Source organism: Arvicanthis niloticus, chromosome 7, assembly GCF_011762505.2.
Source record: "Arvicanthis niloticus isolate mArvNil1 chromosome 7, mArvNil1.pat.X, whole genome shotgun sequence".
Taxonomy (NCBI): domain Eukaryota; kingdom Metazoa; phylum Chordata; class Mammalia; order Rodentia; family Muridae; genus Arvicanthis; species Arvicanthis niloticus.
Window position 1 is genome coordinate 11,213,598 of NC_047664.1, and position 120,082 is coordinate 11,333,679.

At 44.3% G+C, this 120,082-nt stretch overlaps 1 protein-coding gene across 8 annotated transcripts; it reads left to right on the forward strand.

Moving 5' to 3' along the window:
- The first annotated feature begins 26,931 nt into the window (after nt 1–26,931).
- Elovl5 (ELOVL fatty acid elongase 5) lies at nt 26,932–89,578 on the forward strand. 8 transcript variants are annotated; one of them, XM_034509097.2, is made up of 9 exons: nt 27,116–27,258; nt 31,472–31,653; nt 65,619–65,684; nt 68,734–68,921; nt 80,861–80,938; nt 81,826–81,997; nt 84,813–84,937; nt 86,568–86,702; nt 87,736–89,578. In XM_034509097.2, the coding sequence occupies exons 3-9, from the start codon at nt 65,627–65,629 to the stop codon at nt 87,877–87,879; spliced, it is 900 nt and encodes a 299-aa protein (XP_034364988.1). In that variant the 5' UTR covers nt 27,116–27,258; nt 31,472–31,653; nt 65,619–65,626; the 3' UTR covers nt 87,880–89,578. The 8 variants fall into 8 exon arrangements, with proteins under 8 accessions (XP_034364987.1, XP_034364988.1, XP_034364986.1 ...); XM_034509095.3 differs by lacking the exon at nt 31,472–31,653 and adding an exon at nt 44,687–44,786 and having other exon boundaries at nt 27,126–27,258; XM_034509096.2 differs by lacking the exon at nt 31,472–31,653 and having other exon boundaries at nt 26,932–27,258.
- Nucleotides 89,579–120,082: the final 30,504 nt, after the last annotated feature.

The window sequence follows — 120,082 nt, forward strand, 5'->3', positions numbered from 1 at the left end:
GCTTCAGTTTTAGCAAATAAAATTGTGATTATAAATTTGAACAATTACTGCTAAGTAGAATTCTTGAGATAAGAAAAACAGGTGTCCCAGATGATTGTCCTGGTGTGACAAATAAGCATTCTGGAGGTGTATGGTGTGTGTCAAGGGAGCAATAGCAAGGGGAGAGAAAGGGGGAGAGAGAGGGCCTCTTTTTTTTTTATTGTTACATGTATACAAACACATTAATATATAAACTCAACCTGCTGAGACCATTTAGTGTTGCTTGTATGTATATGTTTTCAGGGCTGACCACAGAACTAATTAGGAGGCTCATCCCTGGAGAAGACTTTCTCCTTTTCTCCTAAGTCATGAATTGCCCATAGCTCTTCGTGTAGGAGTGGGGCTCAATGAGACCTCTCCCTTCCATGTTAGCATGTCTCTTGGTATCGTCATTGTCCAGCATTGTTTAGGCAGCCATATTGTTAAAATTCCATAGGTGTAGCTTCTACTTCTGTGCCATGTCTAGGAAACACATCTCAGCAGGCTTTGTGGTCCTAGCTATGTGTGGTAGGCTAAGTTTTCAGTACCAGGAATGATTTCCCTCCAGTTGAGCAAACCTTAATTCCAGTTGGACAGCTGTTGGTTACTGCCAAGATACAAATGCCACTATGCAAACTTAAGAATATCTTTCCATGGTGATCACTGTAGTGGTTCATAGGTGTCACTGACGGGTAGAGTGTCAGTGGCTTTCCTCTGTTGGCAGCTTGTGTGGCGCTGTCCAGCACCATGAAAGCTCGTCCTCAGGGAAGAGTTTCTCAGGTCAGATCCAGCTCAATTCTTCCAAGTCCAATGTCCAAAGTATACAGTGTCCTCAACAATGAGGACATAAGTTCGACTCTGGGAGGCAACAAAGAACAATAACAATGTCCTGTGCTGGTTTAGGAATCTCTTGGATTCCCCTGACCAACAACTTGAAAGTGGCCTTCTTATGCTTGGCATCAAGTATTTTGTTGGTTGGGCCATGAATCTTGGAAGACACAGTCTCACCATAATTAGCACAACCCCATTTAAGATATATACCTTTGGGTACACATATATGCATTATATATAATTTTAGGTAAATATAAAATGATTCTCTATGGGCTTTTCAAACATCCTTAGTGTTATCTCCTCTTCCTCACTATTGACCTCCCTTCTCAAGTCAAGACCCTCCCCTGGTTTTCCCCATTTCTGTCTTCACATCACCTCTATCCTTCTATTTCTTCCTAATACTCCTTTAATAATAACCTTTCTATGTCCCTGGTCTCTTTGGTTACTTTTTGTTGTTGTTGTTGTTGTTGTTGTTGTTGTTGTTGTTGTTGTTGTTTTTGAAACAGGGTTTGTTTGTGTAAGCCTGGCTGTCCTGGAACTCACTCTGTAGACCAGGCTGGCCTTGAACTCAGAAATCCGCCTGCCTCTGCCTCCCAAGTGCTGGGATTAAAGGCGTGCGCCACCACCGCCCAGCTCTTTGGTTACTTTTAACTATGTGCTTGCACCTGAAAATTTGGAATTAGGATTCAGAGACGGGTCTGGGTTACCTATCCCAGTGTAATCTTTTCTAGTTCCAACAATTTCCCTGCAAGTTTCATGACTTCAGTTTTTAATAGCTAAAGGCCATCCCATTGTCTATATGTAGCACACTTTCATTCTCCATTCATCTGTGGGACAACATTTATCTAGCTAGTTACTGTGAATAAAGCAGCCATGAACATGCTGAGCCATGCTTGTTATGGTGTGGGATGTCAAGTCCTTTAGAGATGGCACAACTGGGTCATATGGGAGATTGATTTTTAGCATCTTGAGAACTTTCCACACAGATTTCCAGAATGGCTGCCCCAGCATGCATTCCTAACAGTGGTGAATGAGGGTTCCCTTTCCCCTCATCCTCACCGGCATTTGTTGTCAAAGTTGCTTCACCTTCCACTTCCCTGGTTGCTAAGGATAGTGGACACTTTTGAGGTGATTCTTAGCCACTTGTAGTTTGTCTTTGACAAACTCTGTGTTCAGATCTATAGCTAATTTTTAAATCAGATCATTTATTTCTTAATTCTTTGTTTTTTGAGTTCTTTACATATTGTGGATGTTAATCTCCTGTCAGATGTATGGCTGACAAAGTCTCCACCACTCTGCGGCCGTCCCCTGTACTCAGTTGATGCTTCCCTGAGTTGTACTGAAGCTCTTTAGTTTTATGAGGTCCCACTTGTCAATATTTTTAAAATAAGAGGTAGACAGAAACATCACAAGAAATTACATGAATGTCCTCTAAACACATTTGAATATAATAATGTCCAATAAATACATCCTTAGTTGTTAGAGACATGAGAATTAAAACTACAATATTACTAGAAAATTCATTCATATGGTTAAAACTTAAATGACTAATACCCACTGTGATGGTTTGGATGTGCCTGGCCCAGGGAGTGGCACTATTAGGAGTTATTGCCTTGTAGTAGGTGTGACCTCTTTGGAGGAAGTGTGTCATTGTGGGTATGGGTTTTAAGATCCTCATCCTAGCTCCCTGGAAGCTAGTCTTCTCCTGTTTGCCTTTGGAATAAGATATAGAACTCTCAGCTCTTCCTTCGTCATGCCTGACTGGATGCTGCCATGCTCCTTTCTTGATGATAATGGACTGAACCTCTGAACCTGTAAGCCAGTCCCAGTTAAATGTTGTCCTTATAAGAGTTGCCTTGGTCATGGTATCCGTTCACAGCAGTAAAACCCTAACTAAGACACCTTCAAATGTTAGCAAGAATATAAAGGAGACCGAACTCTTCATCTATGCTGGTAAGAATATAGAATGGTTTAACCACTTTGGCAATCTAGCCGTTTCTTAAAGAGTTAAGCACACATCTGTTGTATGACTCAGTAATACCAATTTTAGTGTGTATACAAAATAAATGAAAACATTCGCCCACAAAAAGCCTTGTGTAAGAAAGCTTATAGCAGTTTTATTCCTAATAGCCCCCAAACTGGAAACAACCCAGGTGCCCATCAATAGAGCAGGAAAAATAAACTTCTGTGCTCAGACAGTGGAATGCAATTAAGTAACAAAGGGGAGCACCCTGCTCGCTCCTGCATGCAGAAACATGAACGAATCCCCAGAGTCTATGCCGAGGGAGGAGAGTGAGTCTCAAGAGTGTGAAGTTCTGCAGGGGAGTAAACCTGATAAAATCAGGACAGTGATAGCTTTTAAAAGTGACCAAGCATAACTGAATTCCCTGAGTGATGAAAATATGCCTACGTCTTTTTTTTTCTTTTTTGTTCTTTTTTTGTTTGTTTGTTTGTTTATTTTTTTTATTTTACTTTTTTTTTTTTACGTCTTTTAAAATATAGAGGTAAAAGCATTTTAATAGCAGATTTACTGGGACAGCAGGGAAGACAGACACCAGTAACGTGTTCTTGCACGCCAGGCCACTCAGAACAGCTTAGTGAGGGCATGGGATCTACTGTGTGGTTTAAAAAAAAAAAAAAAGATTGCAGATACTATTCTGTTTACCTCGATTAGAAACTAAAGTCCAAATTCTGCTGTTGCCTGGAAATCTGCAAAAGTTTCATTTGTCATTGTAAGCTGCTGGATTGAGGGAGTGTGCGCACTAATAGATACTCTCTGACATCATCACTTCGCATCCTCACGTTAATATTAAAGTTACACACAAGTCAAATAGAAGAGCTGCCAATGTTTGCTTCTGTCTCTCTTGTCGACTTGTATTCACATACTTAAGCTCCTTTGATTGATCCTGTGGAGAAAATGTTACCCAGTGTTCAGAACTACCACCAACTGGAACAAAGGTGTTCTGTTTAAAATAGACTTTTTTTTTTTTTTTTGTCATGCTGATTCTTAAACATGCCTTCCTAGGATTTCTGGACAGCTGTCTTGTCATATTCATTTCACATTTAGTATGAGCAGTGCTAAGGTTACTGTCTGCAGAGAGGCCAGCTGAGCGGGCATGGTGCATGGAGGTAGAATCAGAAAAATTATAGGTTACAGCTTTAAGGCCAGCCTGACTTCCCCAATCTATGTATACACATGCACGCGCCTGCGCACGCGGGCGCATGTATACACACACACACACACACACACACACACACACACACACACGCTTTTAAATTTAGGTCTCACATACATGAGAAAACATGAAGAAGGTTTTTGTCCTTCTGAGTCTGACTTCTCTCACTTAATATAGTGATTTCTGATCTTACATCAAGGATGTTGAGCCATGATTCTTATACAGGATATGTATAAGATATGTATGATTCTTCATATAAGAGGTATGAATCTCACTTCACTCCTTTACATGTGGATGTCGAGTTTCCCCAGGACCATTTGTTGAAAGGACTGTCTTTTCTCCAAAGTTTTAATGTCTTTGTCAAAAATCAGATGACTGTAACTATGGATTTATTTCTTGATCTTCTATTTTATTTAATTAATCTATGTGCCTGGCTTTGTTTTGTGCCAGTACAATACTGTTTTTGTAATTACAGCTCTAATATCTTTCTGGATGGGGTACTGCTATGCCTCCAATATTTATTTAGCTATTCTGGGCTGTTCATACTTTGATATTAATTTTAACATTATTTGTCTAGATGTACAGAGAATGTAATTGGAATGTGGATTGCATTGAATCTGTAGGTTGCTTCCAGTAATATGGCCCCTTTTACAATATTTTTCTTACACATGTCCATGTGTAAGAAGACCATGGAGGACCATGGGGGGGTCTTTTCAATCTTCTAACATCTTTTTCAACATCATTTCTTCCATCAGAATCTTAACATTTTCATTGTAGAATTATTTTGTAGCCCCCAAAGCCTGGTGTTGCCTCTGTACTCCTTTTTGGGGGTTGAAATTCATCACTAGGTCAGCTTCTGCTTTCAGACTGAAAGCACCACCGTCTATGGTTCAGGATTTGGCCGGAGAAGCCACCGAAGGGCCAGGTGACACAGTCCAGAAGTGTGCATGTCAGTCCTGCTGGGCAAAGCTTGCTCTATAGGAAGTAAAAGATGTGGCAGCCAGGAAGAAAATCCCTGTGTTTATAAAATTCTGATAAAGTCGTAAGAAACTGGAACACCTCTCCAGGCAATGATTCAGACACTCATATCTTCCCTGTCAGTCTTTCAGACAAGTGCTGCCACTGGGGAGAAGTGCCTCATAGCCACCTGCTAAGTCTCCTGTCCTCCTAGTTGAAAGAGCAGTCGTGTAAAAGTAAATGATAAAAAGTCAATATAAGAAAATCAAATTGAAAACTTCCAGAGGTATGTGTTTTCTTATGAAAACAAGTATGTAGTAATTTAGTTTTTGCACTGAATTGTTTATAGGATCAATTTTTAGGACTGAAATTATTGGGTTAATTTAAATTTATGGGTATTGCCAAGTTGTTCTTTCAAAACTGTACTGCCTTAACCTTTCACTGTTTCAAAATCCTTTATGGTTTTGAAATGTATCTATTGTCATTTTTTCTTCACATGCCACTTGTGAATAGATTAAAGCTATAATGGTGGCTAAGAACAAAGGAAGTCTATTTTCATATTTTCAGCAGTTTTTAAGTTTTCTTTTTGTAAAGAAAGGTATGTTTCTTGTCACTGTTATTAGTTTGTGGCTTGTCATCCCTGTGATTACACATTGTAAATAATTTATATTTGTGTATCTTCATTTTGAAACTAGATACTGTTGTAAATGCTCCTATCCTTGTAAATGCATTCTAGAATAACATGGTCCTGCCTCCAAGTCGTAACGAGTTTGATCATCATGGCGAGGTTGGTCTAGGATCGAAGGAACAGATTCTTTTTCTCCACTGATTTAAAGAGTGAAAAGTCGGGAAGATCAAGGTTTCAGTGCCCAGCCAATTTATACTGAGGGCTGGGGAGAAGACGGCAGGGAAGGATTGGGGATAGTGAGACTCTGTCCAAAAGTAAAAAAGAAAGGAAAGAAGGAAGGGAGGGAGGGAGGGAGGGAGGGAGGAAGGAAGGAAGGAAGGAAGGAAGGAAGGAGAAGTCACTCAGGGACTGGAGAGAAGGCTTAGGATCTGTGGTTAAGAGCACCTACTGTTTTTGCAGATGACCTGAATTCAGTTCCCAGCAACCATGTTAGGTAGTTCACAACCACTTGGAACTCTAGCTCTGTGAGGATCTGATGCCTCTGGCCTCCACAGGCACCTTCACTCCCACGCATATACCCACACACATGCATGTAATTAAAAATAAAATAAATAGGTTTTTTTTTTTTTTTTTTTTTTTTTTTTTTTTTTAAGAAATCGCTGTTTAACTTTGGAGAATACAGTCTTTTGAATCAAGATCTCACTATATGGGTGCTTTAGTTAGGGTTTTCATTGCTGCAATGAAATTCCATGACCATAAAGCAATTTGGGGAAGAAATAAACCCCTTCCACATTCCTATTCATCATTGACAGGAATCAGGACAGGAACTCAAACAGAGCAGAATCCTGGAGGCAGGGGCTGAGGCAGAGGCCATGGAGGAGTGCTGCTTACTGCTTGCTTCCCCTGGCTTGCTCAACCTACTTCTTTATAAAGTCTAGGACCACCAGCCCAGGGGTCACCTCAACTGTGATGGGCTGGGCCCTTTCCCATTGATCATTAAATGAGGAAATGCCTTACAGCTGGATCTCATGAGGCATTTCCTCAACTGAGGCTCCATCCTCTCTGATAACTCTAGCTTGTATCAAGTTGACACACAAAACCAGGCAGTACTGTAGCCCAGGCTAGCCTCAGACTTGTGATGCCTACAGTGGCTATGCAACACTATGCCCATCTGGATGACTCTGTTCATTGTCCATTTTTGAGACAGGATCACACTGCACTGTCCAGGCAACAACACTCAAACTGGCTACCATCCCTCTTCCTCAACCCTCTCCAGTGCTAGCGTTATAACTTTCCATAAAACACCACATGTCTGTCACATGTGCTCTTCACTGCTTAGGCTGGTCAAAATAAACCTACCCTTCTGGCCAATTCTATGCTATGAGCTTCATTTTAAAACAATTTCTGCATTTCTACAAAGACTTTGGCTCTTCAAGTGCACTAAGCTGGGTGGGCAGTGTTGTTCCACACCTTTCATTCCAACACTCAGAAGGCAGAGGCAGGCAGAGTTCTGTGAATTCAAGGCTATCTCCTGATCAACAAAGCTAGTTCCAACACAGCCAAGGGCTGTTAAACAGAGAAACCTCATCTCAGAAAACCAAAAACCAAAAACCAAAACCAAAACAAAAAGTGTACTGCTAGAGTCTATTTCCAACACTGCCGAGAATTTAAGTTAGTCATTAATTCTCCCTGCTAACATTTTGATCGGGGTCTAAGTGTGCAGTAAGACTTGTCAATACTCTTTTTAAAATATTTAGTCAAAAAACCATTTATTACATATCTGTCTGCATTTTTGTGTCTACAGAAACCCAAATTGAGCCACAAACAAGAACAAAGAAGAAGAGAAGGGTCACCCATCTGCCTTTGATTTGAAGACGGGTAAGGGCTAATCCTTATCTCTAATTATGGTAGCACAACCATAATTCACAAAATTTACAGCATCATCTCACGTGTCTGTAGCTCAGCATGCCTGAGCTCAGGTTGGTTCTGGGATAGGTCACTCGGAGGGGCTGAGCTAGCACATTAAATGTGGTAGAAGAGATGGGAGGTCACACTGGAGGTGTGGTAACACCCAGGGCCTCAGGGGGCACACTGAAGTAGGCTATGCAAGATTGCTGCACTGGATGAATCTCATCAATGTATCCACTTAGTAATTACTGACTAGCAGTTGTCTATTGCCAGTCTCTCTCCTAAAGTTTAGATATAGAAAGTTTCAGTTGGAGAAGATGGCTGTTTACCATGCCTGGCTTCGTAGGATCTTCCTTTATCAAAAGTTGAAGGTTTTTTGAGCCAACCATTCCTGTTTACAAAACACAACTAAAAGGTTTAAACTTCTGGTTCTCAACCTGTGGTCACAACTCCCTGGAGATCGTATATCCGATATTTACATTATGATTTGTAACAGTAACAAAATTACAGTTATGAAGTAGTAAGAAAACAACTTTATGATTGGGGTCACAATGGTAGGAACTGCATTTAAGGGGTCACAGCATTAGTAAGGCTGAGAACTACTGGTTTAAACAAACCCTTTCTGTTTAAATTAACACTTAAATACCTAACAGCTACAACCCGAAGTTGACTGGACAGGAGGCTTGTTTGGTAACCATGGAGAACTTGTATAATAGTCCCTTTCTGCCAGCCACCCGTTCCTTAAAGGGTGAGACAGAAGAGAGTGAGTTTCCAGGTCATTTCTTTAGTGGTTGACAGACCTTAGTAAACCGGCTGGCATCAGTGTAGCTCAGGAGTTATGGTGTATCTCTCTGGCTGACCCTGACAAGCCTCTGTCTAGTACCTACATACAAGTTCTAGAAACAAAACTTACAAAATTGATGTTTCCAGATCCAGGCCCACCAAAGTGGCCATCTAACTGTTGGAGTTACACCACTGGAAGAGCGGAAACAGGATACTGAGGCTAGATTTCTGATGAGCAACTCCTGGAAGACACTCAGCCTGTAGGCGCTGCCAATTGTGAATTCTAGAGAAGCATTTTCTCTAGAGCTTAGATTGTCTCAAAAGTATGGTAAAGGGACATTTAAAGTGCATTTAAAGACTGTATTATCGACCACTGCATTTGTATATAGCTTGTAGTCCAGTCCAGTGTTTTATGAAACCCACAGCCCTTGATACAACCTATGTTTGCTACTTTCGATCCTGTCTTGCATAAAAAGGACTCAAATTATACATTAGACTTTTAAAGTGGAAGCGAGTGCAGGAAGATGCTCAGGATTAGGAAACTGGTGTCATTCTCCCTCCCTCCAGAGCATTTGCTGGATAAATGAAATCTGACCGAAGGTCCCGCATTGACCAGAAGCAAAGATCCTATGTCAAGTTAATGTACAACAGAGAGAAACAAAGACACCCAGGTAAGAGAGTGCAAAGGGTTTGCTGTTCAAAATCAAATATACAAAACGTGCAACCAAGACTAAAGTGAAAAGCTAGGCGTGTATATATTTAAATATTATATGCATAATAACTAAGATGTGTATCTGTAAATTATGCTTCGTAAGCAAAAGAGACAGGATGGCAATAAAATAAAACCTTAGCAATGAGCTGAGGTGTGAGTGTTGTGGTAATCCTCTTCAAGCATGAATATTTTCAAATTTTCTATGATGAATCTATATTACTTTCATAAGACAGAAAAAATAAGACAGGATTAAAAAACAAACAAAAAATGTCCAGTAGAAACAGGTCAAGACTTCCTGCTGACAGAAATGTGATTATAATTTGTGATCATATTTGTCTCTGGCAGCCTGTCTGGGGTAGGGATGGAGGAGTCGCCCCCTAAAAGATGGTGAAAAAAAAATCAGCTTTAACTGATGACTCCAGCAACTCACGATCTCAAGCGAACATTCTCCTTTGATGGTCAGACAACATTGGAATAAGAAGCAATTTCTTGCTCGTCAGTTTGAGAGAGAACAGATGGGAGCTGGAGCGATGGCTCAGAAGTTAAGGGAGCCTTTTGTTCTTGAAGAGAACCTGAATTCCTTTCTCAGCACCCACATAGTGACTCATAACCATTGGTGACTCCAGTTCTTGAAGATTTGACCCCTCTGACCTCTGAGGACACTAGGCACATAGGTAATATATGTAATGCAGATTACATATATATAATACGTATATTATATATATATATGCAAACCACTCATACATATAAAATATACATCTTTAAACATTAATTTAAACACACACAGAGAGAAAGAGAGACAGAGAGACAGAGAGACAGAGAGACTGCAGCTCATGAACTGTTTGGTATTGGAAGCTGAGCCCCTGGTTTTAAAATAATATGGACAAGATTTCTAAGTTAGGGTAGCAGAGATGTGAATGAAAGATTGCTATTAAGGGTAATATTTAAAACAGCGGCACACATTCTGGCTTGTTGTTATGGTGCCACTATGTTCCCGACTAGACAAGGCCTGAGGCACCGTGTTCTCACTGCTGCCGTGGCTCAGGCCTGCCAGAAACACCGGCCCTGGCACCCACAAGATGCCAGCATGGGAGATAGATGGCTCTGCCAGTCTACCACACTGTCTCCACGATGCTTGGCTGAGCCCAGACCATCCTGCCATCCACTCGGTGCCCTGTAGACATGATACTCTAAAGCTTAATTATTATCCAAAGGCTTTATATAATTGGAAATGCTCAATCAACAAGATGCCCACACAATTAGAGTTGTTTCCCAGTATCTAACCGTATAATATAAATTGTTACCCAGGACCATCCTGGACCAGTTCTCCATGGCTCCTGCATCTCTCTGTCTCCTCCCTAGCTCCTCTTTTTCCTCTCCTTACTCCTCCCACATTAGCTCCTCCCAAATTACTGAGTTTCTTATAAACTGTAGTGGGTGAAATATTCTGCTAAAGGTTGCCCAGCTGGAAGACAGGAACCAACTCGACATTTTGAAAAGATAGAAAGCAGGAATAAACAGACAAAAATAAATAATAAATAAATAAGATAAATTATAGGCAGGTAGATGATGGTAGGTAGGTAGGTAGATGATAGATAGATAGATAGATAGATAGATAGATAGATAGATAGATAGGAAGGAAAGAGAAGCCCATTTCGTGGAAACCTGCTTTCAGGAAGAACTCAGGCTGGAGTATTTTCCTCTTTGAGTTTGTGACTGATGTTTTCAACAGAAAATTAAAATCATCCCATGTTGAACTGAACCAGGCACAAACTACCACAGATGCCCATGCTAGTTTAAGGCATGACCTGGCCATCACATTTCACATAGCAGAAGAACTTACTTAATGATGGTTAAACAAACAAACAAACAAACCTGCTTATATATTCTGATCAAACTCAGAAAGTAGAATGAAGAAATAAGAGGTTTGTTTGCATGCAAGCCTGCCACAGTGTTGAAAGAAGCCCCTTCCCTGGCCCTGCTTCCCAGAGCTAACCAGTCCAGTCAGTCTAAGCTGTGGTACCTTCAAAGTCTCCAGAAATAGAATCAAAACAATGCCAGTGTGTGATCAGCTGGCTTCTGTAATTAGAGCCTATGACTGGTTCCAACAGACCGCATCTTTGCTAGTCTCTTGCTTCACTGTTTATAGGTGTGATCCACTCCCTTGGGAGGAATTCACTGAGATTTTCATAGTACTGCTCCATTTGGGTGCACAGCCAGTCAACTTATATTAGAGTTGTCTAAATTTGATCATTGAGATAGATGGCATTCTGAAGAAAACATCATTTTCCAGCTTGAAAGGTATGCTTCCTGCCACAGACTCTTCTAATCACTACTACTTGGAAGTATAGCATGCCTCCAGAAGGACCAGAATGCTTTGCTCCTTCAGGTCCCAATGGCTCCTGTTCTGCTCTGGTGCAATGATACAGTTCGCTCCCTGTTGTTTGTGCTGACTTCCTTCATCCTGCTGAGATGCAGGGCTGGTCTTACTCATCGTTGTATAATCTCTTAGCAATGTGTGAATACTAGAAGTCGGTATTGGGCTGAACTGGATCTAATTATTCATTTAGGAAGCGCTACAATCTTGCTAAGAGCTGGCTCACACTCACTCAGCGTGTCATTCGCATCCCTCGGTTTGAAGTGTCGTTGTGGCCCTGCATTGTTGGCGCCAGGTCACCATTGAGCTCCCACGTGCGTCTTTATCACCTTCAGGACTTTGCTGGTTCGTCCTCTCAAGCCCTACCAAGTTCTGCAGCTTCTCCATTACACCTGTCCTTCTGACCCCTCCGTGCTATCTTGCTCTAAAGACTCCTTGTTTCATCACAGGCTCTGTGTGGAGCAATTCTAAATTATCTCGCCCTATCTACTAATCCCTTCTTATCCTATCTTCCAGAGCATAAATAATTTGTTTAAAAACTTCAAAACACTCTCAGCTACCAAAGCCGTAAAGGGGTTCTCCCAGGCCCTCTGCTCTGTACTCAAGTCTGTCCTCCGATACCACTTCAGCTGATGATTCCACAGGTACCACACTCAGTCACATGACTTTCCAACCCCTGTCACCTTACCTGCTTTGTCACTCTACATCTGCGTTAAACAGTTCTCCTGCATTTCAAAAATTCTACACTAAGCCTAGATTTGTGGAGCATGTACAGTAACAGAAATTAAAAGGGGAGATGACTGAAATTTCATTTGGTATTAGAAGTCAGATTGTCCCTGTGAAAGATGCCACACGGCTATCAAACTTCAGGAAAGCCAAATTGTGATTATATGTTTTGACTCTGAATTGTCAAGAGCTTTATCTCTTTGGTCCCCTCATCTTCCAAGTGGCCGTCACATACAAGAAACTAAACAAAAACCTTGTTGCATGATGAAAACTATTAAGGCATTTTTTTTTTTAATGTGGACGAAACTGAGGTCAAATGCCTTTAACATATGTCTTTACTGTAAAGCCACTCTGTTGCCTAGCCATGAGTGAACACTGGGGACAGCATTAGACATAGTGAAGCTATGCTTGGCTCCAGGGGAACTACAAGCAACACCCAAATGTTCATAGTAACTTGTCCACAGTCATGGTCCTGATCCTGTTGCTAACAACATCGTGTTTGCTCTTCCGGAAAGAAAGCGTCCGGAGGATCTACAGGGATGTCCTGAGATCCTGGTGCAGCTAATTCTTGTAATTCTGATGAGAGGCACAAATAAAATTCTACCAAAGATGCCAATCAAGGGCCAGATGGACAGCTGACAAAGTGCTTGCCTTGCAAATATGAGGACCTCAGTTCAATCCTAGAACCCACTTTTTAAAAGCTAGGCAAAGGGAAGCAAAATTGTAATCCTAGCACCTTGGTGGTGGAGACAGGAGGAGCACTAGGTCTGCCTAGCCAGCTAACCTAGACAACCTGGGGCTCTCCAGGCCAGTGAGAGGCTCTGTTTCAAGGAAAATGGCAGGTTTCTAAGAAATAAAACCCAAAAGTTTTCTTCTGACTTTCACATGCATGTGAATATACATGTAAATGAACTAACCTGCATATGAATGCACATGTATAAAAATACCGCCCAAACATCCAAGGATAAGATGTAAGAATTAGATGCTATTTAATATGTATTTAATATTATATGCTATTTAATATGTGATATGTATTCCCTCATCCCAGTCCAGTGGCAGTGCTGTAGGAAATGGATTTTGATAGCTATTAGAATGACCAGACTGAGACATTGTTTTAAGTCATAGAGGGGTCTTTAAAAATAATGATGCTATATATAACTGATCTAAAGATGAATGAAGGCAAGAAACATTTATAGATAGGTAGACATGTAGATATATAAAAATTTTTAAAAGCTCATTTGGTGCAAATGTTTCAAGTGTTGCTGTGCTTCTAATTTTGTTCAGGCTGAAAAAAAAGTTCAGTTTTGTGTGTGTGTGTGTGTGTGTGTGTGTGTGTGTGTGTGTCTGTGTGTGTGTGTGTCTGTGTGTCTGTGTGTCTGTTATGTAAACTCATATACTGGGCCAGAGATTTTTCTCTTTTAAAGTATAATTTGGCCCCTGTATTCCTAGGGTCAGAGCAACTTTTCACATAACTCAATTGGACATTTAATTCTGGAACATGAATTATTTTGACCACAGTAGAAGTGACATCAGAGCCCTGGCGTGGATACTTCTCAGGGGGCAGGTTACTGACCCAAACCTGGGTTCCTTCCTAAACCAGCAGGAAGCAAGTGTGCCGTAGAGTACACTGCAGAGATCTCATGCTGATTAACCTCGATGACACCCTATCTGGGCTACTTGGCTTAGATTAGAGGCCCCTTGACACACACAATAACTCATCTGATCCCACAACAAATGAGAAACACTGAACTGGGCACACTGCCAAGTTAGCCCATTGTGCAAAGGGCATACCTAGCAGGTTCCCAGTTAAGCCACAAGGATCTCACCCTCCCCCAGAGTCTTCCACATATACTGTTTTATACTTACCACATTTTAGTAAATCATAAATCCATGAGCTTATCATTACCTCCTCTCTATTGCCCTTTTTCCAAGCAAAACTTGACAACCCTGACAAAGCCCTTCACCACAGGAATCTTCTTATTATCTCCCAGTTGTCTGACCTGGTTCTGTCCAAGAGAAATATAAGAGAGGACTACTTGTCTTAATTTATTGACTTTATTTCTGTGGGTTTATAAATTATTCGATAATCATGCTTTCCTCTCATCAATATTAATTATAGGGTTTCCTCCCCCCCCCCCCCAGTCAGCACATACACAAGTAGGGTCTGGCATCTTTGTCTGTAAGAACTGCATAGGGACATGATATGGGACATTCCTTATTCCTTTGGCCCAGAAGCTTTGTTAGCTTCATATTAATGCACACCTGAAGAGTCCTGAGTAGATGCCCAGCAAACATCCGGGTCTCTCTGAGCACCAGAGAGGTGGGTTTCCTGAAGTCTAGTCCATGCATGTGTCTTGCCAATGGTGTGCTCTCTGGCCACCACCCCTTCAGTGTAATGGCTAAATGGCATTTCTAGCAAGCGTTCTCCCAGATGGTAGAAATCCATGTCTGTCATTTAAAATTTCCTAATAGAAAAGTAAGTAGAGATAAGGGAAGTTGGTTTTTAAATTTCTCATTGTAAAATGTATGCAACACAAAATTTGCTATTTATACCGCATTTCGTTCATCTGTTTTCCAGTGGATAGACATTGAGGAGACATAGAGATGCTTGCTACATTGGGAGCTATTTTTTAAGTTGTTTTTTTAATTGCTTATTTGGGAATCTCACATCACACACCCTAATTGTGCTTAGCAAGTCCACTTTGTGTTACTTATATACTCACTGGAACATGGTCAAATACCTAGTGGCCAGCCCCTGGAGAGAGGATTAGTCTTTCTCTGCCTGCATCATCTCCAGAAGCCATCAGCAGAAGAGAGCAGTGCAGTGGTCAGGGTGGGGCGGGGCCAGCTTTTCCACACCCACGCCACCACAGGCACCTCTGTGGACCAATGAGACGCTAGCTCATTTGGAGCTGTTTTTAGGAATGCTACCATGAAGGCTGGTAAAATGGTTCACTGGGTTAAAGATCTAGCCTTGCAAGCCTGATGATTTGAATTCCATCCCTGGAATCCGTGAAGGAAGATGAGCAAAGAGGACCTCCAAAGATGCATTATAGCACATACGCGTTTTCCCCGTCGCACATACGCACATGATAATAAGTCAAAAAATCATCTTAAACTTAAAACAGGAAAAGACTACTGCTATGAGTGTTGTATCTGTGTCCTTGCTTTTGCTAGCTTAAAATTTACTACTGTAAAATTAACTCTAACAACCAATTTTTACTTAACTCAACAGATATAAACATTTCCAGGCAATCAATAGAAAGATGAATAGGGGTGGTTGTATAAGGTCTCAAAATCCAGTGCATTTACAGTGGCACTCAATTTAGATATGCAACTTCGTTCTATATCTAGACTTCATAGAATTTATCATTAGAAAAGTAGATTACCATTTACAAATTGTTCCAAACATTCTTTACAGCATGTGAGTTGGTTTAAATTAAACTTAAATTCAGTTCCTTGCTCAACCACATTTTAAGTGCTCATACCCATAAGTGGCTAATGGCTTCTGTGTGGAAGGCAGCAGATCCAGATGGTGGGGCAAGATGCCCCATCACAATCTGGCTCCATTCTGCCTCTCTCAGCCTGTCTCCCTCTACTCCACATCATACATCAGAGAGTAGACCTGAACATTAATTTGACAAAATATACACTGAGCACTTGCCCTGTGCAAGCCTTCTGCTAAGCACTGGGTGTAATAGGACACAAAACCATGTCTGGATGGGGCATAAAAACAAGCAAGGCCTGTAATTCACAACATTGCTGATTGTAACAATACATATAGAGTGTGTCATAAATTGTAATATACCTAAGGGGAAAGGGTCTGATAGGGGACACACAAAACAGACATCGCTATAACACAAATAACAGCATCCTCTCAATCCTGAGTATGTTGGGGAAAGGAAAGGACTTAATGATCTGTATAATAATAAAGAATCCATCTTAGGAATGAGGGAAGCTGCTCAATATAAGCTAAAAAGAAGGGCAGATCAGCTGTGGAAAGCATTAGAGAGTGGGGCCAGCGTGGTGAAGGAGCCACTTCACCACTTGACAGGAGCTTGACAGGTCTGAAGTGAGAAAAACTTGCCTCTGGTGAACAACGAGAAAATGCTATCTGTGGAAGAAGGCAGAAAAGCAATATCCAGCTCATACAGGCCTTTATGCTATAGTACAGACTTCTCATTTTGTACCAAATGCACTGGGAAGTCTGTTGCACAATAACTCATAGATGTTGGGTTGGGTGAGACTAGAAAACATTATACTGAGTGAGCTAACCCAGACCCATAAGAAAGAAAAAGACAGCCGGGCAGTGGTGGTGCACACCTTTAATCCCAGCACTTGGGAGGCAGAGGCAGGTGGATTTCTGAGTTTGAGGCCAGTCTGGTCTACAGAGTGAGTTCCAGGACAGCCAGGGCTACACAGAGAAACCCTGTCTCGAAAAACAAAAAACAAAAAACAAAAAACAACAACAAAAAAAAAAAAAAAAAAAAAAAGAAAAGAAAAAGAAAGAAAAGAAAAGAAAAGAAAAAAGAAAAAGACATGTTCTCATTCGTATGTTAATGAGCTGAATCTTTTGATTTGTGTGTTTAGTGTGGAATACCTGCAGAATCAAGGAAAATAGGAAAAGACCACTAGTGGGGAGGGGAAACAAAGATCTTAAGGGAGGAGGGATAAGTAGGGGCAGGGCAGACAAAGGGAAAACCAACACTATCCTGTTTGGGAAAGCTGTGTGGAACTAACCTGCCATTTTATAAGCTCCCTGTTTAGTTGGAGTTATCCTTCACAGTTGAGTAATGCTCCTTCAGGAAGGTAAATCTCAGGGCCAGGTGTAGCATACCACCCCCTTGAGTTGTTGGTTAGGGGCATCCCAGAGATGCCCAAAATAACACAAGCAATTGCCATTGCTTTTGGTTGCCTAACAGAACATGATGGTAAGACCATTTGCTGAAGACACCACACACATTGGTCATAAGATACGGAGAAATCAAGTTGGTGTAGGCTTAGATTTTTCAAAACTTACTTTAATAAGGGTTCTTTAATGCTTCAACCAACCATCTAGCCCACTGTCCAAAGGTAGGGGGGTAAGATGGTTAATAGCACAAGGAATGTGGGCCTGTTTAGAAGTAGTTCTTTGGGAACAATTCCAACCTTTCACTGTCAGGATATCAGCAGTCCAGTTCAATAGTGTCAAGATACTTCCAGTTCAGTTCAATAGTGTCACCAAACATGGATCAACAGTGACTGCTCGACCCAGGGAAAACAAAACAAAACAAAAACAAAAACAAACAAACAAAACGAATTGGCATGAGTCCACAGAATCAGCAAGAAGCAGCCAGAATACCACGAGACGTTCTTTGTCAAATTACTCTCTACGAAGTCACAAGTGAAGATCAGAGAAGACCAGTAAAGTGTTGCAAGGCGTACCAATGCAAGATTGCCCTCTTACTGTCTGTGGGGTACTGTCTGTGGGGACTGTTCTTTCTAAACATCATGTGCCTTCTCAAGAGTCCACTCCAGCAAAATATCACATGCCCTTTCACAAGACAGCTTCCAGATAAAACACCACATGTCTGTTCTCAGCAAAACATCCTCTGACATGTCTGCTTCAGCAAAACATCCTCTCATAAGGCAGCTTCAAAAAAAAAAAAAAAAAAAAAAAAAAAAAAAAAAAAAAACCACATGACACATCGGAGTCTCCAAAGAATTCAGAAATTTCCACTGCAAGCTGACACTGATCAGGAAGCCTCCTCCCACTGGCTAGCCTTTAGAAGCTTCCTCCTACTGGCTAGCCTTTAGAGCATCAGTGCTGTACAGGCTGCCTGTAGTGGGAGAGAAGAGTCACCAACAGTGTTACCCGGCTGTGAATGCTGTGAGCTACAATAATGACTGGTGTGGTAAGATATGTTCATGAGGATAATAAATAGAGCACAAATACATGGGAATGTCCAATCACTTTCCATGGGACTTAAGGCCACTCCACATGAGAAAACTCATGCCTAGTGATGTTAATCTGGCCAGGAACCTATGGTTGGAGAACTTACAGGCTCCAGGCATGAGCCTACTTTTATTGTTTTGTTAAATGGACATAAAGCTGCACTCTGAATCCATCGATTTACACATAAATAGTGCAGTCTCAGACCTCTCAGAGAAGTTTCCATGTGTGGTAAACAGTCGTTACTATAGAAACTCACAAATGGTGAAAGTGTAGGGAAGACATGTCTATGAAGTGCTTAGCCACAAAATGTGACATTTGTATTACAACTTTCCTCCCAAGGCCCAGAGACCATCTTGGAAAAGAAAGCAGAAAGATCACATGATCCAGAGGTCTGGAGCAAATAGTGCCTCTTGAACATGACAGGAGCTAATGGCATCTGTGGTTATCTGTAGAAGATCAAAATAGCCAACCTTCTGGCCCCCCACCTGAAACTGAGTAGCTGTTGGCTTTTGGTGGATCTCAGGAAAGGAAGAGTCAGATTCCTTATCAGATTTCTTTAAGAACATGTCTCTGCTCCCTGAAGGCCAACCAAGCTCCCATATCCTAAAATATATGGACAGAATAACTGAACTCAGTAGATTATTTTAAAAGACAAAAACAGAAACCAAGGACATGAAGTTGGGAGAGGAGGTAAGTGGGGATGGAGGTGTGAGCTTAGGAGAAGTTACAGGGAGGAGCAAGGGGTGAATATGGTCAAAATACATAAAGAATTGATACAAATATTATATTTAAAAGGTATTGGGTTAACATTCATTTTTATTTTATTTATTCTTTCTTCCTATTTACTTATTAAAACTGGATCTCACTCTATCTCTACAAAAAGTTTGGAACTCACTTGGCAGCCCAGCCTGACCTGGGACTTGCTGCAGTCCTTCTGTTTTCTGAGTTCTGGGATTACAAGAGCACACACCCCATCGTGCCTAGCTGGCATTTCTTTTTTTTTTAAAAAAAGCTAGTGTGTAAAAGCTTTTAGATAAAAAAAAAAAAGTTTTGGTTAAAAGTTAAAGCTCGAAGCCTTCAAGGGCCTTTCTTTCCCCTTAATTTTAACCTGTGGTGCTCTTTCTAAGTTTCTTGTGTCCGCATACTTCTTGCTTTGTACTTACAATGATTACATCACAACAGTCTTTTTTTTATTAGTTATACACACTCTGGACTCACTAACAGATCTTACTCTAAAGTTTTTCCAGTGGTAGAAGAGGCTTCTTTACTATCTCCTCCATGTGACCAAGCATTGAGCAGGCAGCACATGCATGCACCATCTGCTAAAATATATTACAGTCTGATTACAGTTTTTCTCCTACAAACTGGGAGAGAGTGATCCTCCCATAAAGATTTAAGCCCCTGAATAAACCTCACCCCTGCCTCTCCCCAGCATCCATTCTACCAATACTTCCACAACAAAATAGGACATTGTTTTGTTTTGGTTTTTTTTTTTTTTTTCTGTTTTGTGTTATGGCAGGTTGGGATGTTGGGGTTATGTGCTGGCTAGTTTAAGTCAACTTGACACAAGCTAGATTCATGGGAGAGCAGGGAACCTCAATTAAGAAAATGCCTCCAGAACATCAGGAGGCAAGCCTGTAGGGCATTTTCTTAATTAACTATTGATGTAGGAGGGCAAAGCACATCAGGGTTGAGCCACTCCTGGTCTGTAAGAAATCAGGCTGAGCAAGCCAGGTGAAGCAATCCAGTAAGCAGCAATCCTCCATGGCCTCTGCATCAGTTCTGCCTTCCGGGTTCCTGCCTTCACCTCTTCTAATGATTAATTGTTGTATGGAACTGTGAGTGAAATAAACCCTTTCCTCCCCAAGTTGCTTTTGGTCATGGTGTTTCATCATAGCAATTGACCCTAAGGCAGGTTTACAAACTGAGCCTTGAACTTTCCCGTCCCTTGAACGTTCTGGCTTGGAAACTGTGTACTTTAAAGAATTCTTAAGAAACATAATCTTCGAGCCAAGAAAGAAGTGATTGCACTTAGTCATATGCACCCTGCTGTCCTACACACCAAAACCTTTCCACTGAGGGACTTCCCCAGTGGATTCAGTTCCTCATCTGCAAAGAGGCATGGAAGTGCCAACACTCAATTACTTTCCAACTGTGGCCCTTGCAGGATAAATTTCTGAGCTTGTTTCTACATCTAAAACTGGGGATGATTAACTGAGAAGTAAAAACATTATGCAGTAGTTCACGGTCCAACTGCTCTCTGTGCCTTTAAGGTTTCCCCCACGGAGAGAGGGGAGGAAGGGAGTGACCCTTGGTTGACAAAAGAAAATGTAACTGTTTCCTCTTCCTGTCCAGAACGGTTAGATCTCATAGCAGATAATATTAGGAGAAGGTCTTTGAAATATGCCGGGGGCATTTTCATCGTCCCCCGGACACACACCCCACAGCCTGCACCGGCGTTAACAAGGCCTGGATTCTCCGGAGCACGCGGGCATTCTCCGCAGGCGTGGAGGGAGCTGCGGTCCTGGTGCGTGTGCCCGCAGCAGCCTGCTCTCCCAGGCTCCCGCGCCTAGCGCTCCGCCCCGGGGCTGCACCTTCCGTGCCCCGCCTGGTTTGCACCGCTTGCCAGGTCCCCGAGGGTCAGCGCGCGGCCGTCGCCGAGGCCAGTGCCCCAGAGTAACCCCGCGGGCCCGCCCCTCAGCTCAGGCTGCCCAGCTCGGTGCGGTGATTGGCGGGCGCCGCCGCGGGTGAATGGCGTGACCCCGCTCCCCCACTCCCCGCCCACCCATAGCTCAGCTCCCGGGTGCTGGCCGGAAGTGAGGCAGTGGGGGTCCGCGAGGGTGCGGAGGGAGGGGTGATGCGTCGCTGAGACAGAGAGAGTCCGGGCCGGGCCACCCGCAACGATCGCCCACCCGCACTAGGGTCTTGGAGCCTGGGCGGGGCCTTACCGGGTTCCACTCGTGAGCCTGGGCTGGCCTGGCCTGCAGCCGGCGGTGGACACTAGTACGTTTTTGAAGATAGTGTTTTGGACTCAGCCGCTTCAGCATATCACATGCAGACCTCAGTAAAGGAGACCTCTGCTGTGGTGAAGTGTGGAGAGTGAGAATCAATAAGCAATACCGTTACACAGTGTGGACGTGCAGAGAAAGAAGCAAACTAGAGGGGGGATTGGGTTTGGGCAGGGTCGTGCCAGCCTGGTGGGGCGTCTGTGGAGGTTAAAAATGGAGGTGAATACATCTGCTTTGAAGTCCCGCTTTGTAGTGTTCTTTCCTCGTTCTCTCTACGTTGAAATCTTACAGAAGTTTCTGCCCTTACCTTGAGGAAAAGAGATACTAGAAACAGGAAGTGATACAGGGAGCAGAGTGCTCTAGCCACAGGGAAAGGGGAAAAGAAACATTTTGTTGTGCTTTACATTCTGTGAAGCAAAGGCTGGCGAGAGAGGAAGGCGGAAATGAAAAGATGAAATATATGTACATCGAAACTCTAAAGATGCCAATCTTTTATATCAATAAGCTGCATGGTAATAACATTGTAGTCTGTATTTCCTACTTTTAAACAGTTTACAGCTGCTCCAAATCTATGCTCAGAGCATGTTTAACAGTTTTAAAGGGTAGCATGCTATGCAATCATATAGATTAGAAGACAATACAGCACTTTGACATATGGAAATATGTGCATTTGGAAGAAAAGATATTATGCCATCGAATGGCAAGCAGTAGTCATCAAAAAAAAAAAAATGATTAAGGTGGTGCTGAAGAGATGGTTCAGTGGTTAACAGCATGTATTGATTGCCTTTGGAGAGGACCTGGGGTTGGTTCCCAACACCCCCATTGTGGCTCAAAACCATCCCTCACTCCAGTTCCAGGGGGGATCTGATGTCTTCTGTACTCCGTGGGCACCAGGAATACACATGTTACATATGCATACATACAGGTAAACACTTGTGTGTATAAAAGAAAAAAAACTCATTTAAAAAAATTAAGCTGCCTCAAAAAACTTGTAAATATTCGATTGAGTCTTAAGTGGTGAAAAGTGAACTTGAGACTGTGAGAAATGGTGCTACCATCTCTTTTGGAATGCAAGAGCGTGTCTAATGGGTCAGGTGCGCAAAAGCAAGGATTTTCACAATAGATTTTTTTTTTCAGGTAACTGAAATACCACATGACCTAGAGCGACTACGTTTTCAAAGGCTGATTGTTAGAGAACTTGTTTTCATAAATGATAGAACTGGGGCAAAGAATACTGAGTGCACAGCTCCAACTCTAATAGAATATAAATCACTTTGAAAATACACTTAGCCAGGGCCCATTCCCTAACTTCAGAAGCGCCATCACTACAGCCTACCAGTTTACACAGCTAATCTTTGGAAAACAGTAAGCTTATCAACAGCTTTTTATCTAATCTTTAGCTTATATTATTGAATCAAATAAATTAGTTCTAAAGTGTATCTTGATAACCAGCAAAAGACACAATGATAATCTGTCCCGGTTGAAAACCTTTATTTCTATTTAGGTAACAGCTTTATTGAGAAATCAGAAAACTCAGCCAAGGAAAGTATAAATTCCAAGCATTTGGAACAGTTAAGAACTTTGTGAAGCTCCGTCAAGACTTCGTTTTTATCGACTGGCTCTGTAGTCATCGATACGCCACTTGACCCTTCTATGGCTGGATATTTTTGTGTCGTTGTGTTGTTGACAGAATAAAACCAGGGGATTGGAGAGATGGCTGGGAGGTTAAGAGAACTTGTTCTTACCAAGGACTGGGGTACAGTTCCCAGCACTCACATGATGGCCCCCAACTGTGCATAAGATATCTAGTGCCCTCTTCTGACCTTCTGGGGCTCTAGGCACACATGTGGTACAGACATGTGTATGAGCAAAAACACGCACATACATACAATAGAATAATAAAAATGATTGCAACCAAGCTTTACTGGGTAAGGTCTTAGAAATTTATCAGTAATAAGAGAGAGAAACTGGTACCAGTTTTTATTTTAATATTAAAAATGTATATGAATGAGTGTTGCACACACACACACACATATATATTATATATATATATATATATATATATATATATATATATATATATATATATATATATATTGCCATGTGCATGCCTGGTCAGAGGTCAGAAGAAAATGTTGGTACCTGCAGAGGTCAGAAGAAAATGTTCAGTCTTCTGAAAGTGGACCTACAGATAGTTGTGAGCTACCAAGTGGGTGCCTTTAACTGCTGAACCATCTCTCTGGCCCCCCAAATTTGACTAATTGTTACAATAAATATAATAATTTCTATCTCATGGGAAAGTGCTTGGTACCAAATTAATACAAACAAGATTAAAAAAAAAAGAATGATACTTATGTGTGTTTGTGTTGTGTGTCACATGTGCGCTTGTATTTGAGGAGGCCAGAGAGTGTCAGATCCCTTGGGATGGAAGTACAGGTATTTGTGAGCTGCCTGGTGTGAGCTCAGGTCCTCTGTAAGAGCAACAAGTGCTCTTAAGTGCTGAGCCATTTCTCAGTCTTGCCTTCACCCTAATTGTACTGCTCCCGAGTCCTGGGATACAGTCCTAAACAGTAAGCTCATTGGAGGACAGGCAAATGTGGTGTGTTAAATAGTGATAAGTGCTAAGGAGAAAAACCAAGTAGAGCAAAAAAGGCTCCAGAAAACCCAAGGCAAAGCAGAAGGTGGTATGGAGTGACAGAAAAATGTCATTTGCTTCCTGAGGAGGTAGTGTTTATGCAGAGATCAAAATGAAACAAAGCTGCAAGCCTTAGAGATTTCTAGGTTAAATCCTTGCAGGCTTAGAGAACCGGTAACAGCCAGGGTTCTGAGGTGGTCTAGTGCTCACTGAGTTCAAGGAGGCTATTGTTTAGGAAAGACCACAATGTCCAGCATGGCCTGGCCCTGGAAACCTGACTGGGGTGATGAGGAAATGAAAAATGGGACAGAGACACTTACAGAAAAGTGGAGCATGTCACTTTGATGGAATGGCATCTACTACTGGGCAACCTGGAACCTCCTTGTTTTGTTTATTATGCATAGCTCAAGAAGGAGACACTAACTAGTCTTAGCAGGTCTCTGTTGGGGTCGGGGACTGTCTGAGGCTCCAAGAGGAAGAGACTGTAGTTGCCAAGTTTTGCACACACTGTCCAGTCACTCTTACACACTCCCACTTGGAGGAAGGCTTTGCTATGACTTGGAGCCTCACCCAGATGATGGTGCTGCCAGTTCCCTTGGGTCTGAAGCATTGATCCTTGTCAATCATGCACTCACTCAGGGCTTCCTCTGCTTCCCACAGGAGGCTGATCATTTTAGAAGGTTAAAAAATTAGCAACATGATAAATAATTTAAGTCCAAAGGCTATTGTTAGGCTTTGGGCTTTAATTCTCTGTTGAGATATGAAGTTGATAGGCAGTGCTGCACTGAACTGAAAAACAGAGGAGAAAAGAAGAGAAAGAGGAAGAAAATAGAAGGAAAGAAGAAAGGGGAGCAAGAGAGAGCTCAGTAGATGGCATTGTGTCATCCTTGTTTTGATTTTATTATTCGGTATTTATTTATTTACATTTCAGATGTTATCCCCTTTCCCCACCCCCCGCCCCCCATTAATCCCCTACCCCATCCCTCCTCCTCCTTTTTTGCCTTTATACTGTTTAAATTACATGCAAGTATTAAGGTCAGTTCAAGGTTGAGGAACTAGCAATACAATAGATGCAAATAGTCAAGGAACAAGCAAGACAATAAACCCAGATAGTCAAAGAACAAGCAGGGACAATGAACAGAGTCCCGTGATCACTATTTCTAAAGGACTTATCAGGATGACTAAGATATCTGAGCCTACTTCCCTGTCCTAGCCCAAAGTCATTTTCATCCTTACTATAAGACAGCAGTCATCCTAGATTCTAGTCAACTTTGAGATGTTCAGAGACTAACATAGACTTATATATCTCATTAGAGACAGGTTTCATTATGTCATGCAAATGGAGCAGTAGCAGTTTCAGTCATTAAAATTCAGTTTTATATTGAAGTTGTTAATTGTATTTTTAATTCAACTGCAGCTGCTATTGCAATAAAACAAATTGCCCAGGATATTAAATAATTTCTTCCTCATAAGTAATACTGAAGCAGCCTTCTTACATATTTGGAAGTGTATTATAAGAGATCTAGGCCCACTGATAAAAACTAAGAGCAAAATGTCTGGGTGCGGAGGATGCTGCCATAATTTAAAAGTAAATAGTGAAGAAAATTATTGTTTAATGGAGAAAATGCAATTTTTTGATATTACCACATGAGTGCTACTAAAGAACTATCTCAGATTACATATGATAACAGGTAAAAGGCAGGGATAGCTTCTCATAGTTCTCATAGTTCTGATGGCTAAGAATCCAATTCTTATGGTACCCAAAACACTTCTCTTCAGTTTTATTATTTAGTAAGCCTGGCACTGAATTGTAGGTATGTTTTTATTTGGGAAAAAAATAGTTAAGATGGGAAGTTATACAAACTCTGTGCTTTTCTTGAAGATTTACACTTGCATTCAAAGATACTAAAATGGGGGTAGCTCTAAGGCTGGTCATTTCACCTTGTGGAGTGGAGTAAATTTAGTTGCTGTGTCAGGGAAGGTCCTGCCTGCCTCTGATCGAATATGTAAATTACATACTGGAAACCCTAAAGCTCTGACCTGAGGAAGAGGAGAGTATACCTTGCTAACAGCCTTGAGGAGAGTTAAGAATTGTAGACAGGAGGGACACGGATGGTAAGTGGAGCTGAAACAGGGATCAAACATGGTGCGGCTGATTTCGTGCTTCACCCATTAAAAAAAAAATGGTTAGTGACTTCTTGTCACACCACAGACTACAAAGAACTGTAGGCAAATAATGCCCCAAACCTTGTAAATGCCATTGAGAGGAGAAACATGCGAGATTTGGTGCATTCCTTGCCTACAGATATTAGTAGTTCCTGGCATGTGAAAGCTACGAAATAATTACAATAAACATGGTGAATGCTAGGAAGCCAGGATGCACAGATAGTTCATGTATAGACAGACGTGCACTTATGGTTATAGTTCATGTATAGACAGACGTGCACTTATGGTTAGCGCTCCGCATGCTGTAGGGAAAATGGTCCTTATTGTTTGTAGAAATGAATGGCAAGCAATTGTTATTACTACAGCAATTTGTGAATGTTTAAATTATCTAATGTGTTTATAGCTTGTATACTTGTATTCCTAAGACAGTGGTCTGGGTCCTGGAACATTGCTGGTCCACAATAAACATTTTACCATAAATAATAAAAAAATGTTTCTACACTGAGTGGCTGTTTGGCTGTGTTGTGTCAATGGGTGTAATACAAAAACGGCACAACAAAATTTCTAGCTTTTGAAATAAGAGTTGTATAATACTCGGATGGAGGCCTTGAGTTAATCAAACAGCAGCGAGAACTAGATAGGCCTTTAAGTTTGTGCCCGAGTCCTTTTTAAGTGTTTAAATTTGCCCAGCTGAAAGACACAGCAATACATCATTACAAGACTGATAATTTCGTAGAGTAGAAATATCAAAACTCCCAATAGTGTGTGATCAACCTATCCAAGAATTAACGGTTACAAAGTTCCGAGTGATTTCTGCTGCTTCAATTTGTTCAACAGCAACCCCACCTAGGTTTTAGACCCTCGCTAAAACCGTGAAAAGGGTCCCCTTCAGAATGGTGGTGAAGACCGTTAGGTGGGTGGGCACCTGCCAAAAACGCCACGCCAGACCCTGCCTCCCCCCGCCCCCCTGGCTGCTGGAAAGAGTTCAGGGCATCCAGAACTTCACTGTGGCTATTGCGCAGACTCTGCGTCCCACGCAGGCTTATTAGGAAGAAGCGAGAAAACTGCCCCGAGACACGTGAACCACGGGGGACCAACCCTGGCCTCGGCTGCGCACCGCATCGGATTCTGGAATTTACAATCACGAAAGTTCTATCGCCCCAGGATTGGCTCTAAGGCCGCATGACATCATAGCGCTTGATCCTGCCTCCGGGCTCGGATTGGCTGGCCGCGCCATTGTGACGTCACGGTCAGCCCACGCCGGGGTTGAAGCTGCCGGGCGCCTTCCTCTTGCATCGCGGCTGCTGCTTGCTCCCGTTCCCGCGCCTGCTTGCACATCTTCCTGCTCGCGCGGTCCTGCTGCCGTCCGGTGCTCCTCGTCGCCGCTCAGGCCGAGAGGTGAGCCGCGTGCTCCAGGAACTTGGCGGATGCCGCGGCACCGGGGTGCGGCCGGTCTGCTGGCGCCGGGAGGTCCGGATTGGGCGGGGGGCCGGCAGGCACTGTGGCCGGGCGAGTGCGGGCCGAGCGGAGCTCCGCCGGGATGGATGCTGTCGCACCTGTTCGTGGGTGGCAGCCACTTTGGCGCGCTGACAGGCGTGGAGATCGCAGGGAGGGATGGCGGCGCGCTTGGATCTTCCTCCGAGCTTTCGCTGAGCGACCGTAAGAGCTGCCGAGGAGGAGCCCGCGCGAGTCCGTGCGGTACCCGGCTTTGGGGCCTCGTGCCAGCCTTTCCCTGCCTTTGCTTTGCTGCTGCCAGGGACGCCCGCTAGCCCTCGACCACTCCGGCGGGTATCTGCAGCCCTGTCTCTCCAGGGAAGGTGGAGAAGCGGGCGTAGAGCTGCGGGGTAACGGCCTGGAGTCTGTGAATTCATAAAGTGCGCTGCTCGGAGTTGTAGGAAAAGTGCCCTTTATTGTTTCCCTGCCAGCAAGCCTTTCCCTATCCTTGGGGTGGAGGTAGTAACGCCCAGAGAGAGAAAGAGAGGGGGGTGTTTCTTTTTAGATGATCTTGAAGCCCTTTGGCACCTTTGAACTTAGCGTTCCCGCTCAAGATTATGAGTTATGCTCATATCCAGGCGCCTTGATTGCAAACTTGAAGGATGCATTGGATGAATTTTCGTAAGGGGAAGGGGGCGATTGAAAGAATGCAACCCATGACTCATTAGCTGAAGGATACCGGAGAGAAGTCTGATAAGAAATTGTGGGGAGCGAGCAGCCCTCCCCCCAGCCTCGACTGTCTTTCTGTTTTTTTTTTTTTTTTTTTTTTTTTTTTTTTTTTTTTGTCAGTTCTGGTGGCAGGAAGTGTTTTGTGCAGTTGTACGGGAGGGCTAGTGTTGCCTGTTGGTTTTGTAATTTGTTCCTCTAACCGCTTGGCAGTTATAACCTGTTGGTTTGGACTTAACGTTGCTTGCAAGTCTCAGGCCACAGCCTTTGGGTCAGAATGTACAGATACAGCTCGCTTTGCGTTAGGTGAATGCGGATGCACACCTTAGATTTCCATCTGTGGTTGGGTACGAGTGCATTGTTTATCTGGTCAGCCCCAGTCCTGCCTGGTTTCTCTGCGAAAGCTCTGACCTTGAAAGAAGTGCTACTTTCCTTCGAGATTTTTTGCTGCTGATAACGTCACTGCCAGGAACTTCTACCGTAGGCCATCTCCTTTTCTATTTTCTTTTCGTCGTTTCAGTTTCGACCTGAAGGTAGAAAGGAGGAATGTTATATACTTTCATAGAATATAGGGTACACTTAAACACGAATGGGAAGCATGGTGGTTGGATTTTTCAACATAGGTAACTAGTAAGGCCAAACACTGTTCTTACTTGACTCCGTTTCCTTGTCAGCCAACCTGGTATCAAGAGACTATAAATGAAAGAACCCAACAGGAGGTCTGCTAAATAGTGGTTTGATAAATGTTTCTTTTTTCCTTTCCTAAGATTAACAGTGTTTCTCTTGGCCAGAACCTTAACCTTTGGGTGCCTGTAGTTTGCAAAATTCTTTCCCCCCAGCAAGTCTGCTCTGCCAGAGCCATAATTAACGGCTTGTGCTGCTGTTAGAGGTGAAGTACTCACCTTTGTGCTATATTTCTAACTTGAAATATACATACAAATCAAGGCAAAATTGCTTGCCTTGTCTTCCAGGAACTGTGGCAGAGTAGAGCATATGTGTTGCCTTTTTCTCTGACACACACTAACCTTCCCGGGGTGTCTGTGTGTGTGTTTGAAATTTTATATATATATATATATATATATATATATATATATATATATACATATATATATTCATTCTACTTTTGCCTGCCAACTCACAACACCATGGACCACTTCCTATTAGTTGCCTGTCTTTTCCTACATTCGTTCCCATTCAGATATCATTCACAAGTCTGCCTCTCCCCCGCGCCCTGCCCCCCCCCCCCATGCCTCTTTGCTGTTTTCCCTGCTGCAGGGAGTTGAACCCAGAAGTTTGCACATGCTCGGCAAACACTGCCGTTGAGCTGCTTCAACCCTGTTTCATGACCTAATGATAAGAACAGATTTGCTAAGTGTGTCTTTTCACATACCAGGGTCCTCTAGGGAGTCCTGTTACTCACCTTTTTGTTAAAAAACCCAGAACTAGCAGCTGGATGGTAGCACCTGCCTTTAATTTCAGCACTCAGGAGGCAGAGGCAGGCAGATCTCCAGGCCAGCATGGTCTACTGGTCTAGTTCCAGGACAGCCAGGGCTACACAGAGAAACTGTCTCAAAACACCAAGCCAAACCAAGACAGAAACCCGGAGCTAAGGCCCAGAGATGCCGACTTTCTGCAGACACGTAGCTCTGTCTCCAGCATTCCAGCCTCTCACGACATCTGTCTGTTGTTGGATTGTTTGTCTAATCAGCTATATGTCATTTATGTGATTGTGCTATTTGGTAACTTCAAATACTGTAACCTTGTGCTTAACCATCTTAAACCATCGAGGATTAACAATTGGCTGTTTCTTAAGTCTGCCTGAAACAGGTTCCTTTATTTATCCTATACTTGATTTACTTGTTTTAAGACAGGGTCTCATGTAGTCTAGGCTGACCTCATCTTAAGGGTTTCAGAGGTCAGCCCTCAACTTCGGATCTTCCTACGTCTATCTCTTGAGCACTGGGACAGTAGGGATAGGATAACATATCTGGTCTGGCTGTGCTGGCCATGGAACCCAGGGCTTTAGTAAGTTAGGCAGGCGGTCTGCCAATTGGGTATGTCCCCAGTCTGTGATTCATTTTTATTAACGTACTGACTTTCGTTAGCTGGTATGTGTCAAACGTGTGCATGGATGGGCTGTCTGGATCCAAAGATGAGTGGAGCAGTTTCCGATTCCAAAGAGCTTCTTGGTTTGGCTTACATTTGGAGCCCTTTTGGGCATACTTATTTTATACTATGCCAAAAGAGAGTCAGTGGTAGGTTTCTGGGACACATGGCACACGCCTGTCAGATAGTGCAGTACCTGATACTGCTGAATTGGTCAGGATGCTTTTGATTCACGAAGCAAAACCCAGTTCAGGTACGATTACCCTCACACCTCCGTAATGGCCTTGAAAGCAAGACCTTTGCTCCAGTTCACTGCAGTCCCGTTACAGGACCTTAGGCTCATTTTGCAAGATGACTCTTAGCAACTGCGGATGACCCCTTGAGGTGCTTTACTTTAAGCCCCTTTAAGCAGTAACAGGAAGAGGGATCCATAACCTGGTATCCATCCCACCCGTGGGTTGACTCTTAACCCCACCTAACTGGCTGCTGTAGCAGCTGTTAGGGAGGGCTTGCCTTAACACCAGCTTGTTGAAAATAAGAGGAAGTTTGGAGAGTGAACAAGTGTGGAACCACTGAGCAAGAAGGAAGTGCAGGTGACCGAAGCTGATAGAGACTGCAGAAGTACGACTTTAGTCTGGCCTTGATGTAATGATGAATAACTTACTAAGGTTGTGGTGTTGGACTGCTAGATCACTTCCTGAGAACAGACCTCAGACCCTATTAATTGATACCAGAGCACTCTCACTGTATAATAAGATGTTCAGTTCAGATACTTTCCCAAGGTCACAACTCATGAAGCCTGGACGTTTCTGGTGCCAGATCCTGTTTTCTTTCTGGAGATGTCCTGTAACAGGATACTGCAAGTTGGGTTTTTTTCTCTCCCCCCCCCCCAAAGGAGTACATTGAGTGCTGTTCTTAGGAAATAGGAGTCTTGTCGGCATGTATAGCATGGGTTGGCTAGGATGGAGGCTTGGAATGTGGAGAGAGCCTGAGAATATGGAGAGGTAACAGGCTGGCTCACCTCACACAGTAGTGCATGTGACAGACTGAAGAAGCACAGGCTCCAGCATGGTTCAAGAACAGCAAACCTGTGCTAGTTAGTGTTAGCCTTTGAAAAGGCAGGGCCGTTTAAGCCCTGGTGGGTAGAACTGGCTGTGTTGTTCCTTATCTTCACATACCACCAACATGAGAAATTAGCTTTGAGCCCTGGTCGGTCGGTCGGTCTGTCTGTCTGTCTGTCTGTCTGTCTGTCTGTTTTTACCCTTTCTCTCACTTTAAAAATGAAAGGTTACCATTTCTTAGTTTCAGTTTTGCCAAGAATAAACCCTTTGTTTCTGTTTGGCAGTGGATAGAGAATGAAAATTGAGATCTCTTAGGTCTCGAACGGCAGGACAACTGGTGGAGGGATTGCAGCAGTGGAAGCAAGCTGCTGTTCTTTTTTGACTTCTGGAGCTTGGAGCTTGGAACTTGACTCTAGCTGTTTCGGCCTAGTGAAGCAACGTGTTAAAGACACACACCTGGCCAAATGTGAGTTTCTGTTATAGGGCCCTTCCTCCCATGCCCTGATTTCAGCCCATAAACATTACTGTCACCAAGCTTTTTGGTTCCCATTGGCATTTATTTTCCCCTTGGGGACATTTTTTAGTTGACTTGAGGTCATCCACTTTAAGCATTGTGTGATCCCTGGGTTTAAAACAGGCATCCTTGGTGAGTCTTTAGAAGTTTAAATTCCAGCCTAGAGAGAACACTTGGCTTAGGAAGCCGAGGACTTGTTAGATTATCAGAACCCATGGCTGGGGCTGGGTGAGGGTGGAAGCTAGGGGCTGTGGCCTCCGTTTGTATTCACAACACGAAGAGACATTAGTAACCAGATCCCTGGAGGCCCCTAACTATCCAGACTTGACACCACAGAAAGTTATAGGCCGATGAGATACCCTGTTGTCTCCCAACCCCAAAGGACAGCACCTGAGGAATAATGGTATAGCAATGCCCTGGCTTCCACAAGCCCACAGGTGCACAACTACAGAGAGACCAAATTCCTGCCTTTCCTGTCCCTTCCCCATCTGTTGTATATGAAATTCAGTTGCAGTTGTATTCAGGTAGTAAGGGACACCCTAACACTCCTTATTGCCAGATAGACGTTAGTGCTTTTGGCTTAACACCGCACATTGTTTGAGATCTAGGGCGTAGCATGTTGCTGTTATTTTTGTTGTAAAATTTTCAGTGTTGAGTCTGTTTTGCTTTTTCTAATGAGAATAACCATTTTCTTAAAAAAAAAAAAAAAAAAAAAAAAAAAAAAACACTTGTGACTTTTAAGTGTACTCTTAGTTACTGTATGAGGCTAGAAGTCCCTCCTTATGCTAGTGATGGTTTCTACTGGTTGATTTCCACTGTTGCTGTTTCCTCCTGGCTAATAGTTATTTCTTGTTACTAACTTCTAGGAAACCATCTTAAACGCGCTTCATTGGAACCAGGCTGGGGAATTGGCCTCTCAGGGATGTGTTTTGAGTTTCGGAAGCCAGGGGTACTGTTCCCCCCCTTGTCTCAGCACAGTAAATGCTGTGACAAAGTGATTGTTATGAATTCTCCTTTCTTAAAGAATATTCTCAGGATACCAAATTCAGTAATTACTCCTTTGTTTCTCTGGGGTTTCAGCAGTATGGTGAGTCCCCAGGGCTGGTGTTCAGGGCACACCTGCTTCTTTGGAGAAGGAACAAATTAATATTTACAGAGGTTACTGAACCCCAGTCAGCTGTTTTGTTAGCTGATTTGAACAATTGAAAATTAGCATTCGCTTCTGACAGAACTTGGGAATGTCTTGGGAATTTAAATGCACTTTAGGATCTGAGATACTTTTAAAAGAACGTCTTGCATGCATCTAAGTAAGAGAGGCTGTAGGGCGCGTGTTAAAGTCGGTGCCTTCCGAGTTAGCACCCACACACCCATGTAGGCTTCTGCACTTACTGATGTGTGGGCTGTCATGGGTAAGTTACGCCACCTCCCCAGATCCCAGCTTATGTAGAGAGTTCAGAGGCTAACTGCACCCACTTTGAATGGCACTGGATCCATCGGTGGTATGTGTGAACAGTAAGTGGGGTATTGACTGGTTATTGCAGGAAAGAATTCCCTCTGTACAGGATGTCACAGCAACAGACTAGAAGATGTCCTGCTTCGGAATAAATTGTGCCATGGCTTGGCAAGGGCGTACACCCATGGGTGTGTGCTAAATGGAGCTGTTTTTTTATTTTGTTTTGTTTTTACCCTGAGCCACTTTGGTTAAGTGTTCAGCATAAACTAATTCATTTTCAGCTAGCTCACTGGACCTTATAAGGTAAGAGTCTAAGTTTTACAGAAGAGAAATAGGGTTTAGGAATGTTACCTCAGTGTTCGGAGTTTCATGTAGAGCCAGGGCAAGTGCTGCAGAGTCTCTTGGGCTTTTGCAGTGCTCTGACCCCTAAGGCCCAGTCAGCTGCATGGACAACCCTGCTTCAGAAGGCAGAGCAGGCAAGTGGAGTTCATGTCCATCCCACTGGTAACAACATAAAGGTTTTGTTGACAGTAACTAAGCAGAGCTTTAGAAGTGGACAGGGAATAATAACCCTTGTGGTCAGACAAGGTTATTAAGAGGGGGACTTTTCATTTCTCACCTCACTCCCTTTTTAGATAGTCTGAACATAAGGCTGGTCTCTTTGGGCAGTCAGTGTGGCGCTGGTGTAGTGTCTCAGTGGCAGAGCACTTGCTTAAGGTTGCCCAAGGCCCTGATTCTGTTCTCACTACTGAGGGAGAAAAGATGCAGACACAGGACTCTGCTAGTCTGAGGAGCCTGTGTTGAGAAGCCTTGTATCCTCCTGTCTTGCCTAGGAAGTTCTGGGTTACTGTCCTGATGTGGACTTGGCCCTATTAGGTTTCCTTTACAAAGGTGTGAGGTCTGGGAGGTGTATGCCTCACTGGGTAGGAAAGGCACCCAGGTTCCCTAGGGAGTGTGCTCTCCATGCCCTGAGAATGGACATGTCTGCAGTCGTTAGCATTTTGAGAACACTAGGTCATTCTGCTGCCTGCACTGTTGAGAGCTACTGTGCTGGGCTGGTGGTTCAGCCGGAGGCACCTTCTGCCCCTTCTGTTCTCTTGGGCCCCCTCCAGCTTCTCAGAACTGAATCTTCTTTCTAGGTGAGCATAGGTTTGTCTAACAGGACTGAGATGACTTGAAAATACCTTTGTTCCTAAAATAAAATCACAAGTCATATGATAGTTTATATATTAGCAAGGAATCTGATAATAAAACCATCGTGACCTTGGGCCACAATCTGTAGAAGAGATGAATACATGAATACTGTTATGTTTGCTTTAAAAAAAAAAAATACAACATTGCAACAGGCTTTGAAAAATACCCTGCACGTTTCAGTTCTGAGTGTACTGCAGTCACCTCTACACGCTGGCAATAGCTGTGAGATAGAGATGTTTAGTCGAATTTTAACAAAGAAATGTGTTTTCATATTACATGCCTTGGGTTTCGCAGGCTCAAATGGAAACCTTTTAAGTCATTTTCTGATGAGGGATTGTATAACTCTTCTGCCTCTCCTCTCTTTTAATTTTAACTTGGACCGTAACACAGCCTTTGTACGCTTTGTACAAATTATCTTGGAGAACATTAGAATTTATTTTGAATATTCAAGTGATCACATCAGCCATGAGACTGCAATCAGATAGGAATTTTAAATAGCTACCCAAAGAAGAAAATTCTGGTTAAAAGCAGTGAATCTTTTCCCTCCCAGTAATTCATCTCCCAGTCATTTGCAGTTGCAGCCTGTTGGGTTAGCTGTTTACAACAGGACTGAGGTAGAGCCCAGTCCATCTGAGCCTGGCCTCTAAGGCAGCTGTCGGAAAGGAGGCAGCTGGAGTTGTCTTGATGTCAGTTGAAGGTCTTGGCTGTTGTCTTCTGTACAAGTGCACTTCACACAAGAAGGTAGTTACTCTGAATCGGTGGGAACGTCTCCATTGAGACTTTTTCAACAACTATTTTATTTATTTACATTTGAAATGTTGTCCCCCTTTCCTAAGATCTGTCAGAACCTCCTGAGCCCGCCTCTAAGGCAGCTGTTGAGTAAGGGTCTTAAGATCTGTCAGGACCTCCATGTCCTTAGACAGGCTATGAATACTGCAGTGGCTTCATTTTCTAGACAAGTAATAGAGTTTGGTGACCCCACAGGAGGCCGGCTGTGACTAGAGAACACTGAGGCCATCCAGCCCTTTCTTCCTCTGCCTTCCTCCCTCCCTGCCATTTTGGTGGTACTAGGAATTGAACCCAGGACCGAAGTCATGTATGAAAGCGCTCTGCCACTGAGCTACACTCCCATGTAAGGTAGCTGCTGCTGTGTTGTTGGTTTTTTGTTCATTTGGGTGGTGTTGTTTCTGACACAGAGTCTCATACACAGCCCAGGCTGGCCTGGGACTCATCATGTAACTCCGCAGGTCCTGAGGTACAGGCATGGATGTACCACTGCATCCCAGCCCAGGCACTGGCTTTTCATTGAGCTGTAGAACAGAAGTTGAACTTCTCATGGTTTTGAGAAGCGGAGCTCTGGACTCTAAGATGGAGGTAAACATTTGCAGACGTTGTCATAGCTCACGGCTGATGTGCTGGTGGGATCGCAGAGCTGTCCACTCACCAGTTGCTACTCTCAGTTATTAATGTCTAGGCCACCTCCTCTGAGCTCCGGGTTGCTAACTTCCCGCATCTACGTCTATGTGGGCTGTCACCAAGAATTCTGCTATTGTGCTGTGTTGTAGGGAGCATTAGTCTATACTAGTTTGCCTAAGACATTATTAAGCCAGAAGCAGCTCTCACCTCAGCCACTGTCACTCTGCCTACCCTGTCAGTCACCAGGTGTGGTCCACTCGGGCCTGTCCTGTCCCTGTCCGCTGCTCGGATGTTCTCAGCACATATAGTTAGTGACTGCAGCTTCATTCTGCCTCCCTTCCGTCTCCCTTGTGGTCTGTTGCCAAAGTGGCTTTCTGGCATGTCGACAGGATCATTTTGGTCTAGTGTAAAAGGTCTTCTCAGGCTAGTCATAGTTTGGACGCTTAAGACTTGTGTTTTCCCCCGTGTTCACTTACTCCCGTCTCTCTTGTCACGTTTTGTTTGGATAGCTTCCTCGTTTATATCTGTATCTATTCCCACTATTTAAAAAGCTAAGCAGAATGGTAACTGAAAAGCCAAGGCAAACCTCACCTTCTCCTTGAATCTTCTGGCTGAATTGGGTGTTCTGACTCCTTGGCTGTTTGACCCAGAACATTAACCTCTGTATGTCTCAGTTTTCTCTTACAAAAATGAGAGTGACCAGTATTTTTCATCTCACAGTTTCTCAGAGTCTGCCTGGAGAGGCTTTCTCTGTTTCAGAAGCTGTGCTTTCCGGCTGTAGCTTAGGTAACCGGCAGACAGATGCACAAGCATCTCCAAAGCATCCTTCCTTCCTTCAGATGAGTGCTTTACTCGGCACATGGCCGTGTGAAGCTGATGGGACCTCTGAGAACTCTGAGCTGTGTGATACTTCACAGATGAGGAGCCCACCCTGTCAGGGAACTGGGCCAGGTCTCCAGGCCAAGCGAGTAGAGCATCAGCAGCTTAGACCTTACGCTAGACATTCATCCCACCCACCAGGGGTGATGAGTGCTATTTTAAAGGTGTTGTTTATGTGCATATCACATTGTAAGCTGCAAGGTTGAATGTGCCTGCGATAGAACAGTCTGATGGCACTATTCCCAAAGAAGTCATAAAGTCAAGCTGTTGTGTAAGTACTAAAGGTGTCCATTATTAAAATAATATCAACTTGCCACCCTTTGGAACTTTATTTTGGTGTGCACCAGGCCCAGGGTAAGGGTGGGCAGAGCTGGATTAAGTAGCCACAAGGCTACCTGGTTCATCAATTATGCATACTCACTCACTGTGAAGCATGGCGCTACCATCTGAGGAGCGTGGGTCCTAGCTGGGTGCTGGTGGTGCACATTCTGAATCTCAGCACTGGGAGGCAGATGAAGGTGGATATTATTAAATTGAAGGCCAGCCTGGTTTATAGAGTGAATTATAGGCCAGTCAGACTCTCATGGAGGACAGCGACAGAGTGAACACATTAACTTAGTGGTGAAGCCTCTGGTAGGATCATGTCGAGTGCCAGGGGACAGTCATGGATACTTTCATCACCTTGGAAGGCCAGGAGGAAGCAGGAAGCCGTCTGGGAGAAAGAGGAAATGGTCATGCTGTTGGAGATAGGGAGGTATGTGAGGAATGAGAATCAGGAAACCTGTGAGGGAGGAAACCACCAGTGTGAGCCCTAGGGCTTTCTAAGTAGTCTGAACATTTTTCTGGTTTTGAACAGTGAATAACGGTGCAAGTCTTGAAGGCAGAGCAGCTCTGTTTGAGAGGGGCTGCATAAGGACAGTGGAGGCATGGTGATGGTGATAGCTTCAGTTAGACGGTACCTTTGGTAGAAGCAGATAAATCTTATCAATCCATAGACTTTAGGGACGGGAGAATTTAGAAATAATCTGGCCTGTTATAATGACTCTGGAGTTTGCATAAAAATTCAAATGGAGCAATACAAGAAACTTCTCTCAACCTCCTTATGTCTCTGTTGGATGTGCTATTTTGGGAGAGTAGGGAGGGTGTTGTGGACATGGTATTTTAATTGTAGTTTTCTTCTTTGGACTTTTTCATGTATGTATGCAGTATGTTTTGATATCTCCCAGAGCATCCTCATCCCACTCCTGCATCCACTCGGTGCCCACAGGATACACATGGATGCAGGGCCGTCCACCAGATGGGTACCTTGCCGGGGGCCAGTCTCTGAAGACTGACGTTCCATCAGCTGCAGTAGCTAGGGAATGGGCCTCAGGCTCTCTCTCCTCTTCTCATGCTGGACCGATGACTGGCTTGATCTTGTAGAGTTCATGAACACAATGGCCTTATTACATTTAAAAAACAAAAAACAAAACCAAAACAAAACCCCAAAGCAAAACACCTTTTTACAAGGTAGGGTGATTTAGATGTCCTGTTTAGGGCCAAGCAGGGTACAGTCATTTACTTTTTCAGTTGTGGGACTCTGTTTGACCTCCACTCTTTACAAAAAGAGACTTCTCCAATGAGGGCTGAGGGCTGCATTAATCGTAGTTAGACAAAGGGTTACTAAGTGCTAGAGCAGGGTCTCAGGCTATTTATTTTAAAAATGAATTTATTATTATTATTATTTTATATTCGTTGAGAAAGGGACACAGGAGCGTTTCAGGGCTTGGTCTCAGGTTGTCACTTTACATATGGAACTATTCTTTGCCTCTCACTTGGTGTTTTTGAAATTGGGTCTCTCGCTGTAGTCCAGGCTGGCCTGGGATTTGTAGGAGTGAGCCACCACCTACAGCTTCTGTGGGATTTTAAAGAAGTAGACTGATTTCTGGCCTGGAGAGTTAGACATAGGAGGTGGGTGGCTTTTGAGCTGACTCTTAAGAGCTGAGACTGTGTGGAGCTCCTACTGTGTGGAGGGGCTATCCTGTGGAGCACCTGCTATGTGGAGGGCCTACTGTGTGGAGCACCTACTGCGTAGAGCAGCATGTGAGCTCTTAGTTGTGACTGAAACTGGGCACCTCCAGGAAGTATGAGTTGCGATCAGAAACCCTGAAGAGCTGTAGCAGCTCCAGCTGTAAGCAGCTTCAGTGGTTTTTTTCAGAGTTGATTGATTTGATTATGTAATCATCAGGACTGAGGACTCTGCTTTGCATAAACATGTGGTACAAAATGGCAGAAGTTAATTTAGGACCACTTTGGAAATCTGTCCTAATCCCAAGCTAAAATTCATTCAGCGATTGTGTTTTGGTTGGTTGGTTTTGTTTTATTTTTAATGGGATTCAAGTTTGCAGCTCCAATAGCAGTTTTTAAAATTGAATATCCTTAAACCATATAATACCGAAATACACTAGTTTGGTCCTTACATGCAGAGGAATGTCAGTAGGAAAATACTAAATGTCTTTGCTTTTCATAAGTAAACTATTATGTTTCTCTAAGGGCAGCAGTCTGTACAGCAGAAACGCAGTCTGTGGTGGACAGTAGTACTGAGTCTGGGTGCTGAGGTGTTTCAGTCGGCCTTGGTTGGGATTATAAGGGATGCCGGCGTGGGCGATGCAGCGTTCATATGTGAAGGGTCATGGGGTGAGGGGCTCAGGCAGAAGCGTCTTGGGTTCATTACACATTTTATGTGGAATCAATTTTTGGTCACTGTACATTTAGAAACCTTTTACTGTTATCATTTTTTTTTTTTTTTTTATGATTCTAGTTATGTGACCTCTAGTTTAAGAAGGTGGGTCACAGAAAAGCCTTAAGTCTACTTGGTATGCGTCAGTCCCTCAACGTGTCCTGACTACAGTAGAGATGCGGTTAGCATGAGGTGTGTGGGCAGTTGCCATTGTTGTGTGACACATAGTTTCACAGTAAATGTTTATAGAATAAGTGATTGCATATTGTGATAGGCACCCCTCCCTTTCTTCCTAAATTATTTTTGTTGTAATTTACAGTATAGTGCCCCCCTCCCAAGTGTTTGAACCAGTGTTTTATTGATTTCTCATTAAAAGCAAAACTTTGGGCCAGGCTAAACTAAAAGTGAAAACAGTATCAAGCCCATAATGTTAGCATCTTCATGGGATCTCAATGATGATTGCTTTCAGATACATTTGAAGACTTTACCAAGCCTCATCGTGGCACACAGCAGTGCCCTACTGACTCAGCTAGAGAACTGTGTCTTGTCTGCCTCCTGCTGCAGCTCCAGCCACTGTCTCTCTAGGGAGTAGAAGCCAGAACCCTCTGGGTTGGGTTCACAGAGTGCTCAGTAGCTTGTCTTGCTCAGTCCTGAGACAGCTTCACCCTTCTGTCAGCCTGTCCAATTCTCCGTTGCCCACGACTCTAGAAAGCCGGAAGCATGCATCCACTGAAGGTCTGTACCTGCATGAGCTCCAGTCTTTGTTCTCCAGCCATCTGGTTCCCCACCCATCTTTCCAGTCTTGAGCTCAGTTTGTTATCTAGGAGAATGTGAACACTGGCTCGTCTATGTCAAGGGCCTTGGCTTTTCTGCCTGGGTTTGGGGCGATGTTGGCGAGGGAAGGGAGTCTTCCTCCCTCCCTCCTTGTTTCCTTCCCTCCCACCCTGCAAGGTCTCACTATGTAACCTTGGTGGCTTTCCTGGAACTCTAGACCATGCTGACCTTGAACTCACAGAGATCTTCTTGCCCGAGTCTCCCAGCTGCTGGGGTTAATGGCGTACACAACCATGCCTGGCCTGAGTCTTTCTCATTCTTTACAGTTGCTCCCCTTCTGAGGCAGCCTGAACTCCTACTTCCTGGTGTCTCTGTTAGTTATGCCTTCAGCTTGTGTCTGAAACACCGTCTTCCCCGTTTCTACTACTGTCCAGCCTCAGCGTAGGATGCCACTTCTCCAGGAAGCCTCCCCCAGTCTCCTGTATGTGACACCCACTCTCAATCCAACAGACTGTATTCTTGAGTTAGCTGAACACATAGACATCAGGTCCCACAAGATCAGAGCTGTCCCTACCATATGACAGCAGACCTCTGACCTCAAAACACTCACTCTCCCCTCTGTCTCATAAGCCAGATGCATTGTCACTGCTATCTAGAGCGGTGGTTTTCAACTTTTCAAGGGCTGTGGCCCTCTGTACAGTTTCTCATGTTGTGGTGACCCCCAACCATGAAGTTATTTCATTGCTACTTGATAACTGTAATTCTGCTACTGTTATGAATTGTATTGTAAATACCTGATATACAGCACATCTGATATTTGACACCTCCCACCCCATAGGGGTCGCTACCCACAGGTTGAGAATCACTAATCTAGATCCTGCCCTTTTGCACTACCTCTAGCCAGGGAGAAGCTGCCTGTTCCTTTCACAGGGACTAGAAAATCACCAGAAGAAATAAGATTATAGCTTAGCATTTGTGGTGAACGTGCTGTCTGTAGACAGACCAAATTACTGATGCTCTGAGCCTTTTAGTCAGTGGTTTTACAGGCTGTGTGGCTTTGTCTGTTGTCTTTGAAATTTAATACCTCCATTTGAAGGCTGGCCTCACACCCCAGTCAGTGATGGTTTTTGCTCATGCTCGTCCCTATCAAATGATGTAAGAAAATGTGTCCTTGCTGGTTCAGTTTTGAATACTGCCCGTGTGTCTCTGCTTTCATCCTCACCTCATCCAGAGGCTCCTGGGTTATTTGCAGGCTCTCACCGCTGACTCCTGTACATGCACATTTTTCTGTCCTTCTCAATCACCCTGCCCGTCTCCATTCTCTTAAAGCCTAGGCCTATATTCTATGGCAGTTTACCTAAGCCTGGCAGCAGGAGCTGGGCCTTTGTACTCAACCCTGCATTGGAAGACCCTGGTCCTGCAGCCCTTCCCTCTGATGTCAACATCTTGAGCCTGCAAATGCAGCTGCTTCAGTGGGCCAGCCAAGGTCACTGGGGGTCAGAGGCAAAGCCTGTGTTGCCTAGATACCAGGCTACATCTGCCGTCTCACTTCTGATAACAGTACCCCTATTTTTTTTTTAACTAGGAAAGTAAGTAAATGCAATTTAATTAGTAAGTTAAAGTAAAGATGGTGGCTCTGTGGCTCTTGGCTGCTTTTGTTCATGTCCATGCAGGGTTTTCCCAGAAGCCACTCTGACTCTGGTGGTCCCTTTCCTTCTCTGAACAGCTCAAGATCACATGTTCTGCCCTCTGGGTTGGGCATCTAACCTTACAGTGAGTCAGGGAGGGAAGGAATCCTAGCTTGCTTGCTGACGAGTGCTAGAACAGAAGTGGATGCTGTCTGTTTTTAAATTCTTGGTTTCTTTTGTTTTTCATAATTAAATTGATGTAGTAATTAAAACTAGTGTTTCTCAAGGAATAGGAGTGAGGACTGTTTCACAGCAACTGTGGAGTGTTTTGGCATTAGAACTTACTCTCTGTGGTACCATGTTGCCTTCCTACCGGTCTGGAGATGGCATTAATAAAGTAGTTGCACGTGTCACCGTGAAAATCACTCTGATTGCAATCATCTCTGCTTCTGGTTCATCTCCAGAAAGGGAAATAGGGTTGAAATGAGAGCCAACCCACTCTTAGGGGATGAGCCAGATTTTCTGTCCTGTCTTTTGCCTTTGGGTTTGCTTAAATATAATTTCTGTGTTGCAGACAGTGGGCTGTCATTTACAGTGATCAGTACCCCTATGAGACAGAGTCCCACCCTCCCCCCAGCCGTGCTGCAAGCATAGGCTGAGCACAGCCAGGCTGAGCTAGGACGTGAGGCGGGCCTGCTCTTCACTGCCAGTACATGTCAGCTGTATTGTTCTCTATGAACTGTCAAGATTTTTTTTTTCTACCTTCAAATCATTGTTTTCCCTTAGTAAGATTGTGTACCTGGCTCATAGGCATCACCCTATAATGTTTTCCAAACTAAGAAAGCAAAGAGAAAATGTTTTGTGTTGGGAAACTCACAGATATCCGTTCTATAGCTGTGTCCTGGTGGAAACCTTCTGAGCTTTTATTCATAGCACAAGGGGTGTACCGTGCCCAGCACAGCAGGGAGTGTGTGCACTCAGATGCACAGTGTTTTACAGTGACACTGTGTCTTACAAAGGAATACATTTCCAAACCATGAGCAGCATGCCTGGGGAGATGAAATGTCACTTGCAAATTCTTATTTTGGGGAGAGCAGGTTGTGTGTTCTGCCTTGCCTTTCTGTTCTCTCCTGCTTTCTTTCTTCTCCTCCTAACTCCCTTTCTCCTTCTTGTCCCCATCTCTCTTTCTTCCCTCCCTCTCCCCTACATTCCCCTTTTTGTCTCCATATATATGTATACATATATATTACATATAGTTTAAATTAAGTTAGCATACAAAAAGTAATGAGTTGTAATAAAGCATCTTTTTTTTTTTTTCTTTCCAAGACAGTATTTCTCTGTGTAGCCCTTTCTATCTCAGAACTAGCTGTGTAGACCAGGCTGGGCCTAAACTCAAGACCCACCTGCCTTTGACTCCTGCGTGCTGGGATTAATGGTGCACATCACCATACCTGGCAATAAAGCTTTTCTTCAGTGTGTGTTACTGTATTGTGCTCTTCCTCATCATCCTTTGAATGTGTTCTTTTTGCAGTAAGAGTGCATTAGCTAATGTCAGCTTAGCTCAAGGAACTGTCCAAGAGTGTCCTAACCCACCAGAACTAGTGCTGTTTTGACTAAAAAGAACCTTCATATTTTATGCCCACACAGTAATGTGAAAGTCAGCTTGGTATTGTTTAATTGATCATGTTGAGTTGTCTTTAGTCCTGTGTATGTGGTTTGACTCAGCAGGGAAGTGGTAATGTGACTCTCAACGAATACCTTTAATTGTAACATACTTAAGTTCTGTTATTGCTACCTTTGTTTTCAAAATGATTACTTCAGTAAATTTAAAGTATTTGAGTATTCAGTTTTTAAACCTTGTGCACATTTATCTACTGAAGGCAGGTGTTAAATAATTATTCTTGGGGCTTAAAGGCTGAGCAGTTATGACCACACACTGTTCCTGTGGGGGACTGGAGTCAGCTCCAGGGTATCCAAACACACACACACACACCCTCTCAACACCCAAACTTACAAATAATAAACCTAAAAAGAACCCTCATTTGGGGGCTGGAAGAGATGCCTCAGTGGCTAGGATCTGCTCTTCCAGAGGACCTGAGTTCAATTCCCAGCACCCACATGGCAGCTCACAACAGACTGAAATTCCAGTTCCAGGGGATCTGGCATCCTTATACAGACAGACATACATGCAGACAAAACACCAATGCAAATTAACAAAACAAAACAACAGCAACAAAGCCCAAATAACCCTCACTCCCTTTTTGAGTTTTCTTTATTTGGGGGAGGGGTGGTGGTGGTGGTGGTGGATATTTAAGTTTAGAAACTAAATTTTCAGTATCATTTGGAAATAAAACCTTGGAGAAAGGAATATCACCGGAGCTACTAATACAACAGTTGTCAGGCATTTTGCTTCATTTACATATGCTTTTAAAAATTATTGAGCTTATGCAGATTATATCTATTGATGTTTAGCCTGTCAGAGATTAATATTAAATGACTTTAAAATTGAATTTTTAGATATTTTTCTCATTACCTGACAGCATAAACAATTCTCTTCATGGGAAATGTGCTTTATAAAACAGCAGAAAATTAGTACACTCCGGAACGCTTGCTTTTGCCTGTTTCTTACATGCCTGCCTTAATAAAACACGCCTGGATCCTCTCAATCTGCTGCATTCAGAAGGTTCAGATCTCACACGCGTCGTCTCTGGTGAGAGGGAGGTGGGAGAGTAACCTTTCAGTATCATGAAAATAGTTTGTTCTTTCTGAAAGGGGTCCAGAGGCTAGGGTGACGACTGCATGCTGAGAACCCCTCTGTAAAAGCTCCTCCATGTTGCGGTTTTTAAAGAGATCTTTCTATTTAACTGCTCAACGATGGCTTTTTCATTCAGCCGCTCTTACTCTCCTTTCTCTCCTCTTAAGATTCCCGATGTGTGCTGCAGAGTGTGTGAGCACCTCCTCCACGGTGACTTTCATCAGGTAGACAGCAACTTTGGACTTGATCACATGACTGTGTCTGTAGGTAGGGTAAGATTCACTGTTACTGGGTTGCAGTGCTGGCTGTGGGGATATGTGCCGTATTGTAGAACTGTGGTAGAAAAAATATTACAGATCTGAGCAGAAAGAGGCAAATAAGATTAACATGATCATGTGTGTTGGGGTGCACTTTTTATTATCCCAGCACTGGGGACAAAGAGGTAGGTGGATCTCTGTTGTCAGTTTGAGGCCAGCCAGAGTTAGAGAGACCCTGTCTAAAAAACAAACAAAAAGATTTCATGTCATTGTAGCAGTAATAGGTTTGTAAGATATCTTATTTTTATTTTTGAATTTATCCCTTCCCATGGAATATCTTTGCTTCATAATCTTTGGACCTTAAAGTTGGCTGAAAATCACTTAAATATATATAATCTCTTTTATTCAGGCTTGGTGTGGTTTACTGTTGATGCTGACGAGTGACCACCTTTGTTTTAATACTAAACTGCTGCAGGTCTCCCCCTGATCCTGCTTTCTGTAACTATTTAACCCTTAATTCCCTGGAAGAAGTCTTGCCAGTCTGCCTGGTTCTGTGCTTAGTCCATTCCAGGGCAGTGAGCTCCTGTTTCTAGTTGCTAGGTTCTCTACTACTCAGCCTAGTTACGGAGGCCAGGACAGACCAAAGTACAGTCACCACCAAAGGCCAACTTGGTGAACCAGGAAGTTTTACTGTGGTTACTTACAGGGGCAGAACAGCTAACAAGCAAAACTAGGAGTGTGGGGCACACTACGTAGCCTGTACCTTAACAGGTGAGGTGGCTTGGCTGACCCAGCAGTTCACTTATCTCTGCTATTCAGATGGCTGGGCTTTTCTTAAAGTCTCTGGAGCTTGGCTTCTGAGAGTGGTCACTCCTTCTTGAACAGGGAAGGCTCTAATGAATCCTGTCCGTTTCAGGGACTTCTGCAGTGGTTTTGAGTCATTTTTCTGTCTTAAGCTTTCTTGTAGGAGAGAATGTTTCAATAGAAAGGAAATTGCTATTATATAACACTCTGTCTTAGGCACCGGCCCCCCATACCAGCCAAGCCTGTTTTGTTTTTAAGTGAATTTTAATAGCCAAAGAGTACCTCATTATTTCTTTTCTAAAGTTTTAATTAACATTATTGTACTTATTTAGAGAGTATACTGTAGACATTTGATACATGCATACAAATGTATTGTGATCAAATGGCATTGAGATCCTTCAAACCCTTTTAGTTACTTTAACATACAGATAAACTATCGTAAATTACAGCCATTCTGCTGTGCTACAGAGCACGGGAAGCTGTTCTCCCTTTCCGACTGTACTTTCATACCTAGTATCTGATCTGTTTCTGTCCCCTCTCTCTGCCCTTGCTGCTGCCTGAAGGGCTTTGGGGTTGATCTGATGAGAGCACTAGGGAATGAAAATAGGGAATAAAGAGACAGACGGACGGATGGTCAGACTGACGGACGGACAGACGGAATAAATAAAGAGACAGACACACACACAGACAGGGAGAGAGAGAAAGAGAGAGAGAGAGAGAGGAGAGAGAGAGAGGAGAGAGAGGAGAGAGAGGAGAGAGAGAGAGAGAGAGAGAGAGAGAGAGAGAGAGAGAAAGAGAGAGAGAGAGAGAATATGTGAATGAGAATATCTGGGATCAGATACAAGCATTCTAATGGAGACCTTCAGCAGCCCTGAAACGTAGCAGGTCTCTGGAGGAGAGTAGTCAAAGGCTGCCTTCATCCCCGAGGCCTGTGGCTTATGCTTTTTGACACACTGTTAACAGCTTTACTAGGACCTGGGGAAGGCTTTGTTGTTCCCATAGGTGAGGCATTGGCCTCCTTGACATGCCATGCTCATGTCAAAAGTGTCTCCTTAGCTCATCCCCGGCCCACACTTTACATTCCTACCTTTCTTTTTCTATGAAATCAACATTTAAACTCCCACGAGTAAAAACACTTAAGTAGCTGTCTTGGTGCTGTGCCTGACTTGTGTGTGTCCCTGACTTGTGTATGTGTCCCTGACTTGTGTATGTGTCCCTGACTTGTGTATGTGTCCCTGACTTGTGTATGTGTCCTGACCTGTGTATGTGTACCTGACCTGTGTATGTGTCCTGACCTGTGTATATGTCCTGACCTGTGTATGTGTACCTGACCTGTGTATGTGTACCTGACCTGTGTATGTGTCCTGACCTGTGTATGTGTACCTGACCTGTGTGTGTGTACCTGACCTGTGTGTGTGTACCTGACCTGTGTGTGTGTACCTGACCTGTGTGTGTACCTGACCTGTGTGTGTGTGTACCTGACCTGTGTATGTGTACCTGACCTGTGTATGTGTACCGGACCTGTGTATGTGTACCGGACCTGTGTATGTGTCCTGACTTGTGTATGTGTACCTGACTTGTGTATGTGCCCCATTCCACTTGCTTCTTCATCTTGGCTCTTGCTTGTGTGCATGTCTGTGTCTTGCTGAGGGTACAACCTAGGCCATTTACACGTAGAGAATAAATGATCCCTGACCAGCTAAATCCTCAATCTTTGGCATTATTATCTTGATACCCTTGGAGATATGCTTGGGATGGGACCTCCTGCCTCCTCTGGTGGTTCTGAGTTTTAATTGGGGAGTGTGGGGGGGGGGGAATCCTTCCTTGCAATTTTCCTACAGTAACAGCATCATTCCTTTTCCTGTGCTCACTAGTGTTTGCTTTTATCTTTTTAATCATAGCAGTTCTGATTGGCAGGTGGTGATTTCTCAGTTTCCTTGGTGACACCAAGTATTTTTCATGTACTTCTTTGCCCCTTCCTTTTGAGAAATGTCTGGTCAGATTGTTTGCCCACTCTTTGAAAAAAGGATTAATAAAAAGAATATTTCACAAGTGTGTGTGGTCCTTGCACAGGGGCCTTGCCGATCTCTGTTTCATCCCAGTGTTTTGCGGTAGCCGAGGTGAATGTTGCCCCTTTTTAACATTGAGAAATCTGCTTTCGCTGTTGAGTGATTGGGTTTGGGACAGTCCCTCGTGAAGCATTTTCTTCAGTTTGGCTGGTTGTCACTAACAACAGCTCTTTGTCTGTCTTGTTCCTGACCTCCGTTTCCTGAAGGCTTACCCTGCCCATGCCTCTGTCAATGCAGGTATGTTTTACTGTCTAGTTTGCTTTATCGCTGAGAATGAAACTGGAGAGACAGGAATGAAAAGCAAGTCTGGTGATGTACATTGAAAGTGAGCTTTGATGGACAGACAGTTTAGGGGCTGATTTTTCAGGTTGGTTAGGATCAGGTTGGGAGTTAGAGTGATGTTTGAAGACAGAGTGCTATTCATATGGACACTGAGTTTGGCAGAGTATGGTTCTGCTAGTTATTTTTTCCGGGAGTCAGGCTCCACAGGTGTGGTGTCAGGAGTATTCCTGGAATGGCTAGCTGGGATCCATTGGGCAGGTAGCCTTTGAAGAGAGGCAGTAAAGGTAACATGGGAAGTGGAATATGAGTGAATTCGTGGAAAGGGGAGAATGCAGACGAAAGTAGAGGGATGAAAAGGCACTTTATAGAACAGGTCCGTGACCCCACATTGATGCTGTGCAGAGGACGGGAAGCAGGATGTTGAGGAGACCCCATACTTGGGAGTTTATTGCTGCACTATCTGTAAAAGCCAGGAAGTGGAACTGACCAACCTGACTGTCAGCTGAGCTGAATGAAGAAAATAGGATATACACACACAGTGTGATTCTCTTTAGCCTCTTGGATAGAACTGGATAATACGGATAGAACTGGAGAGCAGTATGCAAGGAGTAAGTTAGTCACAGAAAGCCAGTCACCCCATCTTCTCATGTAGACAAGGAAGCTAAAAGGTGAAGTTCCTAGAAGTGCTAGTAGGGTGATCCAGGGCTTGGAAGGGGAGGAGGGAGGGAGACGTGGGGACAGTGTTCACAGGTGCGGTGAGGGGGGAGGGATAACTTGTCATGTTCTGAGCCACAGAACAGCCGTGGCTGACATCAGTGAAGTATGTAGCATAGCTACTAGAGACTGTTTTGGGTGTTCTTGGTGTGAAACAGTGCTATGTCTGAGATAATGTGTGTATGGTTACCATGACAATCATTACATGTTGTATATACGTGCAGACTCTCACACTGTACCTTGCAAGTGTATAGTTATTCTGTCAGCTAAAAATAAAAAGGTCTTAAGAATAGACAGTGAGTGGGGGAAGGGTGAATTTCTACTGGTTTACATGGTACACGATTGATGGTTGTAAAGTTTTAGCACAATGGGTTTGGGTGTGTTCTCGGTGTTCCACAGACACTGCTGTTCTATTGCATTTCTTCTTCCCAGGGGGAGACCCTGTACCTCAGCTCTTCCCCATCTATGCACCACTCGTGACTTCCTCGCTTGCCTCCATGTGGACCTCTGCAGACTTGCCTGCTGCCTCTTTCAAATGGCACATGGACCGTGTCTGTGGCTCATCTACTCTGTCGTGTCAGAGTGATGTTTGAAGATAGAGTGCTATTCAGAAGAACACTGAGTTTGTTTGGCAGAGTATGGTTCTGCTAGTTATTTTTCCTGGGAGTCAGGCTCCGTGGGTGTGGCGTTAGGAGTATTCCTAGAATGGCTAGCTGAGATCCAGCCTGACTAGAAAAGCAAAGCTGTGTGGGTGGGGCCAAAGATGTAGGTCTGGTGGCAACAGTCCCCAAAGTAGACTGGATCCCTGGAGGGCTCAAGGAGAAGGGCTGCTAGGAACTTGTGTTTAAAGAGAGATGGGTGACCAGTTTCAGGATGGATGGTGGGATCCCGAGTTAGAGTGCCTGTGGAACCATAAGTTCAGCTAAATGGGGTCACCCCACTTTTTGCCACAGATGAGGTTTATAAGCAGCAAGGTGAGAAGATTAAATCTGTTCTAATTTTAGTGGCGGTTAAGAGCTGGGCAGCCAGAGTTGGATCTGTCTTCCACCCCGTACAGGCTCTGCAGTTTCTAATGTATGAGTCTCTACTTTTGTAAATAAGAAAAATAACCCTTTATAGGATTATCGAGAAGATTAAATTGAACAGTTTGTGTGTGGTGCTTGGTCCTGAGTGTTGGGTGGTAGCTCCTGCTGGGATTGTTACTGGTGTGTTTCTGTTATTGACGGTTCCATCTCAAAGCCAGCATCAGCAAAGGGAGAGTGTTCCGGCTTCATAAGGAAATCTTTTTAACTCATTAGCAAAGTATTACTGTCCATATGATGCAGTATGTATGTGATGCTAGGACAAATCAGATCAGAGTTAATGCCACCTCATCCTGTTAAACCCAGAACAGCCTCTCTTCCTACTTGCTAGACGGTTTTCTACAGTGAGAAAGACTGTTCTCAGACAGAGGGCCACTTGTCACCACGAGGCCGTTATGACCCAGGTTAGTTAGTTGCTTATAAATTGAAACTGTTGTGTTCCAGGACACTTAGTTATTCTATGTGTAGCAGGTAGAGGGCATTCGGAGCATGTCCTCTGACATGGGTATAAAGTTTCTCTGTGATCAAGTCAAAATATTTTCCTTTTCATTAGCACCCATACAGGGACTGGAAAAATCAAGCTGTTTTCTATTGCTTTAGCTCCTCTGATAACTAAGGACATAAACAGAATATGGCTGATTCAACTGTTGCTCACCAGGGCCTCTCCTGCAGGATGCTATGTACACAGTTAGGAAACCAGCCGGGAGACTGCTGTCCTCTTAAACACAGAACACATCTGATTTAAAAAGATCTGGGACCCTGTCTCTCTCTTAGACCAGATTTACAGTTGCTTCAGAGGATTCCTCTCTTTGAAGATCTTTTAAGGTCACCAGTCTACATTTCAAAAGCCAGATGACCTAAGAGTATCTGTAACACACCTTTACAGAAAGGGGAGGTTGTGGGTATTAAAGAAAAAAAAAAAAACAATTTATGGTTTAGAACTGCTCAGTTGTTAAGGCCGTTTGTTGCTCTCCCAGAGGACCTAGGCTCAGTTCTCACAGTCCACACCAGGTGCTCCACAGTTCCCTGTAGCTCCAGCTTTGTGGATGTCTGCTGAGTATGGATGGTTTTGGTTTTGGATAAGAAGGAGTTGCATTTGTCCAACAGCTAGCTCTTTGAGCTTCAGGGAGAGAAGTTCTCTCCTGGCCAGCATCTTGTGCTGTACTCCCTAAAAAAAAAAAGTCTGACGCTCATGAAAGGCATCTTCTAAGACCATTTTACAGTTTCTTTTATTAAAATTTCCCTGATTTCTCTAGGAAAAGCTATTTACAACTTCTGTACACAGATGGGGTCCTCTTTAAATCTTCTTAATTTTCTCATGGGGACCCATTGGTTAAGCCTTGATGGATTTCATGTTAATGTCATCACTGGCTTTCCTTCATTTTGTTACAGTGAATGGTTTTTCTGATAGCTCAGATTGAATGTTGCTGCTTGGGGGGAGCTGGAGTAAAAAGCTCGCATGAGAGTTCATATTCTCAGGTCCCGGGAGAACTTTAGCAGTTCCTCTCAGACGCAGTCCTATGGCCTGGTGTCAGGATAGGTTCCGCCCTTAACACTTACACACCATGAGCACGTGACCGCCGAGGAAACACATTCCTGGAAGAGGCTGGAGTTTCTAGAGGCTGAAGCTGCCTCAGTCTGCAGCAGGGGCTGCGTTCATCAGTGGCCCCTGCATGACAGAAAACCCTATGCAGAGCCAAGAGACATCAGGAAGGGCGTCACAGAGTGATGTAAAATGGCCTCTCTTTATTTTTGAGACAGTCTCTCTGTAGCCTATGGTTAGCCTGGAACTCCCTACTTGTCTCCACTTCTCCTGAATGCGAGGGTTCAGGGTGTGGCGAACCATGCAGCATTTCAGAAATACCTCTTTATCCTTGTCACTTTCAGTAGAGTTGATAAGAAATTAACCAGACAAGAGAAAAAGAAACATTTTTATTTTTTTTTATAATGCAGCAAAGCTTTTATATTTTGTTGCCAGAAACACCTAGGAAGTGGCAATATAAAAATACTGAGTATTTTTTGTCACAGGAGCCTGAGACTAACTCCCCTACCGAATACCTTCTTAGTGTGAAACCCCAGATTGAATCTGCAGTAGGAGCTGAGATGAGGAAAGGTGTCTGACTTATTAGGGACAAGGACACATAGTTTGCACTCACTGTTTTGGAGCCCTGGAGCTGTTATGGTTTTATCTCAGGTATTTTTACCTGCTTGTTACAATCCTGTAAGATGAGATTTTTGCATTTGTCCTTGTAACTGAGGTAGAGCCGATCACAGTGTCTTTGAATCTCAAAGATGACGTTTTATTGAGCGCTTTACTTGTCCTGTGACCTTCTTACTCTTTGAAAAGTAGCCTGTGTGCAGTGCAGGGCTCCCTGGAGTGTTGCAGGATGATGGATACCCACCCCCCAGCCATCCCACCTGGTCCGCAGAGTTGAGGGTTAAATAAGTGAAGCCCTGACAGACTACCGTGGAGATCATGGTTTAAGCTCTGGGGTAAAGGTCAAAGGACTGCCCCCACCCCCACCCCTTTCAGCACACACCCATATTTATTTTTAGTTGCATCCCCCAAAACTACCACCATGTAGATTAGATTGAGGATCTGGCTGTGTGTTTGTTTTTATTTAATAAATGCTTCACCTTGCTTGTTGGTTAGATTTTCTTATAACCGTTATGGATTTTTAAAGCTTGAGCCTTTTGAGAGAGTTGTAGATTCTTATGTAGGGTGAGAGAGTACAGATAGACCCTGGGGCAGAGGCTTCTGGTTGAGGATGAAGGGAATAGGAGAACTGTGGAATTATATTTTAGTTTGAAATAAATAAAAGAGCTAGCACACAGATCCTAAATACCCTTCACCTGGTTTCTCAGGGCAAGTGCCCTGCAGACATTGACCAGGTACAGTCTGGCATGTCGTGATGCCATCAGTACAAGTTTACTTTCATTGCCACATCTTTCCCCTTCACCTCTAACCCTTGGCAACCACAAAGCTCTTCTTCAGCTCTGTAATTTAGTTATTGCAGAAATCTTATGTAAATGGATTGACTTCTGTGACTCAGTTTAAATCTCTGGACAGTCAAATGTGTTGTTGGTATATCAATAGTTTTTTGTTTGTTTGTTTTTAAGTCTTTTATCCTTCTAGGTTTCAAACTTGAATACACAATATCTTGATTCTCTCCTGTCCCACTACCTCTGGATGTCCCCAACATGTCCCTCTCCAACCTTCCTGTCCTCTTCTCTGTTCCTTTCTTTCCTTCCTTCAGTCCTTCCTGTCTTCATTCCCCCATCCTTCCTTCCTTCTCTTTGTTACCCAGGAAGCCCAGTTACTGCTGCCTGCCATGTCCTGAAGGCCTCTCACAGCACCTCCTTTGGCCTTTACATTCTTTTCTTTTCCCTCTTCCATAATCATGTCTCCTGAGCATTAGGGAGTGATGTGTCCCTTTCTCAGCACCTAACCAGTTGCTGCATTGACTGCAGAAAGAGACGTCCCTGGTCAAGGTTGAAAGCAGCCCTTATCTATGGATATGAGCATAACCAATTGAGGAGGCAGTTTGACGTCATGTCCATCCAGCAGAACAGCAGTACCAGATTCTTCCCCTATCACTCCCAGGACCTTAGTGACCACTCCCCCATCCCCTGGCCACTCCCCCCATCCCCCTGGCCACTCCCCTATCCCCTGGCCACTCCCCCATCCTCTGCCCAGAGCCTTGGAACAGGCCTGGGATTCAACCAGAAGGCGGTTGGTTGCCTTCACAACCTTCATGTTCCAGTAGGCATATCTTGTCAAGCTGGTTGGTACTCTCGTTCGATTCATCTCTGGATAAAACCATTGATAACGTTTCTCCTCCAGTGGCCCAAAGAACTCTCTGGTGTTGTGAAAGCTAGCCAGCAGGAGAGAAATTTTTGAATCAGTTCCATCTTGACTTCTCTAATGTCCAACCAGAGTGTGCTGTGTCTTCAGCAGTCTTACAGTCTAGCTCTTGGGCAACCAAGAGCTACACTAGTGGCTTGCTCGCACTGTTCTGGGGCCTCCCTGACTAACAACTTACGGCAAGTATTCCTTGCCAGGGTCTTTTGTTTGTTTTTGTTTTGGGGTGTGTGTGTGTGTGTGTGTGTGTGTTGTTTTTAATAATTGCTGAGTAATATTCCATTGCTGTTTAACTGTCTGTCCACCCATTAAAGAACAGGATAGTTGAGTTCAAGGCTTACCGTGATAAAAGCTGCTGTGTTCGTGTTTGTGTGAGCATACCTTTTCATTTCTTCAAACGTTCAGTAAATTCATTTTGGTGATAGAGTAGTATACAATTGTGAGGCCTCTATCATAGTTTCTGAAGGTCATAATTTCTAGATACAATTTTAATAACTCTTCTTAATATTTCTATAGTTTTAAATATTACCCAGATGATGGTCTTTAGGGAAGTTGTAATATTTTTTTTAGTATTGATTTCGAGACATTTACATAAATACCAAATATAGTTCAAGCATTTCCTTTAATTTTTTTTTTTTTAAAAGTTGCTTATGTAAGTACACATAATTTTGGAGTGTTTAATGTCTTGAAAAGAAACTCCACACACACAGTAGGCACTTTCCAGTCTACCTCCATTCCTCTCACACCCCACCCCCACCCACCCCTGCCACTGGCAGCCATATTTGTACTTTATGTTTCTCTGGTCATTTGCTCTGGGCATTGAATGTAATGGAATAGCTTTTGTGAGTTGTGCTAAGTAGTACATGTGGTGCCTTTCTGTCCCATCTTGTCCCAGCACACTTTGTTGATTTGTTGCTGAACTCTTGAGTTTCTTTAACTTTGGGCTGTTAGAAATAATATATCACAGATTTTCATCCTCTCAAGTGAATATCTAGAATTGCCGGGCAACGGGAAATTCTTTGTTGTTCTGAGGACTCCTAAACTGTACTCCATAACACACACCATTGCACAGTGGCACTGAACCTGAGTGTCTGAGACCGCAGCCCATAGTATCTGTAGGTCATTATTTCCAGATAGAATTTTAAAAGCTCTTCTCAATATTTCTGCACTTTTAAATATTACCTAGATGATGGTCTTTAGAACAATTGTAATACATATTTGCTTTTATTTCTTTAGTATTGGTTTCTAGACGTTTATGTAAATACCAAAAAACAGTTTAAGCATTTAAGCAGAGGCAGGTGTGTCCCTGGAAGGTTGAGCCAGAATAGTCTATATAGTGAGCTCTAGGCCAGCCAGGGCTGCATAGCAAGACCCTGTCTCAAACAACAAAACAATAAACTGAGCAACAACAAAACGGCACAAATACCCTAATTTCCCATATCTTTGCCAACACCTGTTGTTACCTGCCTTCAGAATAACTTATCACGGTGGCTATTGCATGGGCCTTTTAAAGGGAGGCCAGAGCTGTTACTGCAACCCTGCTCTGCAGGCCCCCATGGTGTTAACAACCACAGTGACTCTGTTTTTGTTCCAAGTTCCCTGTGAACCCAAATGACTACCTCTGGCTTTCTGTGAAAGAAGGGGAGGAAATTGTGGGGTTTTCCCCTGATAAAAATAAAAGAATGGCTGCTGCTCTGACATACAATAGCATTGAAAACTTTTGAATTTCAGATGGAAAGTTTTCTGTTTTAAAAATAGTTCAGACCCTGTTTTGCGGCTTAGAGAACTAACAGCCAGAGGCTTCTTATAGAACTTCACATCAACTAGGGGAGTCTGCAGGAGAGCTAGCTGTGCTGTGTAATTATGCTGGGTGTGTGCCATGTGTGTGAGGCGGGGCAGTGTTAGAACACCTAGGAATTAATGTCTGTGGTGGTAGGGTTTTGCTTCATTTGGAGAGATCGTTGGAATACAAGTGGTCTTCCTTCCTCTTAGCTGGTAAAATTACAGCAAACAAGGAATTGTGCCAGAATCTGTTGGGATAAAACTCAGCTTGTCCTTGAGCCTGCTGTCTAGGCTTTGTCAGTGTAATGCAATATATGGATGGGATGAGTGTGTAAGCATCAGCAGCTGTAACTGTAGCCTGGACGTGGACATTTGTTACAATTCAGAGGCCCATTCATCCATGAACCAGTTACTGAAGCAGACCACTCCTCAGAAACACCCGTGGAGCTGCTCAGAGCTCCTTCTCCAGAAGAACGAACCTGACCTTCTAGGGATGGCTTCCAGACGTCTGTGTTTTAAAGCTGGTGATTGTGAGTACAGCCACATTTGAAAAGCTGTTGCTAGGAAACCGTGGGACTCCAGGAGGACATATGTATGTCCTCACTTGTTCAGGCTTACATGGGCACTCACACACACACACATCCAGGTTCTCTTTAAAGGTACAGATGTGAACTCCAGAGGTGTCACTCTTGAAGATCTTAGACCTAATTAGAATTGCGGACAAATGAACATATACTTGTATTTTAACTAATAATTACATTTTACAAACGAAATCTCCACCATTTTATCACAGATTGACATAAAGTGGAAATGGCTGAGCAGTGATAGCATACAACTTAAAACCCAGCACTCAGGAGGCAGGGCTAGCCTGATCTACAGAGCAAATTCCAGGACAGCCAGGGTTGCACAGAAAAACTCTGTCTTGGGGCAGGGGTTGGGGGAGGTAGAAGTAATGGTGGAGTTTTCAGATGAGGCCAAGGGAGGATCATGGCCCTAACAGATTGTAGAGGTTTCTGAGGCCTCCAGTACCATCCATTTTAGGGGAACACAACAGTTTTGGGGTTGGTGTTCATACGGTTGTATTGTAATGTGTTATTTAAAATTACATTAATCCTGCATATTCTCATAAGAATTGTATCTCCAATCAGTTCTGGTACCTACTGTCTTCATTATCTTAGTACAATCAAGAAGTTGGATTGAAATTACCCACAAGGTCATAGGCTGTGAAAGTTGCTTGATATCAGGGCTCTGTTATTCTCTGTTGTAGATGGAGTCACAGGCAGTGATGGTATTTGAGTCATAGGACCCTTGGAAGGCTGTCTGAAGTAGTTTAAAAGCAGTAGGACATAGACCAGAAGACCAAGTTCAGTTTTTGAGTGCATGACTACAGCAGCTCAGTGCCTCTCTAGGTAAGATGGATCTTGACTTAGGACAGTGATGTCCAGATCAATCCATTGCAGCTTAGCAACCCAGTCCACTAGTAACAGCCCATGTGATCACGTGGCTGACTGACTGTCCTCTAGCATCAGAGGGAGTGGATGTCACTGACTGTCACCAGGCCAGGAAAAAATTAAAGTTGAAAACATAGTTTCTTCTGGGGATTGTTCTCATACCTCCACAGTGTCAAAGAACTTGAATCTTCTTGGCCAGAGAGGTGGCTGTTCTTTTAGAGGACCAAGGTTCAGTTCTCAGCACCCACATCAGACAGCTTACAGCTGCCTGTAATCCTAGTTCTGACACCCTCTGGTATGAGAGGACATCTGTGCATAAACTCATGCCAGGTACACAAACATACAAAAGCAAAAGTCTCCATGCAGCCACCATTTGCTGGATATAGGGGATAAGAGGCAGGTCAGACACAGGCTTCCATCTGCTCTTCACTAAGGATAAAATAGAGCCCGATCTGCATTTTTCACAGAGAAATCAATGACCAGCATCCTCTTAGCATTCCAGAGAAATGTGCCTGGAGTTTTCTTGCAGGTCCTGTGACTCAAATATCATCACTGCCTGTGACTCCATCTACAGTAGAGAATAACAGAGCCCTGATCAAGTTTCACTGCCCACTACCTCATAGAGAATTTCAGTTTATGGCCTAGCTGCATTCATAAACATCAGGTATATATTGGATCAGTGTTGAGTTTGTAATGATGGTAATAATATTTTACCATGTTGACTCACTGGGTCACGTGAAGGTGTAATTATCCTCATCTGACAGACTAGAGATCTAAGTCTGAAAGAGTAAGTCACTTTCGCAAGGTCATCTGTTGTCAAAACAGGCACTTTGAACCCTGGCTGGCTTGCTTCAGAGTATGTGGTCCTCATCTCTGATCGTTCATTTCTGATAGGCCCCCAGGTGTCTGCATACCACTTACTACTCTGTGTTTTAAGAAGGGTGGAGTCCTGTCTGCCTCTGTCCTTTTACTAATAAAGCAGTGGGCTGCTTTGCACACAACTCAAGAAATATGTTAGTGTGAGTCAGCTCCATTTCAAAAGCCAGGTAGCATGAAAAGCAGCCGTGGAGCACAGAAGTAAAACTAGTCATGGTGTGGCCAGATCCCCACAGTAATGCAAGGTTTACCTTTCTGCACTGTAGCTTCGTGGGCGGTAATGGGTAATTGTGAGAATGAGTTCTGAGGCCACCTGCAGCAGACTGATGTTCACGTCTCAGTAAGGAGGGCTCTGTGCATCAGATACTGTCTCATTCCAAGCAACAGAGTGCGTTTTGATGAAGCAAAAGTTATCACCAGTTCTCGGGTTTAAAGTGGAAATGAAGGTTGGTACTGTTAAGAATAAATTTCTGTTACAGTGTACCCATCTCTGACAAATAAGTTGTTATGTGGAGTCTGTGTTGGAGATTGTGAAAGCTAAAATCTCTGCTAAGAATCCCCTAGAATTGAATTCTAGGACCATTTTGGTTACCCTTTCTTAGGTTCTTAGGTCTGAATTTCTTAGGTTATTTATATATTGCTTTTAAGGACCAGAAAAGCACTTGTCTTTGTCCTGATAGAAAGGAAGTTCCTTTCAGTGTTGGAAGGTGTGTCTGCGTGATTAAAGTTGTTTCCTACCTCAGAATGTCCTTGCCGCTGCTGAGCATTGAGAAAGGAAGCCCCCTGGGAAAATACCTCTGTAACTAGGATTTTAGCTGCTGTTGTGGGGTGGTGGGTCTCCCTCCCACTTTCCTTTGGAATGCCAACTGTGTCCTGCGTGTCTGACCATCTGTAGTATCATGGTTGTGTACTCTCGTACTCAGAACGAATTAAAATAAGTAAAGCTCTAAGGAGTACACTATTGTATTTCATAATACCTAACTTGGAATAACCAGGTTCTGTCACATAGAGGTTGATTGATGCTGAGTGAGCCCAGATAGCAGAGCTACAAGAAACTACAGGGAGGCACCTGACTTGGGGTCGGAGGAAGGAGGAAGGGCTGGGAAGGAGGAAGAGAGCAGAGTCGGGAGGAGGATTACAGACGATCCCTTTAAGAGCAACTGCTGGGCATGTGAGTAAACAATCCTAGCTCTCTGAGGGCTGAGACAGGAGGATTATAAGGTTTGAGACCAGTTTGGGTTACATTAGTGAGACCTTGTCTCAAACAAACGAATGAACCACACTGCAGCAATACCACAGATCACAACAAAAAGCTCAACAAAAAAAAAAAAAAAAAAAAAAAAAAAAAAAAAAAAAAAACAGTGGAGCAGCTGTGTCAGTTTATAAAGTGCCCTCTAGCAGTGTGTAGTCTCCTGCCAGTTCCCTTCTGTGTGCTAGTGTGTGCCTGAGACCCTGGGATCTGGTAGTTCAGGGCTCCCTGCTTGCCAAGTGCATGCTAACCAATGCCCTCAGGCCCTAACCTAGTTCCTCCCCTCCTCCCTCCATCACAGCAGCCACAGGAGTTGAGATGGAGGCTTCCCGTTTGAAACATCTAATCTTATTTTAGTACCAAGGAATTCTGATGGTGGCAACATTTTAAACATGTTTGTCCCCAAATTGTCCCATTATATCCAAACAGTAGGAAGGCTTTCCCTTCCCAGCGGTCTGATGTGTGACCGTACTTGGAAGCACAGCACGGCCATCCCTTGCTCTTAGTTACTGACCTGAGAACCTGAATGTGCTGTGCTGCTTTTCTTCAAGTTTGTCAGGAAAAAAAAAAAAAAAAAAAAGGATGTCATCATCAGGGTGGTGATGAGAGTTATGTTTTTTGAGTGAGGTTAGAGCAAATGGGAATTCTACAGTAGAAAAAGAATAGCTTTGTATGTGGGAACAAGCACTGAGCTAATTTGGGTTATTTGTTGTTGTTGTTAACCCAACTTTATTATTTATTTAAATGCCAGAAGTTTTGAGGGATTTCACTGTTGGGTCACATTCATATCCTGAAGCTTGTTATAGTGTTTTTCCCCTTGTGTATTTAACATTTCTCTTTTTGTTTTTGATTACCATTACGTGGGCTGGCTGGGAATTCACAGAATACCCCATGCCCTGTATTTTAACATTTCTATAAGGAATTGCTGCTAATTCTCTCTCTTTGGGAGCTAATGTTCTCAGCATAGAATACTCTAAAATTAGCGGGAACGTGTTGTGGTTGTGTGTACACGTGTTTGTGTGTGTTGGCAGCCAACATAAAGAACGTCCCACGCCTGCTCACCCTAAGTTGACCCTCAAAAGTCTTGGATGAACCTGAGTGCAGGCTGTGAAGTGTCAGCCTGGCCTCACAGGTCATAGGTTTGTTAGGCCAGCTTGTTGGCTGTTTTAGGTGAACTTTGACAGTTCAAACCAGTTAAACACAGTGTTACAGGTAACATGGTAGGCATCATGGACTCCCATGATACATTTTTTAAGCCGAAAGAAATTTGGACTGATTTCACACAAAAGGAGACTGCCAGCCTGCTCCTGTCACCTTTGCAGCCAGAAACAGGATTTCCAGAATGTCCCTGGCACAGATGGGTCACCAGGCGAACTGCTTGTGAATTTAGGGCATCAATTCTCCTTGCTGTGATTTGTATTTCAACTCTGTGATGTAGTTTTATAAAGTCTGGCCTGTCCAGACAGATTGCCGTATGGTCCGAGCCCCGTTCCTTGGTTGGCAGCTTTCTTGCTTCCTTCAGCAGTAAGGCTGTGCCTGGGAGATCTCACACTCTTCAGATTCGGCTCCGTCACCTGAGGAACCTCAGCAGTCCTTGCCGTCACTGCCACCCAGGCCCATTGCCACACTTCTCGCCCTTCTTGGCAGCCCGGGGGGAAGCAGCAGAGGGGACTGGCTTGCTGGGAAATCCATCATGCATAATTTTTCATTCATTGAAGATGCTTCTAGTAACTGCGATATAATTCACCTACATTTGAAAGCAGCAAATGAGATAGATTGGGGTGGGTTTTCCACAGGAGGAGGGCCAAGCCCTCTTTGGGCATGTGGTTTGTTTGCCCTTTGGGGTTCAGAGTTGACAGTATTTCATGCTGTGGTGGATCTGCTCTTTCTTTGAATTCAGGCATAAGGATTCTGCATTCTAAGTAGATGCTGGAAGTGATTCAGACGATGTGCTGAACTCTTTCTTCCCCTCGTGCTCTCTTCAGCTGTCCTTTCATAAATATAAGGGAGTTTATTTCATTCATTCATTCATTCATTCATTCATTCATTTTGGTGTTTTGTCTGCATGTATGTCTGTGGGAGGGTGCCAGCTCCCCTTCAACTGGAGCTACAGACAGTTATGAGCTGCTATGTGGGGAGGCTGGGAATTGAACCCAGGTAAATACAGGGAAGCTTATAAACAGAATGCCGGCACCAGTCAGTTTTCCACAGTGTGATGTTTAGAATGTGACACAATAATATAATTGCATGATTACCAGAAATGGTCTAGAATTTTAAAGTGGGGAAAGACTCAACTGAGATTGTCTACTGGCACCCTTGCAGAATTAACATGGAATTCTTACCTTGCCTGGTGATACTCACCGGTTATCCTAGCTCTTGGGAGGCTGAGGCACCAGTTTGAGGCCAACCTAGGCATTTTTGTCTGTTACAGACAGAAAAGGAGATTGTCTGAAATCTGTTCTAACTTACCGACCCCTGCTCACTTGTTTAATCTTTATCCATATGTTTTATGTGTGCTCTGGAACTCTTGAATAGCTTTTGGGTACTCTTATGGTTGGAATTTCAAAAAATGGATTCTGATACGCCTGGCTGTGGCCTGCAGTTTCTGTGAGGCCAGCCAGGTTGAGTAGAGGTCGGAGTCCCCAAGTTAAAGAGGCTGTTATTTGGTTTAGTGTCAGCAGGGTCTTGCTTCTGAGGAGAGTTGTCCATTCTTGTCATGTATTTCTTGTCAATTTGTGAGGAGCTGGGCAGATCAAAGAAAGGCCTGTTGCTTGCTCCAGAAGATCAAAGCCACCTCTAGAGAGGCCCAGTGCCTGGCTTGGTCCCTCCTAGCACCACAGTATAGAGTGGTTGTGTTTCCACTTGGCCTAGCACACTTGAGAACCATGTCTTTGGGCTTCACAGCTTGGAGGCTGGAAACTGCAGCAGGCAGGCAGGCTGCAGACCTGACAGCATGATTGAACATTGTTGCAAATTGGGTCATGGCATTCCCATAATTCCTGATGACTAGGCAAAGTGTCAAGAGTTCTTCAGGGTTCTGTACCTAGAGGAGAGTATGTCCCAAAGGCTACTCAACAGTGGATCAGCCCAGCATGGCAGGGAGACCTTGGTGCTGATGCTGTGGTTCGGCAGATGAGCTGCTGTGAGGGAGATGGAAAGGGCACAGTGCTTCAGGTCGTCCACAGCAGCATTGGGGAGGAGGTGGTGTGAGCAGCTGAGGATTGGCACCCCTCCCCCTTCCAAGCTATTCCCCACATGCTCTCTGTAAGCTGTGCCATTTGACTGCCCTCTGCGGAGCCTGGCCAGATGCACCCAAGCCTGGGAGCCATTGTGCTTCTCTGAAGGGAGTGCAGTGCCCTTGATGGACCAGGGCTGGCTCGTGCATTCACTCCTGCTATCCTCAGGGCAGGCTGCTCTGACTCGGTTTCTGAAAATACGACCCACTCTGAGGTCCATTCATTACCCTGCTTCCTTTTTGTTGTGAAGGTATCACGTTTCATGTATTAATGTCATTAATACAGTTGTTTCTCATCCACGTGGATGTACTTCAAGACCCCCACTGAATTCCTGAAGCCAGAGATTATATGAAAGCCTGTACATAGTTCTCTCTCTGTCTCACTCTTTCACACACACACAAACCAAATTTTAACCTTTTCACATAAAGCACACTTTAAAAGGCTTATTTTCACATCTCCAGATTGCCAGCATCAGTATTTTTTAAGGTAATTAATAAAGGCGTGTGAACAGCCAGCCTGATAAGTAGATGTCACTAAGTGTTTGTCCAGTTGGTAGTGTGTAGTTGGTGGGGATACGCTGGACAAAGCGATTTGTGCCCCAGACAGGATTGTGTGGGTTTTGCCTCTCTCCTCAGAATGCTATACAGTCTAACACCAGTCTAAAAATGTTCCTGCTATTTTCAGTCTAATATTCTCGGACTGCAGTCGACTGCAGGTTATTGAAACCGCTTAGATCCTCTCTGTGTGTAGTGTTTTTCTCCCCCAGCCGTGAATTCTATTTTCTGAACTGTTGTATCTCTTAGGGTTTTAAGTCCTCAGTGCCTAGCACCCACTGTGGACAGCAATTGTACAGGTGTAATGAAAAAAATGAATGGTGTGGATGGGTGAGTGCTGGACAGAAGCATGGCATTGTGGGTGTGGGTGAGCAGTCGCAGCTGTGAAGAGCGTATGGACATACCCAGTTGTGGGTGCTTGAGGGGAAGACTCCTGGCATGTCAGAATCAGGCTGGTGAGTCATGGGTCAGCCCCTACTTCATCGTCAGAACAGAGAGCCTTTCTATGACAGATCCCTTGACTCTTTCCCATGTCTGTTCTTCCAAAGACTGTTTGCTTTTTCACTATGCTCCTAAGTTTGTTTGAGAAAAGTTCTGCAAACCCAGGAGGAGAGTTATGCAGAAAGGCACCATCAGAACAGATGTGGCACTCTGGCAAAGAAAGTCTCCTCCTGGGTATGCTTTTGAAGAGGGCCCCTCATGTGTGCCAGCTCCTGCAGGCCTCCACAGCAGAACAGTATAGACAGGTTATCTAGGACAGGCACACAAGTCTTTCCCGTAGCCTGCTGCTGGATTCAGTACTCTCAGACTGAAATTTGACCTTACATTTTTCTGCTTTTCTCTTGGCCACATTAGCCTAGATTTTCAAACTGGACTCTGTCCTAGGCTGCTGTCCTTGGAATAATAGGTCATTCAGAGCAGTTCCAGGAACTTACTTTTTTCCCAATCCACTAATGACTCTCCTACACTGTCCTCCCCACTCAAGCAGTTAGCATTGTATCGTTTAAAGCCTTTCTACAGTCTTGTTTCCAGCTTTCCAATAGCCTCTAGTTAGAAAACCGAAGCTCCTCGCTTTCTGAAAAGCCTTAGTTAACAAGCAGAGCGAACGATTCTTGCATTGTCCCCTCATGTCTCTCTGGGAGCTGTGCCTGATGTCAGAATCCCGAATGCTGTGACTTGAATTTTATTCCTACTGTGTAGCATTAAATGTGCATTTCAACATCTGCTGTGCTTCAGACCTGGGTCCTCGTGCCTTCTGGGCGCATCACTCGTTCTAGGTGATGCTGCTGTACGTCCATCTCTGTTTGCACTATTCTGGACATGGGAGGCAGTAGACCCTTGATATTTAGTGTTTTCATTTAGCTGCTAATGTTTTAGATAATCTCTTCTTCCAAGTTTCTCTCTTGAAATATTACCCATCCCTATGCCCCACCCTCTCCCTAGAGGTTTGGCAGTACTTAGAAATGGTTTTGAAGGTTTTCAGAAGAACTGCAGGCTCAGTAACTGATTCTGTGTAGAACAGTGCAGCTATAGTCCACACATAGCTAAACACGATTGTGAATTTGATAACCATAAATTAAAGTTATATTAAGTTTAACTAAATTTTCTGTTTATTTATTTGTTTGTAGACAAAGTCTCATTTGTAGCCTCAGCTTACCTTGAACTACAGTTAGCCCAGGATAGCCTCAAATCAGAGTTTGTCTTGCCTCAAAGGTGTGCACTTGCACACCACCCATCCCAGCATTAATTCAGCGTTCCGAGGATGGACGTCTTGACTCACTACTGTGATCAGTTTGCTATTTTTATTGCCAAATCGACTTGGTTATTTGCTAATGAATTACAATCCAAATTTACAAAAATTTGTTCATTGTGACCTTTTTTGCGTGTGCTCCAAAGGGGAGAGATTTCTGGAGTGTTTGTTCAAGCACTACCACTGGCTTCCTCCTGTGTGGAGCTGGCTTGACTGTAGTTGGAGGACATAGTGTTTAATATTGTAATTTTTTGCTTTGGACATGAAGTATTTAAAATAAAAATGAAGGTGACAAGTAATTTTAAGAAGGGAGCAGAGTCAGAGAGGGGTCAGTGGAGTATAGGTGATTGGGGGAAGGTAAGAGGACCAGCAAGACGAGAGACAGTGGGGGAGGGGCCAGAGTGTGTGTGTATGTGTGTGTGTCTGTGTGTCTGTGTGTCTATGTGTGTATGCCATAATAACAGCATTAGGGGAAGGCTTGGGCTGGTAAGATGGCTCTGCAGGTACAGGCACTTGCTGCCAGGTATGACAACCTGAGTTTGAGCCCTGTGGACCCGCGTGGTAGAAGGAAAGAACCAATTCCCAAACTTGTCCTCAGACTTCTACATATATACCACCACCACCACCACCACCACCCCCACACACAATAAGACTGTTTTAAAGTATATATACTATATACTATGTTTAGCCTAAGTATATATAATATATACAGTATATATTATATACAATATTATATCTGGTGACAAGCAAGGACACAACTCTTCTCCTGCTGTTTTGAGTGTCCTTTGCCTGTGAGGATGGATGTGTGCCACCTCTCATTTCCAGTTCCTTCTTTCGCACTGAGGTTCAGCACCACAGGGAGGGTTTCTTTAGACCTGAGAAGAGAAGTCCAGGAGACCGGGACTTGGGTTTGTTCTTTTTCCATGTGAATTCACAGGCTGCACCGTTGTTCTGGTTCTTAGCCCTAGCACATCGGTTGCGTGGAGGAGTGGGGAACAATTTTGGTTTGCATGAGGAGGCCAGCCTTTCCCTTTGCTCCTTTGAAAATGGCTTGTTCTTGTTCTTTTAGGAAAATGCATATAAGAAGTATTTTGAGTAGACAGTAATCAATGTCTCCTTTCTCTTTAATAGGTTTTAAAATGGAACACTTCGATGCATCACTCAGTTCCTATTTCAAGGCATTACTGGGCCCCCGAGGTAAGGTGGCTTCTGGTTTAGCTCATCATCTGTGGCTCCCCTCCCATCTCTTTATAGCCTCTTGTAAATATTGCATGAGATCTTGGAAAATGTTTTCTGTAATGAGATCAAAACTTTAACTCCAGTAACAAGGGACCTTGTGAAGTTCTCTGTTAGTTGAATGCTATCCCTCCCCTGGCTCTTAAGGCAGAGACTCCGTGACTGTGGACATCCTTCTGCCGGCCTCAGTTTCCATACTTGCAGCCTGTGAACTCCAGTAACTTAACAGTGATTGGTAGTGGTATGCTTTTCTTAAATCTTGACTCTCTAGAGAAAACCAAGCCAGTGCATTCCGAACACACTCAACCAGAGGACAAGATGCTTTCTTCCTTGCAAAGTTCCAAAGGCTTCTTTTCTCTAAAAACTGGGTCTTGAACTATTGCCCGGACTGGCCCTCAGATCTTTATGCCTCAGCTACCCAAGTGCTAGATTCGTAAGTGTCTGTGCGGCACCACAGCCAAATAGAAGTATATCTGCATACAGTGCTGGGCGTGAAACCCAGGGCTTCGTGTGTGCTGGAGAAGTGCTGTTGTTGTTATGTTTTCCATGTCTACAGAACGTACTTGGTTCTTTCCCTCTGTTACCGTCTCCTTTGCCCCTCCCCATCACCCGTCCTTTTCCACATCTTTAATAGTCATTTAAAGACCCAGCTGGCCTTGAACCCAAGATCTGCCTGCCTCTGCCTCCCAAGTGCCAGGATTTAAGGTGTGCACCACCACTGCCTTTTTTTTTTTAAATTAGCAAATCATTTCACATCATGTCATATGCTTGAAATCCCTTGCTATACTGCTGATACTTTTCATTATTTGTTCTTTAATTTTTAAGAAATTTTTTTCACAGTAGCTATGCATGGCCTTTTAGTATTATCTGTAATACTTTCTTTAGAAAAGAAATTGTTGAGGGGTTCACAGAAATGTATAAAAGTTTCCATCACTGACAAAATAACTGAGAAAATCAACTTAAGAGGAAAGATTTATTTTGGCTTCTGGGTTCCAGGGCCCAGTCTGTGGTCTCATGGCCTTTTTCTTTCTGCGCTGGAGAAAGAAAAGGCTGGCCATTGTCAGAAGAGCATGGCAGAGTAAAGCCGTGCCTCTTGAAGCCGCTGAGAAGCAGAGGGTATAAGGACAGAGAGAGGATCTGATACTCCCTTCAAAGGGAAGCCGTGTTGATCTGTCCTTGCTTGCCAGGCCCCACCTTCTACAGTTTTCAGCATCTCCGTAGTCCAGTCAAGGATGAACCCACCGACAGATTCACCCATTAGTGCTGTCAGGGACCTACCTCATGTCACTTCCTCAAAGCCCCCACTAGGCAACTGCTTGTAAACAGTGTCTTAGCAGAGTTAGAGGACTCTCAGTTTCAGTCATTTTTATGACACAGAAGCAAACATCTGCTTGTATTGAAACGCTGCCTTCTTTCTTGGTTATAAAGAGTCAGAAAATTCAGCTTATAATTGTCTGAAGTAATAAAAGTGATTAATTTACTTTGGGAGGAAGAACAGCCATTTCAAGGGCACTGTGGTAGTAACCGAGAAAGAACCCTGTTCTTTGTATTTTTCCACTTTCCCATCCTCATCTGTCCTCAAGATGGCCACCTTCATGATTGCAGCAGCTCAGGCTGTTCATCCAGCGTAAGAAGAAGATATTTGTTTATTGCATGAGCTGGAGAAAAAAAAAGAAAACTTAGTAGTCACAACTATCCTGACATTTTGGTTTCTGCACTGAGAAACCACACAGAACAGTGAGCTGACATGTTTACCTGGATCCTAAGGAACTCTCTTCCCTGGAGCTAGGGTTGCGACCAGCTGCTCTTGGAGGAGGGAGGATGGGTGCTTGTTGGAAATATACAATGCAAAACAGTAAGGTGCTGAGCTGAACTTTGAAGTAAAGGATATGGAAATTAGATTTGTTCTGTAGATGCTAGCTGGTACACTGCTAAGGCCCAGAGCTGAGATCAAAAGGTGTTAGGAATCCCCTCCTTTCTGTTGGTCTGGCAGGGAAGAAGCGGAGGCAGCATCTCTTTCTGAAACCAAAGAAAGCAGGCGGTGGCAGACACACTGCAAGGAGTCAGTGTCTGCACAGAAGGAAGACTGGCATGTAGTTCCCCAAAGGGAGCATATTCCTCCTTGTGAGGCCAGGGTAGGAAATGAGGGCTTGAGCAAGGCAGTCCTGCAGACAACAGAGCACTTGGGTTTCTTCCCTTTCTTTGTCCTTCCTAGGAGAGAGGGTAAGAATGGAGAGTCATTTGAGTCAGTATAAGTCTCAAGTTCCTATAGTGCGCTAAATACCTGAGCTTGGGGGTTCTTAACCTGTGAGTCAGGACCCTTTGGGGATGAAATGACCTTTTCACAGGGATCATATATCAGATATCCTGCATTATCAGATACCTACAATTCCTAACATCCTAACACTAGCAAAATTACAGATATGAAGTAGCAATGAAAAATATTTCGTGGCAGGGGCCGGTGAAACAGGAGGAGGAACTGTATTAAAAGGTTGAAGCACTAGGAAGGTTGAGAACCACTGCCTTACATAGTCCCGAGTCTGATCGTGGCTGAGCCGATAGCATTTCACTCTCTTTACTTGTTGGCCTCTATTGCTGACCCTCTAGTCAGACACAGTGTCCCTCACCTGGCTAAAGGGCACATTGCTTGTGCCTGCACATGCTGGGCACTCACTGAGCTGGAAGGCTTTTGAGTGCGAACTACCATCTCCTATGTTTTTTGATTCCATGTTAATTGCATAAACATAATAAACTTAGTGGGTAATTTGACTTTTCATTTTCTTTCAGATTCTTCAAAAGCATGTTTTCACTATTTTACTTAGCATAAACACAAGTAACAAATTATTCTAAACCCGTATCAAAAAGCTTTGCTTTGTTTAATATAAATTTGTATGTATTTTGCTTTTAAAATGCAGATTAAATGCACCATTAGTGTCAGGTGGCTTTGGAAGTGGCTTTCCTTATGTGTACCTAATTGGCAACTAAATGTTTTTCTTATGATCCTTTTCAGATACGAGAGTCAAAGGATGGTTTCTTCTGGACAATTACATCCCTACGTTTGTCTGCTCTGTCATTTACTTACTCATTGTATGGCTGGGACCAAAATACATGAAGAACAAGCAGCCACTCTCTTGCCGAGGCATCCTGGTGGTGTATAACCTTGGGCTCACCCTGTTGTCTCTCTACATGTTCTGTGAGGTAGGTCCATGGCAATAGGGTTTCTTTCCTTCCATGGAGCTGTGCTGCTGTGGGCAGCCTGAGTTGTGTTCTTACATGAGGAAAGGTATCAGTTTGACTCAAGAGAATGAGGGACAGTGAGTCCCTTAATACATTTTAAGTAGGTTTTTAAATTGATCTTTAAAAACCAGTTGTCTGTACAGATGTCCCCTGGAATACCTTAAAGAAGAAGCTTTGGTTACTCAGTTTTTGTCACTCATGTTTTGTGTGGCACACTGAGGTCTAAGCTAAACAGCTTCAAAAACATTCTTACTCATGTAAGAGACAGGATGGAGAAACTAAGGAAGGGTGAGAAGCAGATCTGGGCACATTTTATTATTAATGAATGCTTGCTTCTCGTGTGGAGGAGGAAGTGGGTGGAACATTGGTAAATTCTGTGGCAATTCTGCCTTTGTTCTGATCTGGTAACTTGTCAAATCTCGCAAGCTCTGTTTCTAAAGTTTTGCTATACATATTCATTGTGCATGGCACTGTTGTATGGGACACACAAGTGTACACTGTGTTGTGTATAAGCTGATTTTAGAAGCTAAGACACAAATGGTAAGATTCTCATTTGGAATCCTAAGGGTGTGTGTGAGTTTGGGCCCAATAATTTCTCTTACATGGCTAGAATGTTAAAAAAAAAAAAAAAAATCAGATGTTTTGGCTTCAAAGGCAAATAATCAGAATCAACATTTCAGTTCCCCCTGTTTTGTAAGGGATAATAATACAGCCTGTAAAGCCAGGAAGACAGGGGACACATTCAGATATTCTTAGGCGTTAGATTGTAGCTTCAGTTCTCCAACAGGTAGTAGAGAAAAGGGTGGGGGAGGGGAGGAATAGATTGTAGTGGTGACTTCCTGGCTCACACTGCTCTGGGATATGAGCTAGTAGAAACTGCTGTGACCACTGGAAGGGATGCAGCTGAAAGATCTGCTTGTCCTGCTCTGTCTGGGGGAGAACAGCGCCACCATCACTTTTGTGTTTAACACTAGAGAAATGCTTGCGACCAGTCTGGTTTTCTATTTTTTGGTTTTTGGTTTTTTGGTGTTTTGTTTTTTTCTTTCTTTTTTTTTTTTTTCTTTTTCTTTTCTTTCTTTCTTTTTTTTTTTTTTTTCTGTTCCTTTCTAGAATGAAGGCAGTTTAAGATGGAGATTGCAGGCCTGGAGGCAGGGGCAGTGCATGTGTGTGACTCCTGGCCTGGTGCTGGGAGCTGCTCTCCTGTTCCAGGGACAGACTGGGTCAGCCATCAGGTTCCAGAGCGAAATTTTCTCTTACTAATGGAACAAGGATAAAGCCATTTCTTTTAGGAAGCTTCTGTAGAATTTATAGACTTTAATATTGTACATAGTATGTTCTAGAAACAATTAATTTAAGGTGATTGAATTTTAAAGAACCTAAGTGTGTGCCTTGAGTGTTTCATGCTTCACAAGCCCCGACGAGATAGCTATAGTGTCATTTAACTTTGTATACAGATATCTCAGAGGTAACGAGAAGAAAATTGCTGTATAAACTGTCAGTGTGTGCATCTGACGAGGGCTTCCAGGCAGCCTGTATCAAAAGCACAGATTTCCCTCTGGCAGTGTGGCTTTGAAATATACAGAGGGGAATCCCACCTTTAACTCTGAAGCTTTCAGGACTTACAGGGCAGCACAGAACAGCATTCAGACCTCTCCTGCTGCGTGAGAATCCCCTCGCCCCTCGGCACAATCATCATGCATGACTGTTGTTTCTGTTCTTCCGTCTGACTCGCCAGTGGTGACTGTAGTGTGCCCTTGTCAAGCCTGGGACTTCATTTCAGTTCCAGCTTTTTTTTTTTTTTTTTTTTGAACTAGCATTTGTATTCTGTTAACTAACAAGACACAGTAGGGCAGCCGTGAAGGCTAACCGGCTATGCTGAGAAGACTGTGAGGTACAGTGTTGTGCACACCAGTTACATTCTGCTTATGAAGCTGTAAGGAATCTTTCAAGCAAATATGTAGTCATTGGTATTTTTGTTTATTAATTACAAATGTGCCTTGACATGTTCTGAATCAATACAAGGAAAAGTAATAAAAGTAATAAAAGGAAATACAGACGTCTTCTTAAATGAGGGGAACAAGGAAGTGAAAGGAGCTGCAGAGGCAGGAAAGGAACGGGGTAAAAACGAATCAGTTTTGAAAGTAACACCAGGCCACAATGTAAGGGAGCACAGGTGTATTTGTAGTTGCTGCATTGGGTGGGGAAGGAGACTGTGCCTGCACACACCTCACTGACCTTATGGTTATCTCCAGGAAAAGGCCAGACAGTCCTGCGTTTTCAGTGTATGTGAGATGTGAGCTGTATAGTTTGACCGAGTTGGCTTTGTTAGGTTTCCCTTGTTGATGTAGGCATTGTGGAAGAGAAGCATTTGCCTTAGTTACTCAGGATCTGACAGAAGCACAGGAGTCTACATGCTTCCCACCCTCAGAGAGAGTTTCACCTGAGTAGTGACACTGTCTGTCAAATGATCCGTGGGTGTCAGTCTTCTTGGTGAGAACCCCATGATGGTAAATTCTGAACATCAGCTTGCTTGATTGAATTAGGAAGCACCGAGGCCACTGGTGCTGGGGCATTAATGAGACATACTTTTGGATGTGTTTACAGAGGCTTATCTGGATGGCAACCTCCCTGACCTGAATAGAAAGTAGGGAAGGAGGAGATCAGATGGAGGGTGGCCTGCCTTTCCAGGCCTCCAGGGTGAAGCCAGCCTTTCTGACCACCACAAGCGAACACATTTGTCTGAACCGAGCCACAATAAACCCTTCTACCCATCAAGTTGCCTTTTATAAGGTGAAAGGAACCAATGCAAACCGCTGCCTTCAAGATCTGGAGTGACTTGCCCTCACTCTGTTTCTGCACCAGCTGGCCCTGCATTCCCTGTCAGCCCAGCAGCCAGCTATGAAAGCTACTTCTGATCCTTTGTTACAGTGTTGCACACGGTGTTCCTCTCAGACAGCTGCTCTGCTCTGCTCTGCTCTGCTCCGCTCCGACATGGAGCTGTTTTGATGTGTCTGCTCTTTTCCCATTATGCCTCTGACCTCTGAGGCCCTGCATGGAGAGGATCTAATTGTCTGGTTTGATGTAGTCCAAAGGGCACGCTAGTCCTGCTCAGTCTGTGCTTCACACACGGATCCTGGACTCTGCAGCAGCTGTCAGGGGGGTGGGCACAGTGTTGTACGGTGCTTGTTTGCCTTTGGTCACCCTAGGGGTGCTCCTATTGGGGGGCTACTCTGGACTCCCCTAGGCTGTCCTGCTTGCTCAGCTCTAAACCCACAGGCACCAGCTCTTTGATTCTTCCTCCCTGTCCCTCCCCACAGCCTCTTCAGTGTCTGTTCCAAAGTGAAGTGCCTTTGTGGTATTCAAGCAGCATCCCAGTTCAGCCCAGGCCACACGCACAGATGGACAGATCACTGGCTTATGAGACGGATACCTGTAATGAAAAGTCCCCTCTACATCTCGTCATTGTTATTTTGGTTGGATGCACCACAGAAGCTGTCCTTGTATAGGAGTAGGAGAGCAGCAAATATGAGAACCACATTTTTATACTATGTAACAATCAGACATAAGTAATAGGTTACAAATGATTATTTTTTTGAGTATGTTTTTTCTCTAGTAGTTGTATATAGCACCATATGTCAAAGGATTGACCAAATTATCTTTCAAACATTCAGAACATTTAAAATTTTATGCAAAAAAAAAAAAAAAAGTGCATTCCCAAGAAGACAGACCTGGTTTGTCGTAAGTCCAGACTTACTCACTTCTCTCTGTTTATGTGTGTGAGCTGCTGTGTCTGGCTTTCCATGGTTCCAGGGATGTGATCAGGTCCTCGAGCTTCTGCGGAGCTCTTTGCCGACAAAGCCACCTCCTCGTCTCCTGAATCAGCTTTTTAAAGAACTGAGACAGCTGAGCATGGTGGAGCATGTGTGTCATAGCAGTCCTCCTTGGCTACATAGCAAGTTCGAGGCCAGCCCGAGACAGCAAAACCCTGTTTCAAAGCAAAACTTAAAAAAAAAAAGATAACCCTACAACTACCCCTCTGAGGTCGTGCTTCTGAAGTAATGATTTAGCCTTTGCTGATTCTTTTTTTTTTTTACTTTAAAACAGAAGTGTTTGTTGAATGTCCCAGATAAGCACCCCATATTAGCATTTATGGGGTTATGTGACGTGACTGTCTTCCCCCAAGCATCTGAGAGGTTGTAGAAGAACTTGCATACAGATTTCTAAAGAACAAGAATGGGGCAGGGCAAAAAAAAAAAAAAGCTTGACCTTCCTGGTTGGCACTGACTGTGGTAGAGTTGGGTATGCATTGTGTGGTTGTGTGTTCCACCTGGTGGCTCCTGCCTTTGTTCAAGTTGCCAAGAGCTCACACTGTGTGTTTTTTTTTTTTTTTATTGAATTGTGCTTTGAAAATCATGGTGTTTTATTGGGAAGATGGGAGATGTGGTGTTTGAGAGGCTGTTACTGCGCTGAAGCCTCCTGTCCTCTGTAATTAGGGGTAGTTAGGCACCTCCCCAAGCACCTCTGGGCTCGCCCTCGCCTGGGGCTCTGCCGTGGCCCCAGAGCAGTTAAGCAGTTAGTTCCTTTGGAAGTATTATATTCCAAACTGTCTTCTTTTTCTTTTGGTTCAGGCTTTCCAAAATAGATACCGTTATTGTGGGGAAACAGGATTTGGAGAGAGTACTTCGTTTTTAGAATACTTTGGAAAGAACTTTTGCTCTCTGCCTTCCTGCTTAAGGAGGGTGCAAAGAAGCTGACCCGACTGGAGAGACCAGTGTTTTGCAGGAAAGCTCTGCTAGGTGTGTCCAGCCTCTTGACATTGTCACCTACAAAGTTCTCACCGTGAACTCATTACCCCTCCCCCCCACCATGAGAGAAAGTTTGAACGTTTTAAGTTTGTAGTTTTATGTTGGGGTGCACAGTTGTAAGTTAGGCATTCCTGGGTCATTGCCCAAAATAGATGATACTTTGTTCCTTGTTCCAAAGACCTCTCTCCTGACTCCTGAGCAATCTGAAAGAAGTAGTCCTTGCCCACAGTCTCCCCAGGGATTGCACACAGTGGAAGGGGAGGGGTGGTGCAGTCCAAGCACCTTCTCCCAACTCCACCACCTCCAGAGGGAGAAAGGGAAGGAATACCTCTACCAGAGAGGAAGCCTTGGATCTCATTCTGCAGCCTCCTCAGACCTTTGAGTACTTAACTTTCTACTGAAGTAATGAAGTATATGAGGAGACTACAAGCTCCCCCTACTCAGTCTCTGTCTCTGTCTGTCCATCCCTTCCCTCCCCTCCCCTCCCCTCCTCTCCTCTCTTTTCTTTCGAGATGGGATACCTCTAAATAGATCTGGCTGGTCTGGAACAGATATCCTCCTGCCTCTGCCTCCCAAGGGCAGGGACTGAAAGGTCTGCAGCACCATCCCACCACCCCATCTTACAGATTCTTGGTTAAAGCCAGGCTTTTCAAAGCAAGACTGCGGTAGGTTGGCTGTAGAGTTTTAGCCTATGCAAAGGATCCTGGCAGAGGCTCTTGGTTTTGCCCCAGTTGTAGATTCTCAAGTATTGGGAGTAGAAATACCACAGTTTGGGCTAGAGATCATATCAGACTTACATGGTACCTACTAGATGCCCTGCACCAGACTTCCTCATTTAATGGTCTGTTTCACTGTTCCTGTCCCTTTCTGCAGAGGAAGTATGAACAGTTAAAAACAAAACAAAAACACCTTCAGCACAAGAGGCCAGGGACTAGTACTTAGGATTCCAAGCATACCTGCTTCAGGTTAGCCTGTTGGCTCTGTGCTAACGATTTGTCAAGTGTGTGGGAGCAGTCCTTAAGCAGACTTAAGCAAGGGAGGTGCCTTCAGCTTTGTCATGGTCAGAAGAACGACAAGCACTTCTGAAGAGCGTGGATGCGAAAGTATCTTCACGGGCTTCCTCGTTCCAACGTGGCCTGCTAGACTGTAGAGGGGATGGGTGCTTTTGACTTCGGGATAGCTTATGGTCGATTATAAGTCAGATATCTGCTATGGAGGTAGATACAGGTAGAGGTCTTTTTCTCAGCTCCCTTCATGGAGAGACTTGCCAACAGTTCAGAAACAGGCATGGGGGGCAGAGGGGCCTAGAACTGCTGTGTGATGTGTGCCTGGGCTCATTCCGGTCTTTTCTTTGTGTCTGTCTCCTCACTTAACTTCACTTCTACCAGAATAAAAACATACACATCCAAGCCAGCACATCTGTGAACTGTCTTAATGGCTCCCAGGAACACTCCTCAGCTGGGATGCCCTTGGCTTTAAGCATCAGGAATCTGTTTTCATTGCCTTTTGCTCCTCTCTGTTCAGGGCATGATGTCAACATAACTTACCCACCTCTTAGGACCAAAACCAGCCAGCCCTTCTGACATCTTAGGGCTTTGGGGTGACCATGAGGATAGAGCTTTTCCAATCAGACTCAAGTGTTTCCGATGACCTTGTTTCCTGTGAGGCTTTGGTAGCATTCCAGAAAGTACTATGCCGAAGGTTCTCTTTCATTTGTGGTTAGAAGTCACTTCTCACCACTGAAGTCATTCGCTCCCTGAGTTGTGTCCCCTGGACCTCATTTGATGCTCAGCTATATTCTCTTAAGATGAAAAGATGCACAAAACCTGCATTGTCTCCTAAGGAGAAGGAAGCTGCTTGCTGTGTTTTAATTATAGCTCTTCACATGCTCCTGGCCTAATTAAGGTTTGCTTTACTCCAAGGAGGGAGAAAGCACATAAGGCTTTACAGTGGTACTGCCTGTATCTTGGTTACTTGGGAAAAGCCACATAAATAATCCTCTTTGTTGTCCTTGGACCAGTTAGTGGTACAGGGAGTGCAAAGATAGAAGCAAGCTGTTTGTTGTGGCCTGCTTTTTCACTCTGGAACAGTCTCTTCTCTGCTTCTCAGAAGACCAACCAAGGTGGATGGCAGCCCTCCCTCTCGGTGCCTCACCCAGCCCATCCCCCTCCCTCTCAGCACCTCACTGTGTCCGTCCTCTTGTTACACCTGGTCTGCAGTCATGCACCAGCATGACAGACCAGGTTGTCAGAGATAACCTGAACCTGGGCCCTGAAGAGAAGCAGCAGTGACTGCAGCTTTCTAGGAGCATCTTCTCCTATGTGTAAGTCCTACAGTCTCTGTAGGACTGGGAGAGGATCCCATCCTTTGCATCGAGAGGCTCTGGGACCACTACTCATGGGCATCCCCTGTTCCTCTGACAGTAACAAAGGGTGGAGAAGCTTCAAGTACTGGCCCATTTGTGGAGACTCAGCAGAGACCCAAAAAAGTAAATATTAACCCAGGTCCTTAGTTTGGAGTATGACATTTTACACACACACACACACCTATGAAGTTTGATAAATGATTTTCTTCTTATGAACAGAATTCAGAAGCTTGCCATAAAATTTGAGCCTCTTTGAAATACTTTCAGATATTTTTAAATCTCTCTATCTGTAAAGCAAAAATGAACCAAAGTCTCTCCTGACAGAACTGAAGTCTCTGTCTCCTGCACATGTAACTTGATACCTAGGTCCAGTGGGTCGTGACCTCAAACAGTCACATGTCAGGTATCCTGCATATCAGATATTTCTATCATTCATAACAGTAGCAAAATTACAGTTATGAAGTAAAAATGAGATAATTTTCGGTTGGGGGTTACCATAACATGGTGGCAGCATTAGGAAGGTTGAGAACCACTGCTCTGGAGGACTTTGAACTTTGAACTTCTGTTATTAGTTTCATACAGTTGATTAACCCTCTCCTATGTACAGGTCCTTTTACAAGTCTGTTGATGTAAGAGTCGAGGTCCCCCCAGAGCTTATAGAGGAGCATGAGACCCTTGTGGCTTAAAGTTTCCTTATGGAAACTACTGCATTGACAAGAAACATTTCCTTTTGTTATCTCAGAAGATATTTTGCATTTCTGTCATGGGAGAGAGAAAGGACAGTGAGCAGCTGAGCAAATTAAGAGAAACCACAAAAGGTCAGGCTTACAGGAAAGAACAGACATGGAGAAAATAGAATTTTAACTGACGACCTAGGGTACCTGGAGACAGAATTCTAGATAATAAGAATAAAATGGTCACTGTGAACATTTATTATGCTCACGTCAGGCGCCTTATTGGATGAGATAAACAGTTGACACTTCATATCACCAGCTTCTCAAGATAACCTTTCTGATGCAAGACTGTGTCTGTGGCACTTGAGTTGTGGGACGTAAGGTTTAACAGATGGAGATAGCAAAGCCGGTGCCTCTGCCTCAGCCTAGGCTTTACAGGTTAATGCAGCCCTTTGACCTCAGTGGTGGCTAAGGAAATGTGTATCTAAAGAAGTGTATGCAGGTAACTAGCTTGTAGGTATAGAAGCGAGGGGAACTTGGAGGCTCACTGTAGAACAGGAATACCTCAGGGGGTTGTTATGAAGGCAACAACAAGTCTTTGAAAGGTTTTAAGTGTGGAATTGAATGCATTGAGAGACTCACTGGCCCTAGTGGAAGTGGTTAGTTGCAGTCCCAGTGGAGAGAATGTGACCATGAAGGCCACCTCCACAAGGACCTCGGGGTGAAGGAAGTGTGGCAGGCGCAGGCCAAGAACATGACCACGAGTGAACAGCATCTGGTGGATGTGGCTGGGTGGTGCTGACAGAGTGTAGCACCAGTGCCCAGGCTTGAACTCTGTCCTCCAAAGGTAGTGTTTACCTAGAGATTTTCCACTTCTATCCCAGGCTATAGTAAAGGGCAAATCGGGTTTTGAGTTAATTTGCTTACAGAGGGAAGTTCTACCTAGATCCCTTTAGAAACAAAAATGAAAAAGAGCCACATGACAGGAGGGGCCTGCTGCTCGGTTAACAAAAGCCTTTCCTTTAAGAGACACCTGCAAGACTCTAAAGGGGGCATTTGCCCAATTTCCTTCTGAGCAGCCCCACCCATCACAAGGAGATAGGATTGCAGTCTTCTGAAGTGACATACACATGGTCATCTGGTCCAGGATACCAAGAGTGATGAGAAAGCAGTGATGGTAGGGTCTAGAATCTGACTGGTATTTTTGCTTTGATAGTTTTGAGACAGAGTCTCACTGTTTACCTTGTCTGGTGTTTAACTTGTATAGACCAGGCTGGCCACAAACTCACATAGATCTGCCTGCCTCTGTCTCCCAAAGGAAATTTAAAGTGTATGCCACCACACCTTACTAAAATGTGACATTTTTAATATAGTAAATTTTCAGAAGATAAAACAAAGATAACCATTTCAGCAAATACTTCACTGTCCACATTTATCCTCGTGGAGACCTTACTGCATTGTCTTGACATTTGACCAGAAGCATTTTCTTTCGGTATCTCAGAATATTTTGCATTTCTGTCATGGGACAGAGGAAGAACTCTGGTGTCCCAGCCTTCTCTCCAGTCAGTCTCCAAAGGCCCAAGCCCACCTCCTCTCCCTTCTTTCCTTGTTCACTCTGGGTTTGCATCTTGAGTTTTGAAGTTCTAATAGGCCTGTGAGTGACAGACTTAGCCGGCCTTGAAACAGGACATAAGACCAAAAGGATAAACATGCCTCCTGGTACCAGTCTAGGAAAAAGCAGCATCCTGTATGGTCTCTCATGAAGTGTAGCCAAGAGACTGTTGAAAACTTGGACAGAAAGCCACTGGAGATCATTTAGTCCAACCTCACTTTTGACAGTGAAACCCACAGGTCCCACACAGACACACAGACAGACACACAGACAGAAGGTCCCTGACAGACCTTCCAACCCACAGCCTCCACGTCTGATGGGATACCAGATTTTTAACACTGCTCTTTGGCCATGAAAAATGTGTAAACTCTGAATGTTTTCATGTAGAGAAAGTAACAGTACAGAAGGGAAACTCTGGAAGGGAAGTTAAAAGAAACATCAGGTGTTCCAGGCGGCATTCATGCACACGTGCTATGCCTGGCATTTATCTCAGACGTCAGATTGGATAAAAATGTAACAGTATGTCTTCCAGTCCTTGTCCAAACATTCTGCTTGCTGAAAGGCATCTGTACTGTTCACCAGGCTGAGTAGTTGTTTAAGGCAGTGGGACAGTCTTGGCGCTGTTCAGTTCCCAGTTATCACTGCTCAGATCGACTCCCTGGCTGATATACCTTCTGGAAGTCCAACTCATCCAACCTGTATTCCGTCCTGGCTGCCCCAGACCTGCAGCCCTCTCAGACTGAGTTCCCCAGTGTATACTTGACTGTTATGTTCTCTGTTCACTCACCTCAGGAGTGGTTTCTACTCCTTCCCTGCTGTGGCGGCAGTCTCTTTCTCCCCTCCCTCAATCTCTTGCCCAGGAATCCTAAGGTCCCACCTCTGTCTCTCTGCCCAGCCATTGGCCACTGGCAACTTTATTTACGAATCAAAACCAGCTGGGGGCAGGGTCCCTCAGCATCTCACCTGTGGACCGTGGGGATTCTTGGGAAATTTTGGGGACCAAATTAACATAATACAAGCAGCATTAGACCAAATTCACAACATGGCTCAGTTAACAGTTAACGCTTCTCTTGAAGGCTCAGTTAACAGTTAACGCTTCTCTTGAAGGCTCAGTTAACAGTTAACGCTTCTCTTGAACACTTTCTTATTGAAGTCAGTAGGTGAAGCCAGTAGTTTACAGTTGAGCCGCACACTGAATTCTCTTGAGAACTTTGTTAGAGGTTCCTTGAGGTTTGTCTCATGGTCTGGGTGAGGCCAGGCAGTAGTAATTCTTTAAAGCTCCCCAGGTGATACTGGGCAGCTACAATGGGACCCACAGTTGTTTTCCATATGATCAGAATTACTTGTTAAAACATTGGCGTTGGGCGGTGGTGGCGCACGCCTTTAATCCCAGCACTTGGGAAGCAGAGGCAGTCGGATTTCTGAGTTCGAGGCCAGCCTGGTCTGCGCAGAGAAACCCTGTCTCGAAAAACAAAATAAAACACTGGCCAGCTGGTAAAATCCCAACACTCAAAGGTGGAGGCATGAGAATGAGAATTTTAACCTAGGCTACCCAATGTCTCTCACACACATCCAGTATGGGCTTTTGTTCATAAATTTTAAGGTCACAAGATCATCTAGGGTAGGGCCTAAAGCTGTTACCAACAAGTTCCTGGGTAGTGTCAGATCTGGGATTGAAGACAGTACTTTGAAGTAACTCTTGAAGAATCATTAGATTCTCAAGAATTTGTGATCAGGGACTTTGAGTGCCAGCCTTGGTGATCTTCCCCAGGGTTTGTGATAGTTCAAGATTGCATTTTGCCAGGGGTCCTGAGTGCTGCTGGTAGACTGGACAGGGACACACACTTTGATAACTGGTGACTGGGTCCTTGTGCGTCCTTCATATGTGGATGACATAAGGCTCAAAGTACACCATCTCAGGCATCTCCTGGCATTCCGTGTCCATCAGGACCACTCAAGATTGGTCTAGACTGTAGAAGAAAGCAAACAAGCAGGAGGCTGTGGTTTTCATAGATAAATAGCATACAGTAGGGCAGTGTCGAATCGCTAAACCTTCTAGCCTGACCATTAAAGTAGGGTCTAAGGTCTCGTCGTAGGCTGTAAGTCAGGTTTCAGGAGCCCCGGCTTAGGGAAAGTGACGTGAGGAGACAGGATGACATCTTGGAGTTGGATGGGTCTGGGCATGCTGAAGCAGCAGGTAAAGGGGTTTCTGAAGTCAGCAGCCTGAGAGAGGCTCCCTCTTCACCCTTCCAGTATGGTGACTGGGTGAAAGCACATGCAGTGTTGAAGACTTTTCTCTTCTTCACCATTCACTCTGACCATCTGACTTTCAACGAACTTGACTCTGTAGAGCCCCAAGTTAATTTTCATATACTCTAGACTAATAAAGTTTTGTTGAACAGTGTTCTTCTTATGTAGCAACTAATTTTTCTCCTCTTTTTTAGTTGGTGACAGGTGTGTGGGAAGGCAAATACAACTTCTTCTGTCAGGGAACACGAAGCGCAGGAGAATCAGATATGAAGGTATTCTTTCAGGGGTGTGTAGGGGTGGGTGTGTCTGTGTGTATTTGGTTTTTTTTGGGGGGGGTTATTAAATAACTTACATAAAAGGCAAAAGAGACAGTAGTCTTTCAATTCTGATAATTCCTGTTGACATTTTCAAAAGAGAAGTGCGGGGTGTGTGGTATGATAATTTGAACATGAAAGGCATAAATAAAATGAAAACTAAATCCTCCTCTTTGTAAAAGAACTCCTGTGAACAGTTGACAGGTTTTACATTTGCATAAAAGACCATTTGATTTAAAATCACTCTTGTAAGTGCCCTCTGAGTAGTGATATTAAAGGTAAAATCCAGCATCCACTCTGAGAATTGGAATTTGTTAAACAGAAGGCTGACATGGCATGGCCAACATTTCCTTTGAGCATGTCGGTTGGACCAGAAACAGGTACTGCACACTCTGGTTCCATTTTCTTTGTGTCTCAATACTTCCTCAGCCCAGGCCTCAGGCCCCGGAACCCTTCTCCCTTCCAGCAGCTCTGCAGACTACAGAAGAGCACTGCTGAGCCTGGAGCTTCCTCCCAAGGCTCTTTGTTTTGATTGAGTTTTGCTTTGAGACAGAGTCTTTTGTAGCCTCAGATTCTGTGTAGCTTAAGATGATCCTGAACTCTTGATCCTCTGGCTTCTACCTCCACGTCCTGGGGTGTACAAGAGTGTCAGGAGCCCTTTGAAGACATTTCAGTTCTCCCAGGGTCACATGTTCATTGATTAAAGACTCTCACAATGGCTGGAGCTGTCACTGGACAGCTGCAGGGCCAGTGGGGCCATCCCAGCTTTATGTTGAATGTCCATCATGTCTTGGGTGACATTCCAGAGAAGTACTGGAGATAAACCGTGAACCCTTTGCTCTTAGATTATCCGTGTCCTCTGGTGGTACTACTTCTCCAAACTCATAGAATTCATGGACACCTTTTTCTTCATCCTGCGCAAGAACAACCACCAAATCACCGTCCTACACGTCTACCACCACGCTACCATGCTCAACATCTGGTGGTTTGTGATGAACTGGGTTCCCTGCGGCCATTGTGAGTAAATGGAATGTTTGGGGAACATGTGACAGAGACAGACTGGAAGCTAGGACTCAGCTAGCTTCCAGTTCTCGCTGGGAATCCTCGGGTTAAGCTTTTGAGTTTGTGTTCAAGTTTTTTCTTTTTCTATTTATTATCACTGTTACTTCAGTTAGTGTACACTGTACAGATTTCATTGTGACAGTCTCCATTATACTTTCCTCTCATTTGTCCCTCCTCCCCACCTTCTCACGTCCCCCTTACCCTTCCCTGGTCTCCTTCCTTCCTTCTGCTTTCATGTCACATGTTAGACAATGTGATCCTAAGCAGAAGGAGCAATACTGAAGACGTCACAAGGCCCAGTCCAAGGTTATACCACAGAACCGTGCGTAGTGATAAAACAGTAGGGCACAGGACCGACCGCAGGGGCATGGAGACTAAAGGAGTGGAAGAGAAGACCAGAAAGTCAGTCACACATCTACCACATAATTATTGACAGAGGTGTCAGCAGATATGTTCATTGCTTTAAAAAAAAACCTACAGATGATTCATTAGTAAATGGACTGTTGAAGCCAGTGCAGTTCATTAAAGGAAACCCAAGTGCCCAAGGAGTAAAGTGTTCGGCATCCTTTAGCTGTCAGGAAAACCGAGACTCCTGTCTCACTTCAGTCAGATAGGTTATCATCAAGAAAACAAACCATTGGGGGTGTAGCTCAGTGAGTTGGCTGTATCCACGAGGTGCTGGATTCAGTATCAGTAGAGGCCGAATGCTGCCAGGGACCCAGGATTCTTACTCATTCCTGGTGCTGCTCCATACTCCTGGAGCTGCTGTGGACGTCGGTACTCCTCAAAAACTGAAACTAAAACTACCATTCGACCCTGCTGTCTTGCTCTTGGACTCCAAATAACATACCACAGAGATACAAGCACATTCTTGGCTATTGCTGTTCTCTTCACAATGGCCAACAAATGGAAGCAACTTGGGTGGCCAAGCACAGATGAAGATGTACATTGCACAGTGGAATTTTATGCAGGTATAAATCGTGTGTGGCACTGGCAGGAAAATGGAGGCAGCTGGACATCGTGTTAAGTGAAGTTAGCCAGACTCACTCACGTACTGCATATGTGTAAACCTAAACATAAAATTGTATATGTGCATGGTATTTATATGTAGGTCACAAAACTAGAAAAAGTATCCTGAGAGGGGAGGATGAGATCTTAAGGGGGTAGGAAACTGTGTGGGTAATGGAGTGTATGTAAGGACAGGGGACTGCTCATTGGGATGGGGGGGTGGGTGGAGGGGGCTTCACAGGGAAGGACACTGTTGGGGGGTCGGGGGGGTAGCATGTGATGGCCCAGCAGCAACAGGAATGTATGGAGACAACATGATGAAACCCATTGCTTTGGATGCTAATTTAAAAGTTAAATAAGCCAAGCCTCTTCAGTAGATAGCTCTGGGAAAGTCAGAGATTCATTTGTAAAACAATGAAACAAAACTCAGATCTCTTACTCCACATAAAGTCAATTCTAAATAGGTCAGAGGCTTTAAAGTAAGACCCAGACGTTCTGACCTGCCAGAGGAAGTCAGTGGCTCCGAGATACAGACCTGTATAGGCGAGGACTTTGTGGAGAGGGCCTGGGGTTGTTTTTAGTAACAGTTTGTGTGGCCTAAGGGGTCATTGTCCTACACTGATGAGTAAGATGAAGGAAATAGCAGCCTGAGCTCATTAAGAAGTAGGAAGTAAGAGGCCAATGCCTAGAGCCTGTGTGGTGGAAGGAGAGAACCAGCCCTCACAATCCGTGTTCTGTCTAGTGTGGAAGGCTTGTGTCACAGAGCTGGGCATTCTTGGCTACAAATTAGGAAGTCCTCATCCAGTCTGATGGGTTTTTTTCTATAACTTGCACCAAAATTTGCTAGTTTTTAAAAGGTTGGATGTGGTTGGGTTCCACTTAGGGTCCAACAAGTCTCAGTCACAAGCTTTTCATCCTACCCTTGAGTTTGACTAGGATTCTCTGCCCCAGCATAGTCGCTGAGTTTCTCTGCCCACGGAGATGCATAGCTATATCAGGTTTATAACTGAAAAGGATTTTCTAAATACAGTACCTTTAGAGAGTGGGTTGGGAGAGAGGCAATACTCCAGAAGGATGGGCTGAGTTCTCACACTCTTGAACTGGTGTCGGATGTTCATCCCTCATCACCTGTGACTAAGCTAGTCCAGATTCCAGCAGGGACAGCCCTCCATTGGAGGAATATTTTAAATTTCAGGATACCTCATGGGACAGCTAGCCCGCCCCACCTGGCCTGTGGAGAGCTGGAGAGTAGACATGACCTATGTGAGGACTGCAGGGCCAGTTTTTGCCATAGCCACTAGAAACTCCTAATACGACCCGGCGGGTCCGAAAAGCTGATGGCTTTGCTTCACTTCTTTACTGTTGAGATTAAAAGTATTTAAAAATGATATTCTACTGGAAAGTAAAAGTTGTATGATAAAATGGATCTTCCATCTCTAAAGAACTAGCTCTAAAATGGTACATCTTGGGCATTTGGGAGGAGGACCCTGCCTCCCAGTCTGCCAGCCACACCTGCAGGTGCCAGGTCTAGGGCACAGGCATAGCAGGTCTGTTGACCTGACCGCTGGGGTAAGGTATCCTATGGCTGCCTGCCCTGCCCACCCAAGTGGAAACTGACTTTTCATTACATATCTGGGTGGCTACAGTGTTTGTCATCCTCTTGGTTCAGAAGAATTTCTCTAGCTCCAAAATGGTCTTGGACTTCCCACACCTGTTACTTACAAACTCTAATGCATCTTCCTGGTCCCCTTTGTCCCCACAGCATATTTTGGTGCGACACTCAACAGCTTCATCCACGTCCTCATGTACTCCTACTATGGTCTGTCCTCTGTCCCTTCCATGCGTCCCTACCTCTGGTGGAAAAAGTACATCACTCAGGGGCAGCTGGTGAGTAACTTGGTCACTGTGCCCAGAACTTGTTCCCTGCCAGATTCAGTCCTCTTCCAGGCCGTCCTGTTGTTTAATCGAATTCAGTGGATCCGGTTAAACTTGTTGTAGGCAGGGCAGGCAGTGCTCTTGTTTCTAGTAGACGGAGAATCTGCTCTGGGCTGGGGGTGCCTCAAGTCTTAAGCTTCCAACTTCAGGTCAGGCTTCGTTCTTACTTTGTGTGTATAGTGTGCACACATGTACCTGTGTGTGCATTCTCATTTCTAAAATGAAGATGAAAACTGCTCACCTGTGTTCCCAGGAGTTTCAGGTAGAACTTTCTGGTGCTGAGTCCACAGCCCTTGTATTTATTACAGTGAAACCTCTTGGATAAGATGGGTGCCAGGTGATACTCAACTCTGGCCGCCATATCAGAGTACTTGGTAGAAGTTCCCGCTGCTTCAGACCATGGCCCCTGGCAGAGGCAGGCCGACAACTGTCTGTCTTGCTGATGGTTCTTGCCATTCTTCCTGAGCCTTGCCAGTGGTCAGCCCAGTAGTGCATGTTTCCTTCCCCTCATGAAGTCTTCCTGAGCAGTTAGTGATACTGTTGATAAACACTGGCCTGTTTTGTTTTGTGTGTCAGGCACTCATGCTAAGGAAATGATTTCTGCATGAGGTGTTTCGAATATTCCCTCCACTTTGTAGGTGAGCACAGTAAAGCCAGAGACGGAAGACAAGCACTAAACCCTCCAGCCCAGCCTTGCTGTGTGCGTTTGTTCCAAATGAATCTAATTTAGATCCCCTGAATCAATCTCGATTTTTTTTTCCCCCCAAAATTTAAAAATAACATTCTGAGAAGTTGGAGCTCCTTCTGTGTCTAGTGTTTCATTATCACCTCTGCCAGCTGCTCTGCAGCCCTTGTTAATCTTTTTCTCACCCGTGAGGAAGGATAATTGTTCTTTAGTCTCCTCTGATACAGAGGAGGAAGGATGCAGAGATGGATTTATGCTGTAATCATGGCTCTGACAGACAGAATGTGGAAGAACCCTGAAGACATTGACGCCCTGCTGGGCAGGGTGCTGTCTGCCTAGTTCTTAGATTAGAGGACCAGACTGAAGAAATGAGGGGAACAGCTGGTGCGAGCTTCTGAGTCCTCACTGGGCTACTACTGAAGGGGCTTGAGTAGTCAGGGACCTTAACACCTTTGAGTGGATCACACAGGTCCACCTGCTTTTCAAGGGTCACTCATCAGAAGTCACCTGTGGACCTAGCATTTTGACCAAGAAGCGTTTACATGTTCATGACAGCTTTCACCACACCAAAGTGAACACAGATACCAAGTAGGAATCAGTCAGACCACGCATCATGAGTGACATCACTGACCCCTTTAAACATAAACATGTACCTCACTCCTCTCTCTTACTTGTCTGTGCTGAGTCCTACCTAGACTTTTGGAGAAAGGTGGCTTAAGTAGCTTTGGGGAGCGAGGGGAAGCCTATAGAGGCATACATACAGAGGACAGAATAAAACATAGTATAAAAAGGTAGAAGTGCTGGTTCAGAAACTTGGGTGCAGACACTGATACATAGTCCCCTGGTCTAAACTTTATCCATGCGCTGCCACCGCTCAACCCTGGCCTTTCCCTCTAGGTCCAGTTTGTGCTGACAATCATCCAGACGAGCTGTGGAGTGATCTGGCCGTGTTCCTTTCCTCTCGGGTGGCTGTATTTCCAGATTGGATACATGATTTCCCTGATTGCTCTCTTCACAAACTTCTACATTCAGGTAAATCTCACCCTTCACTGGCCTCTGACCTTTGTCCTTTCCCTCACTGGGGCTGTGTTAAGCGCTGCCGGATGCTGGCACTGTGCTCTGAAAGAACCTTTGTAGGGACAGAGGGTTCATCTGCTTTGCTCTCCATACTGTCCTGGGCATCTTGGGACCCAGGTGGGAAAGGATGCCATGTTTAGTGGATACTTTATTCCTTTCCTTTGGGCAATGCAGAGAAATAAAGAGGCCATTTTTCAATCAGAAGTCTCAGCCCCACTGCCCTGCCTGCCATAGCTCTGAAGTTTCCATCACATCCTCTGGTGTAATTGAAACCTACCGTGTTGTCCCATTTTTCTCAGATGGCCACTGCTAAAGTTTGGGGCTTGATAGAGGTTTGTCTGTCTGGTGGCACCGGAGCACCAGGCAGACACTAATGACTCTTTTTTTTTTTTCTTCTGTGGCCAGTGCCAAGTGGCTTCCGTCTCGAACTGACCTGGACAGGAGCAAGGGCAAAGGTCCCGAGAAAAACCCAGTAGTGTGGACCAGCCACCTGGAGGCTCAGATGCTGTTTCTCTCTGTGCCCCATGTGTCTGTGTGTGACTTGTTGACTGGTGCTTTGCTGGGGCTGGATAATAGGACCTTCTTCCAGTTGCTCCTGGTCTCCTGGTACCGTTCATTGTACTGTGCATGATGGTTACTGAAGCAAAAGAGAAATCTAAAGATATGGCTTAGAGCTGGAGTCGCTCTAGCCAGTAGGAGAAGCTGGTGTGGTCACCTCGCCCATTGCTCCACCGTCCACATCCTAAAGAGGCAAAGCAGAATGAACAGAAACTCAATATGTTTTCCTAAATGTTTCTGTTGTGGCCTAGGGGTGAGAACATAGAAGCTAAGCCTCAAAAGGTCAGAAAAGTGATTGAAACATAAAATGGTTATTTGAGCCCGGGAATTACATGGCGAGATTGATCAGACAAGGAAACCAGGCCTAGTTAGATGCAGACCAGTACAGTTCCTCTGGTCAGCAGGCACTGATTTGCCTTGTACATTTCAGACTTACAACAAGAAAGGGGCCTCTCGGAGGAAAGAGCACCTGAAGGGCCACCAGAACGGGTCTATGACTGCCATCAACGGCCACACCAACAGCTTCCCTTCCCTGGAGAACAGTGTGAAGCCAAGGAAGCAGCGGAAGGATTGACAAACCGAAGCCTCCAGACCACGGCGTGTGATTGTAAGCACAGTATGAGTTGTGCCCTGACGCTCATAACAGCTGCTGTCACTAGTCTGGCCCTACTATCTGCAGCGTGACTTACGTAGGACCTTTTTCATCAGTTCAAAACCCCTAGAATATGTATACAGATTATACAAGTAGGCATACGATTTTTCTCACATTTCTGGGCTCTCAGCGACCCCCGCGCTAGACTGTGGAAAGGGAATGTTATTGTAGTATACGACACTGCTGTTGCCTTATTAGTTGTAACACGATAGGTGCTGAATTGTGGTTCACAATTTAAAACACTGTAATCCAAACTTTTTTTTTTTTAACTGTAGACCATGCATGTGATTGTAAATTTGTACAATGTTGTTAACAGTAGAGAAACACACATGCCTTAAGACTTAAAAAGCAGGGCCCAAAGCTTATTAGTTTAATTTAGGGTATGTTTCAACTTTGTATTCATTTGTAATAGCTCTGTTTAGAAAAATCAAATGTGTGATTTATGAAGCTAGTGTGTGACATGTAACTTCAAGTGACTTGGAGATGCAAAGTCTGGTGGCACCTTTGGTTTTATGATGCCGGCTTTAATAAGCAGGCGCAAGTCTAGTGGGACATTCAGTTTAACTTTTTAACAGATATTATTTTTTTATTTTGAGTGCCACTATTAATGTGTTTAAAGAGGTGGGGAAAGGGTCCAAAGTGTCTGGAGACACTTACGTACCTATCCTTGGTCCCCCAGAGTCTAGGATGAGTAGGCCACTTTTCATTTCTGAAGTGCTTAGTGTTTTTACACAGGAGACAAAAAGGCCGTTCGACTTCCCACCACTCGGAGAGAGGAGAACTACCTTTCAGGAAAGGCGGTGAGACATTTACTATGTGACAGTTACATACACAGTGATGGGGAACGGGTTGCCTGGGTCCAAATGTTTTTATTCTTTTCTGTAGTGCTACTTTGACATACACTTCCTTTTAAAATGTGCCTAATTTACCAAGAGACCAGGAAGCACCATACGAATTTTGAGGAAAAACTTAAGAGCTGGAGCACACAGGAAACAGGTGTTCGGGGAGCAGTCGCTTTATCCAGTGTAAATCTTGGTGGCATCTGTAATATTTTTTTTTTCTGCTTAGCATCTAAGATTGATTCAAAGCTCTTGTTTAAAAGTAACAGACTGCTTATCCTGTAATCATGTCTAGTGCACTTGAGGCGTTGGTCATACAAGTGGGGACTCTTATTATATGTGTCATTTTTAAAGTGTTGAAAGTTTAGCCTTTGAATACCTTCTGCATTGATTAAAAAAGAATTCATTGAACCACTCATGACACATCTTAGGAGATGATTGACAATGTATAAACTAATTGTGGGTTTGATATTTATGTAAATACCAGTTTACCATGCTTTAATTTTGCACATTCATATTATAAGGAGCCAGTCGGTCCTAATTAGTCTTGTGGGTTTTCTGTTTGGAAGGAGTTGCAGCATCTGTTTACACTTACCTTATGAAATCTAGAATGTGTGTGTTTGTGTGTGTCTTCATCCTAGGTACCCGTTGGCAAGTGTCTTTACATATTTTAAAAACTATAACATTCAATAGTGTGCTGTCAAAGTGTGCTTAGCTCATCTGAATATACCCACACTGTTAAATAATGTCTAAACATTAATCATTAAAAACCTTTTTGATTACCTGTGCTGTGTTTTCTGTTGTTTGATGTGCTATCAGTTCTGAAAGACTTGAGGATGGTCAACTCTGTCACCTTGTAGGAGCTTAGGGAGTAGACATGAATAATGTGGTGTGGAAAGTGCTTATCTCAGCCAGGGCTCTCTAGAGAAATAGTACTGAGAGAATGAATCTATATATAAGGGGATTTATTAGAGTGGCTTACAGGTTGTGGTCCAGCTAGTCCAACAAGGCTGTCTACAAACAGAAGATCCAAGAGTTGTTCAGTCCATGAGGCTGAATGTCTCAGCTGCTCTTCAGTAAATGCCGGAGTCCCAAAGTAGTAGCATCTAATGCCAGTAAAGGACTTGCTTGACTGGACTTACTAGCGAGAGTGAAAGCAAGCAGGAAAAGAGAAGAGAGCTTCCTTCTTCTCTGTCCTTTTTATAGACAGGCTGCCAGCAGCAGGTGGGACCCGGATTAAAGGTGGGTCTTCTACCTCAAAGATCCAGATCTCAAGTGGGTCTTCCCACTTCAAATAAGAATTGCTATCACCTCCCGTGGCAGAGGACCCCAGGGGATAAAGCACGGTGTCTTCCAACCGTGGCTGCTCCTCTGTGGCCCTACCAGAGGCTCTACCTCTGAGCATACTCCTGGATCCTCCTTTCCTTCCTGGCATCCCACGCTCTCCCTTCATCTGCTGTCTGTTGGAATAACTTCTCATTGTAGACAGTAAGTCTGCACATTTTTCTGTGAAGGGCAAGATAGGGAACACTTTGGTTCACGTGGAAGCTACTCAACTGAGCCATTGTAGAGTACAAAACAGCCACAGGAATGTAAGTAAACAGGTGTGACTGTCTTGGAACTCTGTGAAAAAAACCAGAAGACCTGCACCATGGATTGCTGAGTCTGCTGGAGAGAAATGTGTTCCCTCCTTCATCCCAAAGTCTCATCACTTCTTCACACACACACACACACACACACACACACACACACACACACACACACACACACACGAAGTTTGCATTTTCCAAATCCTGCCCCACCCAACCTACTCAAGGCTTTATCTCCCATCCATGTCTATGGGTAGGTGGGTGAGCTAAATATTTCATCATCTTTCACAGTGAAACTGATGGCCTAGTGCCCTCCTCCTCCTCCCTTCTCACCACAGCCTGAAGTACAAGCTGGAGCTTTTGTATATATCTCCTGAAAAACAGACTAGTAAGTGGCATGCTAAAAGATCACCAAGGGGATTATTGGAGATTGGTTAATAGTGAGAGAATCAAATCAGCGTGGTTTTTTTTTTTCCCTTAAGTCTAGAACTAAAGTAAAACATGAGGCACACAACAGTAATCGAAATCAAAATACCCTAGTATGTGGGCAATCAGGAGGCAGGGTCCGGAAGATGATGGCAAATAAGACCAGCCTAGAGTTATAGGCAACCAGGATTATATAGAAAACACCTTTTATCAAAAGAGAAAAGTGAGAAGACAGAAGAGAAATTGAAGTAACACCTCTCACTGAAAGCCAATTGTTGAGCCTTATCTAGAGCTCTCCCTACCTATCGAGTGTCCGGGATTGAACTTAGGGCTGGCATCACCACACCAGTGGTCATTGTGGTTTCTTGGTTCTTTGCTGAACTGCCACTAATATTGGAATGTTGGACTCTAAGATCCAAACCAAGGGATGCGCTCCCGCAGAATCACACACAGACAGAGGATTCACTGCAACAACATGAGGTTTAATGATACCAGTGAACTGGGGCTCTCTCACTTGCAGGCAAGAGAACCCCAAACAAAAGCTGGGAGCAGTTCTTATACAGAGTTTACAAGGGCAACCACAAAGGCTGACCTTCTCAGGTCTGGTCTCTAGGTGACTCAGATTTGCATATTACTTCCATTTTCCCAGGTTTATTATGTTAAGGGTCCAGCTTCCTGACCACCTCCCATCCTGGATTGTGTCTCCATGCTCTGGGCCTTCCCCACCCACAGGTGGGTTCTCTTTCCCTGTGGTCTGAGGAATGTTAATCAGCCCCTCCCTTCCTCCTCTGAATGTTAATCCAACAAGTGTCCTCTGACTAAGGAATGTGCTCCTCCTTGGACAGTGGGATTTTAAGTTTGGGCTAAGACCTGAAATTTTTACATTTGGTTCCTACAATCCCCCCTTTTTCTTGTGGGTGGTTCCAATCCTGGAATCATAAGCTGTCATCTGGGTGTACAGCATGATATTGTTGTCTAAGCATCAAACTATATCTTTGTCATTGAATCTTTATCTTTTTTTTCACCCCCTAGATGGTCTCCAGTATGTACTTCTCAATTTTCTATATCTTTAGGTAACAGAAAAAGTAGCTGTCTCTTTACATACATACACTGATGGGCCTGCTGCTGGCTTTTTTCATCTCGGGAGTGCACATGTATGGGGTTTCTCACGGGACACTTTTTAACTTTGGGTATACGCACCCTAAGCCCCACCCTCTAAGGCTGCGTCTGAGACACAGTTTAGATTCAAAAGTCTCCTATCTCCAACATTCAGGTAATCTCCACCCCTGTGTCTCTAGGGTGGGGATGTCCCAGGACTCAAGGCCTGCTGCTCTTTGGCCCTCTAGAACAGCAGGTGATCTTGAGGTTGAGGGGGTCGCTCAGGTGTCTGGCTGCTCTCCAGTTGGCATCAGGTGCAGGTGCTGGTCTGAGTTATGTGAAGTCAGGCAGTTAGTTACTCCATCTACTTCAATGGAGGTTGGGATGGTCAGCAGCACCAGGAACAGCCTCTTATTAGCCTGAAAAGTCATTTCTGGGGATGGGGGAGTGAGTCAAGAGCTGGAGTCAAGGGAATGGGGGTCCTACACAAGAGGGGCGTTCCAGGCTTGGAACAGGGACAGGACAAGGGACACCACCCAGCCAGGACCAGTTTCCAAGGACAATTTAGTTAAGGTCTCTTTTTAGGGTTCTGTTCTTTTTTTTTTTTTTTTTTTTTTTTTTTTTTTTTTTGCCTGCCCTGAGCTCTGGGGACAGTATGAACAATGGAGCTTCCAATTAGTCCCCAATATCTATGACAATCTCTGACTTACCTTAAAAACAAAAGCAAGATCATTATCTGATTCAATTATCTCAGACACTTGAAACCTCAGGAATATATCTTCTGATATCTTCTTGGTTATCACAATAGCTGTTTTCTGCTTGGTGGGGAAAGCACCAAACCATCTAGAGATAGTGTCTACAAATATTAGAGGGTATCTATATTTTCCTGGCCTAACTTCTTGATTTCTTGTGCTGTCCACCACAGCAGCACCGGCTTGTCTTTGTAAAATTTGCCTCTCAATATACTTTAGGCTGTTCTCTCTTAGGTATTTTTTTTTCTGTTTACTCTAAGCCTCATAAGCCTTTGCTTGCTGGTGTACCTTATACTGTTCTTCTATCTCTCTGGCCCAAAACTGAGGTCCATTCTATACTTTAGATCTCTTGACTGCTTGGATGTGCTAATCTCTCAAGAGTCTATCTGTGTATTTAGCCTAGTAACTCTTTTGTTTGTTTTCTGGGGAGCATAGTTCTCCCTCCTTGTGTGCGCCATTGCCCTTTTTTCTCCAGGTAATAGTTGGTAGGGTGGCTAGCAATCTGAGTCCTTTCTTCTTCTGTGTGTTTTAAGTGAGGCCATCTCTTAATCTAGTCCTATTTCTTAGTGGGTGTCTCTTGCAGGCCCATAACCAGGACAGGCTCCTGCATAGCCACTTCTCAAGCCACTTGATCTGTCTGGTTATTGCCTCAGGCCACTGAGTCTCCTCCCTTCTGGTGTTCTGGACAACAAATAGTACTCACAGTTGCTTGCTTCATCAGGGCATCCAAGGGATTTAAGATTTCTTCTGATTCGAGTAGTCGTCTCTCTTGTGGCCATGAGGTGTGACAAAGGCTTACCTGCTGTTGGTGTAGATGTTGATTTCTTGTCATCCCCAAGTTCCAAGGCTGCTTTCTGTGCTGACGAGCCTGGGGGTGGAAAGTAGAAGTTCAGCCCAGATGATATTTGTGCTGTCCACCACAGCAGCACCGGCTTGTCTCTGACCAGCATCGAGAAAACTGCTCCCGTCTGTAAAGCAGGTTGCCTCAGCTCCCGGCAGGGGTCAGTAGGAGAAGTCTTTCCTCCACCCGTGGGTTCTCCTTTTGGGCCAGTTAGTTGCAGCCTGTGGGGCAGGAAGTGTATCTGGCCCCCATGCTGGAGAGTCTCGTCCCAACAAAGGGCAGGGACAGTCTGGGATGACCATAAATGAATGGGATACCCAGCCCATCTCTAGGTCCACTATTTTTCAGGTAGTCCATGAATACATTTTGCCATCAGTGGCTCTTTGGAACCAAGATCTTTTCTTGGAAGCGGGGCCATCAGCTTGGAGGAGGACTGAGTGTTGAGTCCCTGTGTCCACCAAGAGTTGGGTGGATCCAAGCCCCATCTACCCCAATCGCTGTCTTCACTCAGAGCTAATACCTTCATCATTTGGGGGTGTTTTTCTCAAGGCCTGGGATTTCCTGACCCTGGCCTCTATTTGTTAGGGCACTCTCAGGCTCAGTAGCTGGCTCCTTTACTTGCAATGTGCACACTGGTCCTTTTCAAGGAGTTTTCTATCTCCCTTCAATTGGAGTCTCCCTTCTCTCCTTTTTCTTAACTATTATAGCCAAGATTCTCTGTAAGTTCCTTTCCTGTCACCTTTTTCTTTTCTCATTTCTCTTTTATCTTCTTTCCATCTCTTTCTCTGTTCTTTCTCTTTCTCTGTCTACCTGTTATGGTAGACTTCTTCAGCAACCTACACTAAATCTTTTAACGACTTATCCTGCAGCCCCTCTAGCCTCTGAAGCTTTATCCTGATATCTACTAGCCTGGTCTATAAAGGCCACAGTGTGTACTGACAGAATGCCTCTATGAGCCATTCTAGAAAAGCTGTGGATAACTCATCTGATATCTGTTTAACCTCACGTGCCTTGGTCAAAATTAGTGGGGCCTCATGTGGCCCCCTTGAGACCTGCCAATGGAATCTGGTGTGGGCTTTTAGGTGCCCCTTACCTTCTTCTGCCACATGAAGATCTCAGTCAGATCTGGCCAGGAGCAACTCACTGTTGACCATGGCTTGGCCAATTGATGGTGTCCCTGTGTCTGAGGGAACATTCTTTCTGGTATCCTCTCTTGCTCTTTGGTCCTGAAGAACACTCTTGATGGTCAGAACCTACAAGGGTCTTGGGGAAGAAAGGCTTTTGGGGAGTGGGTGTTCCTCTACTAGATTCATCTAGGTAACTATATTGGGCACTTGGTCTGGGTGCCCGAGGAATCTTGGCCTAAAGACTCTTTCCTCTACTGCTTTGATCACCTGTACAAAGGTCTTTACAGGTGGCTACCCTAAGCAGAGAGTAACTAACTTACTCTTTTTTACTATCAATCAGTATTTGCACCAAAATGGAGGCCTACTTTTTTGGCTCTCTGACTCTCAGGGCAACCTATAACTTTCCACAGCAGGTGACCTTTGGCTGTCTGCAAGTAGTGTCCTTGTTTCAGAGTTCCAAGGCTGGAGTCACATGACTTGTCTCAGTGCTACTCACTCACTTTTTTTTTTTTAAATAAAAAATATATAACTATAACTCTCAGGTGGATAATCTTAAATCTCTAGTGAATTTTTCCACTAGGTTTTTGCACTAGAAGTGGCCAGCAGCCAAAGTTCCTGCAAGCGGCAGGTGGGAAGCCACCAGGGCTGCTCCATGCATGCCAGTCTAGGCAGCTGTCACCATGTGCTGTGCCTTCACCACCTTGCTCGGGTATCCTGTCCCCTGGGCCATGCCACTCACCCGCTGTAGGGTGGAGTCCACGGCAAAATTAGAGATGGACACACTGCCACGAGAGAACTCCAGGGCATCCCCCAGAGAACTGTGGCCTGCAGCATGCTGACACGTCTGTCCTGCTGCTACCACTACTCAGGAATTCCCTCTCAGAATTTGTAACCTGACCCTATCCCAGGGTCCTGACCCTATCCCAGGGTCCTGCTCTCCGTGGCTTGCCCAGTTCTTGCCCCTGTCACGAGCACAGAAACCAGGCTACACAGTCACCCCTGCCACGGGCACACAGACACTTCACAGACATAGTACATAGACAGTTGCCTCTGTCATGGGCACAGACACTTCACAGATATATTAAAAAAAAAAAAACAGACAGATAGCACACAGACCTGCTTGAGCGAGAAGACCTCCGATCCCGGGAGCCATGGGGTCTGACAGCGAATCTCGGTGGGACCTCCAAATGTTGGAATGTTGGACTCTTAAGATCCAAACCAGGGAATGCACTCCCACAGAATCACACACAGACAGAGGATTCACTGCAACAACATGAGGTTTAATGATACCAGTGCACTGGGGCTCTCTCTCACATGCAGGCAAGAGAACCCCAAACAAAAGCTGGGAGCAGTTCTTATACAGAGTTTACAAGGGCAACCACAAAGGCTGACCTTCTCAGGTCTGGTCTCTAGGTGACTCAGATTTGCATATTACTTTTATGACAATGAGTGTCTTCCATTTTCCCAGGTTTATTATGATAAGGGTCCAGCTTCCTGACCACCTCCCATGCTGGAATGTGTCTCCATGCTCTGGGCCTTCCCCACCCACAGGTGGGTTCTCTTCCCTGTGGTCTGAGGAATGTTAATCAGCCCCTCCCTTCCTCCTCTGAATGATAATCCAGCAAGTGTCCTCTGACTAAGGAATGTGCTTCTCCTTGGACAGTGGGATTTTAAGTTTGGGCTAAGACCTGAAATTTTTACATTTGGTTCCTACAATCCCCCCTTTTTCTTGTGGGTGGTTCCAATCCTGGAATCATAAGCTGTCATCTGGGTGTACAGCGTGATATTGTTGTCTAAGCATCAAACTATATCTTTGTCATTGAATCTTTATCTTTTTTTTTCACCCCCTAGATGGTCTCCAGTATGTACTTCTCAATTTTCTATATCTTTAGGTAACAGAAAAAGTAACTGTCTCTTTACATACATACACTGATGGGCCTGCTGCTGGCTTTTTTCATCTCGGGAGTGCACATGTATGGGGTTTCTCACGGGACACTTTTTAACTTTGGGTGTATGCACCCTAAGCCCCACCCTCTAAGGCTGCGTCTGAGACACAGTTTAGATTCAAAAGTCTCCTATCTCCAACATTCAGGTAATCTCCACCCCTGTGTCTCTAGGGTGGGGATGTCCCAGGACTCAAGGCCTGCTGCTCTTTGGCCCTCTAGAACAGCAGGTGATCTTGAGGTTGAGGGGGTCGCTCAGGTGTCTGGCTGCTCTCCAGTTGGCATCAGGTGCAGGTGCTGGTCTGAGTTATGTGAAGTCAGGCAGTTAGTTACTCCATCTACTTCAATGGAGGTTGGGATGGTCAGCAGCACCAGGAACAGCCTCTTATTAGCCTGAAAAGTCATTTCTGGGGATGGGGGAGTGAGTCAAGAGCTGGAGTCAAGGGAATGGGGGTCCTACACAAGAGGGGCGTTCCAGGCTTGGAACAGGGACAGGACAAGGGACACCACCCAGCCAGGACCAGTTTCCAAGGACAATTTAGTTAAGGTCTCTTTTTAGGGTTCTGTTCTTTTTTTTTTTTTTTTTTTTTTTTTTTTTTTTTTTTTTTTTTTTTTTTTTTGCCTGCCCTGAGCTCTGGGGACAGTATGAACAATGGAGCTTCCAATTAGTCCCCAATATCTATGACAATCTCTGACTTACCTTAAAAACAAAAGCAAGATCATTATCTGATTCAATTATCTCAGACACTTGAAACCTCAGGAATATATCTTCTGATATCTTCTTGGTTATCACAATAGCTGTTTTCTGCTTGGTGGGGAAAGCACCAAACCATCTAGAGATAGTGTCTACAAATATTAGAGGGTATCTATATTTTCCTGGCCTAACTTCTTGATTTCTTGTGCTGTCCACCACAGCAGCACCGGCTTGTCTTTGTAAAATTTGCCTCTCAATATACTTTAGGCTGTTCTCTCTTAGGTATTTTTTTTTCTGTTTACTCTAAGCCTCATAAGCCTTTGCTTGCTGGTGTACCTTATACTGTTCTTCTATCTCTCTGGCCCAAAACTGAGGTCCATTCTATACTTTAGATCTCTTGACTGCTTGGATGTGCTAATCTCTCAAGAGTCTATCTGTGTATTTAGCCTAGTAACTCTTTTGTTTGTTTTCTGGGGAGCATAGTTCTCCCTCCTTGTGTGCGCCATTGCCCTTTTTTCTCCAGGTAATAGTTGGTAGGGTGGCTAGCAATCTGAGTCCTTTCTTCTTCTGTGTGTTTTAAGTGAGGCCATCTCTTAATCTAGTCCTATTTCTTAGTGGGTGTCTCTTGCAGGCCCATAACCAGGACAGGCTCCTGCATAGCCACTTCTCAAGCCACTTGATCTGTCTGGTTATTGCCTCAGGCCACTGAGTCTCCTCCCTTCTGGTGTTCTGGACAACAAATAGTACTCACAGTTGCTTGCTTCATCAGGGCATCCAAGGGATTTAAGATTTCTTCTGATTCGAGTAGTCGTCTCTCTTGTGGCCATGAGGTGTGACAAAGGCTTACCTGCTGTTGGTGTAGATGTTGATTTCTTGTCATCCCCAAGTTCCAAGGCTGCTTTCTGTGCTGACGAGCCTGGGGGTGGAAAGTAGAAGTTCAGCCCAGATGATATTTGTGCTGTCCACCACAGCAGCACCGGCTTGTCTCTGACCAGCATCGAGAAAACTGCTCCCGTCTGTAAAGCAGGTTGCCTCAGCTCCCGGCAGGGGTCAGTAGGAGAAGTCTTTCCTCCACCCGTGGGTTCTCCTTTTGGGCCAGTTAGTTGCAGCCTGTGGGGCAGGAAGTGTATCTGGCCCCCATGCTGGAGAGTCTCGTCCCAACAAAGGGCAGGGACAGTCTGGGATGACCATAAATGAATGGGATACCCAGCCCATCTCTAGGTCCACTATTTTTCAGGTAGTCCATGAATACATTTTGCCATCAGTGGCTCTTTGGAACCAAGATCTTTTCTTGGAAGCGGGGCCATCAGCTTGGAGGAGGACTGAGTGTTGAGTCCCTGTGTCCACCAAGAGTTGGGTGGATCCAAGCCCCATCTACCCCAATCGCTGTCTTCACTCAGAGCTAATACCTTCATCATTTGGGGGTGTTTTTCTCAAGGCCTGGGATTTCCTGACCCTGGCCTCTATTTGTTAGGGCACTCTCAGGCTCAGTAGCTGGCTCCTTTACTTGCAATGTGCACACTGGTCCTTTTCAAGGAGTTTTCTATCTCCCTTCAATTGGAGTCTCCCTTCTCTCCTTTTTCTTAACTATTATAGCCAAGATTCTCTGTAAGTTCCTTTCCTGTCACCTTTTTCTTTTCTCATTTCTCTTTTATCTTCTTTCCATCTCTTTCTCTGTTCTTTCTCTTTCTCTGTCTACCTGTTATGGTAGACTTCTTCAGCAACCTACACTAAATCTTTTAACGACTTATCCTGCAGCCCCTCTAGCCTCTGAAGCTTTATCCTGATATCTACTAGCCTGGTCTATAAAGGCCACAGTGTGTACTGACAGAATGCCTCTATGAGCCATTCTAGAAAAGCTGTGGATAACTCATCTGATATCTGTTTAACCTCACGTGCCTTGATCAAAATTAGTGGGGCCTCATGTGGCCCCCTTGAGACCTGCCAATGGAATCTGGTGTGGGCTTTTAGGTGCCCCTTACCTTCTTCTGCCACATGAAGGTCTCAGATCTGGCCAGGAGCAACCCAATGTTGACCATGGCCTGGCCAATTGATGGTGTCCCCGTGTCTGAGGGAACATTCTTTCTGGTATCCTCTCTTGCTCTTTGGTCCTGAAGAGCACGCTTGATGGTTAGAACCTACAAGGGTCTTGGGGAAGAAAGGCTTTTGGGGGGTGGGTGTTCCTCTACTAGATTCATCTAGGTAACTATATTGGGCACTTGGTCTGGGTGCCCGAGGAATCTTGGCCTAAAGACTCTTTCCTCTACTGCTTTGATCACCTGTACAAAGGTCTTTACAGGTGGCTACCCTAAGCAGAGAGTAACTAACTTACTCTTTTTTACTATCAATCAGTATTTGCACCAAAACGGAGGCCTACTTTTTTGGCTCTCTGACTCTCAGGGCAACCTATAACTTTCCACAGCAGGTGACCTTTGGCTGTCTGCAAGTAGTGTCCTTGTTTCAGAGTTCCCAGGCTGGAGTCACGTGACTTGTCTCAGTGCTACTCACTCACTTTTTTTTAAATAAAAAATATATAACTATAACTCTTATTTTTTAAATAAAAAATATATAACTATAACTCTATAAGGTGGATAATCTTAAATCTCTAGTGAATTTTTCCACTAGGTTTTTGCACTAGAAGTGGCCAGCAGCCAAAGTTCCTGCAAGTGGCAGGTGGGAAGCCACCAGGGCTGCTCCATGCATGCCAGTCTAGGCAGCTGTCATCATGTGCTGTGCCTTCACCACCTTGCTCGGGTATCCTGTCCCCTGGGCCATGCCACTCACCCGCTGTAGGGTGGAGTCCACGGCAAAATTAGAGATGGACACACTGCCACGAGAGAACTCCAGGGCATCCCCCAGAGAACTGTGGCCTGCAGCATGCCGACACGTCTGTCCTGCTGCTACCACTACTCAGGAATTCCCTCTCAGAATTTGTAACCTGACCCTATCCCAGGGTCCTGCTCTCCGTGGCTTGCCCAGTTCTTGCCCCTGTCACGAGCACAGAAACCAGGCTACACAGACAGTCACCCCTGCCACAGGCACACAGACACTTCACAGACATAGTACATAGACAGTTGCCCCTGCCATGGGCACAGACACTTCACAGATATATAAAAAAAAAAAAAAAAAAAACAAACAGATAGCACACAGACCTGCTTGAGCGAGAAGACCTCCGATCCCGGGAGCCATGGGGTCTGACAACGAATCTCGGTGGGACCTCCAAATGTTGGAATGTTGGACTCTTAAGATCCAAACCAGGGAATGCACTCCCACAGAATCACACACAGACAGAGGATTCACTGCAACAACATGAGGTTTAATGATACCAGTGCACTGGGGCTCTCTCTCACATGCAGGCAAGAGAACCCCAAACAAAAGCTGGGAGCAGTTCTTATACAGAGTTTACAAGGGCAACCACAAAGGCTGACCTCAGGTCTGGTCTCTAGGTGACTCAGATTTGCACATTACTTTTATGACAATGAGTGTCTTCCATTTTCCCAGGTTTATTATGTTAAGGGTCCAGCTTCCTGACCACCTCCCATCCTGGAATGTGTCTCCATGCTCTGGGCCTTCCCCACCCACAGGTGGGTTCCCTTCCCTGTGGTCTGGGGAATGTTAATCAGCCCCTCCCTTCCTCCTCTGAATGTTAATCCAGCAAGTGTCCTCTGACTAAGGAATATGCTCCTTGCTGGATGTGTCCTGGGACAGTGGGATTTTAAGTTTGGGCTAAGACCTGAAATTCCCACATTTAGTTTCTACACTAACATTTGGGGAGATTGGTCCTGGTGTTTTTGTAGGCTCCCCTTAATACAGATTCTAACCTGTTGACCTTTACCTCACCAAGACTAGTCAGTTTCATCTCCTGGTGTTAGCTGTCAATCCCTCTCCTCCCCTGGGAGGTATGAGTGGGAGAGGGAAGAGAACAAGGCCAGGCATGCTCCTTTTCTGCTTTCTGAGTTCCCTCGCCTGTGTAGGGAGGAGCATCCTCCAGGCAGCCTTCCTACTCATGTGGAAGGTAAGGTGGTGTGGCCTGATTTGAGAAGCCTGACTCGGGATCACAGGGGCTCTTAGCCTCTGAGACTGGGATCTCCTCCAAGCTCCCCACTCATTTCTGTCAAGTACAAGCTGCTGCTTTACTATTCAGGCCCTGATTGGCTGCCCAAATTACCCTGTCACAGAAGTACAGCCTTTCTTCTGTTGAATCAGAGTTCAGAGCCTTACAAGTCTAAATCTTCACAGTCTGCATTCCTAGTTTTGCCAGGTTTGTTATAAATAAATGTTTCACCGGGCAGTGGTGTTGCATGCCTTTAATCCCAGCACTTGGGAGGCAGAGGCAGGCAGATTTCTGAGTTTGAGGCCAGCCTGGTCTACAGAGTGAGTTCCAGGACAGCCAGAACTACACAGAGAAACCCTGTCTCAAAAAACCATAATAATAATAATAATAATAATAATAATAATAATAATAATAATAAGTGTTTCACACACGTATATATTATACATTGACCATATTCCCTCGTCTCTCCACTCCTTTATGTCCTTTTCCTTTAGTTTACTTTGTTTCCTGGACAGTGTGATTCTTGTTGCATACCATAGTCATGACTTTATGTATCTATGCAGGAATCTAAAATAATAATAATAAGAGGAAGATAATATAATTATTTCAAGTTACAGCCATTCCCCCCACAAAGTGACATGACTTCATTATTCTTTATACTACCCCTCCCCGAATTCTGTTTTAAATATATGCTACATTTTCAACACCCAGGTTGGCTTCATAACACATCTGGGTGAATGGTGCTGCATGGGATGTACATAATCTCTGTCAAGCACTGACTTGGCATCTTTTGGTTAAACACATAGAGGTTACATTGCACGTGTACTGGGCTTTTGGTAGTACAGCCAGTATTAATTCTTCAATTCATAAGCACAATGTTTTCTTTAATTTCTTTCTTCAGTGTTTTCAACTTTCATTTCTTTGGCTCTTTATATTTTAAGGTGGACGTTGTATTTTGTGGGTGAGGTTGTTACCCTGAATTCTTTCTCAGTGTGCTTTGCTTTGGAATATTAGAAAGACTGTTGATTTTGTTTCCTTTCTTATCTTAAACCACTGTCTTGAGTAAGAATGGAGAAAGCTCATACCTCTGTCTTGATCCATTTTGCCGAAAGTGCATTGAGTTTCCCCCATTTAATATAATGGCTATAGGTTTTCTCTATAAAATCTTTATGATATTGAGATAAGTTTCTCTTGTCCTCATCTCTTTGGGCATTATCATGAAGAGAATGTTCGATAAAAGCCTTTTTAGTATTTATTGAGATGTTCCTTGAGTCTGTTTATGTGGTGTACTACATTTTTTGGTTTGAATATTTTGAATTACTTCTGCATCTTTAGAATGAATCCAGTATGATCATGGTGAATGATATGTTTGATTTGTTCTTGAATTCAGTTTGCAAGTCTTGAGAATCTTTGCCTTCATCTTCAGCCTGGAGATTAGTCTGTAATTTTCTTTGATGTATGTCCTTCTGGTTTTGACATTAGGCATTTGAAGCACTCCTCACTTTTCTGTTATATGCAGTACTTTGAAAAGTGGTGGTGGTGTCTCTTCTTTAAAGGTCTGATAGAAATGACCAGTGGATCTGTCTGCTTCTAGATGTTCCTGGTTGGGAGATTGTTTCTTACTAGTTTAGCCTTACTTCGTGTCACAGATCTGTTTAAATTTCCCCCACTCTTGGCTTAGCTTTGATAGAATAGTGTCTATCTGGAAATTAATCTATTTCTTTCAGGTTTTCTTACTAATTGGCCACTCTCAATGACGCGAGGTAAGGTAACCACACCTCTCAGTGAGGGCTCACCATATATGGAGTTGTTTCTCTCAAGCAATGCCTATACCAAGCGCCATCTTGTAATGGCGAGAGTGGAGCCGCTTCCCACAGCTCCCCCCTTTTTGCTTTATGCAAGCAGAAGGACGTAGAGGTCTGACCCCCTGTATTTGAAGGGAGATTGTCAACCCCATTTTCACTACCTGTCATTTCTCAGTATGGTTACTATGGGCAGCCCAACCCTGTGCCATTTTGCAGGGGACAGGAACTAGGGCAAAACCTGTATGCAGTCAGACATATGTCTGAGGGCGTATAGTGCCCTCTGCGGTGCCACGCCCTACATCCTGCTGCATGTTACAACTTGGAGCTCTTCAAATAGCTTAGCCAGATTTGCGGGGACTGGCCTCCTTTAAGAGCAGCAAATACTTGAACAATCATGGCATTAGTGTTGTGCTGTTGCATACGCATCTTCAGAATGGACCATAGTGCTAGGCAACTGACAAGAACAAGGCAAAAGGCCAAATTCCCCGAATCCAGGTAGCAGTAGTCACATTGGGGGTATTGTCAGAGGGTAGATCAAATCATCCTGCTGTTTGATTGTACAGGCTTATACAACTAGAATCCCAAGAAATATTCTTAACAATTTGAAAACAAATGGTTCCTTTCAAGGTAACAAGGTCTTTATCTTAGACCTTAGCTATTTCTTTATCCCAAGGTAAATAAGGTAATTGTAAACTATTATTAGTAGTAAAGAATCATGGAAACACCCGAGCAGAGTGTTGCACTGGCATAGGTTTAGGGAAACCCGACCTAATTCCCCATCTGAGCTCCCTATCTTCCCCTTTTAGAGTCAGGATCTTCACCATCAAGACCATCACCATCAAAAGAACCCATGTCGTTGGTGGTGGCATCAGTATTCAGTGGGGGACCTCGCTGCCATTGTTGTTGATTCTGTGCTGGATGGGTCAATCTTTCTGGGACCCACAGTGGGTGTTGCTGATCCTGTGAAAAAACACAAACAGATCCCCTTGCCCACACCAACACTGGGTCTGGACCATGTCATTTTAAAAAGGAACATCTCAAAATAGCCCAATCATTCATGGTGGCACATAATACCTCCTGTTGCTGGGATGTATAGGGCACCACAATTTTTTGTGGCTCACCTCCAAAATATTGTATGCTTTGTTGTAGTCCTTGTAAGGCCAAAGCAGCCACAGCACTTGGATAATACTCCAAGATCTTTCCAGGTGATATTTTTGGATGTATCCAAAGCAAAGGTCCTCCCTTGCCAAATAACTCCAGTGGGCTGCTTTGGGGTAGATAAGATACACAATTCTAAAGGGGATGTTAAAACCCTCCTACGCAAGTAAGAGGTTGACAGGGCCTTTTCTACCTCATCCAGAGCTACTTGAGCCTCAGGTGTCAAACTTCTAGGAGACATCAAATCAAGATTTCCTGATTTATATATCATATAGTGGTTGTAATTGGCTATTGGACAATCCTAAACAAGGCCGAATCCATTGAATATCCCCTAGCAATTTCTGAAAATCATTTAAGGTACACAATCCATCCTTACATACTTGAATTTTTTGTGGCCTTATTTCTTTTGCAGTAATGACAGATCCCAAATAATTAACTACTTTGTCTTGTTGTACCTTCTCAGGGGCTATAATTAGGCCAAAATGTCTCAATTCCTCAACCATCAATGTATATGCTTCTTCTAAAATTTGTTCATTGTTTATAGCCAATAAAATATCATCCATATAATGATAACAATAAAGCTTTGGGAATTTTTGTCTAACGTTAACTAATGCCTTATCCACATAGAGTTGACACATGGTAGGACTGTTGGCCATACCTTGAGGCAAAACAACCCACTCATATCTCCGGTCTGGTTGGGCATGATTAATGGAGGGAAGAGTAAAGGCAAAACGCTTGGCATCTTGTTTGCACAAGGGAATGGAAAAGAAGCAATCTTTTATATCTATTACTATAAGCGGTAAGGTAGAGGGCAATGGTAAGCCCCTCTGAACAGGTCCCATAACTTCCATCTGGGCATTAATGGCTCTAAGATCATGCAATAATCTCCATTTTCCAGATTTCTTTTTGATAACAAAAATTGGCGTATTCCAAGACGTGGATGATTGACTATGTCCTAAAGCCAATTGCTCATTTACTAATTCTGTGGCTGCCTGTAGCTTTTCTAAGGAGACGGGCCACTGAGGAACCCAAACTGGGTCCTCAACTTTCCATGTTATGGGTAATGCTTCCTCAGCAACCCCTAGGAAAAACTCAGCCCTTTTCTTCCCTTTTTCGGGTTGGGTAGTATAGGGGATTTCCTGCCCTGTAGGTACTTTCCCAACCCATGTTCAGGGTGGTGCCCCGTGCATTTCATAAGCTTTGGGGCAGCTGTTCCATAATCTGCTTCATTGGTCAATATAAAACCTATGTCTTTCAACAGATCTCTTCCCCACAATGACACAGGAATTTCTAAAACATAGGGTTGCATAGTGCCAGAATGACCTTCTCAATCCTTCCATGTTAAAGATCGGGCACTTATATCAGAGGATTTGCTATATCCTAGCCCTTGTAATAATTGTTCTGACTTTTGAATAGGCCAACCTTTAGGCCAATCTTTTATGGCTATAATACTTTTGTCTGCTCCTGTATCTAAGAGGCCGAGAATACTTTTTCCTTCTATATGTAACTCAATAAGGGGTCTCTGTTCTAAATCTATGGCATAGCCTATATAAGGCGTGCCTGAGGATCCAAACCCTCGACCTTGTCTCTATCTGCTGAGGGAAACAAAGAATGGCAGCTTGGTAGCACAAGTAATTGTGCAATTCTATCCCCTGGGGAGATTGCAGCTATTCCCCTGGGAGAGGATACCATGATTTTTACAATGCCAGTATAGCCAGAATCAATTACTCCAAGGTGAACAATGACCCCCTGCATAGTGGTAGAGCTTCTACCAATCAAAAGTCCCACTATTCCATCAGGCAAGAGTCCTTTGAAATCTGAGTCCACCAACTGGGGTCCCATTTGGGGTGTTAGTACAAGTCTGGTGGTGGCACAGAGGTCAAGCCCTGCACTTCCTCTTGTTGCCCTTCTTGCTGATTCCATGCCATTGGCCTTCTCAGGGATGGCCAGGATCTCTCCTCCTCCATTGCCCCATATATTTGAGGGCCCTGAGGACGGGGGGCCCCATGCCCCGTTTTTTGGCTTAGTGCCACCAAACCCAGGAGCAAGCGGTTGCCCATTTATATCCTTGACTGATCTACATTCATTAGCCTAATGGTTCCCTTTTTTGCAATGAGGGCAGAGCCCCGGGGAGGGTTTTGAAACTCTCTCACTCCCTCCTTTTTGGGGGCAGATCTTCTTTAGGTGGCCGGGCTAACCACACCTAAAGCAATTCCCAGAATTGGTTCCTTGCTTCCTCGTAAGTTGCATGACTGCAGCTGCTAAAACAACATTAGATAGTGGTCCGCCTATCTCCCTGCATATCTTCATCCAGACCTCCAATCCCTTACTTTTATAGGGGTTGATAGCCTGTTGGCACTCCTTGGTGCACTGTTCAAAAATTAGCTGTTTGATTAATGGCATGGCTGCATCGGGATCCCCAAAAATTCTACCAGCGGCCTCTACTATTCTGGCCACAAAGTCAACAAAAGGCTCAGCCAGCCCCTGAGTTATCTTTGTTAGGTTCCCTTGTACTTCTCCCCTATTAGGAAGGGCCTTCCAGGCCCTGGTGCCTAATTGATTAATCTGCTCGTACACCTGCATTGGGTAATTAATCTGTTGGTTGGCAAATCTACCCTGTCCTAGTGGCATGTCTTGATTCCAGGCCTGTTGACCTGCAGCCGCATTAGCAGTGGCCTGCTCTGCTGAGAACTCTATGAAAAATGCTTTCCAATCAAGATAATCGGCCAGGAGTTAAGCAGGCCTTGGCTAGGCTCATCCAATCACTTGGGGTCATGCAAAATCGATGAAGAGATTTTAATTGTGCTATGACAAAAGCTGCACTAGTGCCATAAGCACAGACCCCCCTCTGTGAGCCATTGAATTATTTTAAATTCCAAGGGCTCATGTACTCTATTTCCCCCTCCATCCTGAAATATGGGGAAGCACTGTTGCGCCCTAGCTTCTCTCTAGGCCTCCGGACAGAAACTCCGTCCACTAGATGTAGCTATTTCTGGGACATAGGGTGGTGGCCGGCGGCAAATTTGGCAGCCCTGGGGCAGAAGGTTCCACATTAAGTTCTGCCTTCTCCAGCCTTCTTACTAATTTTTCTAGCTCTTCCTCAGTATCAGTATCCTCTCCCTCCTCATCTGTTTCTTCTGATTCCTCTGACTTTGCCGATCTCTCCTCTTTTAATTGCTCTAACGCCTCGGATCCTTTTTTAAGTTCCTTCTGACATCTTCCTTCTTTATCCTGGATGCAACTACACACCAACTTCCACAAAGGGCAGACACCACCTTTTAACTCTCCTTGCTCCCATACAAGATCAAGATTCCTCCCAAGCTTATCCCAGCTTCTAAGTGTCAAGTGACCTGAAACAGCAAACCATGGGGCCACTTTATCAATTTCTTGTAAAAATCTTTCTAATGTAGAGGACTTTATCCCCAGCCCCTTTGCCTTTAACAGCTCTCTTAGAGCGACAAAAATTGGGCGACTCTGTGAAGTTCTCATCTTATAAGAAACTTGTCCGAAACCCGGAACTTTATTGCCTAGTTTCACTTTTGCGCTTTATCATCTCCTCCGAGAGCCTGACTTGTCCCACTAACCGGGAACCTACTTTCACTTTCAACTTTCACTTTCAACTCTCACTTTTAACTCGTCCCAATACCGGGAACTTATCTTGTCTCCTACCTAAGAACCTAACTTGTCCCACTTACCTGGGGTTTTTTTGGGTTTTTTTTTGTTTGTTTGTTTTGGTTTTTTTTTGTTTGTTTGTTTGTTTGTTTTTGTTTGTTTGTTTTTCGAGACAGGGTTTCTCTGTGTAGCCCTGGCTGTCCTGGAACTAACTCTGTAGACCAGGCTGGCCTTGAACTCAGAAATCTGCCTGCCTCTGCCTCCCAAGTGCTGGGATTAAAGGCATGCGCCACCACTGCCCGGCAAGTGAAGCTATTTTAAAGAGACACATATGTCTCTTTTTTTTTAATCTTTAAATGCATTTTTTAAAATCTTATTTATATGATGTAGCTGTCTTCAGACACACCAGAAGAGGGCATCAGATCCCATTACAGATGGTTGTGAGCCACCATGTGGTTGCTGGGAGTTGAACTCAGGACCTCTGGAAGAGCAGTCAATTCTCTTAACCACTGAGCTATCTCTCCAGCCCCCCACTTACCTGGGAACTTACCCAGTCGACTGTCCTGAAACAGCAAGAAGTTCTGAACACGTCCCGAGAGGTTTCGGTGGTTCCCGGGTTTCGGCACCACTAGTCGATACCTACGTCCGACCAGCGGAATAAGGCAACGGCAACCGTGTTCTTCTTCAAGCGGTTTATTCAGCTATCCCTGTACAGCAAGCTGCTTCTCTTTCTCTTCTTCCTCCTCCCCAGCTCCAACAGCCCCTTATAAGCATTGCCTTAATCCTATCAACAGCTGCCACGATGTCACTACTAATTGGCCACTCTCAATGACTTGAGGTAAGGCAATCGGGTAACCACACCTCTCAGCACGGGCTTGCCATATATGGAGTTGTTTCTCTCAAGCAATGCCTATACCAAGCGCCATCTTGTAATGGTGAGAGCGGAGCCGCTTCCCACATTTTCTTACTATAGTAGTTTAGCTTTTTCTTACTATAATCATTTCTAGCTTAAGTGCTTATAGTTTTTTAAATTTTACTGTTATCTGTTGTAATGTCTCCCTTTTGTCTATAATTTTATTAATTGGACACTTTGGATTGCTTTAGATAAGGGTTCATTGCTCTTGTTTGTCTTTCCAACAGACAATCTAGATTTTTTTTTTCTGTATTTGTTTCATTTTATTTCTACCCTAATTTTTTTTCTTTTCATGGACTGCTTTTGGATTTTGCTGAGAAACACTGTGTATTCTGCAGCATTTGATGAATATTTTCATAGGTCTATTTGACCTATGGTCCATTTTTAATAGATCTATGGTATCCTTTTATACAGATGTTTGTCCATTAGTAAAATTGGGGTAGTGAAGTCACTTGCTTTTATTATGCTAGGATTATCTGTGACTTATTATCTAATCATATTTTAAGTGAAATTGGTAATAAATAAAAACAAACAAAAATATTCAACCACTGACCTAACCTTCTATACACAAATCCAGTGCAAAAACACAAGAAACAGTAAAAACTAGGACATTGTGACATCTCCAAAAATTATATCAATCCTAGAGAAATGGCCTCCAATGAAAGATGAAACTCCCAAGAATTAAAAAATAATTGCTTTTAACATATGGACTTTCTTAGTCATTTCTCTCTGCTCTCATCTTCTCTGCTAGACTGTATTCAAAACACCAGGTTTAATCTCCAGTACTCTGTGAAAGTGGAATACTGTCTGGGGGGAAAATGACTTATCAGAGGGTAGGCCCACTGTAAAAACACAGTCACCCTTTAGCAGCTAGTCATTTTATGACATAAAGAACACCAATAACATTGTGTGTGCCACGTTAGTTACTTCAGGCATGGTGGAAAGGGGGGGAAGCAGAGCCAGACGAATGACTAACACTGGATCTACACAGAAAAGGAGAGAAAGGAAGTAGAACTGGAAAGAGGTGCAGTAGGCAGTGGGGGAGGGGAAGATGAGGCCATTTGGGCTCAAGGTAGACTGAAAGGGGGAAGTGGGGAGGAAGCCACTGGGTGTGGGGCGGGGAGGCTGAGCTGCAAGCCCCTTAAACTGCACAGGCCTCTGTTCTTTGGGAAAGCTGGCTCAGTGAGGAAGGGAAGAAGAGGACAGGACAGAGCAGAAATACTGCCCTCTCACATTGGCACTAGGTACTAAATAATGTTATATAAAGGAGAAATAGCTGTAAAAGCAGAGAGCCGCCTGGGACTCTAGATGGTTGACACATTTGTTAGTTCCTGTATGAGGTTCTGCATTCTTTCCCCAGCTTCCCCATGCCTTCATGGCCCTTCATGTTCCTTTGTAAGGTTGAGCCTCCGCATTCAGGAGTCAAGTTACAAATAATGTTTTTACCTCTGGGCTAGCTTTGTGTGATCCCATCATTGATGCTGGGCAGGGCTCCAGGGGTAGTTCTTCAGGAGTCTGGTTGAAAATGCTGGCACCACCCCAGGCAGGTCATGGCAAGCTTGGAATCACCAATGGTGTTCCTGTCTTCACCATTCAGCAGTCAGTGTTGACCCTGCCCCTGGGGAGCCATTCCTACTTTGAGGTGTACCACATGGAACCCAAGTCTCAATGCCCCTGCAGATTCTGGCTTCAACCAGGCTTAGCATTGCGTGTTTTTTATTCAGATTTTCTTTCTGGCCGACTTGGGCCTTTCTGCTGGACAGGGTTTGGTGTATCATCCTTGACACTTTGCTGAGAGGACTTATAGGCTCTCCAGACACCTAGCTGCCTACTCTGCAAGGGGCTTTTTAAGATGGTGTACCATGGCTGCCCAGTCAAGAGCTGAGAAAGGGGTTTTCCTGGGATCTCTTTCCTCTGCCAGTACCTCTGTTGCTATCTTTCCTGTTCCCCTTCTTTTTCTGATATTTAAAATGTCCCTTACTGAAAGAACAGATCCTCTGAGCCTCTCCACCTTAAGCCACAGTTCTAACAGTCTGTGCTTGGCATGCCCTCCCTCTGGGATTGGGACATTCCCCATCTGATACAGTTGTGTTCTTGGGATGTGTTCTGGACTTGCTTTTTAAAATTCTCCATTTTTTTACCTTGGTCTAAAAAACTGGAGATACCTGGTTACCACCTCTTCTAAAAGCTGCTATCTTGTTCTGTCCAGTTTATTTCCTGCAGACTGGAGCAGGCCCTGCCTGTGGTCGTCCCCCTGCTCCTGTCGTCTCTGTTCTTTTTGGTTTTTAATGCGCATTTGTGTTTTGCCCTTGTGAATTCATATGCACCACATGCATGCAGGAGGCCACAGAGGCCAGAAGAGGGAATCTGAACCTCTGGACTGGAGTTATAAGTGGTTCTAAGCTGCCATATAGGTGCTGGAAATCAAACCCAGGACATTAGAAGATGTTCTTAAACCACTTAGCCCTCTCTCCAGTCTTAGAACACTCTTGATGTTCCTAACATCTCCTTTGCTTTTTAAGAATATCAGTCCGACCCATTGGTTGTAATCTCTCCAATCTGATAACACTCTGGCCAGATTTCTTCAATGCCTGAGATGTCTTTGACAGAAACTCAGATGTGTCCCACTTGGCCCTACCTAACCAGTTTATTCTTTACACTTGTGTGAGTGGTGGTTCCAGTGGAGAGACAGCAGGGCATCAGTGGTGCTCTCTGCTCTTAACACCATTTCTCCGGCTACCTATCACCTCTTCCCGGAAGGTATAAAGGTGTTTGTCATCCTTAATGCATATTTGTAGATTTTTGTTGTTCTTTTGTTTTTTTACATTTTATCTCTCATTCTCCTCTCAGCTATGTTTACGGCTCTTATCTAGAAGGAGAAATTCTTACGATGCCTTTGCCACGTAGGACGTCTGGACTTGGCTTTGGTCTGAGGTCATAGAAGACACCCAGGATAGAAGTTGTAGGAACAAGGCACAGAGGCAGAGAGCCAGTGATGTGGCCACAGTTGGTCTTTTCTCAGATAATCCAGACTCTATCATGTTGTCCTGTTTCATTGTTGTGTGGACCAGACTTCTGTGGTTGTTTACTGGGAGAGAGTAAGTGCAAGGGGATGAATGAAGTGGAGGAAGCAAATTGAGGATCTGTGAGAAATTCCTTCAGTCCCCAGTGGAGCTTTTGTTGAGTTAGGATTGAAAGTGTGTATACCCTAAGTGTAAGACGGCTTGTGGCTTGTGCCAACTCCTGAGAGTGGGGGGAGGGGAGCTCTTCCAGAGATGGTGATGATGAATGGCTTTTCAGAGGAAACTTCAGACAGTCTGGGTTTCTGTATGGAGATGGAGGCTGGAGGTTGTCTGGGAGCCAGCATTTCAAGTCTAGGAACCTACTTTAGCAAAGGCGTAGAAGGCAGAAACAGCACATTGCACTGAATTAGTGTCCATGGGGGTGAAACTGCTAGTCTTTAAAATCAAGAGGGAAAGTGAGAGGAGGGTGGAGTTCGGGTGTTCTCCTTGATGAGGGGTGTGTCTTACTCAGCCTTGGGAGTGGGAATAATTATGCTTTAAATTATTCTGCCTACACCACCTGTCCTCACCATTTAAGGAGTGTACAGTTATGCTGAGAATTTCATTGGCTTGTCCATCAGCCATAAACTGACAGAAGACTTGTCAGAGCCAGAAAATTCCTCCTAAGGCAAGAGATGATATTTGGGGTACCCAGAAAGGGTGGGGTATAGGTGGTGTGTAGCACTTGTAAATAAGCCAATCCCCATGTTGACTGTAAGCAAAAATTTGTTCAGCAATTATGTCAACACATTGTTGGCATTACTGGTTAAAATAGCAGACACAGATTTGGCTTTCTGTTCATAAGTGAGTTTGACAAAGGTTTAGCCAAGCTAGCTAGCAATTCTTAGCAAACTTCATGCCTTCCACTGTGAGTAGTCCCAGTGAAGTAGGTTCTCACTTGCATCAGCACCAAGTTCCAACACATATGGGCCTACCCTGCTCTGTTGGCACCACTTCTAAGTCCTGAGGAAGCTGTGTGGTTGGATTGGCCAACTGTGAAGCTCTGGCGCTCTGCCCTATACTACTTGGCTTCAACGTATTTTAAGAACAAGGCCAGAAGTCACTGTCTGCCCTTACAAGGAAACATCAGAAGCCAAATCCTGACCATAAAGCTCCTTCCTTGAGGAGTGGACGAGAGAAATCATGATGGCCCCAAGTGAGACTCAGGATTACACCCTTAGTTTAGAACTGGGTTGATATTAGATGGGGTTCATCCAGTCAGGGTTGGAGGCAGGATAAAGACCTTGCTACTCATCCCTTTGGGGACCCCGGGAGAGTTATCTTGCTTTTTATTCAGCTGTGAAAGAGATCTGAATTCCTTACCCCAGATGGCTGAGGTTAAGGCAGGAGACAGAAAACTTTTAACATATCCTTACATTAACTGTCACAGGTCATTTTTTTTTTTTTAACAAATATGAAGTTATCCAGGAAGACAGACATTAATCACTTTTGCCCAAAGCAAATTATTAGCCTAAATTGTCATTGAAATTTAGTTAATACCAGCTTTTTTCATAAAGGAGTTTATATTTCAAAAAAGAAAGAAAGAAAGAAGAAAGGGAAGGAAGGAAGGAAGGAAGGAAGGAAGGAAGGAAGGAAGGAAGGAAGGAAGAAAAAGACTTTTAGATACCTTAAAACTTAGTTGACTCACAGTCTGTGAATGTGAGAATTGCCTCATCATTTATGGATACTGGAAAACAGGCTGTTCTTACAGAACAGGGCCTGCTATGTAATTGTAAAGGCGAATCAGAACTCTGGGGTCTATTGTGTGAGCGAGGGGGCTGCAGGCACGTTTCAGTTCTTTCCATCCACTTTCTTCTAGTACCTATCCATGAAAGGCATAAGAGATCTTGCTCCCACGTGCTTCTGACATCAGACTCGAGACACCGAGGGATAAGGGGCAGATTTCCTGGCCTCACGGGTCAGCAGTCCCTTCTGGAGTTGACTGAGCACTTCACAGGAAAGCAACCTGGACAACCAACTGAAAAGACAACCACCTCATTGTATTAAATAATTTAAAATATAAGTAAAATCAAATTTAAAATAATTTTAAGGTCTCTTACATTTAAGCATGTGCATTTGTGTGCATGTTCCTGTGTGGAGACTGCTTGTGTGTGCAGATGTATGTACATGTATGTACGTGTGTGTATGAGGGCCTGAAGGTGACATTAGATATCTCCCTCCATTACTGTCTACCATATTTGGTTAGGAATGGTCTCTCCTTTGAACCCACAGTTTGCCTATCTGTTTAACCTGGAGTGCTAGCTTGTTCTGGGGTTCTCCTATCTCTACCTGCCCAGAACTTAAATTACAGGTGGCCCACCATGTTTATCTGGCATGGATACTGAGATCCACACTCTGTTCCCTGACAAGCACGTAAACTGCTGACTCATCTCCCTGGCCTAGATGTCTTTCTGTTAATTGTTCTATTTTCAATTCATTTTTAACATTTTATAAACTACATTTTATGGGGAGTCTTATATAACTCTGCTACAGCGTGTTTTAACTTTTGGTTCTGGTTTTGGTTTTTAAGAGAGTCTCATATAATGTAGCCCAAGTAGATTTGAATTTGTGTTATCGAAAACTGGACAGAGGGCTTTAAACTCTTTGAGGGTCTAAGCTTCCCAAATATTTAGCATAACCAACTTTCTGATGCTTCTTCCTCCCAGCACAGACTTGGTGGGCTTCTCCCTTTGGAGGGGAGTGTTCAACAGGATTTCGAAGCTGGATGTTTGAGGGAAGGTTGGCCTTGTGATAGAAACCAATTAACTACCCTTTGGTCTGGATTATGCAGTTCAAATAGCACAAACTAGCCTCTTCAGAGGGAAAAAGAGGACTCATTCCCAAACATGTAAATGTCTTGGCAGACCAGGATTCCAGCCCCAGGTCCTCTTCCGTCTGGGAAGTCTGTCTGTATGCTTTGCTCTATGTCCTGCTTTCAGTCCTTACTTTTCCTACCTCTTTCGTCTTTAAATCACAGGAGAAAAGAGGAATTCGCTCCCAAAACCTTAGTCTTCACCCAGACATTATCTCCTGACCCTTTTGCCTCTGCTGGTCTCCTTTGTTACCAAGGCAAAGCCATTTAGTCCCAGTCTGGGCTCAAACTTGTGACCTTCTTGTCTTGGCCTCTCAACTGCTAGGGTTGCCGGTGGGCTCTGCCTGTAGGTTGTCAGTGTGGTCCTTTTGGAAATGAGATCAAGAAGGGCTACAGAGCATGGGAACGTAGACTGGGCCCCAGCACCTGCAGTGTGGGATTCGCCATGAGGTTCCTGAAGCAGAGGTGGGGAGAGAACAGTGTAGGGAAAGATTTGGCGTTGGCATTCAGTGCTGAGGAAGTCCAGACATGAGGAAGGGTTCTAGAGATGGGAACTTCTCTCAGGTCTGCATTCAGCAGTGATGCTCTCGGAGGCCTTCCAAGTCACAGACAGGCTCACTGACTCAGACAGGAAGTTATTAGAAGAGAAGCAAGCACATGTTCCTGCTGAGGGTGATGCAGAAGGCTCTTTTCTTCCCATGGCTACTGTCTACATAAGTGTTTCTCAACCTGGGGGTCATGACCCTTACATGGGGTTGAACTACTCTTTCTTAGGGGTCGCATATCGGTCATTTACGTTACAATTCCTAACAGTGGTAAAATCACAGCTAGGAGATAGCAATGAAAATAATTCCATGGTTGGGGGTCACCACAGCATTCGAACTCTATTAAAGGGTCTCAAGAAGGCTGAGAGCCACAGCTCTGGGGGCTGGTGCTTTCCCACTGTGGGTGCAGAAATGGCTGCTGGAGGTAATCATGAAGTACTTTCTGCTCAGGTGATGGTAAGAGAAAGAAACCGGCCAGCCGATGCCTCGGGTCACATTAGATCTGCACTTGCTCCAGTCATTCTGGCAGTGTCCATTCTATCTAAAGAAAGTCTCCATTACCGAGTGAGGGTGCCTGTTCTATTGACCAGAGAAATGACAGGAAGAATCATATTATTATACCCAATTTCACCTTTGACATCTAATAAGCTATGATATATCTTGATAAATGTATATAAAATAAGCTGATCAAATCCTAATAAGCACTTCAGTCTCGTTGGATTTTAGTCATTCTTATGTTTGGGGGAGTTTGTACTCTGGGTACAGTGGACTAGTACAACCAAAAGTTGCCCTACTATGCTGCAGAATTCCAGACCTGCTGGGCATGCTGATACACATCTAAATGGCTGAGACAGTTCTTTGTGTTCCATTGTGTCTGTATGTGTGTACGCTCTACATTTCCCTTCCCCATTTGCTGAAGGACTCTATTTATAGCTTAACTGTTTCAAATAGAATGATCTGTTGTCTATCTCTCTGCTAGACTCCATTCCATGGGCAGGGGAGCCTAGGAGTAGGAGAATTGGGTTTTTAGTACGTCTTTTTAAAATTAAAAAGAAAAGACTTATTTATTTTATTTATGAGTACACTGTAGCTGTCTTCAGACACACCAGAAGAGGGCATCAGATCCCATTACAGATGGTTGTGAGCCACCAAGTGGTTGCTGGGAATTGAACTCAGGACCTCTGGAAGAGCAGTCAGCTCTCTTAACCACAGAGCCACCTCTCCAGCCCTTTAGTATGTCTCTTTACAGTTTGTTGAGGATTCTCCATTCATTCCCCTGACGTAGGCTGTACTACTTTATACTCTCATTCGCGGTGGACAAGAAGCCCCCCCTTTCTTAAATCTTTGGCCTGCATTTTTTTTAACTTTAAAATTTGTTTTGATTACATGTATTTATTTGTGTGGAAAACAGAGGATGACTTGCAAAAGTCAAGTCTCTCCTCCCACCATGGGAATTGAATTCAGGTCTTCTGAACTTAGAGGCAATTACTACTACCCACTGAGCTATCCTGTTGACACCACCTTCCACTGTAAATTTTATACAGTTGTGGTCATGACCTCTCTTTTCCTGGTTATTGGTGAAACATAGCATCACCTCATATTGCATTAACCATGAAGCCCATTTAGCTGTTTTTAAAATGAGATTCTTTGGGGTTTCTAGGCTTTGTTTTGGCCAGATTCATGGGTTCTTGTACATTTGGGATGTTCACCTTCCTAACCTGAATAGTTGGTAAATAGTTTTCTTCCATTCCTTAGGTTGTCATTTGACTCTCTTTCCTTTGCTATATAAAAGCTTCTTGGTTTAATAAATCCCATTTGTCTGCTTTTGCTCTCATTTCCTGTACTTTTGAGATCCTATCCACAAAGCTATCACCTGTAGAAGTGCCTTGATGTACTTCCTGTACCCAACACGCTGTACCCAACAGCAGATATTCAATAAAAACATCTTGAAGCAGGGTTGTCCAGCTGGCCTCCTAAATTCTGTAATTAAGAGGCCTTGAATCAACATTCCAGCTTCAAAAACGTTCTGAAGAACAAATAGGGGCATTTGGGAAGTACTAGGCACCATCATACACATGAAGAACGAGTCTAGGAAGTCAGAGCTGAGTTTTAAATGCTTCCATCCCGCAGCAACCATGTGACCTTCCTTGTCCACCTACTTAACCTCCTTAACAAAGATCTCTGGCATATTTGAGAAAATATGTACCAATCGTGTGGTTCACATGGGCAGACTCAAGATTTATGACCCTCATGTGGCAGTAAGTGGCTACACGAGATGGTTGGAGCCGGGCGGTGGTGGCGCACACCTTTAATCCCAGCACTTGGGAGGCAGAGGCAGGCAGATTTCTGAGTTAGAGGCCAGCCTGGTCTACAGAGTGAATTCCAGGTCAGCCAGGGCTACACAGAGAAACCCTGTCTCGAAAAAACCCAACCCCCCCCCCCAAAAAAAAAAAAAAAAAAAAAAAAAAAAAAGATGGTTGGAAAGGAGTCAGGGGCAAAGACTGAAGATTCGGTCTGCTTCTGGTTGACCAGGTGCCAGAGCAGCTCACCTGAACACTGAAACCTCCGAGGGGGTGGGCAGGGGAGTGAGGAGAGGGGGCAGAGGGGCGGAGCATCCTTGTACAAGGCCTGGCACTTTTCCTTGCAATTCCTAACAGAGGCTTCCTTTACCTTGCAGCCCGGTTGGATGATTCCTTTGCGGTGCATAAAATCTTTGATGTGGTCCCTTCTCAGATCTGCCTTCCTCTCCCTCATGCATTCAGCTGCACTCAGCTGCTGGCTGTCCAGAGGAGTTACCTGCAGTGCTCTGCTCCTCTGCAGACACTTGGGTGGCCTGTCCCTGTCCTGACATGCCAACTGCTCAAAGAGACCTTCTCTAGTGACCAAATCTAAAAGCTTCCTCTTGCCCGTCTCCTTCCCCTCCTTCTCCCTCGTTGGATTCCTGTTCTGAGGCATTTTCCTGAGCTTTTGTTTGTTTTCTTTCTCTAATTCCCTGGCCTGGTGCATATGAGTCCTAAATACTTGAGTAAGTTACCTTGAATGAGCAGAGAAGATCTATGTAGATGTCACCCACACCCCGCCACGGGGACACTCACCTTGTCTTGGAATATGAAGGGTGTTGTGCTTTTAATAGCCCAGAGGTTGTCAGTAAAACAACTTAATCATCTCTGAAAAGTGCACCCAGGTTTATTTCAGAATGAGCATGTGACGGTGACAACCCAGAGCTGGCCAGTGTTCAGAGTAATGAGCTTTCTGTTTTCCTCCAAAGAATGCACAGATTTTGCTGCTCTGGGCCATTCACATTTGGAACTGAAGACAAAAAAGACTTGTGAAGGTGAAGGACAGCATTGGGAAACTATTTTTAGAACCTGCAGCAAATGAGATGGCTGGGGGTGGGGGATGAGGGTAGGTTGTTGATGCTAATGTCAGACACTTGAGGTCTATTGGCTTCTATTACCTAGTCTGTTTCTTGAATTGCAGTTTGACAATAGTTTTCACCCCATATTTTTTTCTTCAATTAGTAGAATCACAGAACAACCTCTGATAAGAAGAGAGACTTGACCTGGCAAGAAATGCCAAGGGCTGAGCCATCTGGCTATGGGTAGAGTGCGTGCCTAGCATGTACAAATTCTATCCCCACATCATTTAAGATGAAATGATGGTACATCCCTGCAACCCCAACCCTTGGGCAGAAGATATAGGACCAGGATTTCAGAATCATCTTCAGATACATAGTAAGCCTGAGTCCAGCCTGGGCTACATGAGACCCTATTGAGAGAGAGAGCTGAAAGAACTTCAAGGGTCTGATCATGGTTAATCATCTTTAAGACAGTTGCTGGGGCCACTTGTAGCTGAGTTGTGGAAATGTACGTAGGCAAAATGGTGCAGAGGTTTGTCAAAGCTCATGGCCACAACTTCAGATACTGAGACATTGAGCCGTCATTTACTATCCTTGGATACACTCTCCTAGTCACTGGGTGAAGACACAAAGCATTCGGTAAGGGGCAGGAAGCTGTGTTCAGTGGGGAAAGCTGGGCAGAGTGGAGGCTGGGAGGTGACAGTAGAAATGTAGATAACAAGCAGAGCAAGAGCTGAGCTAGGAAAGAACAGAGTTGACAGCAGCCAAGAAACAACCCTCTCAGAGAACAGGAAACTGACAACCAAGCACTTTCTTCACTAGCAGAGACTGATTTCATGTTAGCTTGCTTTTCCCTCTATTTTCAATATCCTCGAGTCAAGCCCAAGCAAATCACTGGCTAGGTGAAAACACAATTAGACTTCTAACAAAGACGGTGGATGCACATGCACTCTTGTTCATATTAAAGAGCTCGTGACAACTTTAGAATCCCACTGAGTCACATACAATAAGTGTGTTATTATAAAGTATGATCATATGCACTTTAAAAGAAGTTTACGGTGTTTTATCACAGCAGTAGAAAAGTAACTAAGACACATGGATAGATGAATGGAAGCATAAGTGGATGGATGAATAGATGGAGAGAGGGAGGGAGGCATGGATAGATGTATGGATGGATAAGTGGATGGATGGATGGGTAGGTAGGTGGATGGATGGATGGATGGATGGATGGATAGATAAGTAGATGGATGGATGGGTGGGTGGATGGGTAGTTGGATGGGTAGGTGGGTGGATAGATGTATGATGGATGGATAGATGGATAAATGGATGGGTGGGTGGATGGATGGACGGATGGATGGATAAGTAGATGTGGGGATGGGTAGATGGGTGGGTGGGTGGGTGGATAAGTGGATAGATAGGTGGGTAGGTGGACAGGTGCATGGATTATGGATGGATAAGTAGATATATGTATGTGTGGGTGGGTGGGTGGGTAGATGA

What these genes read in the sequence shown, in the direction of transcription:
- Elovl5 (XM_076937921.1), top strand. Translation starts at nt 27,405, where the DNA reads ATGCTGTCGCACCTGTTCGTGGGTGGCAGCCACTTTGGCGCGCTGACA. An exon ending in CGAGCTTTCGCTGAGCGACC is followed by an intron (nt 27,520 to 65,618) that starts GTAAGAGCTGCC and finishes TCTCTTTAATAG; the next exon opens with GTTTTAAAATGGAACACTTC. An exon ending in CTCTCTACATGTTCTGTGAG is followed by an intron (nt 68,922 to 80,860) that starts GTAGGTCCATGG and finishes CCTCTTTTTTAG; the next exon opens with TTGGTGACAGGTGTGTGGGA.